At 41.5% G+C, this 129,182-nt stretch overlaps 1 protein-coding gene and 9 pseudogenes across 1 annotated transcript; all 10 read right to left on the reverse strand.

Annotated features, from left to right (window-relative positions):
- Positions 1–8,252: 8,252 nt before the first annotated feature.
- On the reverse strand, positions 8,253–11,699 carry LOC117554424 (annotated as a pseudogene).
- A 12,582-nt stretch (positions 11,700–24,281) lies between these two features.
- On the reverse strand, positions 24,282–28,707 carry LOC117554427 (annotated as a pseudogene).
- A 26,966-nt stretch (positions 28,708–55,673) lies between these two features.
- On the reverse strand, positions 55,674–59,620 carry LOC117554426 (zona pellucida sperm-binding protein 3-like). Its single transcript, XM_034228872.1, has 10 exons — positions 59,200–59,620; positions 59,017–59,132; positions 58,821–58,924; positions 58,567–58,741; positions 56,854–56,971; positions 56,701–56,783; positions 56,450–56,619; positions 56,148–56,303; positions 55,990–56,029; positions 55,674–55,901 (listed from the first exon to the last, which is right to left on the reverse strand). The coding sequence occupies exons 1-10, from the start codon at positions 59,566–59,568 to the stop codon at positions 55,898–55,900; spliced, it is 1,335 nt and encodes a 444-aa protein (XP_034084763.1). The 5' UTR covers positions 59,569–59,620; the 3' UTR covers positions 55,674–55,897.
- A 1,632-nt stretch (positions 59,621–61,252) lies between these two features.
- LOC117554421 lies at positions 61,253–70,867 on the reverse strand (annotated as a pseudogene).
- Positions 70,868–71,248: 381 nt separating this feature from the next.
- On the reverse strand, positions 71,249–75,359 carry LOC117554425 (annotated as a pseudogene).
- A 6,699-nt stretch (positions 75,360–82,058) lies between these two features.
- LOC117554445 lies at positions 82,059–95,983 on the reverse strand (annotated as a pseudogene).
- A 281-nt stretch (positions 95,984–96,264) lies between these two features.
- Positions 96,265–100,245, reverse strand: LOC117554446 (annotated as a pseudogene).
- An 8,365-nt stretch (positions 100,246–108,610) lies between these two features.
- Positions 108,611–112,760, reverse strand: LOC117554428 (annotated as a pseudogene).
- A 1,563-nt stretch (positions 112,761–114,323) lies between these two features.
- On the reverse strand, positions 114,324–122,028 carry LOC117554447 (annotated as a pseudogene).
- Positions 122,029–122,117: 89 nt separating this feature from the next.
- Positions 122,118–126,779, reverse strand: LOC117554435 (annotated as a pseudogene).
- Positions 126,780–129,182: the final 2,403 nt, after the last annotated feature.

The following is a 129,182-nucleotide window of genomic DNA, read 5'->3' on the forward strand; positions in this document are numbered from 1 at the left end:
GGTTTATACAAGGTCACAAACATATCTTAACATACCAGCAATACCATTTAAGAATGGATTCTTAAAGCAATATAATCTTCTTTTCTTCTTACACCTACAGCGCACACTCCTGAACAGTGTGCTTCTTGTTTACATTTTCCTCTGCACACTCAGATGCAGGACATAAAAATACTCTTTTGCTATTTATTTTCATTTTGCAGCACATTTATACTACCAGAATTTTGCTTTACATCTTTATATTATTTATTTTTCTCAAGTCATTTACTTTTGGTGAGATAACTAAAGTTTAGTTCATTTTACCCTGTCTATGGACTGATTCATTATTAGTTGTTACAAAATATACCCCGCGGGCCCACACCTACGGGAAACAGCGATGGGGTCGGGTGCGCTGCCAGAAGGGTGGCAGTGAAAAGCGGAGGGTCTCGACGGACCAGACCCGGGCGACAGAAGCTGGCTTTGGGGGACGTGGAACGTCACCCTCTCTGGGGGGGAAGGAGCCGGAGCTTGTGCGGGAGGTGGAGCGTTACCAGTTGGATCTGGTTGGGCTCACCTCTACGCACAGCGTCGGCTCTGGAACCTTACTTCTGGATAGGGGTTGGACTCTATTCTTCTCCGGAGTTGCTCAAGGTGTGAGGCGCCGGGCGGGTTGTGGGGATACTCACAAGTCCCCGGTTAGGTGCTTCTTTGTTGGAGTTACCCCAGTGGACGAGAGGGTCGCCTCCCTACGCCTGCGGGTTTATGGGGGGGAAAACTCTGACTGTTGTGTGTGCTTATGCACCCAACAGCAGTTCAGAGTATACGGCCTTCTTGGAGACCCTGGAAAGAGTCCTGTATGGGGCTCCTGAAGGGGACTCTTTAATCTTGCTGGGAGACTTCAACGCACATGTGGGCAATGATGGAGACCACTTGGAGGGGCGTGATTGGGAGGAACGGCCCCCCTGATCTGAACCGGAGTGGTGGTTTGTTACTGGACTTCTGTGCTAGTCATGGATTGGCCATAACAAACACCATGTTCGAACATAAGGATGCTCATAAGTGTACGTGGTACCAGAGCACCCTAGGCAGAAGGTCCATGATCGATTTCGTTATCGTATCATCGGACCTGAGGCCGTATGTTTTGGACACTCGGGTAAAGAGAGGGGCGGAGTTGTCAACTGATCACCATCTGGTGGTGAGTTGGGTCGAGTGGCGGGGGAAGCCTCTGGATAGACCTGGTAAGACCCAAACGTGTAGTTTCGGGTGAACTGGGAACGTCTGGAGGAGGCCCAAGTTCAGGAGGCCTTCAACTCACACCTCCGGCGGAGTTTTTTCGGGCATTCCTGTGGAGGTTGGGGACATTGAACCAGAGTGGTCGGTGTTCAAAGCCTCTATTGCCGAAGCCGCGGCGGGGAGCTGTGGTCTCAAGGTCCTAGGTGCCTCAAGGGGCGGTAACCCTCGAACCTCCTGGTGGACACCGGTGGTCAGGGAAGCCGTCCGACTGAAGAAGGAGGCCTTCAGGGATCTGTTAGCCCGGGGGGACTCCCGAAGGGCAGTTGCAAGGTACCGACAGGCCCGAAGGGCAGCAGCCTCAATCCGTGGCCGAGGCAAAAGCAGCGGGGGTGTGGGAGAAGTTCGAGAAAGAAGACATTGGAGAAGGAACTTTCGGGCGGCACCAAAGTTTGTTCTGGAAAACTGTCCGACCACCTCAGGAGGGGGAAGCAGGGAACCATCCAAGCTGTGGTACAGTAAGGAGTGGTGGGACATTGTTGACCTCAACTTGCATGGCAGTGTTAGGGCAGTTGGAAGGAACACTTTGAGCGGAACTCCTGAACCCGTACAACTCCGCCCTCTAGTTAGAGGCAGAGGCTGGAGTATGACGGGGGATTCAACACCAATCTCCCGGGGGGGGAGGTCTATGAGGTCGTCAAACAACTCCACAGTGGCCAAAGCCCCGGGCGGGTGGATGAGATCCGCCCGGAACATTGCTGGAAGGCTCTGGGTGTTGAGGGACTGTTCATGGTTGACACAGTCTCATCACGGTGCGTGGAATTCGGGAAACGGTTGGTATCCGAAGGCAAGTGGCAGGACCAGGGGTGGTTGGTTCCCCTTTTTTAATAAAAGGGTGGACTCAGAGGGTGTGTGCCAATTACAGAGGCATCACACTACTCATGCCTCCCCCGGGAACGGAAGTTTTACTCTTAAGGGTACTCGAAAGGAGGGGTCAGGACGATTGTCGAACCTCAGGAATTGAGGAGGAACAATGCGGATTCAGTCCTGGTCGTGGAACGACGGATCATCTTTTTACTTCGCCAGGCTCCTGGAGGGGGCCCTGGGAGTACGCTTATCCTGGTCGACATGTGTTTTGTTAGACTTGGAATGAAGGCGTATCTGACGATGTTCCCAGGGACTGTTACTGTGGGAGGGTGCTGCGGGAGTATGGGGTGAGGAGGGCCGGGGTCTCTACTCAGGGCCATCCAATCTACCTTGTTACTCCCAAAGCGAGGAGCATTTGTTGTCCGGGAATCGGCCGCAGTCAGTAAGTCGGACACATTTTCCGGTGAGGGTTGCCTCCGCCCAGGGCTGCGCTTTGTCCCAATCCTGTTTGTAATATACATGGATCGGATTTCGAGGCGTAGTCGTGGGGGAGGGGGTCTGCAGTTCGGTGGATCTAAGGATTGCACCACTGCTTTTTGCAGATGATGTGGTTTCTAATGGCTTCATCGGTCTGCGACCTTCAGCACTCACTGGATCGGTTCGCAAAACCGAGTGTGAAGCGGCTGGGATGAGGATCAGCACCTCCAATCTGAGGCCATGGTTCTCAGCAGGGAAAACCGATGGACTGTCCACTCCAGGTAGGGAATGAGTCCTTACCCCAAGTGAAGGAGTTCAAGATCTCGGGGTCTTGTTCTCGAGTGAGGGAAACAATGGAGCGTGAGATGGGCCGGAGAATCGGAGCAGCGGGAGCGGTACTGCAGTCGCTTTACCGCACCGTTGTGACGAAAAGGGAGCTGAGCCAGAAGGCAAAGCTCTCGGTCTTCCGGGCCATTTCGTTCCTACCCTCAACTATGGTCATGAAGGATGGGTCATTGACCGAAAGAACGAGATCGCGGATACAAGCGGCCGAGATGGGTTTTCTCCGCAGGTGGCTGGTGTCTCCCTTAGGGATAAGGTGAGAAGTTCGGTCATCAGGGAGGGACTCGGAGTTGAGCCGCTCCTCCTTCGCGTCGAAAGGAGCCAGTTGAGGTGGTTCGGGCACCTAGTTAGGATGCCACCTGGGCGCCTCCCTAGGGAGGTGTTCCAGGCACGTCCAGCTGGGAAGAGACCAAGGGTAGACCTAGGACCAGGTGGAGGGATTATATCTCTTCGCTGGCCTGGGAGCGCCTTGGGATCCCCCAGTCAGAGCTGGTTGATGTCGCCAGGGAAAAGAAAGTTTGGGGCTCTCTGCTGGAACTGCTACCCCGCGACCCGACCACGGAATAAGCGGGAGAAGATGGATGGATGGATGGATGGACAAAATATACACAAGACGGCGGGTAGGCAAACCAAGATAGACCCCCCATACAAACAATCAGACAAACAAACATGAACTCGTAATAAACACCAGCGTGACAGCAAAGTTCATCCAGCTCAATTTAGTCCGAATTAAGAGATTTCAGGGGGGGTGGGAAATTATAGATGGGGCGCCTTGACTCGCGCGTCCACCCTTGTATACAAGTCCTAGACCGGTGCCTGAAAGCCGTCCAAGAGCGATAACTAGCTTATCCTCTTGCGACACCACTACTCTTTTCTAGTGGCGCTGTGCCCCCCCGATCAGGAGCCCACAGACTTTTTCCTCTACCCTTTCTCTCCAACAACAGCCCAGTTGACTGTAGTCCTACTCGACCAGCCTATACACTTGCTATCGAGTTCATCACAACGATGAAACACAGTTTTGTTCTACACTTGCTTGCCACTGCCCACCCGTGATCAATTAGCCTATCATTTTATGTATGCACCCCTGACCGACACCAGCTCTTCCAGCAATAATGTAGGGAACGCTTCCAAGCAACGTAGAGAATGTTCCTCCAGCAGAGTAGAGAGCTGTGGCGCATCGGGTGATGCACGCAACTCGCGCTGCCCCGGCCTTGCCAGCAATGTAGAAGACGTTACAAACAACGAGTGCTTTTAGACCATCTCGTTTTTAATAGAGACGGCGGTGGTGTGAGTTAAAGCTATAGACAAAAAGCTGTGACTTTCTCCCTCTCAGCTGCACTTCTCCAGCCCCACAAACACAGGGAGGTTTTACACACACACCCGAGCTTGCAGCTGGAGCCGTGTTTACAGAGGCGATAGCAGTAATATCTCCGGCTGCTTATTTTCAACTGCTGTGTTGGCCGATGAAACCCCCAGAATTCGGCGATTCGTTCAATACAAATCTTTACATTGCTTTCATACAGAAGCTCCACTTTACTGATGCCTTTCTTTAAGGTTTCTCTAAACATGAGCTGTGCATGCTTGTATGGCACTTGTATGGCGTCCCGAGCAGCTACACAGAGGAAATCAGCCAGGACTGAGTCCCCAGACACTGATCCCCTGGGTTTATTATCCCCAAATGTTCATTAACCAAAAACGAAACACAGCCGCTCAGTTTCATAGGTAATTTTAGGATACAGTCAATCACAGATTCTGGTAAGGCAATGTCCAAATGTAGATTTGAAATTACACTTACCAGTTCTTAAGATTTGTTGGTATCCTGCCGACAACGCCAATTTTCAAGGGAAACTTCTGTGTGGCAGCAATGCAGTGGGAGTCACCGACTCAGGAAAGAGACACGGGAAGAGCAGGAGCTTCGATGTCAAACACTGATGGTTTATTTGGAGCTTCGGCCGGAGAATTCACATCACAAGTCACAGCAGCCACAATCTGACTGCACGGTAGAGTTGCCATGTAAATTCTCAAGAACTCTACCACGGACCCATGTATTTAGCTAGTTCCGAGAGCATCAACATGCTGCATAACAAGATAAAATCATAACACCTCTATCAGCTGACGTCAACAGGCAGGAACATAGAATCATAACACCTCTATCAGCTGACGCCAACAGGCAGGAACAGGGAGACAGAACACTGAGAGCACAGCAGCCAAGGTTACGAGGTGCGTGTGCTCAGTCAGTTTGAACTGATAAACAGGGTCAAAGTTATGGGCCTTGGAAAATATTCCCCAACAAGGCTGATTGAGAGAGGTGAAGGGCATTTTCACATGTTTAAAACAAGGCCTTGTTGACGGGGCTGCTCTTCTACTTTCTACGTTCAGAGGGTCGCTTTCAGCTGGCAAGTGATAAAAACCTAATATACTGTAAGAGAAGACCAAAAGAAATGTCATTATACAACTTCGAAGCATTTACAAACATGACAAAGTCATTTCAAAGTGGCTCACTGAGTTCCTTTGTGTCGTGGGGGGGGAACAGGAAGGCATCGAGCTGCAGCTGAAGAGAAGAACATCTTGTTCTGGGATTGAAAAGTGCATTTGGATCCGTCCTCTTTGGCATCATTGACGCACCTGACGAAAACATTTTTTTTTTTAATGCAATTTAAGAAGCCAATTATCATTCTGTATTCTAGCTTCTCTTACCCATGGTTTTCGATAAAGTAGTATCTGGGGACTGATCTCAGGTCAGGAGACCAGCCGTCGATAAACAGGTGTCTGTGTCCCGCATCAGGACCGCTGTAAGAGGCCTCGAGGTGCAAGAGGTCTCCGGTGTAGAAGATACTGGTGAGCGTCTCTCCTGTCCAGTCCTCTACAATTAAACACAAGCATCACTCACCGTAATTGAAGTCAACATATTTCTGTGTTTCTGCTTATACTCAGTTTATTCTGTAATGAGTTTTTGAAACTGTAATTGAGTGTTTCTTTATTGGTTGAAAAAATGCTCTAATTTATAAATAAGGAATAGCCTACTATACTTCAAATATAAATGTTCATTTTGTATTAAAACAATGATAGGTGATTTTTTTTAATTAAAATGGTTGGTTGAATTTAAGAAAAGCAAAACATCCATTGACAATGTCTTAAAAAACTTGTGCAGGAAAATCAAAGACCCATTTATCCAGTAGGTGTACTAAAAAAAAATAAAGAACAAATTGCCCTGCGAAAACTACACTGCTTATGTATGATTTGAGAATTTCAACGTAAGGAATTAATGTCTAGATGTCTATAGAATAAAAAATAAACTAAAATCAGGGACACTTCTGAAAACACAACAAATCAAAACTACCACTTAAGCAACCACAGTTATATATCCAGCATCTTATACCTTGTCTCCTGCAGCAGAAAGGTGAATAATCTCAGCAGTTCAAGTTAGCCATTCATCACGGCGTTATTATTATAGGCACACATCTCAAGAGGCCTTGAGGACAGAGATGAGAAGGGGCGTGACTTCCAACGGTCCTTATACCCCAGGTAGGTGACCATCACAATCATGTGGTACAGCCCTAACCAATTAACACAGTTAGAAGGTCGCAGCTACTTACATAATAAAGAATATATGGTAACACAGTAATACATGGAGTCATACACTGTACATGTGTCTATATGTTATATCTCAACAATCATCAACAACTTAGTCACTTTGGAGCCACAGTCTTGTAGTCCAGCTTCAAATAAATATTCAGAGTCACCAGCAGCAACAGGTCGACACTGACTGCTCTGTGAATGCTTGACTTCTCTACAAAAAAAAATCCCATGGAGACAAAAGGCGTCAATTTTAAAGAAGTCAGCCTTTACCGCAATGATTATGGACACTTCTGTGCATTGTACGCTGATAGTGGATCCCTCATTGAATTGTGGTTCACTGATTTGACTTTCTGTGTCAAACCCTAATGCAGCAGTTTTATATTCCCTTCCTTCAGCATCGATCATTGGTCCATCTCTCAAAGTTCGAATGGCGTCTGCAAAACCAAAAGCAAAAAGTGACAGCAGTGCCACAGAGGCTGGCCGAGCTGCCGTCACCATTGTGCTCTTTTATCAGAAAGAACAGGAAAGCAAAGTAAGCAAACACAACACTACCAGTAGAACAAGTGATCATTTAGGAAATCTAAACCATACTGAATTTAAATAAGATGCGGAAGGTTCAAACTCTCAATGTCAAATACTTCCCAGTGCAGACTAATCACATGGAGAGGACAGCTGGAAGCAATATACTCACTAACTGATGAGAATTAAAAGCTGCAGTCACACCGAAATACCTGCATGTGATTGGCCCACCACCTGACATGTGGGTTTACATCTAGTGGTTACACTGATGCTTCCTTCCTTATGCATCAATCAATGTTGAAATATTATATACTACAGTTAATGAAGAGCAATTTAAATGCAGCCCCATTTTATTTTATTCAACATCAGTTTATGTTTTTGCATGTAGGTTTAATGTGGTATATGAGTACGATTCAGTTCCAGTCCACTGTAAAGTGAAACAAAAACTGACACATTTACAGCTTCACTGGTTTCTGGCTTTGAGTCCCAACAGGCACTTTGTTGCAGGGACCAAAAACATCCCAGGAAGTTTCATCTTCCACACGGCCTTTTAGTCTAAAAACAAATGTGTGATGTCATGAATTGCATTGAGCCAATAAGTCTTGCTTCAGTTTTTTCCCCCAGATGCCTTGAAATAATGGCATCTGTAACTATACTTATCTAAACATTAATATTGTCACTTTTTTTTTTTTAATCAGTCCCCAAAAACAGGAGTGAATAGATTTGCTAAGCTAAAGTAACAACTCAAGGCTTTGTAAACCATCAAATTGTACCTCTAAAACATATTGACTACCCTCGTAGAGGTCTGGGTACTCTATTAGAATGCAGTCTCCAGTCAGAAAACCCAATGGACACAAAGTTATGAGACCATGTTTATATCTTAATGTGCAGGTCATTATATTGCCAGGACCCCATGGTAACTCCCCTTTTAAAGAAGCTACTCATGTACAAAGGCTTTGTTGCAGCAACTGAAGTTCAAATATAAACTGGCTGACCTCCAATACATCACCTTTATACAGCCGTTACAACTAAAGCAAATGACACCCCAGAAAATAAATGCCATGGTGTAGTACCGTTTCTAGCAGCGGACAAGCCCAAGAAAAGACATGGAAGACAAATTGAATTTTGGGTCCCCCCTAAATGTTTACCGTTATATGGAATACTTTTGCTCATTAGGAAACAATTGTTTGCATTTAATTATTTTTAGCTGTGAGCAGGTCATCAGTTTTCCTTGTGTATTGAAACATTAAAAAGTAAACAAATTAAAGTTTGAATCATTTATTATCTCTTTGGGTCCATTGTTTCAGAAAGGTCAGATTATGTTGCAGTGGTGTTGGACAGTGGGGGCACAGCCACATTAACCGCAGCAGTTGGGAGGACTTCATCGAGCGCCGCTGTGTTGGTACTGTTCAGCACCGCTGCCTTCGGCTGCAGGTGGGCCTCAGGAGAGGTTTTTTCTAGAAGTTCAGGAACTTCCTCAGCATCTTCATCTGTAGTCGTAGAAGAAATGTGTTAATGTAAAAGGTGCATTGCAGAGTGCCATTTAAAAAAAGAGTTAAGACTTTTCACATTTTACCTTTTTCTGTTCCACTTTTTTCTTCTTCGTCTTTATTCTGCTCAGAAGCTAAAGTCACAACGTCTACCTGGTTTTGGGTCGATGATGAATCAGGAAGCAGTCCTTTCCTCTGATCTTTGACAGAAAAACAATTCAACATTAAGATTTCATTATGGGCCATTTTAATCTCAATTTAGAGATTGTTAAAGGCTTCAAATGAACAAAGAATAATTCAATACCGGCATTGACTTACCAACTCTGTTTATTCCACTCCTCCGGCTGCCATACATTGTAGATCTGCTGATTTGATCAAGAATGGAAGAAGGCTCCTCTGCAGGTATGGGCCGGCTTTTCTGCTTGGCTGGCAAGACCATCATCGGACCCACTCTGGCCTGATGTTCCCACACTAACACAAACCAGCACAATGCATGTTAATTCAGTTACCCAGCCATCATCACGTCTAAAACCTATGCCAAAACATGTGTCACAATTGATCATTATGACGACATCTATTCTGCAGCCAATATTCATCATACAAGTTTCTACAAGCTCCCCACCTGTACTGGTCTTCAGTCCGCTCCTCCAGAGGGGTTCACGCTCTTCTGGCTTCACAAACCCTCGAGGCCTAAACTTGCTCGGGCTGCTGGGAGTTTGCTCAACTCCAATTGGTCTTTTGCATTGCCCACATAAGTAGTCATTACCATCAGCGGACTGCCATCTGATAAATAAAAAAACATTCAGCACCAATACTTTGTTTTTTGTGTGTAATTTGACATATTTTAGACTGGATCTCACTTACCTTCCATTCACAAAGGTGCACGCCTTGGTTGTTGCATCTGTGCTATTTATTGGAACAGCATACAGGCGACATGTGATGTAGAGCTATGAGAAAAGCAGGTGTTGGGAAACATGCACTCACAATCATGTTTAAGGCAATTTAATAGAGCCTCACCTCCCCTCTGTCCTCATTATAAAATCTGAAGGCATCAATGGACATGTGGAGCTTGTCATCCTGTGTCCTGGCTAAGAATTGAGACCTTGAGCCTGGAAGCTGAGAGTCAACAAAGCACCTATGATGAGGAAAAACAAAAAGAGCAACACTAAATTAGCACTCATTGACTACTATAACCAGAGTCTACATTACCCACAATGCAACTCCACCACTAACATTTCTAGTCATATAGACCTCCATGGGACCTTATTTCTAAAAAAGTATGTATTGAAGTCAATGGATCGAAAGATCATCTTTCGATCCCGTTTGAATTGTGCCACGAATTACACATATGACGTTTGTCAATTTAAAAGATAATTTTGCAAGTCAAAAAATAAAAGTGTGTCGTAAAAATGTGAAGTAACACTTTTTTTTTTGGTGTGAAACCGCTCAATGAACTACCTCTCGCGTCACAGACCAAGACGGCCGTCACGTTGGCACATTTCACTTCTTCCTTTCAGAATGAGGCGAAAAGTATTAAAAGAGGTGAAAATCACTCCAAGTCTGGGCATGTTGAGAGCTGCACATACACACAAGAGGAGTTAGTTGGTTCCTAAGAGCCAGCATGCGGGACCAGGACTCGTAGTTTCTAGTTGCGTATTTTTCATAGTCTTATATTTCAACAGTTTTACTACAAACTGACTTTTTTAACATGGAAATTATTTTTAAGATTAACAAACGTCATATGTGTAATTCGTTGCACAATTCAAAGGGGTTGAAAGATAATCTTCTCTCTCCATTGACTTCAATACACAATTTTTCCAAAATAAGGTCTCATGGGTCGAAAGTAGATGGCCGGGACTTCGCCTCTCTATTGGCAAGTTCTGGAAGTAGTTCTTTAGAGTCAGAACTGCACAAATCTGACCTGTGCCTTTGCCAATTGTGGCACAGAAAGGAAGAACTAGAATACCAAAGATTAAAAGCAAACTGCAGCTAGCCTTAGCTAATGGCTAACTTGAAGACGACACTAAAGGACTGATCTTTTATTAACCTGTCACTCGAGTCAGCATTGCTCGTGTCTGAATTAAACCACTTGAAGAGCCTTACACATTAAACAGCTCCCTCTAGGGTCAGAAAAATACTTTACTTTTTGCCATTTAGCAATTTGCAGCCTTACCCATTTTCAATGAAGGCATGCCTGGGGCTGGAGTGCATGTCAGGGCTCAGTGTAGCCACGCAGCTGCTCACAAACACTCGGAGCTCCACGTGATGCCCAATTCTGACCGAGGCCTCGATGCCGATGGGCTCACCGAGATGAAACACATTAGAGCCTCTTTTGTACTGCCAGTCACCTGCACACGGACAGAAAAAAGTACTAAGTGCAAATAGAGACATGACAACTCATAACATGAGATAATTATCAAAACCCACTTGTCATGATTCTCAAGTTAAACTGCAACATTTCCACTGCAGCCTGTCGACATGAAGGGGATCCAGGTAGGCATGAGTGAAGAACTGGACAAACTGTACTTCCTAAGAAACAGAAAACATGCATTTAAAAAAAAGACAGACATCATTCAAAGATTTTTACAATGTGAGCTTTAAAAACAAAAAGAGACAAAGACCTTTCGTAATGACATTCAATTGGAATTATAGCCTCCTCCATTCGAACAACACCATATGGAGAAGCCTCAGGAGAGTATATGAGCAGGTTTGTGTAGATCAGAGAGTCCTCAGTTACCTGTGGAGAGTAGACGTGTTTAAAACTAGAAGCTATAATGAATCATATTTGAAATGAAATATATTTAAAGTTACCCAGTGTCTGGTGCCGCACTCCACAAGTCCAACACTGATACTGTACTCATCTGCTGAAGACGCTGTAGCTCTGCAGTACTGGTTGTTGGTCTCTACTCCAAGGCGTATCTCGTCACCATCAACAGGAGCTCCAACCGCAAACATATCGGCTTTGATAACAATCTCCAATGAGTCTGGATGACAGGTCACTCTGATGGTATTCACCTGCTGCGGTTCCTCAGCCGGAGACTTCTGCTGCTGCTGCCCGAGTTCTGACCTGCCTGTGTTCGCAAGGCTCTGAAACGAAGCATCTTGTGTGGATGGGAAAGCAAAAGAGGAGCTAACACAGAGTCCTACAAGGAGGATAACCTGAAAATTAAAGGCCTCCATAAGTGAAACTGATCGGCTGCTCTCTGTCTTCCTGACTGACTCACAGTAGGCCTATGGTTCAAGGTGAGCGGTGAAGCTTTTTAAACTCTAGCCGATCATTATCCTCATCAGAACAGCACACCTGCGTCCAATCAGACACCCATCAGCTTAATTGGCTTCACACTCTGAACTCAAGACATGAGGCTGATTGAGAGAGAGGTGAAGGGCGTTTTCACATGTTTAAAATGTGCATATATTTGCTTCATTGCTTGTTACTTTGGATTTTAAATAAACTGTTAGTGTTGCAGTTCATGAAAAACCATGCAGGAAGCATTTTGACATCCCCTGGATCCTTAATTTGTACACATCATATTATTATGGTTGTCTATGGTGTCATTTTATTATGTTTTTAATCTGTCATCCATGTTTTGTTGATCTGTATAAACTGTAAATCCCGCAGGGACAAATGTATAACTTTTGATTTTGGGCTACATAAATAACATTCGATCTAATTTGATCTTTTGTTTAAAACTAGGGCCGGGACTCGATTAAAAAAAATAATCTAATTAATTATAGGCTTTGTTATGAATTAATCGAAATTAATCACATTTTTAATCGCATATAAATATTTGACCTGAGAACAGTGAGAAGCAATTTTTTTCACATGGATTTTAGTATACCATTAGGCGCATTCACACCGCAGTACTTTTCCCACAAAGGTTCATGAGAACTTAGTTCATGAGAACAAATGAAGCCGCTGACGTCACTTCTTCTTCTTCTGCTTTGGGTTTACTGGCAGGCCGCAAACCACTTCACGGCGTATACTGCCGCCCAAAGTCCCCGGCCGGAAGTCCCCGGAGTTGGGGACTGGCTTCAGTAGAAGCTGCTGGGAGTCCCAGCAGCCTTCCGAGTAAATCGCCAGAACGCCGACACCTCCTCGTCTCCACCGCTCCCATGTTTTATTTTGTGTTGCCATAAGTTAGTCTCTCTGCGTTTCTGCGCTGGGCTAATGCTAATAATGCTAATGCGAGGATAATAAAATGGCGGCTTCACCAAACTTTTTGGGAGTTTTACGGGGCGTGGTTTGCAATCGGCCCAGCCAATCAGAAATATAGCTCTTTTCTCACAAGAGAGCCGTACGAAAGTCCCTGCTCTCTAGCAGCTCTGCTCTCTAGCAGGGACTTTCGTGGGGGTAAAAAGGTTCTCATGAACTAATTTTAGTACCGGCTCTTTTTGGTGTGAACCATAGACTGTATGGTGTGAACGCGATAAAAGAGGCTAACGTCCACGCTAGCTTCCACGCTAGCTGCTATATGTTTTTGCATTGAGGTGATACTTGAGGCTTGATGTGCTGCGGTGATATGCGAATTCCTTTTTGCATAATTTGCACACAACCGTGCTCTTATCAACGCTTCCATCCGTCCGTTTTTTAAAACAACATTTCCCACTGTGGTTTGTTGTTGTCTGAAGTCATGAACGTTAGTTGGTGCTCCAGTATAATCGGTACGCCTGAAACTCATCCAGTGAGAAACGTTCCGCGGTGCAAAAATAAGTGCGATTAAAATGCGTTAATTTTTTTAACGCGTTAATTTTTGTGTAATTAATTAATCTTAATTAACGCGTTAAAGTCCCGGCCCTATTTAAAACATAAGACATGTCATACAAAAATCCATCCATGCAGTTCAAACTAAAAGAAAGTATTGAAAATGCATACAAATAATTAAAATAAAATAAGATCTCAACTAATTTAAATTGACTTAAAAAATATAAATCCATAGAGTTGAAAGCTAGTCTTAATGATCCATTTCAGATGTTCACCCTGTACTGTTGCCTAAATACTTTGATAATGTTCTGTTATTTTAGCTTGATTGATTCATTTTTGTTTTCTGTTCATTATTTTCAGGTATTTTTGGTGATTTATTGTAGATGTTAGAGTTGAAAGGGGGAGACAGGGGAGGACATGCCAGACATGTTCAGCCAGCTCAGGATTCAAACTGGCTTATTAGTTATTGACATAACCTCTTTCACTCTTTCCTGTTCCTTTGCTCTTTTATATTTGGACACATTGTATTGTCTTGTATGTGAAGAGCGCTTTTTTTGGTGCTGTAAAAATATATATGTTGTGGTGACCACTGTATTACAGACTCCCTCCGACTCCCTATCTCTCGGCACTACAATGTATTATTATTTATGATTGCAGAGCTTCTGAATCGGCGTACATGTTTACAGGACACTAACTTATAATATATCCACCCCTTTGCTGCTGATGACTCTCCTCCTGACCTGCACTTTCACACTCATCTTGCAGACACCAGACATATCCAGTGATATTATGGAAAACAATACAGTAGGCGGACTATTATATAGTGACATCAGTGATCATTTACCTGTTTTTATTGTCTATCACTGCAGTTCTAAGAAACCTAAAGTCGCCAGCCATTTCAAATACGAAAGATTGAGAACTGAAGATAACATAATTGCATTTAAGAACGACTTCCTAAATGAGAATTGGAGGGTAGTATATGAGAGAGACGATATTGACAAGGCCTATGATCAATCAATCAATCAATCAATGCTTATTTATATAGCCCAATATCACAAATGTTACATTTGTCTCAGTGGACTTTACAGTTTGTACAAAATATCAGTATGACAATACGACACCCTCTGTCCTTAGACCCTCACATCGTACAATGTGATGAATTTCTAAACATTTTTAAATCACTTTATGACAAAAACTGTCCTGTGAAACAATGCAGAGAGAGACACAAACAAACTCACAGTGCATGGATCACTAATGGCCTAAAAAATGCCTGCAAAAAGAAAAATACACTATATAGACAATTCATTAAATATATAACTTCAGAAGCAGAAAATAAATATAAAAGATATAAGAATAAATTAACCCATATTCTGAGGATATGTAAAAAGAATACCATAATAAAATATTAGAGAATAATATGAAAGGTTTAAGGAAAGTATTAAATAGTGTCATTAGAAATGGAGCAAAAAGTTCAGGTTACCCTGAATTTTCTGTGGACAAAAATAATGTTATTAATAATACAGAAGATGTGGTTAATGGTTTTAATGAATTCTTTGTAAATTAGGGGCCAGATCTGGCAGAAATAATTAAAACCATAGAAACAACTAAAGGGGAAGATACGGACCTCTGGAATGAAAACAATAGCTCTTTCTTCCTCACACCAGTCGAAGAAAAATAAATCATAGATACTGTGCGAAAATGTAAAAGCAAATCCTCGACCGATTGGAATAATATTGATATGATTATAGTAAAAAACATTATTGAAGAAATTGCAGAACCATTGACACATCTCTTTAACTTGTCTTTTCAATCTGGTAATTCCCAAATAAAATGAAAATAGCAAAGTTACACCATTATATCAAGGGCGCCAGAAGCGGGGGGGCCAGGGGGCCATTGGCTCCCCCACTTTTCAGCCCTGCCCCACAATTTTGCTGTACACTGTACAAATCCCGTTTCAATAATTCCCCTCTACTCTAAAGTCGCATCTAAAACGCGATCTGATCTAGCTGTGTATATTTTGTTATTTTTGATTGTTATATTCAATCTCATTAGCTACAGGCATTTTTGAAGCTTGTCAAAGGAAGATGACAGCTCTCCCTCGCCACTCTGCTCTTCCACAGCGCAGCTTCCCCTCCCTCCGCTGAAATTATGAATGTAAGGCATTTACTGTAGTAATCATAGATAACACGGCAGGGTCCGTTACAGTTTGTTTTTATCTGATTTCAAATAAACAAAGTCTTGGCTTTCAGAATATTAAACTTGTTTCGGCAAATTCAGATGATAAATACAACTTTGAAGCTTGTAACGGCATAATTACAAGCGGAGAACGGAGTAACTTGACGTCACAGCAGGCATAACAACAGCCGTGTTTCTCGTGAGTGTTTTCCCCGGGAAACAAACACAATACACAGAAACGCAAAAATACACTAACACACACACGTAAATACACACACACATTCACGGGCTTCACCCAGACCAGTAATCCAAACGACATTTTTCCAAGATCCTTGAAAAGCTTTTTACAAAAAGACTTGACAATTTCATGGAAACAAATCAGCTTTTGGACGAGAGTCAATATGGATTCAGGAAAGATAGATCAACATCTATGGCACTAATGGAATTAAGTGAGGAAATAGCAAACTGCATGGACAATAAAAAACAAGCAGTGGGAATATTTATAGACTTACAAAAAGCATTTGACACCATAGATCACAACATTTTACTGACAAAACTGGAACGGTATGGCATCAGAGGGGTGGGAATAGACTGGGTGAGAGATTATTTAAGCAACAGACAACAATTTGTTGAAATTGGTGAACATACATCAGAATACATGAACATAACTTGTGGAGTACCTCAGGGGTCTGTGTTGGGTCCAAAGCTGTTCATAATATACATCAACGACATTTGCAGAGTATAAAATATATTAAAATGTATTTTATTTGCAGATTACACTAATATTTTGTGTTCCGGTGACAATTATAAAGAGCTAATGGAAGTGATAACAGCAGAAATGATTAAAGTAAAACATTGATTTGACACAAACAAATTATCATTAAATATAAGGAAAACAAAGATTATGTTATTTGGAAAACATAAAACAAATCCACAGGTGCAATTAATACTAGATAACACATAGAAAGAGTATATGAAATTAAGTTCCTTGGTGTGGTTTTAGATCACAAAATCAGCTGGAAACCTCATATCACTCATGTAAAAGCAAAACTGGCTAAGACTATCGCAATATTGGGAAAAGCCAGACACATTCTGGACTACAACTCATTGTATACTCTATAAAACCACTAATATAGGCCATATCTGATTTACTGTGTGGATATTTGGGGGGAAAACAAACCGTACAAAACCAACCTACAGCCGTTATGCACATTACAAAAAAAGGGCTATAAGAGTTATCAATAATGTTGGATATCTTGAACACACTAATGTATTATTTTTGAAGTCACACATATTGAAGTTCACTGATCTGGTTAATTTTAAAAGAGCACAAATCATTTACAGAGCAAGACATAATCTACTATAGGAAATTAAAAACATTGTTCATAGACAGAGAGGGTGGGTATACTTTGAGAGGAAATCTACATTTTAAACAACTCAGGGTCAGAACAACTCTGAGAAGTATGAGTATAACAATCTCTGGGGTGATTTTATGGAATGGTTTGGAGCAGGAGTTAAAACAAAGCACAAGCATAATTCAGTTTAAAAGGATGTACAAAAACACTTTTTTGGAAACCTATGAGAATGAAGAATTGAAGATGAGAAATGATTGTATATGTATGTATAAATGTAAATGTAAGTAGGAATAACTTGCATAATGATTTAAAGGACAATCATTGTTCAAGTAAGGGGTAAGGCAAGGCAAGGCAAGTCAAGGCAAGGCAAGGCAAGTTTATTTATATAGCACTTTTCAACACAAGGCAATTCAAAGTCCTTTACAAAAAATGAAAGACATTAAGAAAAAGGCATTTCAAATCAGTCATTAAAAATAAAAGCTAATAAATAAAATAAACATTAAAAGAAAAAATACATGGATAAAAGTTTCAGTGCAGTCTAAGATATGAATAGTTCAATTAAATATTAAAATAAAAAGTACATGGATACAAGTTACAGTGCAGTCTAAGATATGAATAGTCCAATTAAAAGCAGCGACAAAAAGAAAAGTCTTCAGCCTGGATTTAAAAGTAGTCAGAGTTGCAGCGGACCTGCAGGTTTCTGGGAGTTTGTTCCAGATATTTGGAGCATAATAACTGAACGCTGCTTTACCATGTTAGTTCTGACTCTGGGGACAGAAAGCTGACCAGTCCCTGAAGACCTGAGAGATCTGGATGGTTCATAATTTAGCAGGAGGTCAGAAATGTATTTTGGGCCTAAACCATTCAGTGCTTTATAAACCAGCAGCAGTATTTTGAAATATATTCTTTGACACACAGGAAGCCAGTGTAAAGACTTCAGAACAGGAGTGATGTGATCCACTTTCTTAGTGTTAGTGAGGACTCGAGCAGTGGCGTTCTGAATCAGCTGCAGCTTCCTAATAGATTTTTTAGTGAGACCTGTGAAGACACCATTGCAGTAGTCGAGTCTACTGAAGATAAAAGCATGGACAAGTTTTTCCAAATCCTGCTGTGACATTAGTCTTTTAATCCTAGATATATTCTTTAGGTGATAGTAGGCTGATTTAGTAACTGTTTTAATGTGACTGTTGAAACTCAGGTCAGAGTCCATGACTACACCTAGATTTCTGGCTTTATCTGTTGTTTTGAACATTGCAGACTGAAGCTCAGCGCTAACTTTTATACGTTCTGACTTGGCTCCAAAAACCATTACCTCAGTTTTATCTTTGTTTAATTGGAGAAAGTTCTGACACATCCAGTCATTGATTTGTTCAATGCACTTACTCAGTGTTTGAATTGGAGCATAGTCTCCTGGTGAAATTGTTGCGTAAATGTGTGTGTCATCTGCATAGCTATGGTAACTTATTTTGTTGTTTTTCATTATCTGAGCCAGTGGTAGCATGTAGATGTTAAAGAGAAGAGGCCCCAAGATGGAGCCTTGAGGAACCCCACATGTCATATTTGTCAACTCAGATGTGTATTTACCTATAGAAACAAAGTTGTTTCTGTCCTTTAAGTAGGATTCAAACCAATTCAGAACTGTTTCCGAAAGTCCCACCCAGTTTTCCAGTCGGTCTAGTAATATGCTGTGGTCAACAGTGTCAAACGCAGCACTGAGATCTAATCATACTAACACTGAAGTTCTGCCACTGTCTGTGTTTAAGTGGATGTCATTAAAGACCTTTACAAGAGCAGTCTCAGTGCTGTGGTTTGGTCGAAAGCCTGACTGGAACACATCGAAACAGTTATTTAAGTGCAAGAAATTACTCAACTGTTGAAAAACAACCTTTTCAATGATTTTACCTAGAAATTAGAGGTTTGATATGGGCCTGTAATTGTTCATTACTGAAGCATCTAGATTATTCTTTTTTAAAAGCGGTTTAATGACTGCAGTTTTCAGGGCCTGTGGAAAAATACCTGAGTGAAGAGATTTGTTTACTATATGAAGTAGATCTGAGGCCATGCAAGGCAAAACATCTTTAAAAAATCCTGTTGGAATAATATCAAGGCAGCAGGAGGAGGATTTCAGAAGTTGTATAATGTCCTCTAGGTTTTTATCATTAATCTGATGGAATTGTGTCATGGTGTTTGAATTGATGTTAAGTGGACACAGAGACAACACATTTGCTGTTCCTGATGCAGGGCACTGACTGCTTGTCTGATTTTCTGAATTTTGTCTGTGAAAAAGGAGGCAAAATTATTGCACAGCCTGGTGGATAGAAATTCAGAGGCTACTGACACTGGGGGGTTAGTTAGTCTGTCGACGGTAACAAACAAGGCACGTGCGTTGTTTTTGTTTTTGGTAATGATGTCAGAGAAGAACGATTGTCGTGCGTTTTTCAATTCCAAATTATAAAGGCCAAGTCTCTCTTTATAGATTTCAAAGTGAACCTGGAGATTTGTTTTTCGCCACCTGCGTTCAGCTTTTCGACATTCTCTTTTTTCTGTTTTCATGCTCATGGCGTTTCTCCATGGAGATATTTTCTTGCCAGACACTTCCTTTACCTTAGTTGGAGCAATGGCATCTATAACATTTTTAATTTTTGAATTAAAATGATCTACTAGCTCATTTACTGAGATGTTAGCAGGGGCAAGTGTGGAAGGAAAATTCTGAGTAAACATTTCCCTAGTATTTTCAGTTAAATATCGCTTTGTGATTATCTCTTTTTGAACATTTTTGTGAACAAAAATAGAGCTCTCAAAGAAAACACAGGAATGGTCAGAGAGTGCAACATCAGTCACCACAACCTTAGAGATATTCAGACCCTTTGAGATAATTAAGTCCAGAGTGTGCCCCTTATTGTGCGTGGGCTCCGTCACATGCTGAGTCAGTCCATAGCTATCAAGAACACAAAACAGTTCTTTAGCCGCTCTATCCTGGGGGTTGTCAACATGGATGTTAAAATCACCAACAATGACTAGACGGTCAAAGTCAATACACACTATAGACAGCATTTCAGTAAAGTCATCAAAAAAGCTTGCACAGTATTTGGGTGGTCTATAGATATTTAGGAAGGCCCCAGTGAGATGATAGTGAACTGTTCATGAACTTGTCATGAAAAGTTCATGGAATATCAGTGAACCATATTCATGAACAGCTCATAACAAAGTTGATGAACTGTTCATGAAATTTGCATGAACATTAAATGGCACTAGGGCATTTCATGAACTACTCATGAAACTCCTGTGCTGGAATGGTTCATGAACAATTCATGAAATATGGTTTTAGGCAGGTTCATGAACAATTCATGAAATGGACTTTTCAGTGAGTGTGTAGGGATATTCAGTATTCAACCAAGAACATTTCAAGAATTGTTCATGAATTAACCATGGTTCATGAACATATCAAGAACTGTTCATAACAACTTCATGAACAGTTCATACCCAGTCACTGAATATAATTCAATGGCTGGCTATGAACTGTTCATGAACTGTTCATGTACATGAACTGTTCATGAACCATTGACTGTGGGTCAATTGGCAACCATAGAAAACAACAATTATGTCAATCACAATGGAACTTTATTCAAATTAACAAACATACATGTATACAGGTGGAGCACTACAATTAATCCTATCACTATTTGAAGCACAGTTCTTGACACTCAGCTGCACAAATTTTTTTGTTACGGGTCCCAAAAGCTTGGGTACCACAGCAACAATAAATGATTTCTGTAGAAAACAGAAAAGTGCAGCAGCAATAATTATACACAGGATCCGGTTGATCGTCTGGATTGCTTCTTATTCAAAATTCAAAGTACACAGTTACATTCAAATAGCTGTACTTTACAAACATCACATTTCTCCATTTAAGTTATCCGTCTGTCACAGTCAATTACTGTATCTCAAGGAGAAATTCAACAAAGTCAATATAAACACATAACGCTATCAAATAATACTTTCTATCAATATATCTATCTTTACCAAATATAACATATTATGGAGATCACAAAAATACACTGTCAATGTTAATAAACAAAAAACAAGGCAATGTGCCTGCAAGACTTCACTCAGGTAAACCAAACATATTACCCGTGCGCAGCAGCTAACCTGCCTGCGAGCCTTCACTCAGGTCACATTTACCCAGGCGCGGCTGAAGCCCGCGAAAATGGCATATATTGTTGCCGACAGTTTAGTATTTTTAAAATACCGTTACTATGTCAAACATGCTCAAAACTTTCTGACACGCTCTCCTAAACATCTCCAACATCATATCTAATTCACACACGTTAACATCGATCATTTTCATCATGTACTGACCTGTAGAAAAGAGAAAAGTGGAGCAGCAATAATTATACACAGGATCCGGTTGATCGTCTGGATTGCTTCTGAGGAGGGGGCGGAAGTGTCCCCCCTAAAATAACCCAGATGTCACCGCTCACCTGCCAAAGGTTCCACCTTGGCGCTACTTACTCGTACTGCTTCTCAAACAGTACAGATAAACCATAAAATGATATGAATGTCACCAAAATAAATACAGATAATGTTCAGTTTCAAATTCACTATTGTTTTGTTTTAAGATTAAAAGTTTAAAAAAATAAAGAAATGTTCAAATAGTAGATGAATATTCAAGAGGTCTTTAAAATCATCACACTGATCATCAAAAGTTCATAAAATGCTCATGAATATTCAAAAATATTCTGAACTTGCCAAAATCATCCAAAATTCATGAAAGGCTCATAGTCATGAAAAGTTCATGAAATGCTCATGCAAACTTTTTGGGGTTTTAATTATAATTTTGTGATTGGCTGGATCATGAAAAGTTCATAAATTGCTCATAAAAGTCTGTCATGAGCAAAACAGGAACTTTATATGAATGAACAATGTTCATAACAATTTCATGAACTGCTCTTTAAAATGGTTCATGAGCATTTTAAGAATTTTGGTTCATGAACATGACAAGTGAACATATAAGGAGTTGTTCATGAATGTTTAATGAGTGCTCATGAACAGCTCATAAAGTCATGAACTCCATCTCGCAGGGGAGAGCTCGAGAGGAGCATTTCAGCTGAAGGGCCACATATTCAAAAGAATCAAAGTTTCCATACGATGTCTTCCTGCATTGAAGGGAATCATTGAACAGAATAGCAACTCCAACCCCTTTCTTATGCATTCTTTCCTGACTCATAAAACTACAATTGGGAGGGGTTGATTCGATAAGAACAGCTGCACTGTTATTTTGTTCAATCCAAGTTTCTGTTAAAAACATAAAATCGAGATTGTGCTCAGTGATAAAATCATTGGTTTTCCGTTCAAATCTGCAACTTCACTGCTAGATGCCACTATATCCTACACACTGGTCCTTGAGGTAAAGTGTGTGACTACTTCATCCACCACATACTACATGCACACTTTAAAAATACCTTCAATGAAACACTGAATAGGTCTCACATACCGGTCATCCGCTTTAGAGAGAAAGCACCTGTTGAATACACAGCAGGAAGAGAGAGGGGCGGCTGCTGAGAGTGACTGCCATCAAACTTTGTCCTCCTGTCCCGGAAAGGTAACAAAGTCAGCCGAGAAGAATAAGTCACAAAAAAGATTCTCTGCACAACACAATAAAAACATCTCAACTCTTATAGTGACAGGAAACAGGAACAACAGCACGGGTAGTTCTTTTAATGCCATGTTGCCCGGCGACTAGTAAGATTATCAGCTTGTTTTAGTAGATCACAGAGTCCTTAGATGTCTATAGAGAATACAAAATAACTAAAATCAGGGACACTTCTGAAAACACAACAAATCAAAACTACCACTTAAGCAACCACAGTTATATATCCAGCATCTCCTATTAATCATCAACAACTTAGTCACTTTGGAGCCACAGTCTTGTAGTCCAGCTTCAAATAAATATTCAGAGTCACCAGCAGCAACAGGTCGACACTGACTGCTCTGTGAATGCTTGACTTCTCCCAAAAAAAAATCCCATGGAGACAAAAGGCGTCCATTTTAAAGAAGTCAGCCTTTACCGCAATGATTATGGACACCTCTGTGCATTGTACGCTGATAGTGGATCCCTCATTGAATTGTGGTTCACTGATTTGACTTTCTGTGTCAAACCCTAATGCAGCAGTTTTATATTCCCTTCCTTCAGCATCGATCATTGGTCCATCTCTCAAAGTTCGAATGGCGTCTGCAAAACCAAAAGCAAAAAGTGACAGCAGTGCCACAGAGGCCGGCCGAGCTGCCGTCACCTTTGTGCTCTTTTATCAGAAGAACAGGAAAGCAAAGTAAGCAAACACACCACTACTAGTAGAACAAGTGATAATTTAGGAGATCTAAACCATACTGAATTTAAATAAGATGCGGAAGGTTCAAACTCTCAATGTCAAATACTTCCCAGTGCAGACTAATCACATGGAGAGGACAGCTGGAAGCAATTACTCATTAACTGATGAGAATTAAAGCTGCAGTCACACCGAAATACCTGCATGTGATTGGCCCACACCTGACATGTGGGTTTACATCTAGTAGTTACACTGATGCTTCCTTCCTTATGCATCAATCAATGTTGAAATATTATATACTACAGTTAATGGAGAGCAATTTAAAATGCAGCCCCATTTTATTTTATTCAACATCAGTTTATTTTTTGCATGTAGGTTTTAATGTGGTATATGAGTACGATTCAGTTCCAGTCCACTGTAAAGTGAAACAAAAACTGCCACATTTACAGTTTCACTGGTTTCTGGCTTAGAGTCCCAACAGGCACTTTGTTGCAGGGACCAAAAAACATCCCAGGAAGTTTCATCTTCCACGGCCTTTTAGTCTAAAAACAAATGTGTGATGTCATGAATAGCATTGAGCCAATAAGTCTTGCTTCAATTTTTTTCCCCAGATGCCTTGAAATAATGGCACCTGTAACTATACTTATCTAAAAATTCATGTCACTTTTTTTTTAATCAGTCCCCAAAAACAGGAGTAAATAGATTTGCTAAGCTAAAGTAACAACTCAAGGCTTTGTAAACCATCAAATTGTACCTCTAAAACATATTGACTACCCTAGTAGAGGTCTGGGTACTCTATTAGAATGCAGTCTCCAGTCAGAAAACCCAATGGACACAAAGTTATGAGACCATGTTTATATCTTAATGTGCAGGTCACTATATTGCCAGGACCCCATGGTAACTCCCCTTTTAAAGAAACTACTCATGTACAAAGGCTTTGTTGCAGCAACTGAAGTTCAAATATAAACTGGCTGACCTCCAATACATCACCTTTATACAGCTGTTACAACTAAAGCAAATGACACCCCAGAAAATAAATGCTATGGTGTAGTACCGTTTCTAGCAGCAGACAAGCCCAAGAAAAGACATGGAAGACAAATTGCAATTTTGGTCCCCCCTAAATGTTTACCGTTATATGGAATACTTTTGCTCATTAGGAAACAATTGTTTGCATTTAATTGTTTTTAGCTGTGAGCAGGTCATCAGTTTTCCTTGTGTATTGCAACATTAAAAAGCAAACAAATTAAAGTTTGAATCATTTATTATCTCTTTGGGTCCATTGTTTCAGAAAGGTCAGATTCTGTTGCAGTGGTGTTGGACAGTGGGGGCACAGCCACATTAACCGCAGCAGTTGGGAGGACTTCATCGAGCGCCGCTGTGTTGGTACTGTTCAGCACCGCTGCCTTCGACTGCAGGTGGGCCTCAGGAGAGGTTTTTTCTAGACGTTCAGGAACTTCCTCAGCATCTTCATCTGTAGTCGTAGAAGAAATGTGTTAATGTAAAAGGTGCATTGCAGAGTTCCATTTAAAAAAGCATTTTACCTTTTTCTGTTCCACTTTTGTCTTCTTCGTCTTTATTCTGCTCAGAAGCTAAAGTCACAATGTCCACCTGGTTTTGGATCGATGATGAATCAGGAAGCAGTCCTTTTCTCTGATCTTTGACAGAAAAACAATTCAACATTAAGATTTCATTATGGGCCATTTTAATATCAATTTAGAGATTGTTAAAGGCTTCAAATGAACAAAGAATAATTCAATACCGGCATTGACTTACCAACTCTGTTTATTCCACTCCTCCACTGGCTGCCATACATTGTAGATCTGCTGATTTTATCAAGAATGGAAGAAGGCTCCTCTGCAGATATGGGCCGGCTTTTCTGCTTGGCTGGCAAGACCATCATTGGACCCACTCTGGCCTGATGTTCCCACACTAACACAAACCAGCACAATGCATGTTAATTCAGTTACCCAGCCATCATCACATCTAAAACCTATGCCAAAATGTGTCACAATTGATCATTATGATGACATCTATTCTGCAGACAATATTCATCATACAAGTTTCTACAAGCTCCCCACCTGTACTGGTCTTCAGTCCGCTCCTCCAGAGGAGTTCACGCTCTTCTGGCTTCACAAACCCTCGAGGCCTAAACTTGCTCGGGCTGCTGGGAGTTTGCTCAACTCCAATTGGTCTTTTGCATTGCCCACATAAGTAGTCATTACCATCAGCGGACCCGCATCTGATAAATAAAAAAACATTCAGCACCAATACTTTGTTTTTTGTGTGTAATTTGACATATTTTAGACTGGATCTCACTTACCTTCCATTCACAAAGGTGCACGCCTTGGTTGTTGCATCTGTGCTATTTATTGGAACAGCATACAGGCGACATGTGATTGTAGAGCTATGAGAAAAGCAGGTGTTGGGAAACATGCACTCACAATCATGTTTAAGGCAATTTAATAGAGCCTCACCTCCCCTCTGTCCTCATTATAAAATCTGAAGGCATCAATGGACATGTGGAGCTTGTCATCCTGTGTCCTGGCTAAGAATTGAGACCTTGAGCCTGGAAGCTGAGAGTCAACAAAGCACCTATGATGAGGAAAAACAAAAAGAGCAACACTAAATTAGCACATTGACTACTATAACCAGAGTCTACATTACCCACAATGCAACTCCACCACTAACATTTCTAGTCATATAGACCTCCATGGGACCTTATTTCTAAAAAAGTATGTATTGAAGTCAATGGAGAGAGAAAGATGAGCTTTCGATCCAGTTTGAATTGTGCCACAAATTACACATATGACGTTTGTCAAGTTTTAAAAGATAATTTTGCAAGTCAAAAAATAAAAGTGTGTCGTAAAAATGTGAAGTAACACTTTTTTTTTGGTGTGAAACCGCTCAATGAACTACCTCTCGCGTCACAGACCAAGACGGCCGTCACGTTTCACTTCTTCCTTTCAGAATGAGGCGAAAAGTATTAAAAGAGCTGAAAATCACTCCAAGTCTGGGCATGTTGAGAGCTGCACATACACACAAGGGGAGTTAGTTGGTTCCTAAGAGCCAGCATGCGGGACCGGGACTCGTAGTCTTTCTAGTTGCGTATTTTTCAACAGTTTTACGACAAACTGACTTTTTTGACATGGAAATTATTTTTTAAGATTAACAAACATCATATGTGTAATTCGTTGCACAATTCAAACGGGGTTGACAGATAATCTTTCTCTCTCCATTGACTACAATACACAATTTTTCCGAAATAAGGTCCCATGGGTCGAAAGTAGATGGCCGGGACTTCGCCTCTCTATTGGCAAGTTCTGGAAGTAGTTCTTTAGAGTCAGAACTGCACAAATCTGACCTGTGCCTTTGCCAATAGTGAAATAGTGAAAGGAAGAACTAGAATACCAAAGATTAAAAGCTTGTGTCTGAATTAAACCACTTGAAGAGCCTTACACATTAAACAGCTCCCTCTAGGGCAGTGGTTCTCAAAGTGGGGGGCGCGCCCTCCCAGGGGGCGCAGAGGCATCACAGGGGGGGCGCGAGAGAGAGGAGGAAAAATGGTTATACATTTTTTTTTTTTTTAAAGATAAAAAAAAAAAAAAACAATATTTTCAAAAATTATTGATTCGAAATAATATGATACAGTACTATTACGTCTGGGTCTCTGTGTTTCATTCAATCTTGGCTCTGTGTGTGTGGAACGAGCCATTTTGTGTGCGTGCGCGAGCGAGAGAGAGAGCGCACCGGTACCGGAGATCGTTGCTGTTAGCTTCTGGTGCTAGCGAGCTACGCCAAAGGATATAAGGAGTTTTTTTCAACAACAAGTGGGGGCGGAGTCCTCTCCTGTTCAGTACTGAGAGACTCAGGGAGCTAAAGGACTCTCTCAGTGTTATCTCAGTGGGTCTCAAACGTTTGGTCACCATTAATGTAAACAATTATTTCCGAGGCACACGTTATATGATCATTATAGTTATACAAAAATAAAGAGAATACATTAAAAACAGTTATGAAATACTATGACACGTAAAACAAGAATAAAGTTTAAAAGGGTGATTTGTAAAATATCCATAAAGAAATAGTAAATCTGTTTACAGTTCTGTGTTGAGAGAGGTATCCATAGATCTCTTCATTTGCTCTCAAGTGCACCAGATTGATGCCTTTTAACTTCAATATTTAAAACAAATCTTCCCGGGGGAGCTTGCCCCCCGGAGCCCCCTAGAGGAGGTGAGGACCCCCTTAGAGGTGGTGAGGACCCCCCTATGTGAGGTTCCACACACCACCTATAAAAATAGCACTTTACCCCCTACTTACACCTATATGCTGTGAGCTGATTATCGAGCCTTCATTGTAACAATCGCGGGTACATTGTGTGTATGCGTGGGAGTGTTGCAGTAGAAAATTCCTCTGTAGCGCCTCGTACATTAATGGGAACCCTAAATGTTTGAGCACCCTCTATGAAACGTCAAGCTTACCCCACAGTACCCGCAAAATAAATCTCTGGCGCCGCCCACTGAGCCTGACTATTTGTGTTGGGGGGGGCCCGACTTTTTTTTTTCTCCAAAGGGGGGGCCTCCTGACAGAAAAAGTTTGAGAACCACTGCTCTAGGGTCAGAAAAAGACTTTACTTTTTGCCATTTAGCCATTTGCAGCCTTACCCATTTTCAATGAAGGCATGCCTGGGGCTGGAGTGCATGTCAGGGCTCAGTGTAGCCACGCAGCTGCTCACAAACACTCGGAGCTCCACGTGATGCCCAATTCTGATCGAGGCCTCGATGCTGATGGGCTCACCGAGATGAAACACATTAGAGCCTCTTTTGTACTGCCAGTCACCTGCACTCGGACAGAAAAAAAGTACTAAGTGCAAATAGAGACATGACAACTCATAACATGAGATCATTATCAAAACCCACTTGTCATGATTCTCAAGTTATACTGCAACATTTCCACTGCAGCCTGGGTCGACATGAAGGGGATCCAGGTAGGCATGAGTGAAGAACTGGACAAACTGTACTTCCTAAGAAACAGAACACATGCATTTAAAAAAAGACAGACATCATTCAAAGATTTTTACAATGTGAGCTTTAAAAACAAAAAGAGACAAAGACCTTTCGTAATGACATTCAATTGGAATTACAGCCTCCTCCATTCGAACAACACCATATGGAGAAGCCTCAGGAGAGTATATGAGGAGGTTTGTGTAGATCAGAGAGTCCTCAGTTACCTGTGGAGAGTAGACGTGTTTAAAACTAGAAGCTATAATGAATCATATTTGAAATGAAATATATTTAAAGTTACCCAGTGTCTGGTGCCGCACTCCACAAGTCCAACACTGATACTGTACTCATCTGCTGAAGACGCTGTAGCTCTGCAGTACTGGTTGTTGGTCTCTACTCCAAGGCGTATCTCGTCACCATCAACAGGAGCTCCAACCGCAAACATGTCGGCTTTGATAACAATCTCCAAAGAGTCTGGATGACAGGTCACTCTGATGGTATTCACCTGCTGCGGTTCCTCAGCCGGAGACTTCTGCTGCTGCTGCCCGATTTCTGACCTTGCCTGTGTTTGCAAGGCTCTGAAACGATAGCATCTTGTGTGGGCAGGAAAGCAAAAGAGGAGCTAACACAGAGTCCTACAAGGAGGATAACCTGAAAATGAAAGGCCTCCATAAGTGAAACTGATAACAGGAAACTGATCGGCTGCTCTCTGTCTTCCTGACTGACTCACAGTAGGCCTATGGTTCAGGGTGAGCGGTGGAGCTTTTTAAACTCTAGCCGATCATTATCCTCATCAGAGCAGCATACCTGCGTCCAATCAGACACACATCAGCTTAATTGGCTGCACACTCTGAACTCAAGACATGAGGCTTGTAAGGGAAACTTCTGTGTAGCAATGCAGTGGAAAAGGAACTTCATTTAAAAAGTGCAAAAACCAGGGACCTTCACCAGGACCAGGTCAACAACTTCATTTAAAAAGTGCAAAAACCAGGGACCTTCACCAGGAGAGCAAGTCACTGGATAGGATAGTCGTGCGACGGAGTGGAATGGCGTCTTTGAGTCCTGGAGAAGAGGATATGGAAAGTGCATCTGAAGGAGAAGGAGGATGGAGTGAAGTAAGGAAAAAGACTTCAAGAAAGAAGATAGACATGTCAAGTGACAGTCTTAGTGAATCTGATTCACGGAATGAGTTGAAGAGAGTAAAGAAAAATAATGAGAATGAAGATTGGAAAGTGATTGTGGAGTTTGGTGAGCAAACCGCAGCTAAGCTACATCCAGTGGCCCTGACTAAAGCAATTCACAAAGAAATTGGATCGATAAAGCAAGCAAGATTCCTGAGCAAAGGACGGATGTTGATTGAATTGATGAATGCAAAACAACAGGAAAAGTTACTGAAAATGAAGACCCTGAATGAAGTTCGAATTAAATGCCGATGTTCCTGGAGCAAATCGGAAAATACTTGGAGTTATCAGTGGAGTTCCCATAGAAATCGGCATAGAAGAGCTCAAGAAAGAAATTAAAGGGGGGAAAGTGTCTGTAGTTAAGCGTCTTCCTACTAGGTATCAGGGTAAGATAGTGGATAGTTTGTCTGTTCTTCTTCAGTTTGAAGAAACAATTCAACAGAAGATAATGATCGGTTGCATGAGCTTTCCAGTAAGATTAATTCATCCCTAAACCTCTGCGGTGCCTTAAATGCCAAAGGTTTGGGCATGTGGCAGACAAGTGCCAAAGCAACTAAGCCCAGGTGTCCAACATGTGTGGGGGAACATGAATATGGTAGTTGTGCTGCAGGTGCTAAGGTGAAATGTTGTAACTGTGGTGGGGAACATAGTGCTGCGTATCAGGGCTGCGAAGTGCAGAAAAGGCCAAGGAGGTGCAGAGATTCAAGTGCAAATAAAGTCCCATATGCTGAAGCAACAGAAAAGGTTTCCCTAAACATAGCTAGGAAATCCCAAGTAGCAGCAAGTATATTCTCTTCAAAAGATTTTCCCAAACTCACACAGGCAAAGGAAAGCTTCACAAAGTGTTCACATAAATGTGTGATAGGAGAGGATGCATTGATTGTTAATAAGTACAAATTTGTGGCCTTTATTGGGAAAGTGGTGAATGTTGCTTTGCAACAAACAAAAAAGAGGTCAAGACTGAAAACAATAGTGGAAGCAGCAGGTGAATTTTTGGGGATAAAGGATATAACCGTTGAAATGATGCATGATATGCTAGCCCCCAATAATGATGATTCACAGATTAGTGAGTAGATGAATGGTTTTTCTCATTCTGCAGTGGAATGCTAGAAGCCTTATTGCAAATGGACAAGAATTCAAGACTTATATATATCAGTTAAAGAAAAACCAGATGTTATTTGTATTCAAGAAACATGGCTGAAGACTCATTTGGACTTCATAATTGGGGGATATACTGCTATAAGACAAGATAGAAATGATGGCCAGGGAGGGGGATGTGCAATCTTTATCAGAGAAGTAATGTCTTATAGTAGGCTAATATTTAAGAACAGTCATGATTTAGAAATAGTGGGTTGTAGAAGTTTGGATTAATAAAAGGAAAATTAGTGTCCTGAATTTTTATAATCCATGTAATAAACTCAAAATAGAGGAATTAGACAGTCTTTGCCAAGGGAAATGAAATAATATGGTGTGGTGATTTTAATGCACATAATACAATGTGGGGAGGGAGATCAACAGATTACAACGGGACAGGTGGTGGAAGACTTAATGGAGGCAAAGGAATTTGTTTGTTTAAATAATGGGCAAGGTACAAGACTCAATTTTAGAGATGGAACAGAGTCTGCGATCGACCCTAACTCTTGTAACAAGTGAATTAGCTTCGGGTAGCAGTTGGGAAGTATTGGCAAATAACAGTATTGGGAGTGATCATCTTCCGATTATAATCAAGTTTGATATTAGTAATGTGGTTGAGCTAGATGGTATCATGAGATGGACCTTTTCTAAAGCAAATTGGGAGATGTTTGCTAAATTGTATGATAAAGAATTTGATCAGATTGATATGGCAGGAAGTATTGATGAAATAAATGAACAATTTACTTCAAATATAATTAAAAGCGCTAATCAAACTATTGGGAATAAAACTGGTAAACTTAGTAAATGTGTTATAGATGGTACCGTGGTGGAACAAGAATGTAATGATGCAATTCGAAACAAAATTCAGGCTGTTTGGAAAGCTAAGAAAGACACATTCATTACACAATTTATTAGAATATAAAAAGGCCACAGGCCTCAGGTAAGGAACATTGTTAAAAGAGCAAAAAGGAGTGTTGGAGAGGATTCTGTTCTAAGTATTGGAGAACTACACCATTAGATAAAGTATGGGGAATGGTTTAAGAAGATGAGGGGAATAAGACAGCAGAGTAACCTGCCAGTGTTGGAGAAATGGAGGGGAAATTGCCACCGGTGCTATGGAGAAGGCAGAAAATTCTAGCTAAGAATTTTGTCAAAGTTCATTCTTCGGAAAATTTTTGACAAGAAGAAGGTAAGATTCAGGAGGCAGGAAGTGTTAGATTGAACATCCTAATGTTATATGAAGATAGACATTCGTCGCAGAGTGTTGTAAATATACCTTTTTCTATTCAAGAGGTGAGAAGAGCATTAAGTAAGTGTAAAATGACTGCTCCTGGGAAAGATAATGTATGCTATATAATGTTGACCAATTAAGTGATTTTGCATTAGAAAAGCTGCTGGAGATGTACAATAAGATTTGGGAGAAAGGGAAGCTGCCAATAATATGGAAAGAGTCTGTCATTATTCCTATTAGAAAACCTGGGAAAGATCCAACCAGTCCAGGCAGTTATAGACCTATAGCTCTGACATCGCACTTGTGTAAAGTTATGGAAAGAATGATAACAGAAAGGCTGACATACTACATTGAGAAAAATGAACTAATGACTCCTTATCAGAGTGGGTTTAGAAGAGGGCGGAGTACTTTAGATCCATTGCTGTGCCTGGAGTCTGAAGTCAGGAAAGCACAAGCGAATAAGGAGTGTGTTGTAGCTGTATTCTTTGATGTGGAAAAAGCTTACGATATGATGTGGAAGGATTATTAATAAAACTGGACATTATGGGTCTGGGAGGTAATGTATATAATTGGATTATGGATTTTTTGTTTGGCCGTGCCATCAGAGTCCGAGTTGGCAATTCATATTCTCGAAGGCATGACGTTGAAAATGGAACCCCGCAGGGGAGTGTAATTAGTCCTCTTTTGTTTTCTATCATGATAAATGATATATACACACAAGTAGGATCTGATATTGGTATGTCACTTTTTGCAGATGATGGAGCTATTTGGAAAAGGGGCAGAAATGTAAAATATATTGTAGCTAAGATTCAGGAAGCCATTACGGAAATTGAAAGCTGGTCTCTGACATGGGGGTTTAGATTGTCGGTGGAAAAAACTGAAACTTTATTTTTTACGAGGAAAAGGATAAGTGAGGAGGTTAGGTTAAAACTTTATGGACAAGATCTAAAGAAAGTGAAGACATTTAAATTTCTGGGAATATGGTTGGACGAGAGAGTCACATGGAGTACGCACATTGATAAAGTAGTGGATAAATGTAAAAGGGTTTTAAATGTTATGAGGTGCTTGGCAGGCACTAAGTGGGGGGCTGATAAAGCTGCTTTGAGGAACGTATACACAGCCTTAATAAGATCAGCCATAGAATACGGACTAATAGTGTATGGTTCAGCTGCATATTCTTCTCTTCAAAAATTAGATAGAGTCCAGGCACAAGCACTAAGGATATGCTGTGGGGCAGTCAGATCTACACCAGTGTCTGCACTTCAGGTAGAGGTCGGAGAAATACCAATTTCTTTGAGGAGAAAACAGTTAATTGTTCATTACTGGGCAAATCTTCAGGGCCATAAAGATACTCACCCTACCAAACAAACTGTACAAACAAGTTGGGAAAGTAACAAAATAAAAAAAGAAAGTTTTTGTGTTTGTGTTTCGGAAATATGTAAGGAATTCAAAGTTAAAGAATGGAGTATTAGTCCGACGGTGGTGTTATCAGCTGTTCCACCATGGTTGCTACCTCAACCTATAGTAGATTTATCACTATTGAAACGGTTACATTCAATGAAAAACAAAATCAATGTACAGGCTTATGTGAGCACTGTTCTACATGAACAATATGGGCAGTTTATACACATATTTACTGATGGATCCAAAGATCCAGAAAATGGTCTAACTAGTTGTGCATTTTATGTTCCTGAATTAAAAGTAAAAGTGGGAAAGCGTACGAGTGATCACATTGCAGTATATACAGTAGAGATGATGGCTATCTCACTAGCACTTCAGTGGGTAGAGGAAATACAGCCAATGCGAGTGGTCATTTGCTCTGACTCCAGTGCAGCTCTGGAGAGCATAAACAACTTCTCTTCAGAATGTCGTCAGGATATTTTACATGACATTTTACACATCATGTTTAGGTTAGTTCATCTGGGAATTGTTGTTCAATTTGTGTGGGTTCCAGCGCATGTGGGTATTAGAGGGAATGAAGTAGTGGATCAACTGGCAAAATGTGGTTTGAAAGCAAACCAGATTGATATAATTGTACCCATCAGTCGATCAGAAGTCAAATCTGTTACAAAAGTGGTTATCAAGCAACAATGGCAAAAACTATGGGACAGTAACATCAAAGGAAGACATTTATACCAGATACAAAGGGAAGTAGGAACAGGAAGCACTTGGGGGAGTAGTAGAAGAGAACAGAGCATTAACAGCAGGATAAAATTGGGACACTCTGGATTAAACTCATCACTGCATCTGATTGGGAAACATCCAAATGGCAATTGTGATGGTTGCCAACAACCAGAGACAATACAGCATGTATTTTTTAGCTGCCCGGAATATACAAGGCAAAGACTCATTCTGAAAACTGCACTGGAACAACTCAACATCAAGGACATGGATTTCAAATCAATATATGAAAGTAAATCAAGAAATGAAGCAAACAAGCTGATCTTCAAATTCCTCAAAAGCACTGGTTTGAGGACAAGGATTTAATATGAACATTTAATAACTCAACATTAGGTGGCGATATATGCTCCAAGTGGAAGCGATTCACCATTAAAGAGAAGAAGAAGAAGAAGAAGAAGAAGAAGAAGCAGCAATGCAGTGGGAGTCACCGACTCAGGAAAGAGACACGGGAAGAGCAGGAGCTTTGATGTCAAACACTGATGGTTTATTTGGAGCTTCGGCCGGAGAATTCACATCACAAGTCACAGCAGCCACGATCTGACTGCACGGTAGAGTTGCCACGTCAATTGTCAAGAACTCTACCCCGGACCCATGTATTTAGCTAGTTCCGAGAGCATCATCAACATGCTGCATAACAAGATAAAATCATAACACCTCTATCAGCTGACGTCAACAGGCAGGAACATAGAATCATAACACCTCTATCAGCTGACGCCAACAGGCAGGAACAGGGAGACAGAACACTGAGAGCACAGCAGCCAAGGTTACGAGGTGCGTGTGCTCAGTCAGGACAGTTTGAACTGATAAACTGGGTCTAAGTTATGGGCCTTGGAAAATATTCCCCAACAGTTTTCTCTTTTTATCAATTTTGATAATCTAAAAACCTTAGTCTAATAATATTTTGTTCAATACTTAAATCAATGGGAATCTTCAGATTTGAGTATGGACTTACACAACATCAATTACATCAATAACAATCACATTAAGATTGAAACATTAAATCACAATGATTGATACATCCATCCATCCATCTTCTCCCGCTTATCCGTGGTCGGGTCGCGGGGGTAGCAGTTCCAGCAGAGAGCCCCAAACTTTCTTTTCCCTGGCGACATCAACCAGCTCTGACTGGGGGATCCCGAGGCGCTCCCAGGCCAGCGAAGAGATATAATCCCTCCACCTGGTCCTAGGTCTACCCCTTGGTCTCTTCCCAGCTGGACGTGCCTGGAACACCTCCCTAGGGAGGCACCCAGGTGGCATCCTAACTAGGTGCCCGAACCACCTCAACTGGCTCCTTTCGACGCGAAGGAGGAGCGGCTAAACTCCGAGTCCCTCCCTGATGACCGAACTTCTCACCTTATCCCTAAGGGAGACACCAGCCACCCTGTGGAGAAAACCCATCTCGGCCGCTTGTATCCGCCAATACATAATAGAAAAATCATCTCTCATCAGTGTTTGGATCATCTTTTGTCAAAAGCATAATAATGAACACACATAAAACACAAGTGCACATTAGCAAAAATATTTGTTTTGGGCCAAAACTGAAATTAATCCAGTACTTGAAACATCATTGTAGGTATTTATGTGCATGGATAATACATTAAAGAGTAGTGTTGTTAAGCCTGATTGCTGGACGATTAAGGATATTAACATTATCTGTGATAATAGTAGAAATATCTTATTATTCAATACTTTATAATCTGAAAATATTAATTAATTAATTTTGTTTAGTGCGAAAGTGTAATCTGATCCGGCAAAAATATATTAATCACCACTATTCAACACATGTCTGGTCATTGGAAATATAAAAACAGTCATTAATTGTACATCTTTAAACATCCAAGATATAAAATCAATTCAAAGTTCATCTTTGTACGAGAGCTGGAAGAACGTGTCCTTCAGTCTTTCCGACTCGTTCTCCTCCTCTCTTTATGACAAAGAGTGTCTGGTGTGTGTAAAGGCATCCTGATACTGTAGATTAGCACTGAGGTGCTGATTGGCTCAAAACTCTTGTTCATCAGAGCGCCATATTTCAACCCCCCAATTGCTCTGCTTTTGTTTGGCTCATTCAGTGAGCACTAGTTGATCCTCCAGTGAAATGGAGTCTCATCTGCCTGCATCCCTTCTGCTATCGGCTTGAGAGCAGTGCAACTGCGTATTCCATGTGGTGCATCCAGGTCTCCCCCCGTGATGGGAGAGGTTAGGAAGACATCAAACTCCTCCCAGAAACAAGGAACCTTGTAGCCTCTGAAGCCCTCGCTCGTCCTGCAGGGTTGTCTCCTTGAGCCCACCGAGCAGAAAGATGAAGAAGTATCCCATCTCCTCAGAAAGTTGAAGATTAGAATCCTCTCATCTCGAACGACCTCGTGCCTCCTTGCCCTCTGCAGCCGGAGAATGTGACCCTCTCTCTCTGACCCTTGGCCTTCAGAGCTGTCCTAGTTATTGGGTTAACACTTGATAGGGATGTTTTCCTGAGTGCAGACAACTCAAAGTAATGGATTAGCACATTATCATTCAATTACAAAAATAGGATAGGCCCCTCATAATTATTTGGGAGCCTTCCTGACACATGCACATGCATAAATGTAAGGTTTGTGTTAGTCATTTAACATGCAATAATCATATACTCATCAGTCCAAAGCAGAGACATTTTATTTTAAGTTAAAGGTGAGCTAGTCCCTGTGGATATAACCCCTTCTCAATGATTCTAAATGTTATATTAATTCACCATTTACCATTTGATAAAATATTAGTTTATCAGAAATATATATATTTTTGTTTTCTTCCATAAAACAGGTTTGAGAAATACATTTTCCAATATAAAATCAATTACACAATATAATTGACTCTTCCCTCCCTTTTCTTACATATGTCACATATGACATAATAACTTAGGAATCTATTTAAGCATGGTGTAGTTTATAATCTATTACTCGAGAAGACTCAGTATCACCTGTGTGCAGCTTACAAAAAAACAATTGTGAGAAACATATATTATGCAGGAAATGTATACATTTGTTGAAAAACAAAGCATATCTGATTTGGGAGGAAAAGCTTCATCCCCCTTAACATCTGAGTCACTACTGATGGCATTGCATTAATGGAATTGGGTGTCTGAGGGTGTTATTACTGAGAAATTAAAAACCTTATTTGAAAACAGGTTTGCATTCCTCCACTTAAGGTGACGTTATCATTGGAAACAATGAAAGCTAATTGTTTTGACGTAGAATCTATCAATTGAATCGTTAGAGCAGAACAGAATGGTCGTATTGTAGCCTGAGTACCGTGCAGCCTCTAGTTTTACCAGGTGGAAACATGGTCCATATAATGTGAATACATGTAGAACTAAGAGGCCCCTGACATTAGGCCTATTTTAAAAATAGTAGGGGCTTTTAACAGCTTGCCAACTTACAGGCATCCTCTGCATAGCAGTATGAATAGCCTTAAAAAAAACAACCCACTCTGCGGTAACGAGAGTCATGTATCTGAACCAAATGCCCTAAGTGAAGCCGTTAGTCTCATCTGACTGACCCAAGGGTTGGTGCTGGTGTGGCAGGGAGGCTTCCAGGTGTTCAAAGCAGATGTCAAGCTTTCAGTTCATGGCTCGGTGGGGGGAGCAGACCCACATGAGACAGTATCAACGGCTGTAATATTCAGTTTGAGGAGCGTCATTCTCTCTGGGAACAGGAAATGGTGTCCATTCTCGGACCAGACCATTAATGTCATGTAGAGCAGCCATAGCATCTCTGTGACTGCACCCAGCCGGACTGTAGCAGGGTAGAACTGGGTGACTCTTAGTGAAGCCGTCCAAGGCCATAGACAAAATGGAACCACATACCAACAAAAGGGACACAAGGTCATCAATGTCTCTCTTTACCATTGGCCTAATTGCACAACAAATGAGTGGAAAAAAAATGTGGAACACTAATCCATCATGTGAAATGTTGAGTTAATCTAAATAATTACTTATGAGTTGAAATAAAATTAACATTAACATTATAACTAAAGTCAGTCAAAATTGGACTTGCACGGATCAGAATCTAATTAATACACCATTTTCCCAGCTCTGTAATGAAAAGGATAACAATATTAGGTACATTACAGGAGTGTTAAAACACCCATGTGTGTGTGTGTGTGTGTGTGTGTGTGTGTGTGGTGTGTGTGTGTGTGTGTGTGTGTGTGTGTGTGTGTGTGTGTGTGTGTGTGTGTGTGTGTGTGTGTGTGTGTGTGTGTGTGTGTGTGTGTGTGTGTGTGTGTGTGATGGTGTGTGTGTGTGTGTGTGTGTGTGTGTGTGTGTGTGGTGTGTGTGTGTGTGTGTGTGTGTGTGTGTGTGTGTGTGTGTGTGTGTGTGTGTGTGTGTGTGTGTGTGTGTGTGTGTGTGTGTGTGGTGTGTGTGTGTTGTGTTGTGTGTGTGTGTGTTTGTTTGTTTGTTTGTTTGTTTGTTTGTTTGTTTGTTTGTTTGTTTGTTTGTTTGTTTGTTTGTCTAAGGTTTAAAACATTTGGGACAGCAGTGAAAATGTTATGAGAACAAATATGTTGTTTAGACTAAACTCGAAGGAAGCTAGACTGGAACATTTTAAATAAATCAAAACACTTGCACATTAATTAAATACATTTGACATTTAGTTCGAGCTGGGTTCAATACTTTTCTTTATGGTATTTAAAATTGGGCTCGAGTAGAACCCCTGGATTTGGCTTGCAACACAAAAGTGATACTGATCTCTGTAGGACTTGGAAGTGTCATGATTCAAAGTGTGGCCCTGTGAAAGAGAGGCCCTTGGAAAACAGCATCTATTTTTTAACTGTAATTACTTATTTTAAAGAGATTGCAACATTATACTTTTTAAATAATTGCTCAATTAATTTAACAGATTTATTATGCACACAATAAAAACTTGTAGTGGAAATGTCCCTTATATCCTGATATGTTTAAACCAAATGCTTCTCATTTGGTTAGATGTGCTGTTTGCCTCTATCTACTCTACTTCAAGGCCACAGAGCTGTTTTGGCTACTGGGTTGAGACTCACACAAAGTCACACGAGAACTTCTACAGCTCAAGGCCAGGTGTCTAATAACAATGTGACCGTGTGAAGACAGATTTCTTACCTTCCTCCCCCTTCTTGTATATAAGCCTTTTTACTCTATTGAACTGCGCACACTCGCGCTGACATATTTTATACTCTGTGAGACCTGTGTCTATATTTTATTGTATCTAATGTTTGTTTGAGGCCTCGAATAAACATCACCAGAAAGACAACTCTGTCTGATTCACCATTTATTTGTTGTAATCACTCTGACTTGTACTATACAGTATTGGGGTTTTTGGATTTCCATAACAATTGGCGCTGCGAGCAGGGTCTCTGCAAGTTCGATTGGGAACACCACCGGACGCTGGTGGTGGCATGCTCCAAGATCCGCGGATCTTCCTCTACCCCGACAGAAACTGTATGGGACGAGAGGACCAGGGCCGGGGGGGTGGAACCGATTGACTTCACGAGATCCAACGAACTCAAATGCTTTCAATACTCGGTGAGATGTGCAGTGTCTAAATTGTTTAAAGTTAAACGTAAGCAAACTCCATGACATTTATGAGAGGGAACTGCTCGAAGGGATATTTGAGGATATCCGATATATCGTAGCCTGGGTTTACGATCAGTTTTTGCGTGATTTGTACTGAGAAACAAATATCACATCAGGGTTGATCCCGTCGTAGATCGTGGGTTTACGATCAGTTTTTGCGTGATTTGTACTGAGAAACTAATATCACATCAGGGTTGATCCCGCCGTAGCCTGGGTTTACGATCAGTGTTTGTGTGATTTGTACTGAGAAACAAATATCACATCACCGACGGATGAAAACAAATAGTGTTTAAACACCCCTTGTTTTGTCAGGGGTGTTTAGAGTAAACACTTAGAGACTTTGTCATGAGAGCAAAGCAGGTAGGGGACTTGTACACTCTCCTGAGGGTTCGATTGTAGATGTCATGCGAGCAGAAATGGTGGAAACAGTCTGTCTAAATTAGATATATGGACGGAAATGTTCGGATTTCCAAAGTTTTTTTTTTTTTGTTGAGTAAATAAAAAATCAAGAACCTAAAGAATAAATTACAAGAACATGAAGATGAAATAAAGGGTAAAAAATAAATAAAGTAAAAGACTTATAGAAAACTGGACACTCAAAGAAAGTGTTTATAATACTGGGGAGTAAAAGAAGGCAGTTGGCCTTGGGGCATTAAAGAAAATATTAAGGTTGGAATGAATGTGAAGAAAAGAAGGAAAATAAATTATTTCCAAAACCATGTAAACCCCAGACATCTCTGTGTTTTTCCATTGCAGGCGTGGGGGATCCTCTCCTCGACTGTGGATTTCCTTTCCCACCTTCCCTCGCTGTTCACCTGCCTGCTGAGGAGGCGGCTGGACCAGAGGCCGCAATAACTACAAAGTTCCCCGCCAAAGTCGACATGTCAAGAATCTGGGCATGCAGGCAGAACCGGGAGGAAACAGTAAATGACTATTACCACCGCTTAGAAAAAGTGTTCATTGAGAACAGCGGCATTATCAAACAAGAGGCCGGTGTGGGAGTTTGAAACGCTTTCCTCACAGGCCTATCCCCGGCTATTTCTTCATCAGTGCGAAACTCCTGCATTGGCGTAATGGACGGTGCCTGGCTGGAAGAAATTCGCTGAGAAACGCCTCTCAGAAGAAAAAGCTAGTGAGGAAAAGAGACGCCGCGCTCGGATGGTCCAAGCTGTTACAACCGGCTGGACCCACGGTGATGGCCAGGGCAGAGGAGGAGAAGGAGGACGAGGAGTTTTCCGAGGTCGGGGAGGAAAAGGAAAAGGCAGAGGACGAGGAGGAGTTCACGGAACCAACCAAAACGGCAAGGATTACTGTTTTAACTGCGGGGAGACGACTCATTGGAGGGGTGAATGCCCATACGAGAAGCAGAACAATAATTTTCGATCGGATAAATCGGACTGTAACAAAGACAATACTTCAAACTGACAGTAGTCGAAGGAGGGAGTGGGGAAAGGAAGGAAATTCGGTCGGGAGAGAGAGAACCACTGCCAGCAGCATCTAACCAGGGAAGTGACACACACACACACATCATGCTATTGAGTAATTGGAAAAATGTAGAAGACATGTCTATGGGTAAAGAGGGTACATATTTGAAATATGACAGTGAAACAGCATTTGAGAAATGTTCCACACTGACTTTGGCTGTCATGGGTGTTGATGTTATATTTTTTTTGGTTGATTCTGGGACTACACATGCTATAGTAAAAAGGGCAGATTTGCCTGATGGCAAATTTAGTGGTAGATTTATGCACTCAATAGGAGCGGCTGGGGTGACTGTAAAGGAGAAGTTTTTGTATCACTTCAGAGTAGAGATAACGTTATGATAGTAATCCATTTCCCACATCAGTCAAAAACAGTTTATTTTATCCTCCGTCTGCCTAATAAATTTACTGGGCAGAGATCTGAAACTCCGGTTCGGCTTAGATCTCATTTTTTTCACGAATGAGGATATTAAAGTCCGGCAGCCATCTCCTACGATGGTTCAAAAACTGGCATTTGATGATAAAGAACTGTTAGAATGTGTCCAAATAGGCCTAAGCTATCAAATGGCTGCTGACATATCCTGATTCGCAGGTGTTGTTGCGGTTTGACTGATCAACGTGTTTTCCACCTGCGGTGTTCATGGAAGCTTCTTTTTGCATTGTACTAACGTTGTTGATGATCCGTGTAAATGCTATAATGATGAGAAGTTTTCTGTTAGAATGTGTGAATGAGGAGCTCATGCTTAAAACTATGCTTGAAGTTTGCTGCGCAGCTGGTTCCTGTTGCACTCACACAACACAAACTGTGTCAAATCCCAGGGGCGGTCCACACATTTCACTAGTCAGGGGCCCCACTGAGAGATAGAGGGATTTGGGTCTAATCGTTAAAGATTTGGAGTCAGTCACTGATTGGACACCTACACACACAGAATATGTCATGTACACATGTACATGTGTCACGTGACATGTATCAAATGAAAATGTGCACGAACGTAGCCGTTCTGCGCACATTGCTGTTGGTTGGTGATGCCATTTTCCCACCTTTACGGGTAATTCTCATATCTCTGAGCTTCCTGCCGCGCTTTCAGATGTGCCATACTAACTCTGGGCAGCTCACAGATATGACGTAGGGTTAATGTCCACGTTCCGTTCAAATCAACCCCCGTACCCATTGAAACGTGAAGCTGTTGATGACATTCGGCCAGTGTTTACTTCTCTGTTTAAACAAGGGGTCATTATTCCGTGTAACGATTCCGGTACGCACTCCAGTGTTTCCTGTCAAAAAGATCAGAGACAAGACCTCCTGACGAGTGGAGATTTGTCCAGGATTTACAGCTGTAAATGCTATGCAGCTATGCACGCTCGTCCCAAGTCCATATCTGATTACTCCAAAAGTTCCAGCCTCTGCAACATTTTTTACTGTCCTAAGATCTCTCAAATGCATTTTTCAGTGTTCCTGTACACAAAGACAGTCAATTTTGGTTCGCATTTGAATATAATTCACACGTTTGTGTCAAGGCTACTGTGTACAACCAGGCATTGTGTACAAGGTTGGTCTCTCTCCAAGTTTCTAAAGGCACCGCTCTCATACAAGGCCAGTTTGATGACCTCATGATTTGCGCACCCACAGCAGAACAGTGTGGAGCTGATACCATTTCCTTGTTAAAATACCTCGCGGCCGAAGGCCAGAAGGCCAGTTTGTCAAAACTCCAATATGTACAAAGAACAGTTACATTTTTGAGTCAGGTCATTTCAAGAGAGGGGAAAACGCTTTCAGATAAGCGTCAGTGGCTGCTCTGCCTTTACCCTGTCACTAAGCGACAGATGATGTCATTTTGGCGTATGTGTTCATAACACACGGCTGTTGTTATGCTTGCTTAGATGTTACATTAGTCCGTTCTCTGCTTGTAATTATGCCGTTACAAGTTTAATATTCTGAAAGCCAATACTTTGTTTGTTCGAAAACAGATGAAAACAAACTGTCTTTTATACAAAATGGAAGTATTATACAAGTAAAACTACATGTTGCTTTAATCCCATGTAATTGTAGAATGAACACAGTCTTCCTTTGTATAAGTCAGGTGTTTTGAGTAGTCAAAATTACCTACAAATCATTGTACACATTTGTAAATATTATTTTCCACTTGTTACCATTGTGAGGCTATTTTCTGCAGCGCTGCGTGATTTTGTAGCTAGAATTCAGACTAATACACTCAGATCTTGTACTTGAGTAAAAGTAGAAGTACTCAGATATTGTACTTGAGTAAAAGTAGAAGTACCAGAGTGGTACAGTAAAAGTCCTGCATTCAAAATGTTCCTCAAGAAGAAGTAGAAAAGTATTATCAAAATATAATACGGTAAAAGTATTCATCGTGCAGATTGGTCCATTTCAGAATAATATATATGATGTGTTTTATAATGATTGATCATGAAAGTGTTCTCAAAGCTGGTGAAGGTGCAGCTAGGTTGAATGACTTTGTATACTGCAGAGGATTTTGTGGATTTACTCCATGCAGGTGGAACTAAAGTCTGATTTAACACTTGATTAGATTTCACTTCATTCATCCACATCTGTGAAGTAACTAAAGGTATTAAATACATGTAGTGAAGGAAAAGTACACCATGTACCTCTGACGTATGTTCACTGCCAACCTAAAAGTACCTTAAAAAAAAATAGTAATGAATTATGTATTGAAAAGTTATTTGGCTGATTGTTTTTATATCGGCTCAGCCAGATTATATGGGAGGCCCAGTCTACGTACACTCTAAAAACAAATGCTTGGCTTAACAAAGGAAATCAAGGCAATAGGTTGCATCGATGGTTATTCAGTTAAGACAACTTCTAATGAAATGTTGTTAAAGCAACAAAGTTATTTGAGTTAGGGGAGAAGGCTTTTCCTCTACAATCAGAGGTGTTTTCAATTACCACTTACTTAATAATTGGTAGCATAAAAACAAGTTTTTAAGTTGATTACTCCAAAAGTTCCAATTTGTTTTACCGTATGATTTAAATGTAATCTTAAGTTGTGTATACTTAATTACCACATGTTGAACATGGACAGATTACATTACATTACATTGCATTTAGCTGACGCTTTTATCCAAAGCGACTTACAATAAGTACATTCGACCAGGAAGACACAACCTTGAAGAAAACAGAATCATATAAGTACATTCAGGTTTCATAGAGCCAAACATTTCAAGTGCTACTCCACTGGCTTTAGGTAAGCCAGTCCTTTATTAGTATAAAAGTGCTTCGTTAATAGTTCTAACGCTCGAAGTGGAGTCGAAAGAGATGAGTTTTCAGTTTGCGCCGGAAGATGTGCAAGCTATCTGCCGTCCTGATGTCAATGGGGAGCTCATTCCACCATCTTGGAGCCAGGACAGCAAACCCACGTGTTTTCGCCGTAGGGAACTTGGGTCCCCCTCGCAGCGAGGGCGCAACGAGTCGTTTGGCTGATGCAGAGCGTAGTGCACGCGCTGGGGTGTACGGTTTAACCATGTCCTGGATGTAGGAAGGGCCAGATCCATTCGCAGCATGGTAAGCAAGTACCAGTGTCTTGAAGTGGATTCTAGCAGTTACCGGAAGCCAGTGAAGGGAGCGGAGGAGCGGAGTGGTGTGGGAGAATTTAGGAAGGTTGAAGACCAGACGAGCCGCTGCATTCTGGATGAGCTGCAGAGGTCGGATGGCACATGCAGGTAGACCAGCCAGGAGGGAGTTGCAGTAGTCTAGGCGTGAGATGACGAGAGACTGGACCAGAACTTGAGTCGCTTTCTGAGTCAGCTGGGGACGTATCTTCCTGATGTTGTAAAGCGTGTATCTGCAGCAACGGGTTGTAGCAGCGATGTTTGCAGTGAAGGACAGGTTGTTATCTAGGGTCACACCCAGATTCCTTGCAGTCTGAGTCGGGGAAACAACTGAGGTGCCGATGTTGATTGTTAGGTCAAGAGTGGGACAATCTTTTCCCGGGAGGAAGAGCAGCTCAGTCTTGTCAAGGTTGAGCTTGAGGTGGTGAGCAGACATCCACTGAGAGATGTCAGCTAGACAAGCAGAGATGCGTGCAACGACCTGGGTCTCTGAGCGGGGAAAGGACAGAATTAATTGGGTGTCATCAGCGTAGCAGTGGTAAGAAAAACCATGCGGGCTAATGACTGATCCGAGCGAGTTTGTGTACAGGGAGAAGAGGAGGGGACCAAGAACAGAGCCCTGAGGGACCCCCGTAGTTAATTGACAAGGGTCGGACTCAGACCCTCTCCAAGTCACCCTGTAGGTACGGTCTTTCAGGTATGAGGTGAGGAGGGAAAGTGCAGAGCCTGAAACTCCAAGTTTTTGGAGAGTGCGAAGGAGGATCTGATGATTCACCGTGTCGAATGCAGCAGACAGGTCCAATAGGATGATGACAGAGGAGAGGGATGCAGTTTTGGCAGTGTGCAGTTCCTCCGTGACAGCAATGAGAGCAGTTTCTGTGGAGTGACCTGCCTTGAAACCAGACTGGTGCGGATCCAGAAGGTTGTTCTGATTGAGATAACAGGAGAGTTGTTTAAAGACAGCGCGTTCAAGTGATTTAGACAGGAACGGGAGGAGAGAGACAGGCCTGTAGTTTATAACATCAGATGGGTTGAGAGTGGGTTTCTTTAGGAGAGGGTTTACTCTTGCCTCCTTGAGACTGTTTGGAAAGTGACCAGAAGTTAGAGAAGTGTTGATGAAATGGGTGAGAAACGGTAGAATATCAGGAGCGATAGTCTGAAGGAGGTTTGAAGGGATAGGGTCCAGAGGACAGGTGGTAGGGCGGGCAGAGGTAATGAGGGTAAGAACCTCACTTGGAGAGAGAGGGGAAAAGGAGGTAAGTGTGTTGGTGGAAGGAAGGTCTGGTGACCCAGCGGTGAGTAAAGGTGAGTCAGAAAAAGAAGAGCGGATATCATCAACCTTTTTTTCAAAGTGGGTAACAAAGTCGCTTGACAGAAGTGAGGAGGGGGGAGGAGATTTTGGAGGGTCCAAGAGGGTGGAGAAGATGGAAAATAGTTTTTTTTAGGATTGGAATAGGAAGATTGGATCTTATCTTGAAAGAAAGTGCTTTTTGCCTGAGAGATCGAAGCAGAGAAAGAGGAGAGGAGAGCCTGATAGGTTAGGAGATCGTCACGGTGTTTGGATTTCCACCATTTCCGCTCTGCTGCCCTAAGGACGGTTCTATTAGCACGCAGTGCATCATTTAGCCAGGGAGCAGGAGGGGACTGACGAGCTTGCCGAGATGTGAGAGGACAGAGCGAGTCCAGAGTGGATGAGAGAGTAGAGAGGAGAGTTTCTGCAGCAGAGTTTGGAGGCAGGAGATGGAACAAATCAGAGGAAGGGAGGGCTGAGAGCACCGACGAGGCAAAGCTAGAGGGGGAGAGGGAGCGAAGGTTACGGCGGACAAGTGCAGGATGAGAAGAGATTAGTTTGTTATGTTTGGAAAGGGATAGAGAGAATGAAATGAAGAAGTGATCGGATGTGTGGAGCGGGTTTACAGAGAGGTTAGAAGTAGCGCAGTTCCTTGAGAATATGAGATCAAGGACATTGCCAGCTTTATGAGTCGGTGGGGACGGAGACAGTGAGAAAGCAAAGGCGGTTAACAGAGATGTTAGTTCGTCTATCTTCCCCGTCTGGAGGTTGAAGTCTCCGAGAAGTACAGCGGGAGGGCCAGTTTCAGGGATGAGTGAGAGGAGATTATCTAATTCCTCCAAGAAGTCCTCCAAGGCGCCTGGTGGACGGTAGAGAACAACAATGGTTAACTGTATAGGATGGGTTACTGTGACGGCATGGAATTCAAAGGTGGAAGGAGTGAAGTTAGGTAGCTTGAAGAGGGAAAAGCTCCATTTGGGAGAGAGCAGGAGACCAGTGCCACCTCCTCTGCCAGTGGGTCTGGGTGTATGGGAGAAGGAATATGCAGTGGAGAGAGCTGCTGGGGTGGATGTGTTGGATGGAGTAATCCAGGTCTCAGTGAGAGCAAGGAAATCCAGAGACTGCAGGGAGGCGTAGCCAGAGATGAAGTCAGCCTTAGGAACAGCTGACTGGCAATTCCACAGGCCACCAGAAACTAGATGTTGGATCTCAGTGGAGCACGTGGGATAGACGAGAGCAGGCCGGTTATATCGATTAGGAGATACACGGGGCCAGTGATAATTGCGAGAAGACACATGAACAGGAATAGAGAAAATACACATGATTATAGCATGCGGGGCTAGAAAACTAAAGAAAAATAAGACACCAGCTCGATCAGAGTAGGATTTGCCTCCTCTTTGCCTCCCTCGTGACTCCCGCAGGACTCCAATGTCTTTGTCAGTCTTACTCCCGCAGGACTCCAATGTCTTTGTCAGTCTTCGGCTGTCTGACGCTGAAGCTGACGCTCCAGGAAAGAGCTACCCGAAATGGACGCCTGATTGCTCAGTTCTCACAGCTGTAGGGCCACGGCCCTCTAATTAGTTAACTATCTACAGCTGTTGGGCGACAATAGACTGGCCGTGCCTATATTAATGCAGGCTTGAGTGCTGAGACCTGTAAAGCAGGTTTCGCCTGAGCAGATCTGAGATTTAAAATCTCTCAAACGCGATTTAGCCGTTTACGCTACAATAACAATTTATACAGAGTTGAATAAATGAAACAGAGAAGTCTAATTAAACAAGAATATAACTTACAGTGGTTGCTGCGTCAATAGGTAATGTCGTCACCGGGTCCAGATGCACACTGAGTTCATCAGATTTTAAATGCGGTATTTAAATGCTTTTTAAGGTACAAAATGACTGAGTCACGCGGTTGTACTTCACGCTATCAATAGACTGGCCGTGCCTATATTAATGCAGGCTTGAGTGCTGAGACCTGTAAAGCAGGTTACGCCTGAGCAGATCTGAGATTTAAAATCTCTCAAACGCGATTTAGCCGTTTACGCTACAATAACAATTTATACAGAGTCGAATAAATGAAACAGAGAAGTCTAATTAAACAAGAATATAACTTACAGTGGTTGCTGCGTCAATAGGTAATGTCGTCACCGGGTCCAGATGCACACTTACGAAATATAAAGTTCAAAACTATATTCTTAATTATCCATTTCAGATGTTCACCCTGTACTGTTGCTTAAATATTTTATGTTATTTTAGATTGATCCATTTAGTTTTTTCTGTTCATACTTTTTAGTTTTTTTCGGTCCAAAGGGCCGTTATTGGAGATGTTAGAGTTGAAAGGGGGAGACAGAGGGGAGGACATGCCAGAAATGTTCGGCTGGTTCAGGATTCAAACTGGTTTACTAGGCAGCGGTGGCTGAATATGGGCTGCCAGCTCTAACCACTGACATATCGGGCAAACCCATTCTTATCAAGGGTTATTGACCTAACCTCTTTCACTCTTTCCTATTAATATCTCCTTTGTATTTGGACACATTGTATTGTCTTGTATGTGAATAGCACTTATTTTGGTGCGCTCAAAACACAACCCAAGCTTAAAAATATATATTTATTATTATTTATGATTGCAGAGCTTCTGAATCGGACTGTGCCGGCGTAAATGTTTACTAACTTATAATATATATCCACCCCTTTGCTGCTGATGACTCTCTTCCTGACCTGCACTTTCACACTCATCTTGCAGACACCAGACATATCCAGTGATACAACATGAAAGTGATTATCTTCTTTTCTCACTTGATAATATCACAACAGGATCGCTATGAGAAGACTTACTATGAAACTATAAAAAAAAGTGTTATATATCGTGGGGAGCAATGTTTATATTGCTAACAAACACTGAGAAAAACTTTTTGAGAAGGGTTTGTTTGAGTAACTTTACACATTAGTTGTGTTAATCCAGTGGATACAAGTTTTAAAGTCTGATGCATAACATCCTGAGTTTTATTTCAAATTCAGTTAAACATCAGTGTGTGCAAAACCAACTGCAATGTTTCAACGGCTGCTCTTGCTTTGATTTCCCCTTCCTACTCAGAGGTGAAGAACAATAAATAAAGTGAGGCTGTCCACAAAACCTCACAAAGACTGAAGGAAAGAGGAGGAGTACAATGTGAGTCAGCTTTAGTATTTATTAGTGAGTTCATAACTGAAAATAGAATCTATAAATTGAATCGTTAGAGCAGAACAAAATGGTTGTATTGTAGCCTGAGTTCCGTGCAGCCTCTAGTTTCAACAGGTGGAAACATGGTCCATATAATGTGAATACATGCAGAAGTAGACAGTAAGAGGCCCCTGACATTAGGCCTATTTTTTTTAAATAGTAGGGGCTCTTCACTCTGCATAGCAGTATGAATAGCCTTAAAAAACAAACAACCCACTCCATGGTAACGAGAGTCATATTTCTGACCCATTTGCCCTACGTGAAGCCGTTAGTCTCATCTAACTGACCCAAGGGTTGGTGCTGGTGTGACAGTTCCAAGTGTTCAGAGCAGACGTCAAGCTTTCAGTTCATGGCTCGGTGGGGGGGAGCAGACCCACGTGAGACAGTGTCAACGGCTGTAATGTTCAGTGTGAGGAGCGTCATTCTCTCTGGGAGCAGGAAATTGTGTCCATTCTCGGACCAAACCATTAATGTCATGTAGAGCAGCCATAGCATCTCTGTGACTGCACCCAGCCGGACTGTAGCAGGGTAGAACTGGGTGACTCTTAGTGAAGCCGTCCAACGCCATTAGACAAAATGGAACCACGTGCTAACAAAAAGGACACAGGGTCATCAATGTCTCTCTTTACCATTGGCCTAATCATAAACAAATTAGTGGGAAAAATGTGGAACACTAATCCATCATGTGGAATGTTGAGTTAATTTAAATAATTACTTATGGGTTGAAATCAAATTAACATTAACATTAGAACTAAAGTTAGTTAACAAATTGGACTTGCACAGATCAGTAATCAATACACCATTTTCCCAGCTCTGTGATGAAAACGATAACAAGCAGGGATGCAAACTTGTCATCTTTTGGGGAAATTTGCCGTTTTGAATCCAAAATAGGTCGTTTGTGTGATTCAATAAAATATTATTGGGATATGGACAGGGTTGCTAACTTTGGGTACCTGGCTGGAGTGAGATTTTGATATCATGGGTTTAATTACACACATGCGCACGAAGTGACTGCTATCGTGTCAGTAGCGGGACCTTAGCATATATTTAGGATATATATATATAATATATATATATACAAATACACAATATTGGACATAGACTATAAAGGGCACACAGTTTAATTCTGAACCTGCTGCTCCTCGGGAAGAGGCTGTGTGAATTACACTAATGAAAGTCAAACACATGTTTGTTTCCACTGTTTTATTGTGTGCCTGTCGCGATAAGCAACTAATTGACTTATCGGCTCCCGAGTATTTGTGTTGGATAATCTGTGTGTCAAAATGGAAGGTTTCTGGCTAACGTTAGCTTAGGTACTCAGATCTTGTTCTTGAGTACAAGTAGAAGTACCAGAGTGTAGGAATACTAAGTTACAGTAAAAGTACTGCATTCAAAATGTTACTCAAGTAAAAGTATAAAAGTATTGTCATCAAAATATAGTGAACATAGCGACAGTAAAAGTAGTCACTGTGCAGATTGGTTTATTTCAGAATAATATGATATGTTTTATAATGATTGATCATGAAAGTGTTCTCAAAGCTGGTAAAGGTGCAGCTAGTTTGAATGACTTTGTGTACTGCAGGGTAGCTTGTGGATTTACTCCAGGTGGAACTAAAGTCTGATTCAACACTTGATTAGATTTCACATCATTCATCCACATCTGAAAGTAACTAAAAGGTATTAGATACATGTAGTGGAGTAGAAATACACCATGTACCACTGAACTGTAGTGGAGTAGAAAAATAAAGTAGCAAAACATTTTAAATACTCAAATAAAGTACCAGTATCTCAAAATTGTGCCCAAGTATAGTACTTGTTGAGTTTATGAACTTAGTTACTTTACACCAGTGGCTATACAGATAGAAAGACTAAGCCTTGCACAGAGGCATGAAAATACATTTTCAAAGTGCTCAACAGTTCTGCCAAAAAAAACAAAAAACTGACTGCTGAAATGAGATCTTCCTTTGTGCTCAGGCCATAAAACCCCCAACGCACCGTGCTGTGGTCTGCTTCAGATTATCTTTTCCTTCCAGAGGTCACGCCTGTCTCTGACCCCGTGTCTTGCGTTTTATTTTTATTTTTTTTCTTCTGCAGCACCAAGCAGAGTAAAGAAAAGGAGGGGATTTTGACTAGAAATAATTTGAAACAGTTTAATAAAGAATGTTGAACTATATTTAAAACTGTAATTGAACTTCAATTTATATCAATTCTCCAATTCCAGTGGCCAGTTGGAAACAGATAATGACAAAGTTTTCATTTTGCATCAATCGTGCAAAAAGGTTCAATCACCATTATGTCTGAGTCTTGTCTTATCTGCTTTGTTTCGGAATGTGTTCAATACATTAGGTTTTTTTATTTTCATTATTACCATACAATACATAGATTAAGAATAAATTAAACAAATAATACAACATTGACCTATTTGAGCAGACAGATGACCCGCAATGATGCCTCTGAGGTTCCCGGGTGTAAAACAGAGGCTTTTTGCTATTTATTTTCCTTTTGCGGAAATTTAGATTACAATGTATAATGTTGCTCTACATCCCTACATCATGCATTTTTTTCTCAAGTAATTTACTTTTGGTGAGATAACTAAAGTTTAGTTCATTTTACCTTGGCTGTGGACTGATTCATTATTAGTTGTTACAAAGCATGCACAAGACGGCGGGTAGACAAACAAACATGAAACAATTATACAAACAAACATGAACCCGCAACAAATATCAGGTGACAGCTAAACTCATCCAGTTTAATTTTAATCCGAATTAGGGAAACTTCAGCGGGGGTAGGGACATATCTGTTTAATATGAGTGCCTTCTTACTCATATATACTTGTACAAGTGCTAAGAACGGAATCTGCTGAAGAGTAATAACCACATTATTCTCAATCAACAACCACTATGCTAATTTAGTGGTGCTCTGCCCTCCCCGATCCGGAGAGCAGAGACTTTTAATTAATTCAGTACCCTTTATTTTAACAACAGCCAAATTCAACAACCCTTCTTAGTGTTGCACGGTGTACCGATACTTGAAAGGTACCGCGATACCCTGCCGTTAAAAACGGTACGATTCCTCCGTTTCATTAGTATCGGTACTTTAAGAATGACGGGGAAAAGTATTCCGGTGAGAAAGCGCCGTTTTAATAAGAGCCGTGTGTGTTCAGCGCTCTGCTTCCACTCCCTGCACAGCAGCCGTGCCTGCAGTCCCGCCCCTCTCAAGCACGTTCTAAGTGCCTCCCCTCTCTCGTGCACGCGGCCACGCGCTAGCTGCCAGAGCATGTGAGAAAAGGAGAAGCATGGCTGCAAGTGGGAGTGCAGCTGCCACTGCGCCTCTGCTTGTTGACACAAAAGACGCCAGAAGCTAAATTTGGAAGTATTTTAGCTATATCTCTGACAGTGAGGGCAAGCCTACGGACACCACGAGGCCTGTCTGTGAGACATGTTTTAGATCCCTGCAAACCAAGGGAGCCAACACATCAAACTTCGCTAAGCACCCGCCGACCGGAATCCAGAGCTGTTTAAAGAATTTAAAGACAGACAGGTTAGCGAATGTGATAGATAACATAATTACATCATGCTCAAGCCCATGCCCTCAAATCTAAGTCAAACAAGTGTAATTTATTTTGTGACAAACGAACGTTTTCGTAGTTTGACGAGGCAATTAATGGCAATGATAACTGTCTAATATGACTATCTTTGTAGCTAACTTACCAATGTGGCTAACATCTGCAATATACATTTTGTCAATAATTATTTATATTACTGTACATGTTAATAAAATATAAAAAAAATTATATTTTATAAAACAAAAAAGTTGTTTGAGATGATGCTTAATTTTATTTAATACGAATTATTGTCATTTATTTTGTTTATTGTTCTCATTGTTTAAAAGTTTGTGTTATGGTTCTGGTGTGAAATAAAGCACAATAATTACATTTAAGACTTTTTAAGACATTTATTCCCTTTTTTTTAGAAAAGTATCGAAAAAGAATCGGAATCGCAATTATTGACTTGGTATCGGTATCGAAACCAAAATGTTGGTATCGTGACAACACTACCTCAGATTATGAAACACAGCGTGACGTAATATTTCGTATCACATTTCCCGTTAATAATAGTTCTGTTTAGTTCCAAAACTCATAATGGTGCGATTTAAGAAGAATACGACACTGTGCTTTGTTTCTCCTCGTGTGCTGCTCCCCACAGGGGGGAGGGGAATTACCCACACCCTCCTTGCAGCAGCAACAGGGATATTTCGAGGCGAGTTGATTTAACTAGTTAAACCGTTGAAATCTCCAGAATTCGGCGATTCGTTTCAGTACAAATCTTTACATTGCTTTTAAACAGAAGTTCCACATTACTGATGCCCTTCTTTAAGGTCTCCCAGAATATTTGCCGTGCACACACACAGAGGAAACCAAAAATATTGCATCTATCTGTTCCACAGGTAATTTGTATACCGTCAATCACAGAGTCTGGCGAGGCAATGTCAAAATATAGATTTGAAATTACACTCACCAGCTCGACGATCTGTTGGTAACTGTTCGCGACGCCAATTGTGAAGTGAAAACTTCTTTTTAGCAATGTTGAGCCAATCATCAAATGAGGGAAACTGGATTCGCCTGTCAATACACTGATATTTATTGAGAGACAAACGGCCGGAGGATTAACAAAGCAACTCGCACTGTTCAATGCAAGCTGCCAAAATTAACTCTAAACACACAAGACAGAAACATCTCTATATATCCTTTAAAGGAGGGGTCCAAACAGCCCGCCTTTTCCCCTAATCGATTACAGATGAACAGACAAATAAACTCTGTCTGAGCGGGCAGTACCCCTCCCCCACACAGAGAAAGAGTAGTCACTCGTGAAGTTTCTCAGGTCAGCAAAGCATCAGACTAAAATATTCCTTTACAGTGTAAACCTATTAAATGTATAAGTAAACACATTTAGTCAAATAAAGTGACCGACTAGGCCTGTGCGGTTGGTATCAGCTTTGCCCAGCATGGGCTCCTCCATCAGGCCTGGTCCTCCTCACAGAGGAAAGACCCTCAGTCCTCCTCGCAGAGGGAAGACCCTCAGTCCTCTCCAAACCAACAGACAGGACGTCCATCACACGGAGGTGTCTCCCTGAAGTCTCTGCTGCTCTCTGGACACCAGGCTGTCTCAATCCGTCCGCACTGAATATGAGATTGGGAAAATGAAAATAATAAATGCTTTAGACAATAAGAAACATAAAGTTGACTGTTGAGTTGCTCAGTTTTTTTAGATTGTCAATACTATTACTGTATAACTAATATCTCAGGTTAAGAGGCACCTTCAAATAAAGAATGGCCTTTAAATACATGTTGTCTTTTGAATTGTTTGTCTAAAGTCAAGGATCTATAACTGGTACTTAGTTTTAATGATACAGTCTGGTTATTATGCTGTTTGGAGGAGGCCTCACAGGTAAGAGCGCTAACTAGCTTCCATCACATGTACCTTAGCTTGACTTAAATGTATTAAACGTATAGTTAAGTGATATCAAAATATAAATAACTAATGTCATGCAAACATATTAATATTTGCTTGATTCCAGTGTTAAATTTAGCACAATTGCATACCCATTGTTAAGGGGTTTTAAGATTCTGAAGTATTATGTTAAAACTCGATAACTTAGATTATTATTTATAGTTTTGCTGAATAGTTTCATGTCCGCTTACCTTAGAAACGTAAAATGCGACGGCAGCGTGCAGATGGGGAGCATGTTAGCTTAGCTTGGTAGCTTCAGCTAGCTCTGGCACTTCCAGCTCGGTGGCAGGAGGTCCCGCCTCGGCTCCGCCTCTTTGCCCTTATTTGGAGCAGGCTGGAGAAGGCGGGAGTTGAACTCTGACCTCACTGTCGAGCCGTTAGTGGCCGACTCCGCCTACTAAGGGCTTCACGGCAACTCAGCAGAATCTGGGTGACGTCACGGACCCTACGTCCATTTATATATACAGTCTATGGTCCCAACAGGCACTATGTTGCAGGGACCAAAAAACAGCCCAGGAAGTTTCATCTTCCACACGGCCTTTTAGTCTAAAAACAAATGTGTGATGTCATGAATAGCATTGAGCCAATAAGTCTTGCTTCAGTTTTTTCCCCCAGATGCCTTGAAATAATGGCATCTGTAACTATACTTATCTAAACATTAATATTGTCACTTTTTTTAATTAGTCCCCAAAAACAGCAGTGAATAGATTTGCTAAGCTAAAGTAACAACTCAAGGCTTTGTAAACCATCAAATTATACCTCTAAAACATATTGACTACCCTATAGTCTGGGTACTCTATTAGAATGCAGTCTCCAGTCAGAAAACCCAATGGACACAGTTATGAGACCATGTTTATATCTTAATGTGCAGGTCATTATATTGCCAGGACCCCATGGTAACTCCCCTTTTAAAGAAGCTACTCATGTACAAAGGCTTTGTTGCAGCAACTGAAGTTCAAATATAAACTGGCTGACCTCCAATACATCACCTTTATACAGCCGTTACAACTAAAGCAAATGACACCCCAGAAAATGCCATGGTGTAGTACCGTTTCTAGCAGCAGACAAGCCCAAGAAAAGACAAATTACAATTTTGAGTCCACTCCTAAATGTTTACCGTTATATGGTAATGTAATATGGAATACTTTTCCTCATTAGGAAACAATTGTTTGCATTTAATTGTTTTTAGCTGTGAGCAGGTCATCAGTTTTCCTTGTGTATTGACACATTAAAAAGCAAACAAATTAAAGTTTGAATAATTTATTATCTCTTTGGGTCCATTGTTTCAGAAAGGTCAGATTCTGTTGCAGTGGTGTTGGACAGTGGGGGCACAGCCACATTAACCGCAGCAGTTGGGAGGACTTCATCGAGCGCCGCTGTGTTGGTACTGTTCAGCACCACTGCCTTCGACTGCAGGTGGGCCTCAGGAGAGGTTTTTTCTAGACGTTCAGGAACTTCCTCAGCATCTTCATCTGTAGTCGTAGAAGAAATGTGTTAATGTAAAAGGTGCATTGCAGAGTGCCATTTAAAAAAAGAGTTAAGACTTTTCACAACATCCACCTGGTTTTGGGTCGATGATGAATCAGCCCTTTCCTCTGATCTTTGACAGAAAAACAATTCAACATTAAGATTTCATTATGGGCCATTTTAATCTCAATTTAGAGATTGTTAAAGGCTTTAAATGAACAAAGAATAATTCAATACCGGCATTGACTTACCAACTCTGTTTATTCCACTCTTCCACTGGCTGCCATACATTGTAGATCTGCTAATTTTATCAAGAATGGAAGAAGGCTCCTCTGCAGGTATGGGCCGGCTTTTCTGCTTGGCTGGCAAGACCATCATCGGACCCACTCTGGCCTGATGGTCCCACACTAACACAAACCAGCACAATGCATGTTAATTCAGTTACCCGGCCATCATCACGTCTAAAACCTATGCAGAAACATGTGTCACAATTGATTATTATGACGACAGCTGCAGACAATATTCATCATACAAGTTTCTACAAGCTCCCCACCTGTACTGGTTTTCAGTCCGCTCCTCCAGAGGGGTTCACGCTCTTCTGGCTTCAAAAACCCTCGAGGCCTAAACTTGCTCGGGCTGCTGGGTTTACTGGGAGTTTGCGCAACTCCAATTGGTCTTTTGCATTGCCCACATAAGTAGTCATTACCATCAGCGGACTGCCATCTGATAAATAAAAAAACATTCAGCACCAATACTTTGTTTTTTGTGTGTAATTTGACATATTTTAGACTGGATCTCACTTACCTTCCATTCACAAAAGTGCACGCCTTGTTTGGTGCATCTGTACTATTTATTGGAACAGCATTCAGGCGACATGTGATGTAGAGCTATGAGAAAAGCAGGTGTTGGGAAACATGCACACACAATCATGTTTGAGGCAATTTAATAGAGCCTCACCTCCCCTCTGTCCTCATTATAAAATCTGAAGGCATCAATGGACATGTGGAGCTTGTCATCCTGTGTCCTGGCTAAGAATTGAGACCTTGAGCCTGGAAGCTGAGAGTCAACAAAGCACCTATGATGAGGAAAAACAAAAAGAGCAACACTAAATTAGCACTCATGGACTACTATAACCAGAGTCTACATTTCCCACAATGCAACTCCACCACTAACATTTCTAGTCATATAGAGAGGCGAAGTCCCTTCCTTTCCGGGGGACCTCCATGGGACCTTATTTCTAAAAAAGTATGTATTGAAGTCAATGGAGAGAGAAAGATGATCTTTCGATCCCGTTTGAATTGTGCCACGAATTACACATATGACGTTTGTCAATTTAAAAGATAATTTTGCAAGTCAAAAAATAAAAGTGTGTCGTAAAAATGTGACGCAACACTTTTTTGGTGTGAAACCGCTTAATGAACTACCTCTCGCGTCACAGACCAAGACGGCCGTCACGTTGGCACATTTCACTTCTTCCTTTCAGAATGAGGCGAAAAGTATTAAAAGAGGTGAAAATCACATAGTCTTCTAGTTGCGTATTTTTCATAGTCTTATATTTTAAGAGTTTTACGACAAACTGATTTTTTTGACGTGGAAATGATTTTCTAAGATTAACAAACATCATATGTGTAATTCATTGCACAATTCAAACGGGGTTGAAAGATAATCTTTCTCTCTCCATTGACTTCAATACATAATTTTTCCGAAATAAGGTCCCATGGGTCAGAAGTAGATGGGCGGGACTTCGCCTCTATAGGCAAGTTCTGGAAGTAGTTATTTAGAGTCAGAACTGCACAAATCTGACCTGTGCCAATAGTGAAATAGTGAAAGGAAGAACTAGAACACCAAAGATTAAAAGCAAACTGCAGCTAGCCTTAACTAATGGCTAACTTGAAGACAACACTAAAGGACTGATCTTTTATTAACCTGTCACTCGAGTCAGCATTGCTCGTGTCTGAATTAAACCACTTGAAGAGCCTTACACACAGGGGCGCCGTAAGGGGGGAAAGTTAGGACGATTCTAAGGGCCCGTGACTGACAGGTGCCCCAAACATTTTTAGAACATTCAGAAAAAATGTTTAAGTAACCTTTCATCAATAATTAACATTAATATAACGTCATATTGATAATGTACTCACTAAACTTACGATTAATTTAACTTATTTTCTTCCAAAAGTTAATTATCCAAAGCCTCTGAACACCCGCCAATTTACATGTAATGGTTTGGTCCTGCCTCCAAACGCTGTGCGAAATCGCACTTTCTAGCAGCAGAGAGTGAGAGCATGTGAGGAGGGATGCTGTTGGTATGTATATTTAATAAAACAAATCTGCTGCTTATGTTATTTTTTTTGTTATAGCATTTTATAAATGATAATATTGGTGTTAATGTTCACTTTATTTTAATTTAAGAGGTCATGTATATTTAAGTTATATTTATTTAGATTTATGAATATTCCATTCAAATGCACAAATGAGTCGGTTGGGTTCTGGAGGTGTGCTTACAGCAATTGTGCTTGGTTGGCGTGGCCTGTGCCTGGTGGTGGGGCCCAATGCGATATATTTTCATGGTGCCCAAAATCCCTGGCGGCACCACTGCTTACAAATTAAACAGCTCCCTCTAGGGTCAGAAAAATACTTTACTTTTTGCCATTTAGCAATTTGCAGCCTTACCCATTTTCAATGAAGGCATGCCTGGGGCTGGAGTGCATGTCAGGGCTCAGTGTAGCCACGCAGCTGCTCACAAACACTCGAAGCCCAATGTGATGCCCAATTCTGACCGAGGCCTCGATGCTGATGGGCTCACCGAGATGAAACACATTAGAGCCTCTTTTGTACTGCCAGTCACCTGCACTCGGACAGAAAAAAGTACTAAGTGCAAATAGAGACATGACAACTCATAACATGAGATAATTATCAAAACCCACTTGTCATGATTCTCAAGTTAAACTGCAACATTTCCACTGCAGCCTGGGTCGACATGAAGGGGATCCAGGTAGGCATGAGTGAAGAACTGGACAAACTGTACTTCCTAAGAAACAGAAAACATGCATTTAAAAAAAAGACAGACATCATTCAAAGATTTGTACAATGTGAGCTTTAAAAACAAAAAGAGACAAAGACCTTTCGTAATGACATTCAATTGGAATTACAGCCTCCTCCATTCGAACAACACCATATGGAGAGGCCTCAGGAGAGTATATGAGCAGGTTTGTGTAGATCAGAGAGTCCTCAGTTACCTGTGGAGAGTAGACGTGTTTAAAACTAGAAGCTATAATGAATCATATTTGAAATGAAAAAAGTTACCCAGTGTCTGGTGCCGCACTCCACAAGTCCAACACTGATACTGTACTCATCTGCTGAAGACGCTGTAGCTCTGCAGTACTGGTTGTTGGTCTCTACTCCAAGGCGTATCTCGTCACCATCAACAGGAGCTCCAACCGCAAACAAGTCGGCTTTGATAACAATCTCCAAAGAGTCTGGATGACAGGTCACTCTGATGGTATTCACCTGCTGCGGTTCCTCAGCCGGAGACTTCTGCTGCTGCTGCCCGAGTTCTGACCTGCCTGTGTTCGCAAGGCTCTGAAACAAAGCATCTTGTGTGGGCAGGAAAGCAAAAGAGGAGCTAACACAGAGTCCTACAAGGAGGATAACCTGAAAATGAAAGGCCTCCATAAGTGAAACTGATAACAGGAAACTGTTCGGCTGCTCTCTGTCTTCCTGACAAACTCACAGTAGGCCTATGGTTCAGTGTGAGCGGTGGAGCTTTTTAAACTCTAGCCGATCATTATCCTCATCAGAGCAGCACACCTGCGTCCAATCAGACACGCATCTGCTTAATTGGCTGCACACTCTGAACTCAAGACATGAGGCTGATTGAGAGAGGTGAAGGGCGTTTTCACATGTTTAAAATGTGCATATATTTGCTTCATTGCTTGTTACTTTGGATTTTAAATAAACTGTTAGTGTTGCAGTTCATGAAAACCATGCAGGAAGATTTTGACATCCCCCTGGATCCTTAATTTGTACACATCATATTATTATTGTGGTCTATGATGTCCTTTTATTATGTTTTTAAACTATCATTCATGTTTTGTTGATCTGTACAGACTAAATCAAATACAAATAAAATACAAATGTAAAACTTGTGATTTTGAGCTACATAAATACAATTTGATCTGTGTTTGAAACATAAGACACATATACAAATCAATCCATGCAGTTCAAACAAAGTATTGAACATGCCTCCAAATACTTAAAATCAAATGACTTACGAAATATAAAGTTCAAAACTATATTCTTAATTATCCATTTCAGATGTTCACCCTGTACTGTTGCTTAAATATTTTATGTTATTTTAGATTGATCCATTTTGTTTTTTCTGTTCATACTTTTTAGTTTTTTTCGGTCCAAAGGGCCGTTATTGGAGATGTTAGAGTTGAAAGGGGGAGACAGAGGGGAGGACATGCCAGAAATGTTCAGCTGGTTCAGGATTCAAACTGGTTTACGAGGCAGTGGTGGCTGAATATGGGCTGCCAGCTCTAACCACTGACATATCAGGCGAACCCATTCTTATCAAGGGTTATTGACCTAACCTCTTTCACTCTTTCCTATTAATATCTCCTTTGTATTTGGACACATTGTATTGTCTTGTATGTGAATAGCACTTCTTTTGGTGCGCTCAAAACACAACCCAAGCTTTAAAAATATATATTTATTATTATTTATGATTGCAGAGCTTCTGAATCAGACTGTGCCGGCGTAAATGTTTACTAACTTATAATATATATCCACCCCTGCTGCTGATGACTCTCCTCCTGACCTGCACTTTCACACTCATCTTGCAGACACCAGACATATCCAGTGACACAACATGAAAGTGATTATCTTCTTTTCTCACTTGATAATATCACAACAGGATCGCTATGAGAAGACTTACTATGAAACTATAAAAAAAGTGTTATATATCGTGGGGAGCAATGTTTATATTGCTAACAAACACTGAGAAAAACTTTTTGAGAAGGGTTTGTTTGAGTAACTTTACACATTAGTTGTGTTAATCCAGTGGATACAAGTTTTAAAGTCTGATGTATAACATCCTGAGTTTTATTTCAAATTCAGTTAAACATCAGTGTGTGCAAAACCAACTGCAACGTTTCAACGGCTGCTCTTGCTTTGATTTCCCCTTCCTACTCAGAGGTGAAGAACAATAAATAAAGTGAGGCTGTCCACAAAACCTCACAAAGACTGAAGGAAAGAGGAGGAGTACAATGTGAGTCAGCTTTAGTATTTATTAGTGAGTTCATAACTGAAAAGGCCATGAAGACGAGCTTAGCATGCATTCTTATTTTCATTCAGCTTTTTGAAGGTAAGAGAAATTCACGTTTTATTTTCCTCTTTCAAACACAGATATGTGTATCCTGACAGCTGACATCAACATGTAATGTTCATACAGTGTAATCTGTTTTTATTTACGGGGATGTTTCATCAGACCAGTTGTGTGGCTTTGTTTAGAGCCATGTTAGGTATCAACAGTAAATACTAAAAATCCTTGTTTCTTTAATGTTTATGTTGTATAAACATTCCTTACTAAACAATCATTAAAATAATCGTGTTGCTAGTATTAAGCTATAAGTATTACGCTGAAGTTTGGTCAGGGAGGGTGAGATTGATAGACAAATGTTGAATCCTTTATTGTCTGGATTGTTATGCTTCGCCTACTTGTAGGGCAAAACCATCAAAGGGCCCAGAGTAACAGTTTCACGTGCCACTAAATCTGAAACATGAATACAAATGAAAGTGAGAGTCAAATAATATTTAGTTGGGACAGTTTTCACAGACAGATCACAGATTATGAAAGTTATAAAACTGTAGGATTTACAGTTTACCTTCAAGGATCAGACTTCCGAGGTTTGTTTGACCGGTGGGAGAGTTGCTGGAGCATGTATCGTCGCAACATTGACACACATCATCACTGCCATCGACATTTATCCATCTGATGATTAGTATACAGAATTAATAATTGTTTTCCTTTAGCTTTGAGTTGAGGGCATTTACACCCAAATCCAATGTTGAAATAATAGCCATTTATTTGTATACATATACTCCATGGGCAACGTCAACATTCTAAAATATTCTTAAAGCTTACATTTAGCACATTCCTCACACATGTGTACTGTTTCAGTCAAAATGCTGAGGTAAACATCACTGTTACATTGATCTGGCTGTACAGAGACAGCATGGAAAATTCATTTTAGAAAGTATGTATCCTTATATTTACAGTAAACGTTAGACCTCATTACAAATATGTTTCCTTAATTAAGTAACTTGATTACTTCAGCAGCAAGAAATATTAAGAGCAAAAACTTGAACCACTTTTAGCTTATAAATAATTGTTAACCCGATGAGCCTTTGTAAATGATACACTGACAAACCTTTTGCAATATTACAGTAAGGAGCAACAATTCACAAAATAAGTAATAAAAGCAACTTGAATTTATATAATTGCAGGCCTTGTTGACGGGGCTGCTCTTCCGCGTTTCAGAGGTCGCTTTCAGCTGGCAAGTGATAAAAACCTAATATAAGAGAGACCAAAGAAATGTCATTATACAACTTCGAAGCATTTCCAAACATGACAAAGTCATTCAGGTTATAGAAGTGGCTCACTGAGTTCCTTGTGTCGTGGGGGAACAGGAAGGCATCGAGCTGCAGCTGAAGAGAAGAAGATCTTGTTCTGGGATTGAAAAGTGCATTTGATCCGTCCTCTTTGGCATCATTGAAGCACCTGACGAAACAAATTTGAATGCAATTTAAGAGCCAATTATCAGGATCATACTGTATTCTGAGCTTCTCTTACCCATGGTTTTCGATAAAGTAGGATCTGGGGGCTGATCTCGGGTCAGGAGACAGAGCGGCGACACAGCTGTCGATAAACAGGCATCTGTGTCCCGCATCAGGACCGCTGTAAGAGGCCTCGAGGTGCAGGAGGTCTCCGGTGTAGAAGACACTGGTGAGCGTCTCTCCTGTCCAGTCCTCTACAATTAAACACAAGCGTCACTCACCGTAATTGAAGTCAACACATTTCTGTGTTTCTGTTTATACTCAGTTATATATTGTTTCCCCCAAAAAATGGCCTGACTTAACTTACATTTAAATGTATAATCAATTATATTTAACCATGTAACTTTGAATTAGGTGATTCTGTAATGAGTTACAGTACCGAAGGAGTGGCAGACCGGGGTGGTGGTTCCCCTTTTCAAAAAGGGGGATCTGAGGGTGTGTGCCAATTACAGAGGCATCACACTACTCAGCCTCCCCGGGAAAGTTTACTCTAAGGTACTCGAAAGGAGGGTCAGGCCGATTGTCGAACCTCAGATTGAGGAGGAACAATGCGGATTCCGTCCTGGTCGTGGAACGACGGACCAGCTTTTTATTCTTGCAAGGATCCTGGAGGGGGCCTGGGAGTACGCTTATCCGGTCTACAGGTGTTTTGTAGACTTGGAGAAGGCGTGTGACCGAGTTCCCAGGGAGTTACTGTGGGAGGTCCTGCGGGAGTATGGGGTGAGGGGGTCTCTACTCAGGGCAATCCAATCTCTGTACTCCCAAAGCGAGAGCTGTGTCCGGGTCCTCGGCAGTAAGTCGTACCCATTTCCGGTGAGGGTTGGCCTCCGCCAGGGCTGCGCTTTGTCACCAATCCTGTTTGTAATATACATGGATTGGATTTCGAGGCGTAGTCATGGGGGAGGGGGTCTGCAGTTCGGTGGACTAAGGATTGCACCACTGCTTTTTGCAGATTATGTGGTTCTAATGGCTTCATCGGTCTGCGACCTTCAGCACTCACTGGATCGGTTCGCAACCGAGTGTGAAGAGGCTGGGATGAGGATCAGCACCTCCAAATCTGAGGCCATGGTTCTCAGCAGGAAACCGATGGACTGTCCACTCCAAGTAGGGAATGAGTTCTTACCCCAAGTGAAGGAGTTCAAGTATCTCGGGGTCTTGTTCTCGAGTGAGGGAACAATGGAGCGTGAGATGGGCCGGAGAATCGGACTAGCGGGAGCGGTACTGCAGTCGCTTTACCGCACCGTTGTGACGAAAAGGGAGCTGAGCCAGAAGGCAAAGCTCTCTGTCTACCGGGCCATTTTCGTTCCTACCCTCACCTATGGTCATGAAGGATGGGTCATGACCGAAAGAACGAGATCGCGGATACAAGCGGCCGAGATGGGTTTTCTCCGCAGGGTGGCTGGTGTCTCCCTTAGGGATAAGGTGAGAAGTTCGGTCATCCGGGAGGGACTCGGAGTTGAACCGCTCCTCCTTCGCGTCGAAAGGAGCCAGTTGAGGTGGTTCGGGCACCTAGTTAGGATGCCACCTGGGCGCCTCCCTAGGGAGGTGTTCCAGGCACGTCCAGCTGGGAAGAGACCAAGGGGTAGAGCTAGGACCAGGTGGAGGGATTATATCCAGGGCTGCACATAACTGGTGCGCAGGTGCGCATGCGCACCTCCGCCAAAAAAAGAGCACCGGGTCATTTGAAAAAAGGCGCATTTGCGTACCAACATTGAGAGAGAGAGGAGAGAGGGAGAGAGAGAAGTGAGAAGAGAAAACAGGAGAGAGAAGAGAGAAGAGAGGAGAGAGAGAAAGATATTTGCGAGTTGCATATGAACTCAGGGCCGGCCCGTAGCACTGGCGTTATAGATGTTCGCCTAGGGCGCCAGATCTGTGGAGGCGCTGCGCTGGCAGTTCTGGGAGGGGAAAAAATATTTTTGACCGTTGGTGCTCATCCTAGTTTTCGGCCTTGATGTAACAATATTCATAATTAAGTAAATGTAACACCCTTTTCACCCCGGTTACACGTTTCATTTGCCCTGCACGATGGGCGCTGTAAGTGATGAAAATGGGGGATGTTGGCTTATCTGGCGCCCGCAGCTCACAGCCAATGTGCGAGTGAGCGAGGGAGAGAGGGAGGGTGCACCGGTTCCGGCGCAGTTGTTATTAGAATCTGGTGCTAGCTGCTCTAACGGATATAAGAAGAAGATGTTTCTACAATAATGTGGAGGAGAGCTCTCACCAGTAAGATAGAGAGGCTGATAACTAGCTCAGTGAGGTAAGGACTCTGAGTGTTTAGATAGTTCACTTTAGTCTAAGTTATATCTCAGTGGGTCTCAAACGGTTTGGTCACAATTTATGCAAACACATATTTCCAAGGCACTCCTTTATAATTATTGGGATAAACAGGTTTGAAATCATTCCAATGTATAGGCTACTATAGGACAGTAACCAAAAATATCCTTTAAAACTGGAGAGATAAAAAAAAAAAATGCATAAATAAATAAATGTTAAGGCAAGGCAAGGCAAGTTTATTTATATAGCACTTTTCAACACAAGGCAATTCAAAGTGCTTTACAAAAAATGAAAGAGATTAAGAAAATGGCATTTAAAATCAGTCATTAAAAAGAAAAGCTAATAAAATAAACATTAAAAGAAAAAATACATGGATAAAAGTTACAGTGCAGTCAATTAAACATTAAAAGAAAAAAAGTACATGGATAAAAGTTACAGTGCAGTCTAAGATATGAATAGTTCAATTAAAAACAGCGACAAAAAGAAAAGTCTTCAGCCTGGATTTAAAAGTAGTCAGAGTTGTAGCGGACCTGCAGGTTTCTGGGAGTTTGTTCCAGATATTTGGAGCATAATAACTGAACGCTGCTTTACCATGTTTAGTTCTGACTCTGGGGACAGAAAGCTGACCAGTCCCTGAAGACCTGAGAGATCTGGATGGTTCATAATTTAGCAGGAGGTCAGAAATGTATTTTGGGCCTAAACCATTCAGTGCTTTATAAACCAGCAGCAGTATTTTGAAATCTATTCTTTGACACACAGGAAGCCAGTGTAAAGACTTCAGAACTGGAGTGATGTGATCCACTTTCTTAGTGTTAGTGAGGACTCGAGCAGCAGCGTTCTGAATTAGCTGCAGCTTTCTAATAGATTTTTTAGTGAGACCTGTGAAGACACCATTGCAGTAGTCGAGTCTATTGAAGATAAAAGCATGGACAAGTTTTTCCAAATCCTGCTGTGACATTAGTCTTTTAATCCTAGATATATTCTTTAGGTGATAGTAGGCTGATTTAGTAACTGTTTTAATGTGACTGTTGAAACTCAGGTCAGAGTCCATGACTACACCTAGATTTCTGGCTTTATCTGTTGTTTTGAACATTGCAGACTGAAGCTCAGCGCTAACTTTTATACGTTCTGCCTTGGCTCCAAAAACCATTACCTCAGTTTTATCTTTGTTTAATTGGAGAAAGTTCTGACACATCCAGTCATTGATTTGTTCAATGCACTTACTCAGTGTTTGAATTGGAGCATAGTCTCCTGGTGAAATTGTTACGTACATTTATGTGTCATCTGCATAGCTATGGTAACTTATTTTGTTGTTCTTCATTATCTGAGCCAGTGGTAGCATGTAGATGTTAAAGAGAAGAGGCCCCAAGATGGAGCCTTGAGGAACCCCACATGTCATATTTGTCAACTCAGATGTGTATTTACCTATAGAAACAAAGTTGTTTCTGTCCTTTAAGTAGGATTCAAACCAATTCAGAACTGTTTCCGAAAGTCCCACCCAGTTTTCCAGTCGGTCTAGTAATATGCTGTGGTCAACAGTGTCAAACGCAGCACTGAGATCTAATAATACTAACACTGAAGTTCTGCCACTGTCTGTGTTTAAGTGGATGTCATTAAAGACCTTTACAAGAGCAGTCTCAGTGCTGTGGTTTGGACGAAAGCCTGACTGGAACACATCGAAACAGCTATTTAAATGCAATAAATTACTCAACTGTTGAAAAACAACTTTTTCAATGATTTTACCTAGAAATGGCAGGTTTGATATGGGCCTGTAATTGTTCATTACTGAAGCATCTAGATTATTATTTTTTAAGAGCGGTTTAATGACTGCAGTTTTCAGGGCCTGTGGAAAAATACCTGAGTGAAGAGATTTGTTTACTATATGAAGTAGATCTGAGGCCATGCAAGGCAAAACATCTTTAAAAAATCCTGTTGGAATAATATCAAGGCAGCAAGAGGAGGATTTCAGAAGTTGAATAATGTCCTCTAGGTTTTTATCATTAATCTGATGGAATTGTGTCATGATGTCTGAATTGATGTTAAGTGGAGATAGGGACAACACATTTGCTGTTCCTGATGCAGAGGCACTGACTGCTTGTCTGATGTTCTGAATTTTGTCAGTGAAGAAGGAGGCAAAATCATTGCACGCCCTGGTGGATAGAAATTCAGAGGCTACTGACACTGGGGGGTTAGTTAGTCTGTCGACGGTAGCAAACAAGGCACGTGCGTTGTTTTTGTTTTTGGTAATGATGTCAGAGAAGAACGATTGTCGTGCGTTTTTCAATTCCAAATTATAAAGGCCAAGTCTCTCTTTATAGATTTCAAAGTGAACCTGGAGATTTGTTTTTCGCCACCTGCGTTCAGCTTTTCGACATTCTCTTTTTTCTGTTTTCATGCTCATGGCCTTTCTCCATGCAGATATGTTCTTGCCAGACACTTCCTTTACCTTAGTTGGAGCAATGGCATCTATAACATTTTTAATTTTTGAATTAAAATGATCTACTAGCTCATTTACTGAGATGTTAGCAGGGGCAAGTGTGGAAGAGAAATTCTGAGTAAACATTTCCCTAGTATTTTCAGTTAAATATCGCTTTGTGGTTACCTCTTTTTGAACATTTTTGTGAACAGAAATAGAGCTCTCAAAGAAAACACAGGAATGGTCAGAGAGTACAACATCAGTCACCACAACCTTAGAGATATTCACACCCTTTGAGATAATTAAGTCCAGAGTGTGCCCCTTATTGTGCGTGGGCTCCGTCACATGCTGAGTCAGTCCATAGCTATCAAGAACACAAAATAGTTCTTTAGCCCCTCTGTCCTGGGGGTTGTCAACATGGATGTTAAAATCACCAACAATGACTAGACGGTCAAAGTCAATACACACTATAGACAGCAGTTCAGTAAAGTCATTAAAAAAGCTTGCACAGTATTTGGGTGGTCTATAGATATTTAGGAACAGAGCTCGAGAGGAGCATTTCAGCCGAAGGGCCACATATTCAAAAGAATCAGTTTCCATACGATGTCTTCCTGCATTGAAGGGAATCATTGAACAGAATAGCAACTCCACCCCCTTTCTTATGCATTCTTTCCTGACTCATAAAACTAAAGTTGGGAGGGGTTGATTCGATAAGAACAGCTGCACTGTTATTTTGTTCAATCCAAGTTTCTGTTAAAAACATAAAATCGAGATTGTGCTCAGTGATAAAATCATTGATTAAAAATGTTTTTCCTGCCAAAGACCTGACATTTAATAAAGCTAGTTTAAGTTTGTTAAACACACTATCAGTCATGTTTTTTGTAACAAGCTGTGGCTGACATGGAATCACTGCTAAATTAGATACACTCACACAAACGTTTGAGCGCTTCTTGTTTCTATGATTCACCGCTCTTAATCTATTACCTATCAACACAGATATCGGCAAAGCTACTGGCAGGCAGGGCCTCGACATGTCCTGGAAAGAGTTGAGAGTGCCATACGCCCTTGAGCCTGGACCCATCACATATCAGTAAGATAAGGTAAAATAAGATATGAACAACAACAATAAAATAAGTTACATTAATTTGTTATTGGCTATGGTAGGTTATTGGTTATGTTCACATACTTATTTGATTACATCCACTTGTCTAAGATGACAACAGACTTTCGACCCAAAACCAGCTGTTGACTTGTGGATGCAAGCAGCTAATCGCAGACTCAACCAGAGAGAAATTAGTAGGCCTACATCATCAGCTACCATGTCTGAGAGGAAGACAGTGAGGAGAACAGTCAGGAGGGTAGTGATGACAGCTTGTAGGATTACTGGTCGTGCTAATGTTGTCTTGTGTTCACCTCTGCATGTGTGTTCTGTGCCGTGTGTCTGGCAAATAAAGTCAAGACCCCCTCAAAAGTTACAGTTTATTTCATTTTAAGGATGAGCACCAAGCAACATCTCCAGGTGCTCCTTTGAGAACCAGGGCAAAAAAGTTATGTGCACCCCTGATTATATCTCTTCGCTGGCCTGGGAGCGCCTTGGGATCCCCCAGTCAGAGCTGGTTGATGTGGCCAGGGAAAATAAAGTTTGGGGCTCTCTGCTGGAACTGCTACCCCCGCATAAGGAATACTTCACATATAAATGTTCATTTTGTATTAAACAATGAACGGTGGTTTTTTTCTAACTTAAAATGGTGGTCACATTTAAGAAAAGCAAAACATCCATTTACAATGTCTTAAAAAACTTGAGCAGGAAAATCAAAGACCCATTTTTCCAGTAGTGTACTAAAAAAAATAAAGAACAAATTGCCCTGCGAAATACTACACTGCTTATGTATTATTTGAGAATGAATGTACACATTGTCTTTAGTGGGTGATATTCCTTTAAAAAGGTACATCAATTATATATTTAAAAAAATCTCCAGTTCTCCAACATGCCTGGAAATTGAGAGGGGAGGGGTTTTCCGTTCAAATCTGCAACTTCACTGCTAGACTGCTGTATTATTTGACTTTAACTTTAACTATATATTTATTTGTTGTTCCTTTATTTTATTTTATCTTCACTATATATGTAAAGTGTCTTTGAGCACCTGTAAAAGCGCTAACAAATTAAATCTATTATTATTAGATGCCACTATATCCCATACACTGGTCCTTGAGGTAAAGTGTGTGACTACTTCATCCACCACATACTACATGCACACCATATATATTTAACTATGTAACTTTGAATTAGGTGATTCTGTAATGAGTTTTGAAACTGTGATTGAGTGTTTCTTTAGTGGTTGAGAAAATGCTCCAACATATAAATAAGGAATACTTCACATATAAAAGTTCATTTTGTATTAAACAATGACCCACATTTAACAAAAGCAAAACATCCAATTACAATGTCTTACAAAACTTGTGCACGAAAATCAAAGACCCATTAGTAGTAGTGTACTAAAACCTTATTAAAAATAAATTAATAATAATAATTGCCGTGCGAAATACTACACTGTTTATGTATTATTTGAGAATTCAACGTAAGGAATTAATGTACACATTGTCTTTAGTGGGTGATATTCCTTTAAAAAGATACATCAATTATATATTTAAAAACAACTCCAGTTCTCCAACATGCCTGGAAATTGAGAGGTGAGGGGTTTTCCGTTCAAATCTGCAACTGCACTGCTAGATGCCACTATATCCTACACACTGGTCCTTGAGGTAAAGTGTGTGACTACTTCATCCACCACATACTACATGCACACTTCAAAAAAACCTTCAATGAAACAATGAATAGGTATCACATACTTTACTTTACTCATCAGCTTTAGAGAGAAAGCACCTGTTGAATACACAGCAGGAAGAGAGAGGGGCGGCTGCTGAGAGTGACTGCCATCAAACTTTGTCCTCCTGTCCCGGAAAGGTAACAAAGTCAGCCGAGAAGAAGAAGTCACAAAAAAGAATCTCTGCACAACACAATAAAAACATCTCACCTCTTATAGTGACAGGAAACAGGAACAACAGCACGGGTCATTCTTTTAATGCCAGGTTGCCCGGCGACTAGTAAGATTATCAGCTGGTTTTAGTAGATCACAGAGTCCTTAGATGTCTATAGAGAATACAAAATAACTAAAATCAGGGACACTTCTGAAAACACAACAAATCAAAACCACCACTTAAGCAACCACAGTTAAATATCCAGCATCTCCTATTAATCATCAACAACTTCCAGTCACTTTGGAGCCACAGTCTTGTAGTCCAGCTTCAAATACATATTCAGAGTCACCAGCAGCAACAGGTCGACACTGACTGCTCTGTGAATGCTTGACTTCTAATAATATATCTGATAATCTGATTTATCTAACTGATCCCAATCCTGTGTTGTCAGTTTGAACTACCCATTTTGAAGATTTGATCTAGATTAAAGCTTGGATTGGATTTCCTGATCTGATAAAGTGATCCTAATCCTATTTTTTGGTTTTGAACTACCCAAAATCCAAATCTAATCAGATTTGGATTAAAAGTTTTGAACTCCTGGGATCAGGATATTATATTAAATGACACCCCAGAAAAGAAAAGCCATGTTGTAGTACCATTTTTAGCAGCAGACAAGCACAATAAAAAACATGGAAGACAAATTGCAATTTTGGGTCCCCCTTAAATGTTTACTGTTATATGGAATACTTTTCCTCATTAGGAAACAATTGTTTGCATTTAATTGTTTTTAGCTGTGAGCAGGTCATCTGTTTTCCTTGTGTATTGACACATTAAAAAGCAAACAAATTAAAGTTTGAATAATTTATTATCTCTTTGGGTCCATTGTTTCAGAAAGGTCAGATTCTGTTGCAGTGGTGTTGGACAGTGGGGGCACAGCCACATTAACCGCAGCAGTTGGGAGGACTTCATCGAGCGCCGCTGTGTTGGTACTGTTCAGCACCGCTGCCTTCGACTGCAGGTGGGCCTCAGGAGAGGTTTTTTCTAGACGTTCAGGAACTTCCTCAGCATCTTCATCTGTAGTCGTAGAAGAAATGTGTTAATGTAAAAGGTGCATTGCAGAGTGCCATTTAAAAAAAAGAGTTAAGACTTTTCACAACATCCACCTGGTTTTGGGTCGATGATGAATCAGCCCTTTCCTCTGATCTTTGACAGAAAAACAATTCAACATTAAGATTTCATTATGGGCCATTTTAATCTCAATTTAGAGATTGTTAAAGGCTTCAAATGAACAAATAATAATTCAATACCGGCATTGACTTACCAACTCTGTTTATTCCACTCCTCCACTTGCTGCCAAACATTGTAGATCTGCTGATTTTATCAAGAATGGAAGAAGGCTCCTCTGCAGGTATGGGCCGGCTTTTCTGCTTGGCTGGCAAGACCATCATCGGACCCACTCTGGCCTGATGGTCCCACACTAACACAAACCAGCACAATGCATGTTAATTCAGTTACCCAGCCATCATCACGTCTAAAACCTATGCCAAAACATGTGTCACAATTGATCATTATGATGACAGCTGCAGACAATATTCATCATACAAGTTTCTACAAGCTTCCCACCTGTACTGGTCTTCAGTCCGCTCCTCCAGAGGGGTTCACGCTCTTCTGGCTTCACAAACCCTCGAGGCCTAAACTTGCTCGGGCTGCTGGGTTTACTGGGAGTTTGCGCAACTCCAATTGGTCTTTTGCATTGCCCACATAAGTAGTCATTACCATCAGCGGACCGCCATCTGATAAATAAAAAAACATTCAGCACCAATACTTTGTTTTTTGTGTGTAATTTGACATATTTTAGACTGGATCTCACTTACCTTCCATTCACAAAAGTGCACGCCTTGTTTGGTGCATCTGTGCCATTTATTGGAACAGCATTCAGGTGACATGTGATGTAGAGCTATGAGAAAAGCAGGTGTTGGGAAACATGCACACACAATCATGTTTGAGGCAATTTAATAGAGCCTCACCTCCCCTCTGTCCTCATTATAAAATCTGAAGGCATCAATGGACATGTGGAGCTTGTCATCCTGTGTCCTGGCTAAGAATTGAGACCTTGAGCCTAGAAGCTGAGAGTCAACAAAGCACCTATGATGAGGAAAAACAAAAAGAGCAACACTAAATTAGCACTCATGGACTACTATAACCAGAGTCTACATTTCCCACAATGCAACTCCACCACTAACATTTCTAGTCATATAGAGAGGCGAAGTCCCTTCCTTTCCGGGGGACCTCCATGGGACCTTATTTCTAAAAAAGTATGTATTGAAGTCAATGGAGAGAGAAAGATGATCTTTCGATCCCGTTTGAATTGTGCCACGAATTCCACATATGACGTTTGTCAATTTAAAAGATAATTTTGCAAGTCAAAAAATAAAAGTGTGTCGTAAAAATGTGACGACACTTTTTGTGTGAAACCGCTCAATGAACTACCTCTCGCGTCACAGACCAAGACGGCCGTCACGTTGGCACATTTCACTTCTTCCTTTCAGAATGAGGCGAAAAGTATTAAAAGAGGTGAAAATCACATAGTCTTCTAGTTGCGTATTTTTCATAGTCTTATATTTTAAGAGTTTTACGACAAACTGTGATTTTTTTGACATGGAAATGATTTTCTAAGATTAACAAACATCATATGTGTAATTCATTGCACAATTCAAACGGGGTTGAAAGATAATCTTCTCTCTCTCCATTGACTTCAATACATAATTTTTCCGAAATAAGGTCCCATGGGTCAGAAGTAGATGGGCGGGACTTCGCCTCTATAGGCAAGTTCTGGAAGTAGTTCTTTAGAGTCAGAACTGCACAAATCTGACCTGTGCCTTTGCCAATAGTGAAATAGTGAAAGGAAGAACTAGAATACCAAAGATTAAAAGCAAACTGCAGCTAGCCTTAACTAATGGCTAACTTGAAGACAACACTAAAGGACTGATCTTTTATTAACCTGTCACTCGAGTCAGCATTGCTCGTGTCTGAATTAAACCACTTGAAGAGCCTTACACACAGGGGCGCCGTAAGGGGGGAAAGTTAGGACGATTCTAAGGGCCCGTGACTGACAGGTGCCCCAAACATTTTTAGAACATTCAGAAAAAATGTTTAAGTAACCTTTCATCAATAATTAACATTAATATAACGTCATATTGATAATGTACTCACTAAACTTACGATTAATTTAACTTATTTTCTTCCAAAAGTTAATTATCCAAAGCCTCTGAACACCCGCCAATTTACATGTAATGGTTTGGTCCTGCCTCCAAACGCTGTGCGGCATCGCACTTTCTAGCAGCAGAGAGTGAGAGCATGTGAGGAGGGATGCTGTTGGTATGTATATTTAATAAAACAAATCTGCTGCTTATGTTATTTTTTTTGTTATAGCATTTTATAAATGATAATATTGGTGTTAATGTTCACTTTATTTTAATTTAAGAGGTCATGTATATTTAAGTTATATTTATTTAGATTTATGAATATTCCATTCAAAAATGTTATTAAAAAAAGGCATGTACACCATAAAAGATGACTATAGATATATTGTCAGGCATGTTAGTGTTATATGAAATAGTGCAGCAGAATGTTGCAGTAGAATTTGCAGTCTGCACAGTGTTATATTTTCACCGCTCAGTGTCAGTAAATATTGTACGGTTAGTATTGGACTACAAGAGATGCAAGCCTGTACAGGTAGTTATTTAAAGCACAAATGAGTCGGTTGGGTTCTGGAGGTGTGCTTACAGCAATTGTGCTTGGTTGGCGTGGCCTGTGCCTGGTGGTGGGGCCCAATGCGATATATTTTCATGGTGCCCAAAATCCCTGGCGGCACCACTGCTTACAAATTAAACAGCTCCCTCTAGGGTCAGAAAAATACTTTACTTTTTGCCATTTAGCAATTTGCAGCCTTACCCATTTTCAATGAAGGCATGCCTGGGGCTGGAGTGCATGTCAGGGCTCAGTGTAGCCACGCAGCTGCTCACAAACACTCGGAGCCCAATGTGATGCCCAATTCTGACCGAGGCCTCGATGCCGATGGGCTCACCGAGATGAAACACATTAGAGCCTCTTTTGTACTGCCAGTCACCTGCACTCGGACAGAAAAAAGTACTAAGTGCAAATAGAGACATGACAACTCATAACATGAGATAATTATCAAAACCCACTTGTCATGATTCTCAAGTTAAACTGCAACATTTCCACTGCAGCCTGGGTCGACATGAAGGGGATCCAGGTAGGCATGAGCGAAGAACTGGACAAACTGTACTTCCTAAGAAACAGAAAACATGCATTTAAAAAAAGACAGACATCATTCAAAGATTTTTACAATGTGAGCTTTAAAAACATAGAATACAAAGACCTTTCGTAATGACATTCAATTGGAATTACAGCCTCCTCCATTCGAACAACACCATATGGAGAGGCCTCAGGAGAGTATATGAGCAGGTTTGTGTAGATCAGAGAGTCCTCAGTTACCTGTGGAGAGTAGACGTGTTTAAAACTAGAAGCTATAATGAATCATATTTGAAATGAAAAAAGTTACCCAGTGTCTGGTGCCGCACTCCACAAGTCCAACACTGATACTGTACTCATCTGCTGAAGACGCTGTAGCTCTGCAGTACTGGTTGTTGGTCTCTACTCCAAGGCGTATCTCGTCACCATCAACAGGAGCTCCAACCGCAAACATGTCGGCTTTGATAACAATCTCCAAAGAGTCTGGATGACAGGTCACTCTGATGGTATTCACCTGCTGCGGTTCCTCAGCCGGAGACTTCTGCTGCTGCTGCCCGAGTTCTGACCTGCCTGTGTTCGCAAGGCTCTGAAACGAAGCATCTTGTGTGGGCAGGAAAGCAAAAGAGGAGCTAACACAGAGTCCTACAAGGAGGATAACCTGAAAATGAAAGGCCTCCATAAGTGAAACTGATCGGCTGCTCTCTGTCTTCCTGACAGACTCACAGTAGGCCTATGGTTCAGTGTGAGCGGTGGAGCTTTTTAAACTCTAGCCGATCATTATCCTCATCAGAGCAGCACACCTGCGTCCAATCAGACACGCATCTGCTTAATTGGCTTCACACTCTGAACTCAAGACATGAGGCTGATTGAGAGAGAGGTGAAGGGCGTTTTCACATGTTTAAAATGTGCATATATTTGCTTCATTGCTTGTTACTTTGGATTTTAAATAAACTGTTAGTGTTGCAGTTCATGAAAACCATGCAGGAAGATTTTGACATCCCCCTGGATCCTTAATTTGTACACTATCACATTATTATTGTGGTCTATGATGTCATTTTATTATGTTTTTAAACTATCATTCATGTTTTGTTGATCTGTACAGACTAAATCAAATACAAATAAAATACAAATGTAAAACTTGTGATTTTGAGCTACATAAATACAATTTGATCTGTGTTTGAAACATAAGACACATATACAAATCAATCCATGCAGTTCAAACAAAGTATTGAAAATGCCTCCAAATACTTCAAATCAAATGACTTACGAAATATAAAGTTCAAAACTATATTCTTAATTATCCATTTCAGATGTTCACCCTGTACTGTTGCTTAAATATTTTATGTTATTTTAGATTGATCCATTTTGTTTTTTCTGTTCATACTTTTTAGTTTTTTTCGGTCCAAAGGGCCGTTATTGGAGATGTTAGAGTTGAAAGGGGGAGACAGAGGGGAGGACATGCCAGAAATGTTCAGCTGGTTCAGGATTCAAACTGGTTTACGAGGCAGCGGTGGCTGAATATGGGCTGCCAGCTCTAACCACTGACATATCAGGCGAACCCATTCTTATCAAGGGTTATTGACCTAACCTCTTTCACTCTTTCCTATTAATATCTCCTTTGTATTTGGACACATTGTATTGTCTTGTATGTGAATAGCACTTATTTTGGTGCGCTCAAAACACAACCCAAGCTTTAAAAATATATTTTTATTATTATTTATGATTGCAGAGCTTCTGAATCGGACTGTGCCGGCGTAAATGTTTACTAACTTATAATATATATCCACCCCTGCTGCTGATGACTCTCCTCCTGACCTGCACTTTCACACTCATCTTGCAGACACCAGACATATCCAGTGATACAACATGAAAGTGATATTATCATATCTTCTTTTCTCACTTGAAAATATCACAACAGGATCGCTATAAGAAGACTTACTATGATACTATAAAAAAGTGTATATGCGTGGGGAGCAATGTTTATATTTCTAACAAATACTGAGATTTCTTTTTGAGAAGGGTTTGTTTGAGTAATTTTACACATTAGTGGTGTTAATCCAGTGGATGAGTCTGATTCAGTTCAGAAATTCAGTTAAACATCAGTGTGTGCAAAATCAACTGCAACGTTTCAATGGCTGTTCTTACTTTGATTTCCCCTTCCTGCTCAGAGGTGAAGAACAATAAATAAAGTGAGGCTCTCCACAAAACCTCACAAGGACTGAAGGAAAGAGGAGGAGTACTGTTAGGGAATAATTCTGAAAGCCTCGTTTTTAGTCTTACGCATCCGACCTGGAAGACTTTGCAGCCAATCTTATTTGTTACAGTGTACCGTGCACCAGGTCCTTATTCAGAATTCTCTGAGTTTTCATCAACTTTGGTACTTAAAACAGATAAAGTAATTATCGTAGGTGACTTTAATATTCATGTTGACGATGATAAAAATAGCCTTACTGTTGCATTTAACTCTATATTAGATTATGTTGGTTTCTGTCAGAGTGTAAATAAACCAACCCACTGCTATAATCACACTCTCGACCTTGTTCTGATTTATGGTATTGAAATTGAGCAACTATCAGTCGAACTGCATAATCCTGCTTTATCCGACCATTTCTTAGTAACTTTTGAAATACTGTTACTAGACTACAAAGCATTAGTCAAAACCTGTTGCAGCATAAACCTATCTGTTAGTGCTATAGCCAAATTGAAGGAAGAGATTCCACCAATACTTAACTCGATAGCATGTCTGCATGTAAGGGAGGAAACTTATACAAAATGTACACCACCCCAAATTGATCATGTTGTTGATAGTGATACAGATGCGCTGCGAATAAAATTAGACTGTTGCTCCTTTGAAAAAGAAGAAATAAAACAACATAGATTATCTCCATGGCATAATGCCGAAACCCGCAAAATAAAGCAAAAGTCGAGACAACTTGAAAGGATATGGCGTTCCACTAAACTTGAAGAATCTCGTTTAATTTGGCATATTACTCTCAATGAATATAAGAAAGCACTGCGTAAAGCGAGAGCAGCCTACTACTCTTCATTAATAGATGAGAATAAAAATAATGCAAGATTTCTTTTCAGCACTGTAGCCAGGCTGACAGAGAGCCATAGCTCGATTCAGCCTTCTATTCCCATAGCACTTAGTAGTAATGATTTTATGTGCTTTTTGAACGATACAATTGTTACTCTTAGAAACAAAATTAATGACCTCTTGCCTTTGACCAGTATAGTGTTATCAACAGCTCCCGGAAACGTAAGTTCTAATATTACACTAGATAGTAAACTAGAATGCTTTTCAGCCATTAACCTTGAACAATTACATTCAATGATTCTCTCTTCTAAACCATCAACGTGCATGTTAGACCCAATTCCAACTAAGCTGTCGAAGGAAGTTTTTCCATTAATTAGCACTTCTTTATTAAATATTATGAATATGTCTTTATTATCAGGCTATGTTCCACAATCATTCAAAGTAGCAGTGATAAAACCGCTTCTTAAAAAGCACAACCTCGATCCAGAGGTTTTAGCCAACTATAGACCTATTTCTAATCTTCCGTTCCTCTCAAAAATTCTTGAGAAAGCGGTCGCAAAACAGCTGTGTGATTACTTAAAAAACATTGATTTATTTGAAGATTTTCAGTCTGGCTTTAGAACACATCATAGCACAGAGACAGCTCTGGTTAAAGTCACAAATTACATTCTAATAGCCTCAGACAAGGGACTTGTCTCTATTCTTGTTTTGCTCGATCTCAGTGCTGCATTTGATACTATCGACCATGATATCCTATTGCAAAGATTAGAGCACTTGGTTGGCATACAGGGAACTGCTTTAGGCTGGTTTAGGTCCTATCTATCTGAACGCTCTCAGTTTGTACGTGTCAATGATGAATCTTCCACGCAAACCAAAGTTAGCCATGGAGTGCCACAGGGCTCAGTGCTCGGATCTATTTTGTTTGTTAGGCAATATTATAAGGAATCATTCTGTAAACTTTCATTGTTATGCGGATGATACTCAACTATATTTATCAATCAAGCCTGATGAAATTAATCATCTAAATAAAATTCAAGACTGCCTCAAGGACTTAAAAACGTGGATGACCTTATATTTTTTTATGTTAAACACGACCAAAACGTAACAAAAAAGTTATTGTACTTGGCCCGAAGAATCTACGAAACAAATTATCTAAAGATATACTATCTATGGATGGCATTAAACTGGCCTCCAGTGAGACTGTAAGGAATCTTGGTGTTATATTTGATCAGGATTTATCCTTTAATGCCCACAAAAAATCAATTTCAAGGACCGCCTACTTCCATCTACGTAACATTGCAAAAATCAGGCATATCTTGCCTCAAAACGATGCAGAGAAACTAGTCCATGCATTTGTTACTTCAAGGCTGGATTATTGTAACTCCTTATTATCAGGGTGTACCAAGAAGTCAGTCAAGTCGCTTCAGCTGATTCAAAATGCTGCAGCTCGTGCAGAGTTAGGAAAAGGGACCACATTACTCCTGTTCTGGCTGCCTTACACTGGCTCCCTATAGAACACAGGATATCATTTAAAATTCTTCTTCTCGCCTACAAAGCCCTTAATGGGCAGGCGCCATCTTACCTTAAAGAACTCATTATACCCTACTGTCCTATTAGGGCATTGCGTTCCAAGAATGCAGGGTTGTTGGTTGTTCCTAGAGTCTCTAAAAGTACAATGGGAGCCAGAGCCTTTTCTTATCAAGCTCCACATTTGTGGAATCAGCTTCCAGTTTGTGTTTGGGCGGCAGACACCCTATCCGTTTTTAAGAGTGTGCTTAAGACCTTCCTTTTGCTAAAGCTTATAGTTAGGGCTGATTAGATTCAGCCCCTAGTTTTGCTGATATAGGCTTAGTTTGTCAGGGGACATCTTACTTCTTCCTTCTCTCTGTCTATACCTGTGTACTCTCATGTTCCGATTAACCCAGCTTCCCCAAATGTCTTTCTTTTTGGTGTCTATATACGCCGGGATCCGGAGTCATGGATTATCCTGGATCGCGAGCCCTGGATCTTGAGTCGTGGCTGTGGTCCTGGATCATAGGTCCTGGATGGATATCCTCGTGGATTCATCTTCCTATTATACACACACATGCATTTCCAAACATTTGGACTACCTATGTTGCAAATATATTATCTTTTCAATTTACACACGGCATCTATTGCACGTATGTCCATCCTGGGAGAGGGATCCCTCCTCTGTTGCTCTCCCTGAGGTTTCTACCATTTTTCCCTTTAAACTGTGGGTTTTCTCCGGAAGTTTTTCCTTGTACGATGTGAGGGTCTAAGGACAGAGGGTGTCGTATTGCCATACTGATATTCTATACAAATTGTGAAGTCCACTGAGACAAATGTAACATTTGTGATATTGGGCTATATAAATAAACATTGATTGATTGTGGGTTTGATATCCTGGCTCCAGGATGGTGGAATGAGCTCCCCATTGACATCAGGACAGCAGATAGCTTGCACATCTTCCGGTGCAGACTGAAAACTCATCTCTTTTGACTCCACTTCAAGCGATAGAACTATTAACAAAGCACTTATATACTAATAAAGGACTGGCTTATCTAAAGCCAGTTGAGTAGCACTTGAAATGTTTGGCTCTATGAAACCTGATGTACTTATATGATTCTGTTTTCTTCAAGGTTGTGTCTTCCTGGTCGAATGTACTTATTGTAAGTCGCCTTGGATAAAAGCGTCAGCTAAATGCAATGTAATGTAATGTAATGATTGATTCTTCCTTACTCCTAAGATATTTAACCTTTTCTGTGTGTTGACGTTTACGACCAACCCTGAGTCTATTATATGTCTTAAGGAATGGGAGGGTTCAGCTATTGTTGATATTATCGGTCACAGAGGGTTTTATGACTGTGAGAACGCTGGCTTCTAAGCACCACAGACAGGTGATTCAGTGTCTCCAGATGTTTGGGGCTATCTCCAGTGTTCCCTGATCCAGGCTCTCGTCATCTCACGCCTAGACTACTGCAACTCCCTCCTGGCTGGTCTACCTGCATGTGCCATCCGACCTCTGCAGCTCATCCAGAATGCAGCGGCTCGCCTGGTCTTCAACCCTTCCAACATTTTTCCACACCACGCCGCTACTTCCGCCCACTTCAGTCAGTAACTGCTAGAATCCACTTCAAAACAATGGTACTTGCATACCATGCTGCAAATGGATCTGGCCCTTCCTACATCAGGACATGGTTAAACTGTACACCCCAGCGTGTGCACTTCACTCTGCATCAGCCAAACAGCTCGCTGCACCCGCACTGCCGAGGGGGACCCAGCTCCATCAGCAAAAAAACACGTGGGTTTGCTATCCTGGCTCCAAAATGGTGGAATGAGCTCCGCATTGAAATCAGGACAGCAGATAGCTTTACACATCTTCCGGCGCAGACTGAAAACTCATCACTTTCGACTCAACTCCGAACGATAGAATTACTAACAAAGAACTTATATACTAATAAAGGACTGGCTTATCTATAGCCAGTTGAGTAGCACTTGACATTTTTTGGCTCTATGAAACCTGATGTACTTATATGATTCTGTTTTCTTCAAGGTTGTATCTTCCTGGTCGAATGTACTTATTGTAAGTCGCTTTGGATAAAAGCGTCAGCTAAATGCAATGTAATGTTCCCAGAATGTTTACGTCAGCCCCCCAATACAGTATGTGGATTAACTCTCTGTAAGCTAGTTAAAAGGTCTATGCAGAGAGAGGCTGGTCAGAATTGATGTGGCAACCCACCGTGCAGTCAGAACCTCTGGCTGCTGTGACTTGTGATGTGAAATTCTCCGGCCGATACTTGTAATAAACTACCAGTGTTTGACAATCAAAGCTCCATTCTCCTCGTGTCTCTCTGAGTCCTGACTCTCCATTGCTGCAGAAGTTTCCCTTACAAGTACAATGTGAGTCAGATTTAGTAGTGAGTTCATGACTGAAAAGGCCATGAAGACGAGCTTGGCATGCATTCTTATTTTCAATCAGCTTTTTGAAGGTAAGAGAAATTCACATTATATTTTCCTCTTTCAAACACAGATATGTGTATCCTGACAGCTGAAAACATGTAATGTTCATACAGTGTAATCTGTTTTTATTTACAGGGATGTTTCATCAGACCAGTTGTGTGGCTTTGTTTGGAGCCATGTTAGGTATGAACAGTAAAGACTAAAAATCCTTGTTTCTTTACTGTTTATGGTTGTATAAAATATTCCTTACTAAACAATCATTAAAATAATCGTGTTACTAGTATTAAGCTACAAGTATTACGCTGAAGTTTGGTCAGGGAGGGGGGTGAGATTGATAGACAATGGTTGAATCCTTTATTGTCTGGATTGTTTATGCTTCGCCTACTTGTAGGGCAAACCATCAAAGGCCCAGAGTAAACAGTTTTCACGTGCCACCAAATCTGAAACATGAATACAAATGAAAGTGTAGAGTCAAATAATATTTAGTTGGGACAGTTTTCCACAGACAGATCACAGATTATGAAAGTTATAAAACGGTAGGATTGACAGTTTACCTTCAGGGATCAGACTTCTTCGATAATTTGTATGACTGGTGGGAGAGTTGCTGGAGCATGTATTGTCGTCAACATCGACACACATCATCACTGCCATCGACATTTATCCATCTGATGATTAGTATACAGAATTAATAATGTTTCCTTTAGCTTTGAGTTGAGGACATTTACCACCCAAATCCAATGTTGAAATAATAGCCATTTATTTGTATACATATACTCCATGGGCAGCGTTAACATTCTAAAATATTCTTAAAGCTTACATTTAGCACATTCCTCACACATGTGTACTGTTTCAGTCAAAATGCTGAGGTAAGCATCACTGTTACATTGATTACTTCAGCAGCAAGAAATATTAAGAGCAAAAACTTGAACCACTTTTAGCTTATAAATAATTGTTAACCTGATGAGCCTTTGTAAATGATACACTGACAAAACCTTTTGCAATATTACAGTAAGGAGGCAACAATTCACAAATAAGTTAAAAAAAACACCTTGAATTTATATAATTGCAGGCCTTGTTGACGGGGCTGCTCTTCTGCGTTTCAGAGGTCGCTTTCAGCTGGCAAGTGATAAAAACCTAATATAAGAGAGACCAAAGAAATGTCATTATACAACTTCGAAGCATTTCCAAACATGACAAAGTCATTCAGGTTATAGAAGTGGCTCACTGAGTTCCTTGTGTCCTGGGGGAACAGGAAGGCATCGAGCTGCAGCTGAAGAGAAGAAGATCTTGTTCTGGGATTGAAAAGTGCATTTGATCCGTCCTCTTTGGCATCATTGAAGCACCTGACGAAACAAATTAGAATGCAATTTAAGAGCCAATTATCAGGATCATACTGTATTCTGAGCTTCTCTTACCCATGGTTTTCGATAAAGTAGGATCTGGGGGCTGATCTCGGGTCAGGAGACAGAGCGGCGACACAGCCGTCGATAAACAGACGTCTGTGTCCCGCATCAGGACCGCTGTAAGAGGCCTCGAGGTGCAGGAGGTCTCCGGTGTAGAAGACACTGGTGAGCGTCTCTCCTGTCCAGTCCTCTACAATTAAACACAAGCGTCTCTCACCGTAATTGAAGTCAACACATTTCTGCTTATACTCAGTTATATATTGTTTCCCCCCAAAAATTGCCTGACTTAAACTCATAAAGTTAGGTAGATTTAAATGTATATTCAATTATATTTAACCATGTAACTTTGAATTAGGTGATTCTGTAATGAGTTTTGAAACTGTGATTGAAGGTTTCTTTATTGGTTGAAAAAATACTCTACCTTATAAATAAGGAATACTTCACATATAAATGTTCATTTTGTATTAAACAATGAACGGTGGTTTTTTTCTAATTAAAATGGTGGTCGCATTTAAGAAAAGCAAAACATCCATCGACAATGTCTTAAAAAAACTTGAGCAGGAAAATCAAAGACCCATTTTTCCAGTAGTGTACTAAAAAAACAAAGGAAAAATTGCCCTGCGAAATACTACACTGCTTATGTATTATTTGAGAATTAATGTACACATTGTCTTTAGTGGGTGATATTCCTTTAAAAAGATACATACATTATTTAAAAAAAACTCCAGTTCTCCAACATGCCTGGAAATTGAGAGGTGAGGGGTTTTCCGTTCAAATCTGCAACTTCACTGCTAGATGCCACTATATCCTACACCAGGGGTGCCCAACCAGTCGATCGCGATCGACCGGTCGATCGCGGGGAGATTCCCAGTCGATCGCGAGATGTGTCTAAAAATAGAACAACAATATTCTGTTTTATCGTTAATGTCCTATAACATAATCTTCCCGTGCCAGAATAATGCACTTGAACGCACCAAAGCTTTTTGATTGGCCGGCGTGACCCCATGTGTGGGGGCGTGGCTGGTGGGCAGTGGGCACTATTTCGCTGACATTGTCCATGTCAACAGGAGTGACAGTCCGCACACACACAATTATGGCAGAAGCAAAAAAGCCAAAAATATATAATTTTCACTCCGAGTGGGAGGATTATTATTTTTGTATCTATTCCAATTCAAAGTCCATCTGTCTCATCTGCAATGCGAGCGTGGCTTTATCGAAGAAGGGTCATTTAGGAGCGGCATTTCAAAACAGTGCACAAACGCTACGAGACGGAATTCCCTCCTAATTCTGCCCTACGCTCCCAAAAGGGGAGGGGCCTGAAAGGACAGCTAAATGCACAGCAGTCCATTTTCACCAGGCCCAACAACAAGAGCAAGGCTGCGACCATAGCATCTTATCGTGTCAGTCACGTTCTTGCGAAACACATGAAGTCTTTCAAAGACGGCGAAGTTGTGAAAGAAGCATTCCTGGAGGCTGTCGACGCGCTTTTGGGGACAGTAAAAATAACAGTAGCATTTCAACAGGTTTTTGATATAATAAAAACTCAAGTTAGATACCGTTATTAATCAGCTGTAAGTTTTAGTTTGTTTGAACGTATTCATTATAATTATTGTTCAAAATGGTATAATAATGCAAACTTAAATTGATTATAGTCTATTATCAATTCAGGTTAAGAAACTAGTGTTGCTTGCATCCTATTTGAAAAGGCATTTATTTTTATACTCCACTAAAATGCAATAAAAAAAGGGTTCGATTCTATTAATTTTGTCTTTTTTATTGCACTTTGGCAGCAGATTCCTGTGTAGCTTCAGATCTGAGTTGTCTTATTAGTAAGCCTAATTTATACTTTTGTAGCAACACTATTTTTATATAATGGCAAAGAAAGGGTTCAGAGTCTTTTCTTTTTTTCCTGTGTAATATGTGGCAGCACTGTTCAATGTTTCTTAAACATTACCCACTGTAGTATGTGACGTGTGAATAAACTCGAACTCCGTATCAACAACACTGTTGTGTGACTTCAGTTAAATACTTGTATGTGTGTAGATTAGAAAAAGGTAAAATAAAGGATCTGCAGTATTTTATGAAGTATTCATCGTACAAAGGTCAGTTGTATACAAGTAGAAGTGTAGGCTACTATTTACCTGGTTGTAGGCTGTCAGTAATGGCTACGCCTCTCTATTTGGACTGGTAGATCTCGGCAGACTGGCAACTTTAAAAGTAGCTCTCGGTTAAAGGCAGCAGAGCGGAAATGGTGGAAATCCAAACACCGTGACGACCTCCTAACCTATCAAGCTCTCCTCTCCTCTTTCTCTGCTTCGATCTCTCAGGCAAAAAGCACTTTCTTTCAAGATAAGATCCAATCTTCCTATTCCAATCCTAAAAAACTATTTTCCATCTTCTCCACCCTCTTGGACCCTCCAAAAGCTCCCCCCCCTCCTCACTTCTGTCAAGCGACTTTGTTACCCACTTTGAAAAAAAGGTTGATGATATTCGCTCTTCTTTTTCTGACTCACCTTTACTCACCGCTGGGTCACCAGACCTTCCTCCACCAACACACTAACCTCCTTTTCCCCTCTCTCTCCAAGTGAGGTTCTTACCCTCATTACCTCTGCCCGCCCTACCACCTGTCCTCTGGACCCTATCCCTTCAAACCTCCTTCAGACTATCGCTCCTGATATTCTACCGTTTCTCACCCATTTCATCAACACTTCTCTAACTTCTGGTCACTTTCCAAACAGTCTCAAGGAGGCAAGAGTAAACCCTCTCCTAAAGAAACCCACTCTCAACCCGTCTGATGTTATAAACTACAGGCCTGTCTCTCTCCTCCCGTTCCTGTCTAAATCACTTGAACGCGCTGTCTTTAAACAACTCTCCTGTTATCTCAATCAGAACAACCTTCTGGATCCGCACCAGTCTGGTTTCAAGGCAGGTCACTCCACAGAAACTGCTCTCATTGCTGTCACGGAGGAACTGCACACTGCCAAAACTGCATCCCTCTCCTCTGTCATCTGTTGGACCTGTCTGCTGCATTCGACACGGTGAATCATCAGATCCTCCTTCGCACTCTCCAAAAACTTGGAGTTTCAGGCTCTGCACTTTCCCTCCTCACCTCATACCTGAAAGACCGTACCTACAGGGTGACTTGGAGAGGGTCTGAGTCCGACCCTTGTCAATTAACTACGGGGGTCCCTCAGGGCTCTGTTCTTGGTCCCCTCCTCTTCTCCCTGTACACAAACTCGCTCGGATCAGTCATTAGCCCGCATGGTTTTTCTTACCACTGCTACGCTGACGACACCCAATTAATTCTGTCCTTTCCCCGCTCAGAGACCCAGGTCGTCGCACGCATCTCTGCTTGTCTAGCTGACATCTCTCAGTGGATGTCTGCTCACCACCTCAAGCTCAACCTTGACAAGACTGAGCTGCTCTTCCTCCCGGGAAAAGATTGTCCAACTCTTGACCTGACAATCAACATCGGCACCTCAGTTGTTTCCCCGACTCAGACTGCAAGGAATCTGGGTGTGACCCTAGATAACAGCCTGTCCTTCACTGCAAACATCGCTGCTACAACCCGTTGCTGCAGATACACGCTTTACAACATCAGGAAGATACGTCCCCAGCTGACTCAGAAAGCGACTCAGGTTCTGGTCCAGGCTCTCGTCATCTCACGCCTAGACTACTGCAACTCCCTCCTGGCTGGTCTACCTGCATGTGCCATCCGACCTCTGCAGCTCATCCAGAATGCAGCGGCTCGTCTGGTCTTCAACCTTCCTAAATTCTCCCACACCACTCCGCTCCTCCGCTCCCTTCACTGGCTTCCGGTAACTGCTAGAATCCACTTCAAGACACTGGTACTTGCTTACCATGCTGCGAATGGATCTGGCCCTTCCTACATCCAGGACATGGTTAAACCGTACACCCCAGCGCGTGCACTACGCTCTGCATCAGCCAAACGACTCGTTGCGTCCTCGCTGCGAGGGGGACCCAAGTTCCCATCGGCGAAAACACGTGGGTTTGCTGTCCTGGCTCCAAGATGGTGGAATGAGCTCCCCATTGACATCAGGACGGCAGATAGCTTGCACATCTTCCGGCGCAAACTGAAAACTCATCTCTTTCGACTCCACTTCGAGCGATAGAACTATTAACGAAGCACTTTTATACTAATAAAGGACTGGCTTACCTAAAGCCAGTTGAGTAGCACTTGAAATGTTTGGCTCTATGAAACCTGATGTACTTATATGATTCTGTTTTCTTCAAGGTTGTGTCTTCCTGGTCGAATGTACTTATTGTAAGTCGCTTTGGATAAAAGCGTCAGCTAAATGCAATGTAATGTAATGTAATTAAAAAAAGGTTGGGCACCCCTGGTTTAGATAGTTCACTTTAGTCTAAGTTATATCTCAGTGGGTCTCAAACGGTTTGGTCACAATTTATGCAAACACATATTTCCAAGGCACTCCTTTATAATTATTGGGATAAACAGGTTTGAAATCATTCCAATGTATAGGCTACTATAGGACAGTAACCAAAAATATCCTTTAAAACTGGAGAGATAACAAAAAAAATGCATAAATAAATAAATGTTAAGGTAAAATAAGATATGAACAACAACAATAACATAAGTTACATTAATTTGTTATTGGCTATGGTAGGTTATTGGTTATGTTCACATACTTATTTGATTACATCCACTTGTCTAAGATGACAACAGACTTTCGACCCAAAACCAGCTGTTGACTTGTGGATGCAAGCAGCTAATCGCAGACTCAACCAGAGAGAAATTAGTAGGCCTACATCATCAGCTACCATGTCTGAGAGGAAGACAGTGAGGAGAACAGTCAGGAGGGTAGTGATGACAGCTTGTAGGATTACTGGTCGTGCTAATGTTGTCTTGTGTTCACCTCTGCATGTGTGTTCTGTGCCGTGTGTCTGGCAAATAAAGTCAAGACCCCCTCAAAAGTTACAGTTTATTTCATTTTAAGGATGAGCACCAAGCAACATCTCCAGGTGCTCCTTTGAGAACCAGGGCAAAAAAGTTATGTGCACCCCTGATTATATCTCTTCGCTGGCCTGGGAGCGCCTTGGGATCCCCCAGTCAGAGCTGGTTGATGTGGCCAGGGAAAATACAATTTGGGGCTCTCTGCTGGAACTGCTACCCCCGCATAAGGAATACTTCACATATAAATGTTCATTTTGTATTAAACAATGAACGGTGGTTTTTTTCTAACTTAAAATGGTGGTCACATTTAAGAAAAGCAAAACATCCATTTACAATGTCTTAAAAAACTTGAGCAGGAAAATCAAAGACCCATTTTTCCAGTAGTGTACTAAAAAAAATAAAGAAAAAATTGCCCTGCGAAATACTACACTGCTTATGTATTATTTGAGAATGAATGTACACATTGTCTTTAGTGGGTGATATTCCTTTAAAAAGGTACATCAATTATATATTTTAAAAAATCTCCAGTTCTCCAACATGCCTGGAAATTGAGAGGGGAGGGGTTTTCCGTTCAAATCTGCAACTTCACTGCTAGACTGCTGTATTATTTGACTTTAACTATATATTTATTTGTTGTTCCTTTATTTTATTTTATCTTCACTATATATGTAAAGCGTCTTTGAGCACCTGTAAAAGCGCTAACAAATTAAATCTATTATTATTAGATGCCACTATATCCCATACACTGGTCCTTGAGGTCAAGTGTGTGACTACTTCATCCACCACATACTACATGCACACCATATATATTTAACTATGTAACTTTGAATTAGGTGATTCTGTAATGAGTTTTGAAACTGTGATTGAGTGTTTCTTTATTGGTTGAGAAAATGCTCCAACTTATAAATAAGGAATACTTCACATATAAAAGTTCATTTTGTATTAAACAATGACCCGCATTTAACAAAAGCAAAACATCCAATTACAATGTCTTACAAAACTTGTGCAGGAAAATCAAAGACCCATTAGTAGTAGTGTACTAAAACCTTATTAAAAATAAATTAATAATAATAATTGCCCTGCGAAATACTACACTGTTTATGTATTATTTGAGAATTCAACGTAAGGAATTAATGTACACATTGTCTTTAGTGGGCGATATTCCTTTAAAAAGATACATAAATTATATATTTAAAAACAACTCCAGTTCTCCAACATGCCTGGAAATTGAGAGGTGAGGGGTTTTCCGTTCAAATCTGCAACTGCACTGCTAGATGCCACTATATCCTACACACTGGTCCTTGAGGTAAAGTGTGTGACTACTTCATCCACCACATACTACATGCACACTTCAAAAAAACCTTCAATGAAACAATGAATAGGTCTCACATACTTTACTTTACTCATCAGCATTAGAGAGAAAGCACCTGTTGAATACACAGCAGGAAGAGAGAGGGGCGGCTGCTGAGAGTGACTGCCATCAAACTTTGTCCTCCTGTCCCGGAAAGGTAACAAAGTCAGCCGAGAAGAAGAAGTCACAAAAAGATTCTCTGCACAACACAATAAAAACATCTCACCTCTTATAGTGACAGGAAACAGGAACAACAGCACGGGTCATTCTTTTAATGCCAGGTTGCCCGGCGACTAGTAAGATTATCAGCTTGTTTGAGTAGATCACAGAGTCCTTAGATGTCTATAGAGAATACAAAATAACTAAAATCAGGGACACTTCTGAAAACACAACAAATCAAAACTACCACTTAAGCAACCACAGTTCTCATTCATAACACTCCGTTCGATGTCTCACTATGGGATGCGCCTCATCGCGGAGCAAACAGAAGCATCAATCTCATTACGCCAATCCTGATTGGCTGGAGATCTTGACGTCAGCGTCAGGGAAATCACCCCCTATAAGTAGCTTGCGCCACAACGCATTGCGCCATTCAAACACCTCTTCTCGCTTCAGAGCACATCTCTATGGTAGCTGGACAAGGCTTCACGGTCCACAAGACTGAACCCCAATATCCATTTTCGGTCGACGGGCGCTTGCCGGCTACTCCTTCTGCTTCGCAGGAAGGACGGTAATTACTAACGCTAGTTATTGTTGAAATCGAAACCTCGCCGCTCTCTTTCCCCGGAAAGTAAGCTAGGTCTGACTTTTTTTCAAGCTAGCGTTAGCTTGCTCCCCTCCCGACGGGTAGCGAGGAAGTCTTTTCTTTTCTCTTTCCCCACGGAGGAGGAAAGGATTAAAAGGAGCATACTGCCACACCAGTCAGTATTCTCCGGGAATAAAAGACCCACACCGTCCTTTTCTCCGGATTAAGGACAGGGTGGTTACCTCTTTTTCTCCCAACCTACCTGTTGAGAGCGGGTCCTCTCCACGCCACGAGGCGAACAAGATGGACGCCCCTCTCCCTCACACCAGAGGAGTCAGGGACTCGGTGGCTCGACTCTGCGGCTGCGGGTTGAAGATCTCGGGCACAGACACACACCAGGTCTGCTCGTCCTGCCTCGGGCTGGAACACGCCCGAGGCGCTATCGACAACCCCGGCTCGTGCGGACATTGTGTCCGCTTCACCGTAAAGAGCCTCCGCCGACGGCTAGCACGCCAAGCTAGCCTGTCGGAGCAGGAACCCCCCATGTCCTCTGACCTGCCGGCCGGCAGTCAAGACGCGGGGACATCTGCCACAGAGAGTGAACCCCTCTCCATGTCGGTCTGGGGCTCAGTATCTGAGAATGGCCGCAGAATCGGATTCCCGCGCCCTGGCAGGCCGGGACCCGGTGGCGGCAAGACACGCGGGACGGGAACCCCATGCTTTAACCGAGCTGGGGCTCCCGGTTAGACCTCACCATGGTCTCACCCGCGGAGGATGTACCTCGAGCTTCACTACGACGAGGACGAAGAGGACGCCCTCGGTGTTCCTCCTGTCCGAGTCGGATGAAAATGAAGAGGACATCTTCATGTCATCGGCTCAGGCTGCAAAGCCTGGAGCGAGGGCTGCTCTCCCAGACGATAGCACACCAGCTTCGCCCTGTCTGAGTATGGACCTGCAGGCCGTGTGCAAACGCGCTGCGGCCAGACTCGACATCCCCGTTGGCCTGAAATGGTCAAGGAGACCTCCAGGTCCCGCTACGAAGGGAAACATTTTTCCCCAAGCAGCGCGGACAAAGAGGAACAACTCCTTCCGGTCTTTCCCGGAGATGTTGGATGAGGTGTCGGTCTCGTGGAGAGACCGGCCCTTCAGCAACAAGGTCCCAATCCAGGGTGCCTCCTCCCTAGACTGTGACAGAATGGAGAAGCTCGGCCTGCTCCGGCATACCGCCCATGGAACCGCTGGTAGCAGCCCACCTCCTACCGAGGATGGGCCCGTCACCAAGCAGGAATCCCACCGCTGCCGGCAAAGTCGGACCGATTTCAGTCGACAATGACTGAACGGTCCTACAAAGCCGCAGCGTTGTCCGCCAGGGCCCTGAATGTGGCCTCGCTGCTAACCGCTTACCAAGCGGAGCTCTGCGAGGACCTGTCGGGTAACCCGGGGGCAGCCACTCTGGACGAGATGGCAGCGGTTCACAGACATCTGTCTCCGTGTCCAACGCTGCGCCGTCCAGGCCACAGGTAGGCAATGGGGATCATGGTGGTGCAGGAAAGAGCGAGATGGCTCAACCTCACCAACCTCCCAGACCGGGAAAAGGAGGATGTGCTGGATATGCCCATCGTTCCGAGGGAATTTTCGGCTTCCGCTCTTGCTTCCATGCAAAAGAGGTGTGAGTCGAAAAAGAGGGAGGACGAGGCACTCCACCTCTGCCTCCCTCGAAGGGTCCAGCCGCTGCTTCGCAGCAGCAGTCCTTCGGGCCCAAGCTGCCTTGAACCCTGCTCGGTTTAAACACCGAGAACGCAGAGGTCGCAGCCCGCCCCGAGTCCCAGCCCAGGCTGGAGACGAGGGCGAGCTGGCCCAGAAAATCTCCGGTTCCGGCTGCAGCTCAGGCGCAGCCAACCCAGAATTTCGGCCAGCAGCGAGGAAGAAGAAGCGAGCGGCGTGACAGCCCCTCCTTCTCCCCTCCGTGACAGAGCTGGAAGTCCACGGTTCCCCCAGCTCTAAATGTGTTCCGCCGCCTCGAGAGATGCCTCAACACCATCCTCAAGTCGCAAAAACACATGTCACAAATCTGTTTGTTCCTCTGTCATTAAACATGTGCCGCTGACGCATTCCAGGCTTCAGGCCGAGGGCGCAGCTCAAAAAAATGATAGAAAAACAATAAAACCAATAAAACAGCCCGTCAACTGTTCCCCTTCTGAGAGCAGCTTCGGCAATCTCTCAAAAGGCGGATTACAGGCGGGTCTGTGAAGGCACCACCGTCACGCGCATGCGCAGTGCCGGCTGGGGTTTTAAAAGCACACCAAACCGCCACGCGCATGCGCAGTGCCGGCTGGGGTTGTGAAGGCACCACCGTCATGGCGCATGCGCAGTGTCGGTGGGGATTGTCGACAGGGGGCACCACTGTGTTCAGACACTAGAGGGCCCCATAACACAACAAATAGAGACTCAGAGGGGAAGAGATGTGACATCTCCACTGGCTCTAAGGAGCATGCAGTGGAAGATGCTCACAATCATCTGCTTGGGTTTTTCAAGACAGTAACACGGGGCTACAGACTCCAATTCGCTGTCACCCCCCCTCGCTTCTCGGGCATTCTGCATTCGCAGGCCCGAGGAGAGTCAGCCCATATTCTGGAGAAAGAGATTCTCCTCTCTCCTAGAAAAGAGGGCTATATCTATTGTAGCCGCCGAGCAGAGTCAGGGCGGCTTCTATTCCAGTACTTTCCTCCGTTCCCAAACGGGGAGGGAACGGAATTCGGCCCAATACTTGATTTGAGGGCTCTGAACAAATATCTAAGAAGATATAAGTTTCAGAATGCTCACTCACACATCTCTGCTGCGGCTCGTGCGACAAGACGACTGGTTCACATCAGTCGACCTGAAAGATGCGTATTTTCACATCCCAGTAATATTACCCACACAGGATATATCTGAGATTCGCATTTTCAGGGGATCTGTTATGAATACAGAGTACTCCCCCTTCGGTCTGTCTCTCAGTCCAAGGGTGTTTGTACGATGTACGGAATGCGCGATAGCCCCGTTAAGACAACAGGGTATTCCTGGCGACCTACCTGGACGAACTGGCTGCTTCTCGCACAGTCGGAGCAGGGAGGCTGTTACTGCAGACAAATGTCCTCGTAAAGCACCTGCTCAACCTGGGTTTCATAATAAACACAGAGAAGAGCATGTTGTGCCCCGCGCAGAACTATACTCTTCCTGGGTTTACACCTGAACTCTGGTGCCCTTTTCAGCTCGCTTGTCAGCGGATAGAGTGAAAGCTTTCAGTAGCTTGTCTCGCTCTTTTCCGGCTGCGCAAAGACATGTTCTCTTCAGATCATGCCGTGAAACTGGGGCTCATGGCGTCAGCCATCCTGGTCGTACGACTGGGACGCTTACACATGAGGGAGTTTCAGCGCGGGTGGCCGCCCTAAAACTAAACCCCGCGCGGCCATGGCCAGAGTGATGGTTACTGTGAAATGCGTAATGGCACTGCGCCACTGCTGCCACCCGACTTTTCTAGTACGAGGTGTGCCTATGGGTGCTTGCTGTCCTTTCACGGAAAGTGGTCACCACGGACGCATGTCTGACAGGTTGGGGAGGTATTTATGAAGGTCGCCCGGTGAGGGGTCTCTGGAAGCAGAGACCTCCAGCGGGTGCACATAAATTACCTGGAGCTTTTAGCGGTGTTTCTCACCCTAAAACGCTTTCTTGCCTTTCCTCAGGGGACATCACGTCCTCGTGAGGACAAGACAATACGACCACAATATCGTATATTAACCGCCAAGGGGGTTTGCGTTCTCTCCAGTTACACACACTGGCGCGCAAAACTTATCCTATGGAGCGGTAGGCGTCTCCTCTCTCTGAGAGCGACGCACGTACCGGGAGTGAGGAACCTCGGGGCAGATCTACTGTCCAGAGGTATACACTTTATGCAGACTGGACTCTACATCCAGGATTGTGAGCCAGCTGTGGGTGCGTTTCGGCAGAGCCGCGGTGGATCTGTTTCGCAATCGAAAGACAACGCTCAGTGTCAGCTGTTCTTTTCGATGCGCGATCTAAATGCACCGTTAGGCGTGGATGCACTCGCGCACAATTGGCCCCCGGGCCTTCTGTACGCGTTCCCACCCCTGGCTCTGATACACCCAACTCTGGCCAGAGTGAGAGATGCAACGCCACACACTTATCCTGATAGCTCCGCAACTGGCCAGCTATGTACTGGCTAGCGGAGATATATCAGGCTGCTGTGCGGGCAGCCATGGCAGCCTTCCCACTACGCAGGGACATACTGTCCCAAGCGGGGGGGGCGATCTTCACCCACACCCAGAGCGCTTGGCTCTATGGCCTGGCCCGTGAGTGGTACAAATAACAGTGTGACATGACGCTGACCCTGGCAGCTGCCAAGCGAGCCAGCGGCACTCATGCCACTTTCTGTACAGTTTTCATGCACTCAGTTTGCCCCAGGGCAAACAGAGTGTGGTTGAAGCCTGACCCTGCCTTTATCTTAAGGCGGTCGGTTCGGGTACCACATTTGACATTAAGGCATCCTCCCCGCCACTGTATTCCTCCGGGTGAACAGCGGCCGGATTTGCCGTGTCCAGCCCGTGCTTCACGCACGTACAGGGACAGATCAAGGGTGCTTTGTCATAATGACCAACCCTTGTGTCCTGGGCTAACCCTTATAAGGGCAAGCCTGTTACTAAGCAACGGCTCTCCCACTGGTCTGTGGAAGCAATTGCTTTGGGGCTCATACGAGTCAGAGTTTCGCAGGCAACCCTCGGGTCCGCGAGCTCTTTCGACTCAGAGTCTGGCTGCATTCTGGACTCTGTCCAGGATGTCTCCCATCAAAGACATTGGTGCAGCGGCGAGCTGGTCCTCGCCGCTCACTTTTGTCTGCCTCCTAACAGGTTGGACGTTCTGCTCCAGTGTGACTCAAGCAGTGCTGGGCACCTGGTTGAGTCAGAGCTCTACCTGTTAAGTTCTGGTTGGTTTGGTGATTTTCGAGATAAGCTCGTCTGGCAATACGGGAGCTACAATTTCCCATAGTGAGACATCGAACGGAGTGTTATGAATGAGGAACTATAGGTTACTTACGTAACCCCCAGTTCTCAGAGTAACATGAAGTGAGATGTCTCACCAGACGGGCCCTCCTTGCTATGGTGAAGCGAGAAGAGGTGCTTATTTTGAATGGCGCATGCGTTGTGGCGCAAGCCTAGTTATAGGGGGTGATTTCCCTGACGCTGACGTCAAGATCTCCAGCCAATCAGGATTGGAGTAATGAGATTGATGCTTCTGTTTGCTCCGCATCCTATAGTGAGACATCTCACTTCATGTTACTCTGAGTACTGGGGTTACGTAAGTAACCTATAGTTATATATCCAGCATCTCCTATAATCATCAACAACTTCCAGTCACTTTGGAGCCACAGTCTTGTAGTCCACGCTTCAAATAAATATTCAGAGTCACCAGCAGCAACAGGTCGACACTGACTGCTCTGTGAATGCTTGACTTCTAATAATATATCTGATAATCCAGTTTTTTTTTATCTAACTGATCCCAATCCTGTGTTGTCGGTTTGAACTACCCATTTTGAAGATTTGATCTAGATTAAAGCTTGGATTGGATTTCCTGATCTGATAAAGTGATCCTAATCCTATTTTTTTGGTTTGAACTACCCAAAATCAATCTAATCAGATTTGGATTAAAAGTTTTGAACTCCTGGGACCAGGATATTATATTAAATGACACCCCAGAAAAGAAAAGCCATGTTGTAGTAACCATTTTTAGCAGCAGACAAGCACAATAAAAACATGGAAGACAAATTGCAATTTTGGGTCCCCTTAATGTTTACTTGTTATATGGAATACTTTTCCTCATTAGGAACAATTGTTTGCATTTAATTGTTTGTAGCTGTGAGCAAGGTCATCTGTTTTCCTTGTGTATTGACACATTAAAAGCAACAAATTAAAGTTTGAATAATTTATTATCTCTTTGGGTCCATTGTTCAGAAAGGTCAGATTCTGTTGCAGTGGTGTTGGACAGTGGGGGCCACAGCACAATAACCGCAGCAGTTGGGAGGACTTCATCGAGCGCCGCTGTGTTGGTACTGTTCAGCACCGCTGCCTTCGACTGCAGGTGGGCCTCAGGAGAGGTTTTTTCTAGACGTTCAGGAACTTCCTCAGCATCTTCATCTGTAGTCGTAGAAGAAATGTGTTAATGTAAAAGGTGCATTGCAGAGTGCCATTTAAAAAAAGAGTTACAAACTTTTCACAACATCACCTGGTTTTGGGTCGTATGATGAATCAGCCCTTTCCCTCTGATCTTTGACAGAAAACCAATTCAACATTAAGATTTCATTATGGGGCCATTTTAATCTCAATTTAGAGATTGTTAAAGGCTTCAAATGAACAAAGAATAATTCAATACCGGCATTGACTTACCAACTCTGTTTATTCCACTCCTCCACTGGCTGCCATACATTGTAGATCTCTGCTAATTTTATCAAGAATGGAAGAAGGCTCCTCTGCAGGGTATGGGCCGGCTTTTCTGCTTGGCTGGCAAGGACCATCATCGGACCCACTCTGGCCTGATGGTCCCACACTAACACAAACCAGCACAATGCATGTTAATTCAGTTACCCAGCCATCATCACGTCTAAAACCTATGCCAAAACATGTCACAATTGATCATTATGACGACAGCTGCAGACAATATTCATCATACAAGTTTCTACAAGCTCCCCACCTGTACTGGTCTTCAGTCCGCTCCTCCAGAGGGGTTCACGCTCTTCTGGCTTCACAAACCCTCGAGGCCTAAACTTGCTCGGGCTGCTGGGTTTACTGGGAGTTTGCGCAACTCCAATTGGTCTTTTGCATTGCCCACATAAGTAGTCATTACCATCAGCGGACTGCCATCTGATAAATAAAAAAACATTCAGCACCAATACTTAGTGTTTTGTGTGTAATTTGACATATTTTAGACTGGATCTCACTTACCTTCCATTCACAAAAGTGCAACGCCTTGTTTGGTGCATCTGTGCCATTTATTGGAACAGCATTCAGGTGACATGTGATGTAGAGCTATGAGAAAAGCAGGGTGTTGGGAAAACATGCACACACAATCATGTTTGAGGCAATTTAATAGAGCCTCACCTCCCCTCTGTCCTCATTATAAAATCTGAAGGCATCAATGGACATGTGGAGCTTGTCATCCTGTGTCCTGGCTAAGAATTGAGACCTTGAGCCTGGAAGCTGAGAGTCAACAAAGCACCTATGATGAGGAAAAACAAAAAGAGCAAAACACTAAATTAGTACTCATGGACTACTATAACCAGAGTCTACATTACCCACAATGCAACTCCACCACTAACATTTCTAGTCATAGAGAGGAGGTCCCTTCCTTTCCGGGGGACCTCCATGGGACCTTATTTCTAAAAAAGTATGTATTGAAGTCAATGGAGAGAGAAAGATGATCTTTCGATCCCGTTTGAATTGTGCCACGAATTCCACATATGACGTTTGTCAATTTAAAAGATAATTTTGCAAGTCAAAAAATAAAAGTGTTGTCGTAAAAATGTGACGCAACACTTTTTTTTGTGTGAAACCGCTCAATGAACTACCTCTCGCGTCACAGACCAAGACGGCCGTCACGTTGGCAACATTTCACTTCTTCCTTTCAGAATGGAGGTGAAAAGTATTAAAAGAGGTGATGAAAATCACATAGTCTTCTAGTTGCGTATTTTTCATAGTCTTATATTTTAAGAGTTTTACGACAAACTGTGATTTTTTTGACATGGAAATGATTTTCTAAGATTAACAAACATCATATGTGTAATTCATTGCACAATTCAAACGGGGTTGAAAGATAATCTTTCTCTCTCCATTGACTTCAATACCTAATTTTTCCGAAATAAGGTCCCATGGGTCAGAAGTAGATGGGCGGGACTTCGCCTCTATAGGCAAGTTCTGGAAGTAGTTCTTTAGAGTCAGAACTGCACAAATCTGACCTGTGCCTTTGCCAATAGTGAAAGGAAGAACTAGATTAAAATCAAACTGCAGCTAGCCTTAACTAATGGCTAACTTGAAGACAACACTAAAGGACTGATCTTTATTAACCTGTCACTCGAGTCAGCATTGCTCGTGTCTGAATTAAACCACTTGAAGAGCCTTACACAACAGGGGCGCCGTAGATGGGGGGAAAGTTAGGACGATTCTAAGGGCCACGTGACTGACAGGTGCCCAAACATTTTTTAGAACATTCAGAAAAAATGTTTAAGTAACCTTTCATCAATAATTAACATTAATATAACGTCATATTGATAATATACTCACTAAACTTACGATTAATTTAACTTATTTTCTTCCAAAAGTTTAATTATCCAAAGCCTCTGAACACCCGCCAATTTACATGTAATGGTTTGGTCCTTGCCTCCAAACGCTGTGCGGCATCGCACTTTCTAGCAGCAGAGAGTGAGAGCAATGTGAGGAGGGATGCTGTTGGCATGTATATTTAATAACACAAATCTGCTGCCTTATGTTATGTTTTTTGTTATAGCATGTTATAAATGATAATATTGGTGTTAATGTTCACTTTATTTTAATTTAAGAGGTCATGTATATTTAAGTTATATTATTTAGATTTTATGAATATTCCATTCAAAATGTTATTAAAAAAAGGCATGTACAACCATAAAAGATGACTATTGAGATATATTGTCAGGCATGTTAGTGTTTAAATGAAATAGTGCAGCAGAATGTTGCAGTAGAATTGCAGTCTGCACAGTGTTATATTTTCCCCGCTCAGTGTCAGTAAATATTGTACGCTTAGTATTGGACTACAAGATGCAAGCCTGTACAGTAGTTATTTAAAGCACAAATTAGTCGGGTTGGGTTCTGGAGGTGTGTGCTTACAGCAATTGTGCTTGGTTGGCGTGGCCTGTGCCTGGTGGTGGGGCCCCAATGCGATATCTTTTCATGGTGCCCAAAATCCCTGGCGGCACCACTGCTTACAAATTAAACAGCTCCCTCTAGGGTCAGAAAAATACTTACTTTTTGCCATTTAGCAATTTGCAGCCTTACCCATTTCAATGAAGGCATGCCTGGGGCTGGAGTGCATGTCAGGGCTCAGTGTAGCCACGCAGCTGCTCACAAACACTCGGAGCCCAATGTGTGCATGCCCAATTCTGACCGAGGCCTCGATGCCGATGGGCATCACCGAGATGAAACACATTAGAGCCTCTTTTGTACTGCCAGTCACCTGCACTCGGACCAGCAAAAAAGTACTAAGTGCAAATAGAGACATGACAAACTCATAACATGAGAGAATTATCAAAACCCACTTGTCATGATTCTCAAGTTAAACTGCAACATTTCCACTGCAGCCTGGGTCGACATGAAGGGGATCCAGGTAGGCATGAGTGAAGAACTGGACAAACTGTACTTCCTAAGAAACAGAAAACATGCATTTAAAAAAAAGACAGACATCATTCAACGATTTTTACAATGTGAGCTTTAAAAACAAAAAGAGACAAAGACCTTTCGTAATGACATTCAATTGGAATTACAGCCTCCTCCATTCGAACAACACCATATGGAGAGGCCTCAGGAGAGTATATGAGCAGGTTTGTGTAGATCAGAGAGTCCTCAGTTACCTGTGGAGAGTAGACGTGTTTAAAACTAGAAGCTATAATGAATCATATTTGAAATGAAAAAAGTTACCCAGTGTCTGGTGCCGCACTCCACAAGTCCAACACTGATACTGTACTCATCTGCTGAAGACGCTGTAGCTCTGCAGTACTGGTTGTTGGTCTCTACTCCAAGGCGTATCTCGTCACCATCAACAGGAGCTCCAACCGCAAACATGTCGGCTTTGATAACAATCTCCAAAGAGTCGGATGACAGGTCACTCTGATGGTATTCACCTGCTGCGGTTCCTCAGCCGGAGACTTCTGCTGCTGCTGCCCGAGTAGTTCTGACCCTGCCTGTGTTCGCAAGGCTCTGAAACGAAGCATCTTGTGTGGGCAGGAAAGCAAAAGAGGCGCTAACACAGAGTCCTACAAGGAGGATAACCTGAAAATGAAAGGCCTCCATAAGTGAAACTGATAACAGGAAACTGATCGGCTGCTCTCTGTCTTCCTGACTGACTCACAGTAGGCCTATGGTTCAGTGTGAGCGGTGGAGCTTTTTAAACTCTAGCCGATCATTATCCTCATCAGAGCAGCACACCTGCGTCCAATCAGACACGCATCAGCTTAATTGACTGCACACTCTGAACTCAAGACATGAGGCTGATTGAGAGAGAGGTGAAGGTCGTTTTCACATGTTTAAAATGTGCATATATTTGCTTCATTGCTTGTTACTTTGGATTTTAAATAAACTGTTAGTGTTGCAGTTCATGAAAACCATGCAGGAAGCATTTTGACATCCCCCTGGATCCTTAATTTGTATACACTATCACATTATTATTGTGGTCTATGATGTCATTTTATTATGTTTTTAAACTATCATTCATGTTTTGTTGATCTGTACAGACTAAATCAAATCAAATAAAATACAAATGTAAAACTTGTGATTTTGAGCTACATAAATACAATTTGATCTGTGTTTGAAACATAAGACACATATACAAATCAATCCATGCAGTTCAAACAAAGTATTGAAAATGCCTCCAAATACTTAAAATCAAATGACTTACGAAATATAAAGTTCAAAACTATATTCTTAATTATCCATTTCAGATGTTCACCCTGTACTGTTGCTTAAATATTTTATGTTATTTTAGATTGATTCATTTAGTTTTTTCTGTTCATACTTTTTAGTTTTTTTCGATCCAAAGGGCCGTTATTGGAGATGTTAGAGTTGAAAGGGGGAGACAGAGGGGAGGACATGCCAGAAATGTTCGGCTGGTTCAGGATTCAAACTGGTTTACTAGGCAGCGGTGGCTGAATATGGGCTGCCAGCTCTAACCACTGACATATCAGGCGAACACATTCTTATCAAGGGTTATTGACCTAACCTCTTTCACTCTTTCCTATTAATATCTCCTTTGTATTTGGACACATTGTATTGTCTTGTATGTGAATAGCACTTATTTTGGTGCGCTCAAAACACAACCCAAGCTTAAAAATATATATTTATTATTATTTATGATTGCAGAGCTTCTGAATCGGACTGTGCCGGCGTAAATGTTTACTAACTTATAATATATATCCACCCCTTTGCTGCTGATGACTCTCTTCCTGACCTGCACTTTCACACTCATCTTGCAGACACCAGACATATCCAGTGATACAACATGAAAGTGATTATCTTCTTTTCTCACTTGATAATATCACAACAGGATCGCTATGAGAAGACTTACTATGAAACTATAAAAAAAAGTGTTATATATCGTGGGGAGCAATGTTTATATTGCTAACAAAACACTGAGAACAACTTTTTGAGAAGGGTTTGTTTGAGTAACTTTACACATTAGTTGTGTTTAATCCAGTGGATACAAGTTTTAAAGTCTGATGCATAACATCCTGAGTTTTATTTCAAATTCAGTTAAACATCAGTGTGTGCAAAACCAACTGCAACGTTTCAACGGCTGCTCTTGCTTTGATTTCCCCTTCCTACTCAGAGGTGAAGAACAATAATAAAGTGAGGCTGTCCACAAAACCTCACAAAGACTGAAGGAAAGAGGAGGAGTACAATGTGAGTCAGCTTTAGTATTTATTAGTGAGTTCATAACTGAAAATAGAATCTATAAATTGAATCGTTAGAGCAGAACAAAATGGTTGTATTGTAGCCTGAGTTCCGTGCAGCCTCTAGTTTCAACAGGTGGAAACATGGTCCATATAATGTGAATACATGCAGAAGTAGACAGTAAGAGGCCCCTGACATTAGGCCTATTTTTTTTAAATAGTAGGGGCTCTTCACTCTGCCATAGCAGTATGAATAGCCTTAAAAAACAGACAACCCACTCCATGGTAACGAGAGTCATATTTCTGACCCATTTGCCCTACGTGAAGCCGTTAGTCTCATCTAACTGACCCAAGGGTTGGTGCTGGTGTGACAGTTCCAAGTGTTCAGAGCAGACGTCAAGCTTTCAGTTCATGGCTCGGTGGGGGGGAGCAGACCCACGTGAGACAGTGTCAACGGCTGTAATGTTCAGTGTGAGGAGCGTCATTCTCTCTGGGAGCAGGAAATTGTGTCCATTCTCGGACCAAACCATTAATGTCATGTAGAGCAGCCATAGCATCTCTGTGACTGCACCCAGCCGGACTGTAGCAGGGTAGAACTGGGTGACTCTTAGTGAAGCCATCCAACGCCATTAGACAAAATGGAACCACGTGCTAACAAAAAGGACACAGGGTCATCAATGTCTCTCTTTACCATTGGCCTAATCATAAACAAATTAGTGGGAAAAATGTGGAACACTAATCCATCATGTGGAATGTTGAGTTAATTTAAATAATTACTTATGGGTTGAAATCAAATTAACATTAACATTAGAACTAAAGTCAGTTAACAAATTGGACTTGCACAGATCAGTAATCAATACACCATTTTCCCAGCTCTGTGATGAAAACGATAACAAGCAGGGATTCAAACTTGTCATCTTTTGGGGAAATTTGCCGTTTTGAATCCAAAATAGGTCGTTTGTGTGATTCAATAAAATATTATTGGGATATGGACAGGGTTGCTAACTTTGGGTACCTGGCTGGAGTGAGATTTTTGATATCATGGGTTTTAATTACACACATGCGCACGAAGTGACTGCTATCGTGTCAGTAGCGGGACCTTAGCATATATTTAGGATATATATATATAATATATATATATACAAATACACAATATTGGACATAGACTATAAAGGGCACACAGTTTCATTCTGAACCTGCTGCTCCTCGGGAAGAGGCCTGTGTGAATTACACTAATGAAAGTCAAACACATGTTTGTTTCCACTGTTTTATTGTGTGCCTGTCGCGATAAGCAACTAATTGACTTATCGGCTCCCGAGTATTTGTGTTGGATAATCTGTGTGTCAAAATGGAAGGTTTCTGGCTAACGTTAGCTTAGGTACTCAGATCTTGTTCTTGAGTACAAGTAGAAGTACCAGAGTGTAGGAATACTAAGTTACAGTAAAAGTACTGCATTCAAAATGTTACTCAAGTAAAAGTATAAAAGTATTGTCATCAAAATATAGTGAAAATAGCGACAGTAAAAGTAGTCACTGTGCAGATTGGTTTATTTCAGAATAATATGATATGTTTTATAATGATTGATCATGAAAGTGTTCTCAAAGCTGGTAAAGGTGCAGCTAGTTTGAATGACTTTGTGTACTGCAGGGTAGCTTGTGGATTTACTCCAGGTGGAACTAAAGTCTGATTCAACACTTGATTAGATTTCACATCATTCATCCACATCTGAAAGTAACTAAAAGGTATTAGATACATGTAGTGGAGTAGAAATACACCATGTACCACTGAACTGTAGTGGAGTAGAAAAATAAAGTAGCAAAACATTTTAAATACTCAAATAAAGTACCAGTATCTCAAAATTGTGCCCAAGTATAGTTCTTGTTGAGTTTATGAACTTAGTTACTTTACACCAGTGGCTATACAGATAGAAAGACTAAGCCTTGCACAGAGGCATGAAAATACATTTTCAAAGTGCTCAACAGTTCTGCCAAAAAAAAAAAAAAACTGACTGCTGAAATGAGATCTTCCTTTGTGCTCAGGCCATAAAACCCCCAACGCACCGTGCTGTGGTCTGCTTCAGATTATCTTTTCCTTCCAGAGGTCACGCCTGTCTCTGACCCCGTGTCTTGCGTTTTATTTTTATTTTTTTTCTTCTGCAGCACCAAGCAGAGTAAAGAAAAGGAGGGGATTTTGACTAGAAATAATTTGAAACAGTTTAATAAAGAATGTTGAACCATATTTAAAACTGTAATTGAACTTCAATGTATATAAATTCTCCAATTCCAGTGGCCAGTTGGAAACAGATAATGACAAAGTTTTCATTTTGCATCAATCGTGCAAAAAGGTTCAATCACCATTATGTCTGAGTCTTGTCTTATCTGCTTTGTTTCGGAATGTGTTCAATACATTAGGTTTTTTTATTTTCATTATTATCATACAATACATAGATTAAGAATAAATGAAACAAATAATACAACATTGACCTATTTGAGCAGACAGATGACCCGCAATGATGCCTCTGAGGTTCCCGGGTGTAAAACAGAGGCTTTTTGCTATTTATTTTCCTTTTGCGGAAATTTAGATTACAATGTATAATGTTGCTCTACATCCCTACATCATGCATTTTTTTTCTCAAGTAATTTACTTTTGGTGAGATAACTAAAGTTTAGTTCATTTTACCTTGGCTGTGGACTGATTCATTATTAGTTGTTACAAAGCATGCACAAGACGGCGGGTAGACAAACAAACATGAAACAACTATACAAACAAACATGAACCCGCAACAAATATCAGGTGACAGCTAAACTCATCCAGTTTAATTTTAATCCGAATTAGGGAAACTTCAGCGGGGGTAGGGAAATATCTGTTTAATATGAGTGCCTTCTTACTCATATATACTTGTACAAGTGCTAAGAACGGAATCTGCTGAAGAGTAATAACCACATTATTCTCAATCAACAACCACTATGCTAATTTAGTGGTGCTCTGCCCTCCCCGATCCGGAGAGCAGAGACTTTTAATTAATTCAGTACCCTTTATTTTAACAACAGCCAAATTCAACAACCCCTCTTAGTGTTGCACGGTGTACCGATACTTGAAAGGTACCGCGATACCCTGCCGTTAAAAACGGTACGATTCCTCCGTTTCATTAGTATCGGTACTTTAAGAATGACGGGGAAAAGTACTCCGGTGAGAAAGCGCCGTTTTAATAAGAGCCGTGTGTGTTCAGCGCTCTGCTTCCACTCCCTGCACAGCAGCCGTGCCTGCAGTCCCGCCCCTCTCAAGCACGTTCTAAGTGCCTCCCCTCTCTCGTGCACGCGGCCACGCGCTAGCTGCCAGAGCATGTGAGAAAAGGAGAAGCATGGCTGCAAGTGGGAGTGCAGCTGCCACTGCGCCTCGGCTTGTTGACAGAAAAGACGCCAGAAGCTAAATTTGGAAATATTTTAGCTATATCTCTGACAGTGAGGGCAAGCCTACGGACACCACGAGGCCTGTCTGTGAGACATGTTTTAGATCCCTGCAAACCAAGGGAGCCAACACATCAAACTTCGCTAAGCACCCGCCGACCGGAATCCAGAGCTGTTTAAAGAATTTAAAGACAGACAGGTTAGCGAATGTGATAGATAACATAATTACATCATGCTCAAGCCCATGCCCTCAAATCTAAGTCAAACAAGTGTAATTTATTTTGTGACAAACGAACGTTTTCGTAGTTTGACGAGGCAATTAATGGCAATGATAACTGTCTAATATGGCTATCTTTTAGCTAACTTACCAATGTGGCTAACATCTGCAATATACATTTTGTCAATAATTATTTATATTACTGTACATGTTAATAAAATATAAAAAAAATTATATTTTATAAAACAAAAAAGTTGTTTGAGATTATGCTTAATTTTATTTAATACGAATTATTGTCATTTATTTTGTTTATTGTTCTCATTGTTTAAAAGTTTGTGTTATGGTTCTGGTGTGAAATAAAGCACACTAATTACATTTAAGACTTTTTAAGACATTTATTCCCTTTTTTTTAGAAAAGTATCGAAAAATAATCGGAATCGCAATTCTTGACTTGGTATCGGTATCGAAACCAAAATGTTGGTATCGTGACAACACTACCTCAGATTATGAAACACAGCGTGACGTAATATTTCGTATCACATTTCCCGTTAATAATAGTTCTGTTTAGTTCCAAAACTCATAATGGTGCGATTTAAGAAGAATACGACACTGTGCTTTGTTTCTCCTCGTGTGCTGCTCCCCACAGGGGGGGAGGGGGAATTACCCACACCCCTCCTTGCAGCAGCAACAGGGATATTTCGAGGCGAGTTGATTTAACTAGTTAAACCGTTGAAATCTCCAGAATTCGGCGATTCGTTTCAGTACAAATCTTTACATTGCTTTTAAACAGAAGTTCCACATTACTGATGCCCTCTTTAAGGTCTCCCAGAATATTTGCCGTGCACACACACAGAGGAGACCAAAAATATTGCATCTATCTGTTCCACAGGTAATTTGTATACCGTCAATCACAGAGTCTGGCGAGGCAATGTCAAAATATAGATTTGAAATTACACTCACCAGCTCGACGATCTGTTGGTAACTGTTCGCGACGCCAATTGTGAAGTGAAAACTTCTTTTTAGCAATGTTGAGCCAATCATCAAATGAGGGAAACTGGATTCGCCTGTCAATACACTGATATTTATTGAGAGACAAACGGCCGGAGGATTAACAAAGCAACTCGCACTGTTCAATGCAAGCTGCCAAAATTAACTCTAAACACACAAGACAGAAACATCTCTATATATCCTTTAAAGGAGGGGTCCAAACAGCCCGCCTTTTCCCCTAATCGATTACAGATGAACAGACAAATAAACTCTGTCTGAGCGGGCAGTACCCCTCCCCCACACAGAGAAAGAGTAGTCACTCGTGAAGTTTCTCAGGTCAGCAAAGCATCAGACTAAAATATTCCTTTACAGTGTAAACCTATTAAATGTATAAGTAAACACATTTAGTCAAATAAAGTGACCGACTAGGCCTGTGCAGTTGGTATCAGCTTTGCCCAGCATGGGCTCCTCCATCAGGCCTGGTCCTCCTCACAGAGGAAAGACCCTCAGTCCTCCTCGCAGAGGGAAGACCCTCAGTCCTCTCCAAACCAACAGACAGGACGTCCATCACACGGAGGTGTCTCCCTGAAGTCTCTGCTGCTCTCTGGACACCAGGCTGTCTCAATCCGTCCGCACTGAATATGAGATTGGGAAAATGAAAATAATAAATGCTTTAGACAATAAGAAACATAAAGTTGACTGTTGAGTTGCTCAGTTTTTTTAGATTGTCAATACTATTACTGTATAACTAATATCTCAGGTTAAGAGGCACCTTCAAATAAAGAATGGCCTTTAAATACATTTTGTCTTTTGAATTGTTTGTCTAAAGTCAAGGATCTATAACTGGTACTTAGTTTTAATGATACAGTCTGGTTATTATGCTGTTTGGAGGAGGCCTCACAGGTAAGAGCGCTAACTAGCTTCCATCACATGTACCTTAGCTTGACTTAAATGTATTAAACGTATAGTTAAGTGATATCAAAATATAAATAACTAATGTCATGCAAACATATTAATATTTGCTTGATTCCAGTGTTAAATTTAGCACAATTGCATACCCATTGTTAAGGGGTTTTAAGATTCTGAAGTATTATGTTAAAACTCGATAACTTAGATTATTATTTATAGTTTTGCTGAATAGTTTCATGTCCGCTTACCTTAGAAACGTAAAATGCGACGGCAGCGTGCAGATGGGGAGCATGTTAGCTTAGCTTGGTAGCTTCAGCTAGCTCTGGCACTTCCAGCTCGGTGGCAGGAGGTCCCGCCTCGGCTCCGCCTCTTTGCCCTTATTTGGAGCAGGCTGGAGAAGGCGGGAGTTGAACTCTGACCTCACTGTCGAGCCGTTAGTGGCCGACTCCGCCTACTAAGGGCTTCACGGCAACTCAGCAGAATCTGGGTGACGTCACGGACCCTACGTCCATTTATATATACAGTCTATGGTCCCAACAGGCACTTTGTTGCAGGGACCAAAAAACAGCCCAGGAAGTTTCATCTTCCACACGGCCTTTTAGTCTAAAAACAAATGTGTGATGTCATGAATAGCATTGAGCCAATAAGTCTTGCTTCAGTTTTTTCCCCCAGATGCCTTGAAATAATGGCATCTGTAACTATACTTGTCTAAACATTAATATTGTCACTTTTTTTAATCAGTCCCCAAAAACAGGAGTGAATAGATTTGCTAAGCTAAAGTAACAACTCAAGGCTTTGTAAACCATCAAATTGTACCTCTAAAACATATTGACTACCCTATAGTCTGGGTACTCTATTATAATGCAGTCTCCAGTCAGAAAACCCAATGGACACAGTTATGAGACCATGTTTATATCTTAATGTGCAGGTCATTATATTGCCAGGACCCCATGGTAACTCCCCTTTTAAAGAAGCTACTCATGTACAAAGGCTTTGTTGCAGCAACTGAAGTTCAAATATAAACTGGCTGACCTCCAATACATCACCTTTATACAGCCGTTACAACTAAAGCAAATGACACCCCAGAAAATGCCATTGTGTAGTACCGTTTCTAGCAGCAGACAAGCCCAAGAAAAGACAAATTACAATTTTGAGTCCACTCCTAAATGTTTACCGTTATATGGTAATGTAATATGGAATACTTTTCCTCATTAGGAAACAATTGTTTGCATTTAATTGTTTTTAGCTGTGAGCAGGTCATCAGTGTTCCTTGTGTATTGACACATTAAAAAGCAAACAAATTAAAGTTTGAATAATTTATTATCTCTTTGGGTCCATTGTTTCAGAAAGGTCAGATTCTGTTGCAGTGGTGTTGGACAGTGGGGGCACAGCCACATTAACCGCAGCAGTTGGGAGGACTTCATCGAGCGCCGCTGTGTTGGTACTGTTCAGCACCGCTGCCTTCGACTGCAGGTGGGCCTCAGGAGAGGTTTTTTCTAGACGTTCAGGAACTTCCTCAGCATCTTCATCTGTAGTCGTAGAAGAAATGTGTTAATGTAAAAGGTGCATTGCAGAGTGCCATTTAAAAAAAGAGTTAAGACTTTTCACAACATCCACCTGGTTTTGGGTCGATGATGAATCAGCCCTTTCCTCTGATCTTTGACAGAAAAACAATTCAACATTAAGATTTCATTATGGGCCATTTTAATCTCAATTTAGAGATTGTTAAAGGCTTCAAATGAACAAAGAATAATTCAATACCGGCATTGACTTACCAACTCTGTTTATTCCACTCCTCCACTTGCTGCCATACATTGTAGATCTGCTAATTTTATCAAGAATGGAAGAAGGCTCCTCTGCAGGTATGGGCCGGCTTTTCTGCTTGGCTGGCAAGACCATCATCGGACCCACTCTGGCCTGATGGTCCCACACTAACACAAACCAGCACAATGCATGTTAATTCAGTTACCCGGCCATCATCACGTCTAAAACCTATGCCAAAACATGTGTCACAATTGATCATTATGACGACAGCTGCAGACAATATTCATCATACAAGTTTCTACAAGCTCCCCACCTGTACTGGTCTTCAGTCCGCTCCTCCAGAGGGGTTCACGTTCTTCTGGCTTCACAAACCCTCGAGGCCTAAACTTGCTCGGGCTGCTGGGTTTACTGGGAGTTTGCGCAACTCCAATTGGTCTTTTGCATTGCCCACATAAGTAGTCATTACCATCAGCGGACTGCCATCTGATTAATAAAAAAACATTCAGCACCAATACTTTGTTTTTTGTGTGTAATTTGACATATTTTAGACTGGATCTCACTTACCTTCCATTCACAAAAGTGCACGCCTTGTTTGGTGCATCTGTGCTATTTATTGGAACAGCATTCAGGCGACATGTGATGTAGAGCTATGAGAAAAGCAGGTGTTGGGAAACATGCACACACAATCATGTTTGAGGCAATTTAATAAAGCCTCACCTCCCCTCTGTCCTCATTATAAAATCTGAAGGCATCAATGGACATGTGGAGCTTGTCATCCTGTGTCCTGGCTAAGAATTGAGACCTTGAGCCTGGAAGCTGAGAGTCAACAAAGCACCTATGATGAGGAAAAACAAAAAGAGCAACACTAAATTAGCACTCATGGACTACTATAACCAGAGTCTACATTACCCACAATGCAACTCCACCACTAACATTTCTAGTCATATAGAGAGGCGAAGTCCCTTCCTTTCCGGGGGACCTCCATGGGACCTTATTTCTAAAAAAGTATGTATTGAAGTCAATGGAGAGAGAAAGATGATCTTTCGATCCCGTTTGAATTGTGCCACGAATTCCACATATGACGTTTGTCAATTTAAAAGATAATTTTGCAAGTCAAAAAATAAAAGTGTGTCGTAAAAATGTGACGCAACACTTTTTGTGTGAAACCGCTCAATGAACTACCTCTCGCGTCACAGACCAAGACGGCCGTCACGTTGGCACATTTCACTTCTTCCTTTCAGAATGAGGCGAAAAGTATTAAAAGAGGTGAAAATCACATAGTCTTCTAGTTGCGTATTTTTCATAGTCTTATATTTTAAGAGTTTTACGACAAACTGTGATTTTTTTGACATGGAAATGATTTTCTAAGATTAACAAACATCATATGTGTAATTCATTGCACAATTCAAACGGGGTTGAAAGATAATCTTTCTCTCTCCATTGACTTCAATACATAATTTTTCCGAAATAAGGTCCCATGGGTCAGAAGTAGATGGGCAGGACTTCGCCTCTATAGGCAAGTTCTGGAAGTAGTTCTTTAGAGTCAGAACTGCACAAATCTGACCTGTGCCTTTGCCAATAGTGAAATAGTAAAAGGAAGAACTAGAATACCAAAGATTAAAAGCAAACTGCAGCTAGCCTTAACTAATGGCTAACTTGAAGACAACACTAAAGGACTGATCTTTTATTAACCTGTCACTCGAGTCAGCATTGCTCGTGTCTGAATTAAACCACTTGAAGAGCCTTACACACAGGGGCGCCGTAAGGGGGGAAAGTTAGGACGATTCTAAGGGCCCGTGACTGACAGGTGCCCCAAACATTTTTAGAACATTCAGAAAAAATGTTTAAGTAACCTTTCATCAATAATTAACATAACGTCATATTGATAATGTACTCACTAAACTTACGATTAATTTAACTTATTTTCTTCCAAAAGTTAATTATCCAAAGCCTCTGAACACCCGCCAATTTACATGTAATGGTTTGGTCCTGCCTCCAAACGCTGTGCGGCATCGCACTTTCTAGCAGCAGAGAGTGAGAGCATGTGAGGAGGGATGCTGTTGGTATGTATATTTAATAAAACAAATCTGCTGCTCATGTTATTTTTTTTGTTATAGCATTTTATAAATGATAATATTGGTGTTACTGTTCACTTTATTTTAATTTAAGAGGTCATGTATATTTAAGTTATATTTATGAATATTCCATTCAAAGATGTTATTAAAAAAAGGCATGTACACCATAAAAGATGACTATTGAGATATATTGTCAGGCATGTTAGTGTTATATGAAATAGTGCAGCAGAATGTTGCAGTAGAATTTGCAGTCTGCACAGTGTTATATTTTCACCGCTCAGTGTCAGTAAATATTGTACGGTTAGTATTGGACTACAAGAGATGCAAGCCTGTACAGGTAGTTATTTAAAGCACAAATGAGTCGGTTGGGTTCTGGAGGTGTGCTTACAGCAATTGTGCTTGGTTGGCGTGGCCTGTGCCTGGTGGTGGGGCCCAATGCGATATCTTTTCATGGTGCCCAAAATCCCTGGCGGCACCACTGCTTACAAATTAAACAGCTCCCTCTAGGGTCAGAAAAATACTTTACTTTTTGCCATTTAGCAATTTGCAGCCTTACCCATTTTCAATGAAGGCATGCCTGGGGCTGGAGTGCATGTCAGGGCTCAGTGTAGCCACGCAGCTGCTCACAAACACTCGGAGCCCAATGTGATGCCCAATTCTGACCGAGGCCTCGATGCTGATGGGCTCACCGAGATGAAACACATTAGAGCCTCTTTTGTACTGCCAGTCACCTACACTCGGACAGAAAAAAGTACTAAGTGCAAATAGAGACATGACAACTCATAACATGAGATAATTATCAAAACCCACTTGTCATGATTCTCAAGTTAAACTGCAACATTTCCACTGCAGCCTGGGTCGACATGAAGGGGATCCAGGTAGGCATGAGTGAAGAACTGGACAAACTGTACTTCCTAAGAAACAGAAAACATGCATTTAAAAAAAATACAGACATCATTCAAAGATTTGTACAATGTGAGCTTTAAAAACAAAAAGAGACAAAGACCTTTCGTAATGACATTCAATTGGAATTACAGCCTCCTCCATTCGAACAACACCATATGGAGAGGCCTCAGGAGAGTATATGAGCAGGTTTGTGTAGATCAGAGAGTCCTCAGTTACCTGTGGAGAGTAGACGTGTTTAAAACTAGAAGCTATAATGAATCATATTTGAAATGAAAAAAGTTACCCAGTGTCTGGTGCCGCACTCCACAAGTCCAACACTGATACTGTACTCATCTGCTGAAGACGCTGTAGCTCTGCAGTACTGGTTGTTGGTCTCTACTCCAAGGCGTATCTCGTCACCATCAACAGGAGCTCCAACCGCAAACATGTCGGCTTTGATAACAATCTCCAAAGAGTCTGGATGACAGGTCACTCTGATGGTATTCACCTGCTGCGGTTCCTCAGCCGGAGACTTCTGCTGCTGCTGCCCGAGTTCTGACCTGCCTGTGTTCGCAAGGCTCTGAAACAAAGCATCTTGTGTGGGCAGGAAAGCAAAAGAGGAGCTAACACAGAGTCCTACAAGGAGGATAACCTGAAAATGAAAGGCCTCCATAAGTGAAACTGATAACAGGAAACTGATCGGCTGCTCTCTGTCTTCCTGACTGACTCACAGTAGGCCTATGGTTCAGTGTGAGCGGTGGAGCTTTTTAAACTCTAGCCGATCATTATCCTCATCAGAGCAGCACACCTGCGTCCAATCAGACACGCATCTGCTTAATTGGCTGCACACTCTGAACTCAAGACATGAGGCTGATTGAGAGAGAGGTGAAGGGCGTTTTCACATGTTTAAATGTGCATATATTTGCTTCATTGCTTGTTACTTTGGATTTTAAATAAACTGTTAGTGTTGCAGTTCATGAAAACCATGCAGGAAGATGTTGACATCCCCCTGGATCCTTAATTTGTACACATCACATTATTATTGTGGTCTATGATGTCATTTTATTATGTTTTTAAACTATCATTCATGTTTTGTTGATCTGTACAGACTAAATCAAATCAAATAAAATACAAATGTAAAACTTGTGATTTTGAGCTACATAAATACAATTTGATCTGTGTTTGAGACATAAGACACATATACAAATCAATCCATGCAGTTCAAACAAAGTATTGAAAAGGCCTCCAAATACTTAAAATCAAATGACTTACGAAATATAAAGTTCAAAACTATATTCTTAATTATCCATTTCAGATGTTCAACCTGTACTGTTGCTTAAATATTTTATGTTATTTTAGATTGATCCATTTAGTTTTTTCTGTTCATACTTTTTAGTTTTTTTCGGTCCAAAGGGCCGTTATTGGAGATGTTAGAGTTGAAAGGGGGAGACAGACGGGAGGACATGCAGGAAATGTTCAGCTGGTTCAGGATTCAAACTAGTTTACGAGGCAGCGGTGGCTGAATATGGGCTGCCAGCTCTAACCACTGACATATCGGGCAAACCCATTCTTATCAAGGGTTATTGACCTAACCTCTTTCACTCTTTCCTATTAATATCTCCTTTGTATTTGGACACATTGTATTGTCTTGTATGTGAATAGCACTTATTTTGGTGCGCTCAAAACACAACCCAAGCTTTAAAAATATATATTTATTATTATTTATGATAATAACGGCTGCTCTTGCTTTGATTTCCCCTTCCTACTCAGAGGTGAAGAACAATAAATAAAGTGAGGCTGTCCACAAAACCTCACAAAGACTGAAGGAAAGAGGAGGAGTACAATGTGAGTCAGCTTTAGTATTTATTAGTGAGTTCATAACTGAAAAGGCCATGAAGACGAGCTTAGCATGCATTCTTATTTTCATTCAGCTTTTTGAAGGTAAGAGAAATTCACGTTTTATTTTCCTCTTTCAAACACAGATATGTGTATCCTGACAGCTGACATCAACATGTAATGTTCATACAGTGTAATCTGTTTTTATTTACGGGGATGTTTCATCAGACCAGTTGTGTGGCTTTGTTTAGAGCCATGTTAGGTATCAACAGTAAATACTAAAAATCCTTGTTTCTTTAATGTTTATGTTGTATAAACATTCCTTACTAAACAATCATTAAAATAATCGTGTTGCTAGTATTAAGCTATAAGTATTACGCTGAAGTTTGGTCAGGGAGGGTGAGATTGATAGACAAATGTTGAATCCTTTATTGTCTGGATTGTTATGCTTCGCCTACTTGTAAGGCAAAACCATCAAAGGGCCGAGAGTAACAGTTTCACGTGCCACCAAATCTGAAACATGAAAACAAATGAAAGTGAGAGTCAAATAATATTTAGTTGGGACAGTTTTCACAGACAGATCACAGATTATGAAAGTTATAAAACTGTAGGATTTACAGTTTACCTTCAGGGATCAGACTTCCGAGGTATGTTTGACCGGTGGGAGAGTTGCTGGAGCATGTATCGTGGCAACATCGACACACATCATCACTGCCATCGACATTTATCCATCTGATGATTAGTATACAGAATTAATAATTGTTTTCCTTTAGCTTTGAGTTGAGGACATTTACACCCAAATCCAATGTTGAAATAATAGCCATTTATTTGTATACATATACTCCATGGGCAACGTCAACATTCTAAAATATTCTTAAAGCTTACATTTAGCACATTCCTCACACATGTGTACTGTTTCAGTCAAAATGCTGAGGTAAGCATCACTGTTACATTGATCTGGCTGTACAGAGACAGCATGGAAAATTCATTTTAGAAAGTATGTATCCTTATATTTACAGTAAACGTTAGACCTCATTACAAATATGTTTCCTTAATTAAGTAACTTGATTACTTCAGCAGCAAGAAATATTAAGAGCAAAAACTTGAACCACTTTTAGCTTATAAATAATTGTTAACCCGATGAGCCTTTGTAAATGATACACTGACAAACCTTTTGCAATATTACAGTAAGGAGCAACAATTCACAAAATAAGTAATAAAAGCAACTTGAATTTATATAATTGCAGGCCTTGTTGACGGGGCTGCTCTTCCGCGTTTCAGAGGTCGCTTTCAGCTGGCAAGTGATAAAAACCTAATATAAGAGAGACCAAAGAAATGTCATTATACAACTTCGAAGCATTTCCAAACATGACAAAGTCATTCAGGTTATAGAAGTGGCTCACTGAGTTCCTTGTGTCGTGGGGGAACAGGAAGGCATCGAGCTGCAGCTGAAGAGAAGAAGATCTTGTTCTGGGATTGAAAAGTGCATTTGATCCGTCCTCTTTGGCATCATTGAAGCACCTGACGAAACAAATTTGAATGCAATTTAAGAGCCAATTATCAGGATCATACTGTATTCTGAGCTTCTCTTACCCATGGTTTTCGATAAAGTAGGATCTGGGGGCTGATTTCAGGTCAGGAGACAGAGCGGCGACACAGCTGTCGATAAACAGGCATCTGTTGTCCCGCATCAGGACCGCTGTAAGAGGCCTCGAGGTGCAGGAGGTCTCCGGTGTAGAAGACACTGGTGAGCGTCTCTCCTGTCCAGTCCTCTACAATTAAACACAAGCGTCACTCACCGTAATTGAAGTCAACACATTTCTGTGTTTCTGTTTATACTCAGTTATATATTGTTTCCCCCAAAAAATGGCCTGACTTAACTTACATTTAAATGTATAATCAATTATATTTAACCATGTAACTTTGAATTAGGTGATTCTGTAATGAGTTACAGTACCGAAGGAGTGGCAGACCGGGGTGGTGGTTCCCCTTTTCAAAAAGGGGGATCAGAGGGTGTGTGCCAATTACAGAGGCATCACACTACTCAGCCTCCCCGGGAAAGTTTACTCTAAGGTACTCGAAAGGACGGTCATGCCGATTGTCGAACCTCAGATTGTGGAGGAACAATGCGGATTCCGTCCTGGTCGTGGAACGACGGACCAGCTTTTTACTCTTGCAAGGATCCTGGAGGGGGCCTGGGAGTACGCTTATCCGGTCTACATGTGTTTTGTAGACTTGGAGAAGGCGTGTGACCGAGTTCCCAGTGAGTTACTGTGGGAGGTCCTGCGGGAGTGTGGGGTCTCTACTCAGGGCAATCCAATCTCTGTACTCCCAAAGCGAGAGCTGTGTCCGGGTCCTCGGCAGTAAGTCGTACCCATTTCCGGTGAGGGTTGGCCTCCGCCAGGGCTGCGCTTTGTCACCAATCCTGTTTGTAATATACATGGATCGGATTTCGAGGCGTAGTCATGGGGGAGGGGGTCTGCTGTTCGGTGGACTAAGGATTGCACCACTGCTTTTTGCAGATGATGTGGTTCTAATGGCTTCATCGGTCTGTGACCTTCAGCACTCACTGGATCGGTTCGCAAACGAGTGTGAAGAGGCTGGGATGAGGATCAGCACCTCCAAATCTGAGGCCATGGTTCTCAGCAGGAAACCGATGGACTGTCCACTCCAAGTAGGGAATGAGTTCTTACCCCAAGTGAAGGAGTTCAAGTATCTCGGGGTCTTGTTCTCGAGTGAGGGAACAATGGAGTGTGAGATGGGCCGGAGAATCGGACTAGCGGGAGCGGTACTGCAGTCGCTTTACCGCACCGTTGTGACGAAAAGGGAGCTGAGCCAGAAGGCAAAGCTCTCTGTCTACCGGGCCATTTTCGTTCCTACCCTCACCTATGGTCATGAAGGATGGGTCATGACCGAAAGAAAGAGATCGCGGATACAAGCGGCCGAGATGGGTTTTCTCCGCAGGGTGGCTGGTGTCTCCCTTAGGGATAAGGTGAGAAGTTCGGTCATCCGGGAGGGACTCGGAGTTGAACCGCTCCTCCTTCGCGTCGAAAGGAGCCAGTTGAGGTGGTTCGGGCACCTAGTTAGGATGCCACCTGGGCGCCTCCCTAGGGAGGTGTTCCAGGCACGTCCAGCTGGGAAGAGACCAAGGGGTAGACCTAGGACCAGGTGGAGGGATTATATCCAGGGCTGCACATAACTGGTGCGCAGGTGCGCATGCGCACCTCCGCCAAAAAAAGAGCACCGGGTCATTTGAAAAAAGGCGCATTTGCGTACCAACATTGAGAGAGAGAGGAGAGAGGGAGAGAGAGAAGGGAGAAGAGAAAACAGGAGAGAGAAGAGAGAAGAGAGGAGAGAGAGAAAGATATTTGCGAGTTGCATATGAACTCAGGGCCGGCCCGTAGCACTGGCATTATAGATGTTCGCCTAGGGCGCCAGATCTGTGGAGGCGCTGCGCTGGCAGTTCTGGGAGGGGAACAAATATTTTTGACCATTGGTGCTCATCCTAATTTTCGGCCTTGATGTAACAATATTCATAATTAAGTAAATGTAACACCCTTTTCACCCCGGTTACACGTTTCATTTGCCCTGCACGATGGGCGCTGTAAGTGATGAAAATGGGGGATGTTGGCTTATCTGGCGCCCGCAGCTCACAGCCAAAGTGCGAGTGAGCGAGGGAGAGAGGGAGGGTGCACCGGTTCCGGCGCAGTTGTTATTAGAATCTGGTGCTAGCTGCTCTAACGGATATAAGAAGAAGATGTTTCTACAATAATGTGGAGGAGAGCTCTCACCAGTAAGATAGAGAGGCTGATAACTAGCTCAGTGAGGTAAGGACTCTGAGTTTTTAGATCAGGGGTGCCCAACCAGTCGATCGCGATCAACCAGATTCCCAGTCGATCGCGAGATGTGTCTAAAAATTGAACAACAACATTCTGTTTTATCGTTAATGTCCTATAACATAATCTTCCCGTGCCAGAATAATGCACTTGAACGCATCAAAGCTTTGTGATTGGCCGGCGTGACCCCATGTGTCGGGGCGTGGCTGGTGGGCAGTGGGCACTATTTCGCTGACGTTGTCCGTGTCAACAGGAGTGACAGTCCGCACACACACAAGACCGCAATTATGGCAGAAGCAAAACAGCCCAAAATATATAATTTTCACTCCGAGCGGGAGGATGATTATTTGTGTATCTATTCCAATTCAAAGTCCATCTGTCTCATCTGCAATGCGAGCGTGGATTTATCGAAGAAGGGTAATTTAGGAGCGGCATTTCAAAACAGTGCACAAACGCTACGAGACGGAATTCCCTCCTAATTCTGCCCTACGCTCCCAAAAGGGGAGGGGCCTGAAAGGACAGCTAAATGCACAGCAGTCCATTTCCACCAGGCTCAACAACAAGAGCAAGGCTGCTACCAGAGCATCTTATCGAGTCAGGCACGTTCTTGCGAAACACATGAAGTCTTTCAAAGACGGCGAAGTTGTGAAAGAAGCTTTCCTGGAGGCTGCCGACACGCTTTTGGGGGACAGTAAAAATAACAGTAGCATTTCAACAGGTTTTTGATATAATACAAACTCAAGTTAGATACCGTTATTAATCAGCTGTAAGTTTTTGTTTGTTTGAACTTATTCATTACAATTATTGTACAAAATGGTATAAGAATGCAAACATTAAGATCTGTTCTGTTTAAATTGATTATAGTCTATTATCAATTCAGGTTAAGAAACTAGTGTTGCTTGCATCCTATTTTAAAGGCATTTATTTTTATACTCCACTAAAATGCAATAAAAAAAGGGTTCGATTCTATTAATTTTGTCTTTTTTATTGCACTTTGGCAGCAGATTCCTGTGTAGCTTCAGATCTGAGTTGTCTTATTAGTAAGCCTCATTTATACTTTTGTAGCAACACTATTTTTATATAAGGACAAAGAAAGGGTTCAGAGTCTTTTCTTTTTTCCCTGTGTCATATGTGGCACAGTGGCAGCACTGTTCAATGTTTCTTGAAAACATTACCCACTGTAGTATGTGACGTGTGAATAAACTCCAACTCTGTATCAACAACACTGTTGTGTAGCTTCAGTTAAATACTTGTATGTGTGTAGATTAGAAAGAGGTAAGATAAAGGATCTGCAGTATTTTATGAAGTATTCATCGTACAAAGGTCAGTTTTATAAAAGTAGAAGTGTGTATTCACCTGGTAGTAGGCTGTCAGTAACTACATCTCTCTATTTGGACTGGTAGATCTCGGAAGACTGGCAACTTTAAAAGTAGCTCTCGGTTAAAAAAAGGTTGGGCACCCCTGGTTTAGATAGTTCACTTTAGTCTAAGTTATATCTCAGTGGGTCTCAAACGGTTTGGTCACAATTTATGCAAACACATATTTCCAAGGCACTCCTTTATAATTATTGGGATAAACAGGTTTGAAATCATTCCAATGTATAGGCTACTATAGGACAGTAACCAAAAATATCCTTTAAAACTGGAGAGATAACAAAAAAAATGCATAAATAAATAAATGTTAAGGTAAAATAAGATATGAACAACAATAATAAAATAAGTTACATTAATTTGTTATTGGCTATGGTAGGTTATTGGTTATGTTCACATACTTATTTGATTACATCCACTTGTCTAAGATGACAACAGAGACTTTCGACCCAAAACCAGCTGTTGATTTGTGGATGCAAGCAGCTAATCGCAGACTCAACCAGAGAGAAAGTAGTAGGCCTACATCATCAGCTACCATGTCTGAGAGGAAGACAGTGAGGAGAACAGTCAGGAGGGTAGTGATGACAGCTTGTAGGATTACTGGTCGTGCTAATGTTGTCTTGTGTTCACCTCTGCATGTGTGTTCTGTGCCGTGTGTCTGGCAAATAAAGTCAAGACCCCCTCAAAAGTTACAGTTTATTTCATTTTAAGGATGAGCACCAAGCAACATCTCCAGGTGCTCCTTTGAGAACCAGGGCAAAAAAGTTATGTGCACCCCTGATTATATCTCTTCGCTGGCCTGGGAGCGCCTTGGGATCCCCCAGTCAGAGCTGGTTGATGTGGCCAGGGAAAATACAATTTGGGGCTCTCTGCTGGAACTGCTACCCCCCGCATAAGGAATACTTCACATATAAATGTTCATTTTGTATTAAACAATGAACGGTGGTTTTTTTCTAACTTAAAATGGTGGTCACATTTAAGAAAAGCAAAACATCCATTTACAATGTCTTAAAAAACTTGAGCAGGAAAATCAAAGACCCATTTTTCAAGTAGTGTACTAAAAAAAATAAAGAAAAATTGCCCTGCGAAATACTACACTGCTTATGTATTATTTGAGAATGAATGTACACATTGTCTGACTCTTTAGTGGGTGATATTCCTTTAAAAAGGTACATAAATTATATATTTAAAAAAATCTCCAGTTCTCCAACATGCCTGGAAATTGAGAGGGGAGGGGTTTTCCGTTCAAATCTGCAACTTCACTGCTAGACTGCTGTATTATTTGACTTTAACTTTATATTTATTTGTTGTTCCTTTATTTTATTTTATCTTCACTATATATGTAAAGCGTCTTTGAGCACCTGTAAAAGCGCTAACAAATTAAATCTATTATTAGATGCCACTATATCCCATACACTGGTCCTTGAGGTAAAGTGTGTGACTACTTCATCCACCACATACTACATGCACACCATATATATTTAACTATGTAACTTTGAATTAGGTGATTCTGTAATGAGTTTTGAAACTGTGATTGAGTGTTTCTTTAGTGGTTGAGAAAATGCTCCAACTTATAAATAAGGAATACTTCACATATAAAAGTTCATTTTGTATTAAACAATGACCCGCATTTAACAAAAGCAAAACATCCAATTACAATGTCTTACAAAACTAGTGCAGGAAAATCAAAGACCCATTAGTAGTAGTGTACTAAAACCTTATTAAAAATAAATTAATAATAATAATTGCCCTGCGAAATACTACACTGTTTATGTATCATTTGAGAATTCAACGTAAGGAATTAATGTACACATTGTCTTTAGTGGGCGATATTCCTTTAAAAAGATACATAAATTATATATTTAAAAACAACTCCAGTTCTCCAACATGCCTGGAAATTGAGAGGTGAGGGGTTTTCCGTTCAAATCTGCAACTGCACTGCTAGATGCCACTATATCCTACACACTGGTCCTTGAGGTAAAGTGTGTGACTACTTCATCCACCACATACTACATGCACACTTCAAAAAAACCTTCAATGAAACAATGAATAGGTCTCACATACTTTACTTTACTCATCAGCTTTAGAGAGAAAGCACCTGTTGAATACACAGCAGGAAGAGAGAGGGGCGGCTGCTGAGAGTGACTGCCATCAAACTTTGTCCTCCTGTCCCGGAAAGGTAACAAAGTCAGCCGAGAAGAAGAAGTCACAAAAAAGATTCTCTGCACAACACAATAAAAACATCTCACCTCTTATAGTGACAGGAAACAGGAACAACAGCACGGGTCATTCTTTTGATGCCAGGTTGCCCGGCGACTAGTAAGATTATCAGCTTGTTTGAGTAGATCACAGAGTCCTTAGATGTCTATAGAGAATACAAAATAACTAAAATCAGGGACACTTCTGGAAACACAAATCAAAACTACCACTTAAGCAACCACAGTTATATATCCAGCATCTCCTATTAATCATCAACAACTTCCAGTCACTTTGGAGCCACAGTCTTGTAGTCCAGCTTCAAATACATATTCAGAGTCACCAGCAGCAACAGGTCGACACTGACTGCTCTGTGAATGCTTGACTTCTAATAATATATCTGATAATCAAGTTTTTTTTTATCTAACTGATCCCAATCCTGTGTTGTCGGTTTGAACTACCCATTTTGAAGATTTGATCTAGATTAAAGCTTGGATTGGATTTCCTGATCTGATAAAGTGATCCTAATCCTATTTTTTGGTTTTGAACTACCCAAAATCCAAATCTAATCAGATTTGGATTAAAAGTTTTGAACTCCTGGGACCAGGATATTATATTAAATGACACCCCAGAAAAGAAAAGCCATCTTGTAGTACCATTTTTAGCAGCAGACAAGCACAATAAAAAACATGGAAGACAAATTGCAATTTTGGGTCCCCCTTAAATGTTTACTGTTCTATGGAATACTTTTCCTCATTAGGAAACAATTGTTTGCATTTAATTGTTTTTAGCTGTGAGCAGGTCATCTGTTTTCCTTGTGTATTGACACATTAAAAAGCAAACAAATTAAAGTTTGAATAATTTATTATCTCTTTGGGTCCATTGTTTCAGAAAGGTCAGATTCTGTTGCAGTGGTGTTGGACAGTGGGGGCACAGCCACATTAACCGCAGCAGTTGGGAGGACTTCATCGAGCGCCGCTGTGTTGGTACTGTTCAGCACCGCTGCCTTCGACTGCAGGTGGGCCTCAGGAGAGGTTTTTTCTAGACGTTCAGGAACTTCCTCAGCATCTTCATCTGTAGTCGTAGAAGAAATGTGTTAATGTAAAAGGTGCATTGCAGAGTGCCATTTAAAAAAAGAGTTAAGACTTTTCACAACATCCACCTGGTTTTGGGTCGATGATGAATCAGCCCTTTCCTCTGATCTTTGACAGAAAAACAATTCAACATTAAGATTTCATTATGGGCCATTTTAATCTCAATTTAGAGATTGTTAAAGGCTTCAAATGAACAAAGAATAATTCAATACCGGCATTGACTTACCAACTCTGTTTATTCCACTCCTCCACTTGCTGCCAAACATTGTAGATCTGCTAATTTTATCAAGAATGGAAGAAGGCTCCTCTGCAGGTATGGGCCGGCTTTTCTGCTTGGCTGGCAAGACCATCATCGGACCCACTCTGGCCTGATGGTCCCACACTAACACAAACCAGCACAATGCATGTTAATTCAGTTACCCAGCCATCATCACGTCTAAAACCTATGCCAAAACATGTGTCACAATTGATCATTATGACGACAGCTGCAGACAATATTCATCATACAAGTTTCTACAAGCTCCCCACCTGTACTGGTCTTCAGTCCGCTCCTCTAGAGGGGTTCACGTTCTTCTGGCTTCACAAACCCTCGAGGCCTAAACTTGCTCGGGCTGCTGGGTTTACTGGGAGTTTGCGCAACTCCAATTGGTCTTTTGCATTGCCCACATAAGTAGTCATTACCATCAGCGGACTGCCATCTGATAAATAAAAAAACATTCAGCACCAATACTTTGTTTTTTGTGTGTAATTTGACATATTTTAGACTGGATCTCACTTACCTTCCATTCACAAAAGTGCACGCCTTGTTTGGTGCATCTGTGCTATTTATTGGAACAGCATTCAGGCGACATGTGATGTAGAGCTATGAGAAAAGCAGGTGTTGGGAAACATGCACACACAATCATGTTTGAGGCAATTTAATAGAGCCTCACCTCCCCTCTGTCCTCATTATAAAATCTGAAGGCATCAATGGACATGTGGAGCTTGTCATCCTGTGTCCTGGCTAAGAATTGAGACCTTGAGCCTGGAAGCTGAGAGTCAACAAAGCACCTATGATGAGGAAAAACAAAAAGAGCAACACTAAATTAGCACTCATGGACTACTATAACCAGAGTCTACATTACCCACAATGCAACTCCACCACTAACATTTCTAAACATATAATGAGGCGAAGTCCCTTACTTTCCGGGGGACCTCCATGGGACCTTATTTCTAAAAAAGTATGTATTGAAGTCAATGGAGAGAGAAAGATGATCTTTCGATCCCGTTTGAATTGTGCCACGAATTCCACATATGACGTTTGTCAATTTAAAAGATAATTTTGCAAGTCAAAAAATAAAAGTGTGTCGTAAAAATGTGACAACACTTTTTGTGTGAAACCGCTCAATGAACTACCTCTCGCGTCACGGTCCAAGACGGCCGTCACGTTGGCACATTTCACTTCTTCCTTTCAGAATGAGGCGAAAAGTATTAAAAGAGGTGAAAATCACATAGTCTTCTAGTTGCGTATTTTTCATAGTCTTATATTTTAAGAGTTTTACGACAAACTGTGATTTTTTTGACATGGAAATGATTTTCTAAGATTAACAAACATCATATGTGTAATTCATTGCACAATTCAAACGGGGTTGAAAGATAACCTTTCTCTCTCCATTGACTTCAATACATAATTTTTCCGAAATAAGGTCCCATGGGTCAGAAGTAGATGGGCGGGACTTCGCCTCTATAGGCAAGTTCTGGAAGTAGTTCTTTAGAGTCAGAACTGCACAAATCTGACCTGTGCCTTTGCCAATAGTGAAATAGTGAAAGGAAGAACTAGAATACCAAAGATTAAAAGCAAACTGCAGCTAGCCTTAACTAATGGCTAACTTGAAGACAACACTAAAGGACTGAGCTTTTATTAACCTGTCACTCGAGTCAGCATTGCTCGTGTCTGAATTAAACCACTTGAAGAGCCTTACACACAGGGGCGCCGTAAGGGGGGAAAGTTAGGACGATTCTAAGGGCCCGTGACTGACAGGTGCCCCAAACATTTTTAGAACATTCAGAAAAAATGTTTAAGTAACCTTTCATCAATAATTAACATTAATATAACGTCATATTGATAATGTACTCACTAAACTTATGATTAATTTAACTTATTTTCTTCCAAAAGTTAATTATCCAAAGCCTCTGAACACCCGCCAATTTACATGTAATGGTTTGGTCCTGCCTCCAAACGCTGTGCGGCATCGCACTTTCTAGCAGCAGAGAGTGAGAGCATGTGAGGAGGGATGCTGTTGGTATGTATATTTAATAGGGCCGGGACTTTAACGCGTTAATTAAGATTAATTACACAAAAATTAACGCGTTAAAAAAATTAACGCATTTTAATCGCACTTATTTTTGCACCGCGGAACGTTTCTCACTGGATGAGTTTCAGGCGTACCGATTATACTGGAGCACCAACTAACGTTCATGACTTCAGACAACAACAAACCACAGTGAACAAACAGTGGGAAATGTTTGTTTTAAAAAACGGACGGATGGAAGCGTCGATAAGAGCACGGTTGTGTGCAAATTATGCAAAAAGGAATTTGCATATCACCGCAGCACATCAAGCCTCAAGTATCACCTCAATGCAAAACATATAGCAGCTAGCGTGGACGTTAGCCTCTTTTATCGCGTTCACACCAAAAGAGTTTGGTACTAAATTAGTTCATGAGAACCTTTTTACCCCCACGAGAGTCCCTGCTAGAGAGCAGAGAGCTGCTAGAGAGCAGGGACTTTCGTGCGGCTCTCTTGTGAGAAAAGAGCTATATGTCTGATTGGCTGGGCGGATTGCAAACCACGCCCCGTAAAACTCCCAAAAAGTTTTGTGAAGCCGCCATTTTATTATCCTCGCATTAGCATTAGCATTAGCCCAGCGCAGAAACGCAGAGAGACTAATTTATGGCAACACAAAATAAAACATGGGAGCGGTGGAGATGAGGAGGTGTCGGCGTTCTGGCGATTTACAGGCCCCAACTCCGGGGACTTCCGGCCGGGGACTTTGGGCGGCAGTATACGCCGTTTGCGGCCTGCCAGTAAACCCAAAGCAGAAGAAGAAGAAGTGACGTCGGCGGCTTCATTTGCCTAATCCACCCCCAGGTTCAAAGAGTTCTCATGAACTAAATTCTCATGAACCTTTGTGGGAAAAGTACTGCGGTGTGAATGCGCCTAATGGTATACTAAAATCCATGTGAAAAAAATTGCTTCTCACTGTTCTCAGGTCAAATATTTATATGTGATTAAAAATGCGATTAATTTCAATTAATTAATTACAAAGCCTCTAATTAATTAGATTAATTTTTTTAATCGAGTCCCAGCCCTAATATTTAATAAAACAAATCTGCTGCTTATGTTATTTTTTTTGTTATAGCATTTTATAAATGATAATATTGGTGTTAATGTTCACTTTATTTTAATTTAAGAGGTCATGTATATTTAAGTTATATTTATTTAGATTTATGAATATTCCATTCAAAAATTTTATTAAAAAAAGGCATGTACACCATAAAAGATGACTAACATGCCTGACAATATATCTATAGTGTTATATGAAATAGTGCAGCAGAATGTTGTAGTAGAATTTGCAGTCTGCACAGTGTTATATTTTCACCGCTCAGTGTCAGTAAATATTGTACGGTTAGTATTGGACTACAAGAGATGCAAGCCTGTACAGGTAGTTATTTAAAGCACAAATGAGTCGGTTGGGTTCTGGAGGTGTGCTTACAGCAATTGTGCTTGGTTGGCGTGGCCTGTGCCTGGTGGTGGGGCCCAATGCGATATCTTTTCATGGTGCCCAAAATCCCTGGCGGCACCACTGCTTACAAATTAAACAGCTCCCTCTAGGGTCAGAAAAATACTTTACTTTTTGCCATTTAGCAATTTGCAGCCTTACCCATTTTCAATGAAGGCATGCCTGGGGCTGGAGTGCATGTCAGGGCTCAGTGTAGCCACGCAGCTGCTCACAAACACTCGGAGCCCAATGTGATGCCCAATTCTGACCGAGGCCTCGATGCCGATGGGCTCACCGAGATGAAACACATTAGAGCCTCTTTTGTACTGCCAGTCACCTGCACACGGACAGAAAAAAAGTACTAAGTGCAAATAGAGACATGACAACTCATAACATGAGATAATTATCAAAAACCCACTTGTCATGATTCTCAAGTTAAACTGCAACATTTCCACTGCAGCCTGGGTCGACATGAAGGGGATCCAGGTAGGCATGAGTGAAGAACTGGACAAACTGTACTTCCTAAGAAACAGAAAACATGCATTTTAAAAAAAGACAGACATCATTCAAAGATTTTTACAATGTGAGCTTTAAAAACAAAAAGAGACAAAGACCTTTCGTAATGACATTCAATTGGAATTACAGCCTCCTCCATTCGAAACAACACCATATGGAGAGGCCTCAGGAGAGTATATGAGCAGGTTTGTGTAGATCAGAGAGTCCTCAGTTACCTGTGGAGAGTAGACGTGTTTTAAAACTAGAAGCTATAATGAATCATATTTTAAATGAAAAAGTTACCCAGTGTCTTGTGCCGCACTCCACAAGTCCAACACTGATACTGTACTCATCTGCTGAAGACGCTGTAGCTCTGCAGTACTGGTTGTTGGTCTCTACTCCAAGGCGTATCTCGTCACCCATCAACAGGAGCTCCAACCGCAAACATGTCGGCTTTGATAACAATCTCCAAAGAGTCTGGATGACAGGTCACTCTGATGGTATTCACCTGCTGCGGTTCCTCAGCCGGAGACTTCTGCTGCTGCCCGAGTTCTGACCTGCCTGTGTTCGCAAGGCTCTGAAACAAAGCATCTTGTGTGGGCAGGAAAGCAAAAGAGGAGCTAACACAGAGTCCTACAAGGAGGATAACCTGAAAATGAAAGGCCTCCATAAGTGAAACTGATCGGCTGCTCTCTGTCTTCCTGACAGACTCACAGTAGGCCTATGGTTCAGTGTGAGCGGTGGAGCTTTTTAAACTCTAGCCGATCATTATCCTCATCAGAGCAGCACACCTGCGTCCAATCAGACACGCATCTGCTTAATTGGCTGCACACTCTGAACTCAAGACATGAGGCTGATTGAGAGAGAGGTGAAGGGCGTTTTCACATGTTTAAAATGTGTATATATTTGCTTCATTGCTTGATACTTTGGATTTTAAATAGTGATGGCGAGATGAAGCCTTATGAAGCTTTGAAGCTTTCCAGCCAATTGGTTCGCAAAAGGGTTCATCTCATGAGGCTTCATCATGGGCTTCATTTGAACACAAACCCCCCTGCTGGTCAAAGTGTGTAAAACAGGCAGATTGGACATCTCAACAGTGTGCTCTATCTCATACCGAGTTCCCAATGAGTAAAGCCTTAGAATACCTCTAAACAACGAACATTAAATCATATTTTCATGTTAACAATATTGTTTTTATTCCAGTTGAATGATTGTGATTGAAAAGCCTAAGGAGGCTGGTAAACATTGCAAAGAGGGATTTGTATTCCTTACTAATATTCATAAACGTAACCATGTTGTAGCCTGAGAAAGGCTAAACCATATCAAAGAATACATTTATTAACTACATTATCTCATTTAGCTGTAGCTTTTATAAACAACAAAAAAGACGTATTGACGAGTCATTGAACCAGGGACCCTGCGGTCGTGAGTCAACTGCTTTCCAGCTGAGCCACAGCACACACACTGAATCTCCCTGAAAATACTGTAACATATGTATTCCTGTATTTATTCATTCATGTTTTTTTTACTACATTTATTTATGCTTGTATCTATTTATACTTATGACATGTTCCGACCTCTATATAGGTGAGGTTTTGAGCTCTTTTAATTCCATCGTGTCACCAGCGGGCCCGGGTACAGGAGGGGTAATATCGTTCTTATTATACATCCATGGGTATTATGAGCGTTGTGGTTCAACGGTTCAACCGATCAGAATCGCTTCCTGAAGCAGTCACGTGGTATCGACAGGCAGCGAGGCTTCGTTTGTCATCGATGACGTCACTGGCCCAAAACGATACAAGCCTCGATACAAGCTTCACAAAAAGCTTCGGGGATTACTCGACACACGCTCCGAAGCCTCGGCGCAATACGTAACATCACTAATTTTAAATAAACTGTTAGTGTTGCAGTTCATGAAAACCATGCAGGAAGATTTTGACATCCCCCTGGATCCTTAATTTGTATACACTATCACATTATTATTGTGGTCTATGATGTCATTTTATTATGTTTTTAAACTATCATTCATGTTTTGTTGATCTGTACAGACTAAATCAAATACAAATAAAATACAAATGTAAAACTTGTGATTTTGAGCTACATAAATACAATTTGATCTCTGTTTGAAACATAAGACACATATACAAATCAATCCATGCAGTTTCAAACAAAGTATTGAAAATGCCTCCAAAACTTCAAATCAAATGACTTACGAAATATAAAGTTCAAAAACTATATTCTTAATTATCCATTTCAGATGTTCAACCTGTACTGTTGCTTAAATATTTTATGTTATTTTAGATTGATCCATTTTGTTTTTTCTGTTCATACTTTTTAGTTTTTTTCGGTCCAAAGGGCCGTTATTGGAGATGTTAGAGTTGAAAGGGGGAGGACAGAGGGGAGGACATGCCAGAAATGTTCAGGCTGGTTCAGGATTCAAACTGGTTTACGAGGCAGCGGTGGCTGAATATGGGCTGCCAGCTCTAACCACTGACATATCAGCGAAACCTTTTATCAAGGGTTATGACCTAACCTTTCACTCTTTCCTATTAATATCTCCTT

Source organism: Gymnodraco acuticeps, unplaced genomic scaffold (assembly GCF_902827175.1).
Source record: "Gymnodraco acuticeps unplaced genomic scaffold, fGymAcu1.1, whole genome shotgun sequence".
NCBI classification, from domain to species: domain Eukaryota; kingdom Metazoa; phylum Chordata; class Actinopteri; order Perciformes; family Bathydraconidae; genus Gymnodraco; species Gymnodraco acuticeps.

What these genes read in the sequence shown, in the direction of transcription:
- LOC117554426 (XM_034228872.1), bottom strand. Translation starts at nt 59,568, where the DNA reads ATGGAGGCCTTTCATTTTCAGGTTATCCTCCTTGTAGGACTCTGTGTT. An exon ending in ATAATGAGGACAGAGGGGAG is followed by an intron (nt 56,784 to 56,853) that starts GTGAGGCTCTAT and finishes CTTTTCTCATAG; the next exon opens with CTCTACATCACATGTCGCCT. An exon ending in CGGACTGAAAACCAGTACAG is followed by an intron (nt 56,304 to 56,449) that starts GTGGGGAGCTTG and finishes GGTTTGTGTTAG; the next exon opens with TGTGGGACCATCAGGCCAGA.